The 144,179-nt window shown below is 40.7% G+C and overlaps 3 protein-coding genes across 10 annotated transcripts; 1 reads left to right on the forward strand and 2 right to left on the reverse strand.

Moving 5' to 3' along the window:
- Positions 1-15,810: 15,810 nt before the first annotated feature.
- LOC310947939 (catechol O-methyltransferase-like) lies at positions 15,811-17,413 on the reverse strand (the record flags this gene model as incomplete). Its single annotated transcript, XM_083914923.1, has 3 exons — positions 15,811-16,137; positions 16,253-16,449; positions 17,158-17,413. The coding sequence occupies 3 exons, from the start codon at positions 17,411-17,413 to the stop codon at positions 15,811-15,813; spliced, it is 780 nt and encodes a 259-aa protein (XP_083771049.1).
- A 4,435-nt stretch (positions 17,414-21,848) lies between these two features.
- On the forward strand, positions 21,849-110,715 carry LOC310948724 (LIM and calponin homology domains-containing protein 1-like). 8 transcript variants are annotated; one of them, XM_083915945.1, is made up of 27 exons: positions 21,849-22,124; positions 59,722-59,792; positions 62,373-62,442; positions 69,624-69,730; positions 73,986-74,016; positions 77,397-77,507; positions 79,132-79,330; positions 85,988-86,246; positions 90,091-90,477; positions 91,711-91,746; positions 93,665-93,791; positions 94,151-94,308; positions 94,665-95,148; positions 96,551-96,856; positions 97,246-97,351; positions 97,513-97,616; positions 97,702-97,807; positions 98,840-98,914; positions 99,920-99,948; positions 102,962-103,054; positions 103,281-103,445; positions 103,629-103,723; positions 104,222-104,383; positions 105,154-105,249; positions 106,588-106,696; positions 107,549-107,651; positions 108,643-110,715. In XM_083915945.1, exons 1-27 carry the CDS (start codon positions 22,023-22,025, stop codon positions 108,666-108,668), a joined length of 3,717 nt encoding a protein of 1,238 aa, XP_083772071.1. In that variant the 5' UTR covers positions 21,849-22,022; the 3' UTR covers positions 108,669-110,715. The 8 variants fall into 8 exon arrangements, with proteins under 8 accessions (XP_083772071.1, XP_083772073.1, XP_083772076.1 ...); XM_083915947.1 differs by having other exon boundaries at positions 97,579-97,616; XM_083915950.1 differs by lacking the exon at positions 105,154-105,249.
- Positions 110,716-113,197: 2,482 nt separating this feature from the next.
- On the reverse strand, positions 113,198-115,099 carry phox2bb (paired like homeobox 2Bb; the record flags this gene model as incomplete). Its single annotated transcript, XM_083915810.1, has 3 exons — positions 113,198-113,626; positions 114,047-114,234; positions 114,859-115,099. The coding sequence occupies 3 exons, from the start codon at positions 115,097-115,099 to the stop codon at positions 113,198-113,200; spliced, it is 858 nt and encodes a 285-aa protein (XP_083771936.1).
- Positions 115,100-144,179: the final 29,080 nt, after the last annotated feature.

Genomic DNA, 144,179 nt, shown 5'->3' on the forward strand with positions numbered 1-144,179 from the left:
TAACCTGCTTTATGTCAAGATAGCTACACTGCATAGTTTTTATGTAAAAACATCAATGTTTTACTGTATACAATGAGAGAGTCTGCAATTTCTGTTGACTGAGGCAGCTGATTTCGCTCTAATGGTTTGTATTCGCTCTAATGTAATTGTATTTTTCCCTCTGTCCGTCACTTTGCAGATCACATATAAGAATTTTAGAACAAAACCATCTTAAGACAGATTTACTATAGAAGGTGGAATTCAGAGGCTAGATGTTTTGGAGGTTTTTTGCTATAAATAACTGCTAAATGTAGCCAAAAGTGACTTTATGAGAGCAATCAATGAGTGAAATAGGTAAAGTTGCAAGTATGAAAAAGAATACATTGAGCTGTAAACGCGTTATAAGGTTCAGAACAGAACACAGCGCTGCCTTTTTTTGGTAAAGACGCCCGATTGAGCAGAGCGATGCTAGTTGCGTCTTTATGTGAATCATCGGTCCTTAACCAACTGTTATTTTGCTGTGAGTTTGAATTACATCCGGTGAAGTTCAGGGTGCTCCTGCAAAACCTTGCGGTGCATGGATTAAACATTAGGGGCTCAGCAATTCCAAAGCAGCGAGCAAAACACTTCACTTTCATTGAAAACAATTAGAAAAAAACGCCCAGGCTGCTTAAATGTGTTTTGTTCTATCGAGGCTTAAAGCTCCTTAAAGCTTAGGGAAACTGCAGAGTCGGGTGATTATTCTCCTTTTACATAAGCAGTCGTGAACCATTGTTGAAAAAAATGGAAGTACAATGTTTCTGGGTGTTGATATTCATTTTATATTTTTCCTTCAGCGCTATCATTAATGAGTGGGTTTGTAGTCAGAATTTAGAAAAAGAGCGAGTGTAAACTCAGGGCCGGGCACATAAAGTACCTTGAATAAAGAACAGGGGAAAGGCAAGGCAGCTTTATTTGTATGGCACTTTTCATACACAAGGCAGACTCAAAGTGCTTCACAGCACAACATGTCATGAATTAAAAAGCATTACAGAAAGACAAAGAGAATAGAAACATAGACAATAATAAAAACAGTGCGGACGTTAAAAGTGCAAAGATTTAGCAGAAAGCTAAGGTGAACGTAAAAGTGTTCAGTCGAGTTTTAAAAGTGGTCAGAGTGGGTGAAAGTCTCACATCTTCAGGAAGTTTATTCCAGCTGTTTGTTGCATAATGACTGAAAGATGCTTTCCCTTGATTTGAGTTTACTCTGCGAACCACTAACAGATTGGTCTCAGAGGATCTTAGTGATGTAGAAGGCTTATGTAGTGGGAGCATATCAGTGACATACCTCGGCCCTAGACCATGTAGTGATTTATATGTGAGCAGGAGGATTTTGAAATCAATTCTTTGACGTACAGGGAAGATTTGGTTTTTTATACATTGTCATTTAACACCTTCACTTGACTCTCATCTTTAAGAAGCTGTACTTTACTACTGGGGGGAAAACTGGGACTGGGATTGCCCCCATTTTCCCCGATACATGAAATACCAACAATTTTCACGGCCACATGCACGGACAGCTGGATCATCTATCACAACAAACAACAGAGAAACTTCGATTACAACGCACACACAAGAGGGAGGGTGACTTTATCCTCTGCTCAGGGTGCAGAGAATATACTCCACTATATCTTTTGTTTGCTGCCATATTAATGCTCTGAACGTCGACTACAGCTTCTCACAAGTAACAATTTGCAATATTCAAACAAAGTGAAAACCCAAGGTGTTCCGTGATATTACATGCACAAAAAGCTTTTGCTCAGAAACGCAGTGCTATTATTCCCGTTCAGTTTTTCCAGAGTTATGTACTCCTCGCTGTGTCAGTGTGTGGTGTGAATGAGAAACAGTGTTTTATTGTGAAACCTTGAGTTTGCATAAATAAAACCGCTATGCCCTGAAGGTGCGTTATGAATAAATGTAATAGTATTACTGCTGAGTTTATCATTGCATTTGTTCTGTTGGTTTTGTACTCAGCAGTGGGTGATATGAGGGAGGTCGCCGTCCCTCTTGTTGGCAAGATGTACAAAATACAAGCCCCTTGTTGACCTGCCTGATGTTTAGATGTGAGTCCAGTCGGCCTGACTCATTGATCCTTTATTCTTCAATTGTTTCCAACGAAGACAGATTGTATATGCCTCGAGGAAAAGCACTTGGACCCAGCATTGATTTTCATTCCTTTTTTGCGCAGCTCTTAAAAATCTCTGAACTTTTCAGAAAAATGCTGGTATCGTCACTCTTGCTCCTGTTCAGGAAACTATCACAACAAAGACAGAACAGTCCTCGGCTCCTCTTAATAAGACACAAGCTCCCCCGAAAATATGATTTTGTGAAATTTTGGGGGCGTCCCTAAAATATTTTCATCATCAAAGACAATGCATGCAGTTAGGCTATTATGTACATATGGTTCATGCATTCATGTTGCAATTTTTGTGCTCATCTGTATGTGATTGGTAACTTTGACTGTTGTTGGTGATGAGGACTCCACTTGTTGAAGACAGCCTGGAGTGCTCCGTTTCTGCTGTGATGCTCATAACATAGACCTTTCTATGTTTTGTTTATAAACTATAAAATCTTGTACATCACTCTGCAGAGTATAGCCTACTGTGCTCTGCTTACTTCGGCCGTAGTGTAACATACTTACCAATGTGGAGGTTTGAGGTGGTCATCAAGAAGAAGAAGAATTCCTTTATTTGTCCCACAATGGGGAAATTCAATTTTCACTCTATTATTATTTTTCGTTTTACGCACACACAGGCCCGAAATACACACGCATGCACAGACAGGACCTATATACATGCAATTAATGGAGAGATGTTAAAGTGAGGGGGCTGCCAGTGACCGGCGCCACCAGTCCACGCTCCACACAGGGACTTGAACCAGCAATCCTCCGTTTCCCATACAAGTCACCTATGGACTGAGCTGCTGTCGCCCCATCAAGTGATCAATACAAAAAATGCAATGACATAAAGCAAGTAAGCTGACACACCTGCAGACCCTCTCTTTAAGGCACGTGCAGGAGCCCCACCTGAACCCCCCATGTTAATGTAGCATTAAATTAGCAACCTAACTAATGTTAAGTCGTTGTCATAGAAACAAAACCCCACAGGCAGCACTTGAAGCGTTTGGAGGAAGCACTGCCAGAGAAAAACACGATATGGATACAAGCAGTTACAATCTTTGGCCCTGACCATGGCTCTGAATTATCCATCGCCCGACCGTGCTGTGTATTGATGAGTCCATGGAGCTGTGTGTGGTGCTGAAGCTGCAGACGGATTTATAATTTTGACTTTTTCTCAGAGTGCTAACCTTTTGTCAGTTTCATCTTGGATCTATTATATTCTCTAAACTATATAGCTATAGCAAAATGACTTGGGTTCATCATCACTGTTAAAAATGAACAGATCACCTGCTGTTAACAGAGCATTATTTACTGAAAAAGATTCAAAGATCAACTAATAAATAACCCTGGTTGCCATGTCTAATTCACAATAAATTCAACTGCTGATGCAACATACATAATGCTTCTTTCACATAAGAAATTCAGCACCATGACTTGTGGTATTTGGTCAACAAAATGAAGTGGTACTTCAGATGCAGCCTGCATACGTTTCACAATCGATGACTTTAAGCTCCTGGTTTGGCATCTACTAATAACAGCACAAAATGCTTTTCAGGGTAAAAGTGCATCGATTCATTAAAACATTTTATTTCCACATCTACTTGATTAAAGGGGAACCTGAGATACAGCAGCATCGCGACCTTCTACCGCCCGGCAGCACACAGGAGAGAGAGAATGGGAGGAAAAGTATTTGGTTTTAAACTGGCCTTGACAGGTTAGACTTTTCAAAAGGAAGAAAAAGCACTCGCCTGATGAAATGCTGCAGGAGAGAAAAGAACAAAGCACGGGCTGCTTTCTTTTATTTAAATCTGTGTTTTACAAAAAGAGAAACTCAGCAAGAAATGAAGGATTTGTTTTTTTTCGAAAGGACCACATAGAAAGAAGAAAACCGATGCCAACATGTCACCAACTCCCTTTCCCCCCTTACTCTGACAAGATGCAGCCAACAAAATGTGATGCTCTTCATTCACGGATGAACATTTTCCCCAAGTCATATAAGTGCTATCGAGGATACTGTACCTTTGAAGTATAACAGACCCGTGGATAGCTTTAATGGCGTGAGATGTGCCACAGTGCAGTTACACCCACAGTGATATACAGATCTGTCAGGGAAATCACCCAAATCAGGTCAGTTTTGCACTCAAGGCAAATGGACAACTCTGGTCCAGACAGATTCAATCAGTGTCTGATTTACAACCTCTAACCACTGAATACCCCAGTGCCATGATCACATCATACACTCGTTTGTTTTCCTACCGAAGAACTACAATAAATCTGTGAGAGGAAAAAGGGAACATTTTGGATCGTAGTGTGTTTCTTTTCTGCTCTCAGATCGCTTACAGGGGATAATGGCCATGAGATGGGAGACAGAGAGATAGCAAAAAGAAATCTAATATTATTGTACCAGACATAGTCTTGCAACTGGGCATACAGCACAATATAATGGTGTTCTGGTAAATGCACCTATATTTTGACATCTGATAACTTGTGTTTGGAAAGCCTGAAATAGCCAAATGATCCAACAGCCAATTTAGCAGGATGATGAGTTTCAAACACCTTTTTCCAAATAACATGGCATTTTGTTTCCATGCTCCACCGTTCCACCTCAAAGGACAAAATTGCATAAACACACATTTTCAACGAAAAATCCGACAACGGAGCATTTGTGAAAGGCCAGCAGGTGCAATTGACAGCTGTGGAACAGCTACTAAATGAAATGTGGTGAGATTGTTTTCTCAAATGCTGCTTTCAAGGTCAGAAATGAACTATGAACCTCAGTTTTGAGGCCAGCGTGGACGAGGAGTACTTAAAGTGGATGTTTGAACATCTAAAGTTGGATGGCACATAGGCAAACACCTTCTGCTGATGAAAAGTGTGTGATATGGACCTTTTGGTGAGATTGTTTTTGCTGCAAAAATATTAACTTTATGGAATTATATTGCAGGAATTCTTCTCTTATTTGCTTTCTTACTGAGAGTGTGTTGAGACAGTTGATAACATTCACATCTGTACAGTAAATATAAAGTTAAAGCCAGTTAGCTTAGCATAAAGGCTAGAATATCTCATTGGCTCTGTCTGCAGGTGACAAAATCCATCTGCCATCAACCAAAGTGTAAGAATGACAATTTGTGGGAGATACAGCCCGTTGCTACTCCCAGTGAAGAAGCAGCCCCATACATAACCCCCCATAAAACCACTTTCTTTTTACACTTCTGATTTTTGTACAAGATATACTAACATGTTTATTAGTGAGCTTTAGAAATGCAGGCGAGTTGTGTTACCCTTGGACAAAGCCAGCTGTCTAGATTAGTTTTTGGAGAACCGCAGCATGTTTGAAGATGGGAAATGACCAGTTATTAGAGATTGATTGTTGATTATGGAAAGCACCCCAGGACCAATTGATACAAAAATATTGACACACACGGGCCCTCAAAAATGAGTCAAAGATGTAACTGTCAGTTGTTTAAAGCTGTAATCTGTTAGACTTGAGCTACTTTGTTTCTAGCGGCCTCTTTGGCAATATGATGTAACTTCAGTTGAGCCTTTTCTTTAGAGCCCTCCATCGTGTCAGCTTCAGGGTGGGTATGTGTGTTTTGTTTTGTTTTGTTTTGCTCTTTTGTAAACTTTATTGAAACACCTCTCTACTTCCACTCCGTCCCCTAAATGTTAACCTCTCCAATCCATACACACACCTGTTCCCATTACACTTCAGCCCTTACTACAAGCCCGACTCAGTAGTTGGAAGTTCCCGTTTTCCTTTTACAAGTGAATGCAGCATAACCGGCAGTGACAAGCTCCACCGGCAGACCAACCGCTGTCAGCAGCGTCACTAACATGGTGGCCCATCTGAATATAGAGAGGGAATGTCTCCACAGACACACAGATTTCCCGGGCCACATTAACCAGCTCTAACTGGGGGATCCCGAGGCGTGTCCAGGCCAGTGTGGAGATCTAATCTCTCCACCTGGTCCTGGGTCTTCCCCGAGGCCTCCTCCCAGCTGGACGTGCCTGGAACACCTCCCTAGGGAGGCGCCCAGGGTTCATCCTTACCAGATGATCCTGAACCACCTCAACTGGCTCCTTTCAACGTAAAGGAGCAGCGGCTCTACTCCGAGTTCCTCACGGATGCTGAACTTCTCCCCCTCTCTCTAAGGGAGACTCCAGACCCCCTCCTGAGGAAACACATTTCAGCCGCTTGTACCCGCGACCTCGTTCTTTCGGTCATGACCCAGCTTTCATGACCACAGGTGAGGGTAGGAACGAAGATTGACTGGTAGATTAACACTTTAACTTAAAAATGTCACAGTTGACTTTTGCCTCCTGGGTGAAATCCCTGCATTTGTTTAACCCATCCCATACCCGTACCTTCCTCCTAACACGGAGTTTGGCGCTCTTATACAGTTACGTCAGCTTACCCTCTCATTTACTACGGTCGCTAGAGGTTGCTGCCTGACAGCAAACAACTCTGAGCTGCTTGCACAATTAACTTATACAGCCGTTGTTTTTTTGTTGTTGTTTTTTTGTTGTTGTTTTTAGGACGGTCTGATATTTTGTGATCACAAGGAAACATTTTATTTGATGATTAAATTGTCATCTTGATGACCTTCTATAATAACCGACTAATGGTCACATTTCACGCTAACATACTTACTGAACGCATCAGATCACACTTTGGCTCATACTCCAGATCCAGCCAACACAAGCCCACACACATGGATTCACATGAGTAACAAAGAAAACAGCTCCTGAACAGACTTTGTTCCAGATCTGCAAGCTGCTCCATTGTTTGAGATTTGATCAGTGGTGCTTCTGCTGCGGCCCAAACCCGTTCTGTGTCCTAATGAAAAGTCCATTTGGACGACAAGCGATGTTGCCTCCTTTTCTCATGTGGGCTTATGAAACGAGGGTCTACACAGGGGGATTGAGGAGCACTTGTCCTCCATTCTCAAATGAGATGAAAGAGACCACGGTGATGCATCAGATTAGACATTCACAGCAGCCATTAGGGGCTACGTGCTGGGGCATCTCAACGGAAACCCCACGAAATACCCCAGCAAATAGGACGGACGGTGAAAGAAACAGCGAGGGCCCTGGAAGGGAATTTAAGCCATTAGGGGTTCTTAGAGTTGGTCTCAATTTAAGTGTGTTGGTCAGAAATAACAGAAAAACACAATTTAAATGTCATAAAATGCTGTATTACTAACCATCATAAAAAAACAGTCATGGATCACATGCCGCTTATTCTGCTTCCAGGCTTAATATATCTATGGCTACTTCAGCACTAATAAACTCATGGGAAATAAACTCAGTGGCTTCATAACTGGTTCTACTCCACCCGTGGCAGTTTCTTGGAATTACTCTCCATTTTGAAATAAGGTCATTACGGCCGGTTCTTGTGGGGACAGGATGGAGCATGGGTTGGGTATGTGTTATGTGTAGTTATTGTTATTATCTATTAAATACGGTGAATAAGAGATTAATGTCTGGAAATGTTCAACATTAAGAGGAATAAAGGTTCCCTTAATTTGGTAGAAACATATCTGGTTTCAGGGTGTTTTTTTTTTTTAAACAGGACAGGGCACACATGTAATTGGTTATTTTTATTATTACACCGTACAAACACGAGAAATTTCATGCAAAATCACTATTTCCACCAACACACAGGCTTTAAGCCATGCTAGCATGTGTGTGTGTGTGTGCGTGTGCGTGTGCGTGCGTGTGTGTGTGTGTGTGTGTTTGTGTGTGTGTGTGTGTGTGTGTGTGTGTGTGTGTGTGTGTGTGTGTGTGTGTGTGTGTGTGTGCACGTGTGTGTGTGTGTGCGCACGTGTATATGTATATGTGTATATGAGAGACAAACACTACAGCAGCTTTGTCTAAAACAACTACACAGAGGTCTCAAAATGAATGTAATGCATGAAGCACCCTTGATTCTCACCTAGGAATAATACATTTCCCTGTGTTTACTTAAATGAGGGATATGCTGCACGGCCTACATGGTGGAGAATATGCACTGTGCATTTGAATCAAATAAGCTTCTCCTCTGCTCACCTGTCCAACTTTTTAGTGGCTCTTCATTTTCATATTTCCCTGGCAACTTATAGATCAATGAACTCACATTTCTCCCACCCACCTTTTTGTGTGTATTTTTTGCTGAAATCGATGCACCCTTAGTGGGCTCTGAAAGGTTGATGATGCAGAAACACAATTGATCCATTAATAAAACAGTCGAGTCCAATCCATACCGAACAAGAGAACGAACATTCGTCATGCGCACACACATACACACACACACTCACACACACACACACACACACACACACACACACACACACACACACACACAGTATAGCCACACAATCCATTTTTCAAATCTGGTGGGCCAAGCAGATGCTTGAATAATACATAGAAGGTCAATGATTATAAGATGTCCTGTCGATGTACGTTTATTGAAGTAATTGCACTTCCATCTCTTCACCAAGAGTATTCCCCTTCCACCTCAGCCATCAGCCCTCTCTATCTGACCTGTATCTCTGTCTTTCTCTCTCCTATATGGGCCCAGTGGCTGAGAGGAATCCTTTCTCCTTTTGTCACGATTATATGACATATTAAAATTAAAACAACTGGGCCCAGTTACTTTTTGGAGCTTGAAAAGACACCACAACATAAAGCATCAAACCAAAAGCAGAAATTAGAAACTTAGTGCAGTCTAACCGCATTGTTTCCATTTATTTTATATGCAAATTCACTACCTCTACTCGCTATCAAACCGAAGGCGTGGTAGCTAGTATATTATGCAGTTGTGCTATGCTTATGTGCATTTATAGGTAATTAGTCAGGCCATAGGTGTTGTAACGTTTGAGATGATAGCTAGCACAGCATGTGTGCGAAGAGAATATCTTGGAAGTTCCTATTATACTGTACGCATAGTGTTTGGTTTTCTTACATAAAACAAAATCATAATAATGCTAAATTATAATAACTAGCTTATCTGTTTTAGTGTTTTAATATACAGTTGAAGAGAGGAAACTGTAATGATGAAACATGTTAAAGAAGCTCTAACCGTCACCATAAGATGTAGACTATAATGAAGCCATGGCATAACCATTTCATATCATAATGAAAATGCCCGAGTGCAGTTGTCGTGCTTATCCAATTTTCCCTCAGCACCATGTAAGTGCTCGTAATGTTTGACATGGAGTGCATGTCTTGCTTCACCCAGAAAATAAAAATATCAAGGGTAGGAGGTCTCTCCAACCTGCAGAAGAGAAAGTACATTCTGCGGGGCTTCAGCCCTCTTAAGACACTGCATGGTGGGAGGTCTATTTTCTCTCAATCTCCCCCCTCTCCACAGGGAGTGTGTGTGTGTGTGTGTGTGTGTGTGTGTGTGTGTGTGTGTGTGTGTGTGTTTGTGTGTGTGTGTGTGTGTGTGTGTGTGTGTGTGTGTGTGTGTGTGTGTGTGTGTGTGTGTGTGTGTGTGTGTGTGTGTGTGTGTGCGTGCGTGTGCGCGTGCGTGTGCGCGTGCGTGCGCGTGTGCGCGCGTGTGTGTGCTGTAGGTTGAAGCCTGGGTCAGAGGCAGGTGGTAGAGTCACTTCACATTGTCAGATCGTTTTCATTTTTCAAATAGGAAGTAGAGGAACAGATCTCCAGAATGTGAACATGGCTTAGTTGAAGCTTCTTTTATATGTAATGAATAAATAATTTCTTTACATTGACATAAACTGTATTATTGCTGCACTACTCTACTGTTTACTGTGCTGTATATTACGTTATTCTATAATATATGACCACACTACTGTATTTCATACTGTCTCATTCCCTTCACTAACTAATAATAGATCCCCTCATCGTCATATACCATATACCACTATATTATATTAATATGTTATATTGACTGTTGCTCTATATTCTATTCCACATATATGAATGCAGATATTATTACATTAATACAGACAAGCACCTGACAATCAGAGACAATGTAAACAGTTAACCATTTATAATTAAAAGTGGGTAAAAGTGTGAATGGAAGGAGAAGAAAGGGACATAGAGGCACAATATGTCTTATATCAAGTGATATAATGAATATAGTGTCATTTTTAAAATTATGGATACTCCCCTGTGCAGCTGTATATACTTATATAAAGGTATACAGACACATAGAAGCACAGCGCAGCTACAAGCCAATTAAGCTCTTTTATAAACAACTGTAACATATAAGTGGTGCAGCACACAGTCGTCTTAAGATAGGCCTGTGTCCTCACTCCTGAAGATACTAAGATCTTCATCTGACAGCAGTTAAATGTGAGAACGCGGCATCGTTACACAACCCTGAAGTGAACATTATGAAGTGTGCCCTGTGTGCGTGTGTGTGTCTGTGTGCGTGTGTTTGTGTGCGTGTGCGTGTGTGTGTGTGTGTGTGTGTGGCTATCACAGTGTACCAAATATAGACGTCCCTTGGTCTCTGGAGAGGCCATCAAGTGTCTCCTTTCTCCTTTAGCTCTGCCCACTCCAGTTGATGAACCAGGCGCAGAGGGGAAGGCTTTGTTCCTTCACTGCCTGAGACGAAACATGGCTTGAATTTAAAATGACTCCGCTGTAAACACGTTGTTTTTGCTGATATTAGACACGCTCATGTAAAAGGAAAATGATTTGCACAACCAAGACATGTTGACATCTGGCAGGAGATTGGTATCATTTAGCTGTTAAAAAACAATATATATACCATATATATATATAAGGAAAATTCAGCTCACAGCAGAGATCCTCACAGATGTTCACATGTGCATTTCCTACTTGTTTGTCTCCGCCTGGGTAAAAGGTCTTCACATTATTTGTCCCGGTGAAGTCTGGGTTTTTTCTTGGTTAAGTCACTTTATGAAGTGTATCCCCTTCAAATGCTTAAATGACCTGTGTTTACAACTACCCGACAGCTCCACTCAGCGCTATGGAGCGTTTCAGTGTCTTTAAACTAACCGGTTTGTTTTTCTAGCCCGCGACTTCACTGCTGCTTCTCTCTCATCTGCGTCGTTTCCAGGCAGCAGGCAGCTGTTTTCAGTAAAAAAGGCTTTTACGAACCCACCGTACAGTACCTGCTCAGCCAGGCCGTTCTCATTCCCAACTCAAATACAGACAAAATGTACCCATCTGTGGAATTATCAGAGGCTCAGGGCGACAGCTCAACTGTGATGCTGTGAGATGATTTGGTATGAAGAACACCAAAGTCTCCATGGAGGAGGTGGGGGTGCATGGACGGGTCAAACAAACGCAGGACTTTCCCCCGTGTGGCTGCTCTTTGTGTCCCGTGTGAAATCAAAAGTTTGTGACTTGTTTACGTTGACCAGTTCACTCATTTACGTAACTTCCTTTTTGTTACAAACATACTTATTTTAACCCAAACCAAATGATCTGTTCCTAAACTTAACCAAGTGGTTTGATTGGCTGGAATTCATGTTAACCACATGTTTAAAACTGAATGGACAGTCAAAGTTTGACACGGTAGGCTACTACTACTACCCAGGGGTCCTGACGAAGCATATGTGCGGTTTGAGAATGAGAACGGGTTCAGACTCAGCACCGAATGACAGACTGACACAGTTTGGGATTTGCTTGACAACACAGTGGAGAGGCAGATATGTTTATTTTGTTGTTGTTGTGTTGTTCAACAAATGGCCCATTTATTTCCCACAGCATTCAGCTGGACTCCACTGTCTTCATCAGCAGATGGAGATCACCGATTTGTCATTAAAAAAGAATAATAATAATAATAATAACAAGACGAAGAAGAAATTGTATTTATCTATGGACTTAACTTAGATGAAGTATTTTTTAATCCAAACTTCGTTCTTTAGCTGTAACCAAGTGATTTTTGTGATCATTAACCATCAGAAAATAGTCATATGGATCATTTCTCTAAGGTTCATTTGCAACATTTGGAAGGAACTGTCAAACAATATCATCCTGGCATTAGGGGGCGGTATTCACTGCAGTTTGTGGAATGCAATGACAAACATGTATTATGTGATTCAGCGTGGAGGTTTTGTTTCCTCTGTAAACAAACCAGAAGGGTTTGGACGTAACAGAGTACTGATCCTGCAGTTAAAATGTACAAATCTATTTCTGTTCAAAGTGCTGTAATGTACAGTGAAATCACAATAAGCTGATATACAAGAAGAGAATATTAACCTCAAAGCAATTTCAGTCAAAAGCAACTGGACTGGTTATTTGTCTAGGAAGACGTTTCCAAGTTCAAGTCCAGTTGCTTTTGACTGAAATTGCTTTGAGGATAACGATGACCTGGGCAAATGAGAACATTCACAGGCCCAATAGAATATTAAGGTTATTTTAAACTACATGTAACCCTAACCCGGCAAAGCCGTCCACACTGTCCAGCCTCTGCTTTAAGTGTGTTTTGAATCCTAGATGGTGTAAGAGCCAGCACATACAGAAGATGAGCATGACATTTTCTGCATAACTTTGACGCTCACGGAGGTTTCTGTCTGAATAGCCGGTCAAAAGTTCCCAGCGGTGCCATGTGGGCCGTTTGGGTATGAAGGCTGGATCTTTGTGCAGAGGGCCCGAGGGCAGTGGAGCGTGGCTCTTTTAGAGTTTGATTTATAATTGAAAGCTGTGTTTACATCAGCTCTCCAGCCTCTGTAGCACAGAGAGCAGTTCAAAGCCTGATGAGGGAGGAACCCAGAAATTGAACCCATTAAAACAGGAATTTTTTAGGGGGAATTGGAGGAAGGGGGCGAAGGTTGAAGTGGTCATAGAGCATAGTGTTTACATTTGATTGTCCATCATTGTGTACACTGGTGGTACTCTGAAAGGAGGGCAAGGAAATGTTAAATCACCTCTGACAGCTGAAAAATTGACCACATCCTGGCTCTACTTGTGTTGTGGAGAGTTGGGAGAATGTCTGGGCTGAGATGGTGGTGGAAGCTAATGAGCGCTCTTTACACCTGGTCTACTCTGTGTAATTACATCCACACACTGGCCATTTGGGGACATGCTGGATAGTGCTAAAATGATTGTAATTCCGCTTGTGTCTGTTAAATACCTGCCTCACAGCAGAAAGTCATTATCTCTTCGTGCATGGCATTCTGCTGAAGGCAAATCCAGCCAAATATGTAAACATCGGTATGAGAAACAGCATGAAAAACAAAACGCCTGCATGCAACCAACCAACACACATTCCAGCTTTGCTTTTCACAAATCCAAATCAGGGTTCAGAGAGAAAACTCGCATCGAATTACTGTGTTATTCACACGTTGTTTGTCTTTATTAAATAGAAATATCAATTCGTGCATCAAAAACTGGTGTACATACGCTGATTCGGTAACTCCCGCTAAATATTTACAGAGACAACAAACTCAGAATCCAGAGACTTGACTTGAGTCTTTGTTGTCACTGAGGCACGAGTTCCAACTGCAAAACTCCTTTTAATGGATGAAAAGAAAAAGAAATCCTCACAGATGATTACACCCACCCTGAATGTTGCTATTTTCTAAGTGAAACGCTCCAGATTGCTAATTAGCGATAATAATATTCAGCAGTTTGACTTTCGTGCAGGCAATCATTTCCTCAGTGGGCGTCATCTTTTTTTCCCAAACAGTACACGTCTTAATTTGGAAATTAAAGTTGTTATATTTTGATTCTGATTATGAGGCTGACTTTGTATACTAATCAGCCAGGTTGTTTATGCTTCTGCAGTTCTCAATAACAGAAGCAATATCACCAGTCGGGGAGCAGACAATAACCCACACACCTGTACTCTGCTCTTCTGTGTTACCTTCTTTGTTCAGGGAATGCGATCCCAGCGTCTCCTGCTGTGCAAATAATGATCCATGTATGAGATTATGAAGTTTTCATGCAGCTAGTCATATTTCTCCAGCTCCATTACCCCAGTGAACAGCTAAACTGGATGGATTTACAAAGCTCTCATGCCTGAACATGTATTTCCTAACCTCCATGTCTAATTTATAGTAGATGTCAATTCACACAACTCTGTTTCTACTTCTCTCCAGCTGCAGTGAGCTCTCTAAATGTGTATAATTTTACATTAATCACGCCGTCGTGTAACAATAATAACCACGAGTATAGACCCTAGGCTCTTGGAAATATTGCATTTAATTAAATCCTCTTTTTTTTTGCAACAATATTATGTATTTAAATGCTGCACTAAATTGTCTCTAAACCATGTAATGGCTTTCCAGCTGCTGTGAACGCCTCAGCAGTGCCATTAGAGGCACATTTGGAAAGCTCCGTCTGAGTTCTGCCCACAGGACAACAGCGATTCTCCTCATTTCAGATGCAAGCGCCTGCTGTAACACTGACTCTTGCACATTACGGACAGTCAGGGCAGACATGCTGATGTTTGTAAGAAGAGGGGAGAGAACAGCTGGGATACTTTCCCTGATAACGCTTTATTTTGAATGGCAAACATTGACACTGGGTTCTCAAAGTAAATATCACAACATGCACAAGAGGGAGCGTCTAAACAAGTGTGCTGTGGATCATCCACCTCGTCATGAATACATCAGGACGCATCAGGTGTGTTTACATCACAAATGTAAAAGTTTCCTGCTTGCAGCAATAGAAAGGTTTACAAGTATATATCGAGGTGCCCTGGAGTGCAGGGATAACGTGTAAGTTCTTAAAATAGGTGGCATCTCCCTTTAAAGGCTTGCTTTGTCAAAAACGGTTCAACGCCTGAGTTCTTTTAAAAAGCAGACAGTGCCCTCGAGTGGTTTCTGTGTGCTCTACAGCTGGTCATGGTCTTTTTCTTTTGTTGTGAGAAGTGCAAGCAGCTTGGTGATTTTGTTCACATTACAAACACATGTGAGTAGTATTTTGTACCTCTGTCGCCCATGTGTTACTGTAATATCTGTTGATGTTTCATTGTTTTGTCATTTGGGGGCCATATATAATAATCCTGCAGAGATATTACAATATAATTAACATGCTTTCCTTTTCTGCTGGAAATTATTTCTAGCAATACCGTCGGATATTTAAAATGACTCATCTCATCTCATCTCATCTTCATCCGCTTATCCAGGGTCAGGTCGCGGGGGCAGCAGCTTTAGCAGGGGACCCAAAACTTCCCTTTCCCGGGCCACATTAACCAGCTCTAACTGGGGGATCCGGAGGCGTTCCCAGGCCAGTGTGGAGATCTAATCTCTCCACCTGGTCCTGGGTCTTCCCCGAGGCCTCCTCTCAGCTGGATGTGCCTGGAACACCTCCCTAGGGAGGCGCCCATCCTTACTAGATGATCCTGAACCACCTCAACAGGCTCCTTTCAACGCAAAGGAGCAGCGGCTCTACTCCGAGTTCCTCACGGATGCTGAACTTCTCCCCCTCTCTCTAAAGGAGACTTAAAATGGTTTTAATTTGAATTTTAATTAACTTTAAAATGACTCATTAATGCATCATTTATTCTGTTTCTTCCCTTGAGTCATCAAGGGAAAAGGCCGTTTTTCAACAATGGTTCGGCAAATTTGTATCCTCAAATTCTTTGACCTAAAAAAGTAATACAAGAGAAGATGAAGTATTTCATAATAGTAACAACAATAATATCTTCATTTATATAGCACTTATCCATAGCACTTATTTAACAATATTGGTTGATATTGTCCACTCAAACTGAAAGCACACACACACCCACTCCTTAGATCCTGCCATCACTTATTTGTGTTCTCCTTCTGGTAGAAGATCTCTGTCATAAACTGAAGCTCTGACTTGATGCAGTAGCAGTCTGGCCTCGCTCTGATGTGACGCAGGACGTCTCTAAGGTCTGTGGCTCTTTGGTTTCTATAGATCAGGAGGACTGAGCAGCCAGAGGGGCAGAGCAGCTCCTCTCTCTCCAGAGACAGCAGGTCTGGAAGGTACCTCTGTGGATCATGGTCCATCAGCACCAGATTGAGCCCCTCACTGGTCCCTTGATCGAGCTCAAGTAATGAACGCACAGTAGGAATGGCCTCAGCTGAGCTGGATGTCAACACCTGGAACTGCAAAGAATGGGAAGAGCACAGGGGGGGAAATCCCTCAGTTACATTTTGGTGTGGCCACTTTGTCTTGTGTTTGAGTGCAGTAGAGTGAAAAGCTCATCCTCCCAGGGCGTACCTGGGAATGTTTGAAGCCAGCCACCAGTATGATCTCCTCCCCTAGCTCCGCTGTGAGTGGGTCCAGCTCCACTGTGATCAGTCTGCCAGCAGGGGGCAGCAGACGCAGCAGGCGGACAGAACTGTAGCCACAGTGCATCCCAAACTCCAACACCCGGGAGGGACGGACACGCCTCACCACTTCATCCAGTGCTTCACCTATGGGGAGGTGACAGGAACAGGCATGATGATGACTTCATATCTGTGACTTATTCTTAACCTGAACACTGATTTTATTTTAATGTGGAGCAGGATTTGTTGAATTTCCAAACAGAAAGCGTCAGTTTCCAAAACTGATGTTTGTCAGTCAAACCATCTGTGGGCAGAATACAGTATCCTAATCTATACTGACATAACCGATTTTTAGTAATATTGTAATTTTGTTTCTTTCTGTGGTCATTTTAAAACCATTTTTGTTGTTTTGTATGTCTTTGTAAAATTGTTTTGCATCTTTTTGTTGTGGCTTTGCACCTATTTTTTAGACATTTTACTTTCATCTGTATTTGTTTTCTTTCTCTCTGTGGTCATGTTACATCTACTTTTAATCATTTTGTGGGTCTTTGTCATCCTTCTTTGTCTCTTTGTGGTTGTTTTGTGTCTATTTTCACTCATTTAGCATCTGTTCATGTTCACTTTGCATCCCTATAATCTTTTTTGTCTATGTGGTCTTTTGTATCTGTGGTCATTTTTGTCATTTAGTAGTCATTTTGGGTCATTTGTACCTATTTTGTGTGTACTTCCTGGCATTTAGCATCTCTTTGTGATCATTTTGTGTGTTTTTTTCCAGCAAAATTTATTGGGCCCCTGTATCGGGCCCTGGTCCTGTGCCCAGTAGACCCGTTCAGTAATCCATCCATGTATACTGACCGATCTGTGGGCTGATGCTGAGGGAGTAGTGGGTGTCTGCGTAAACGTCAAAGGTCTCCAGGACGCTGTCAGCTTTGCCGTGAGTGCATTCGGAGAACACGAAGGCATGGGTGCTCCTTACACACACTTTCCCTCTCACCAGCTTCAGCGCCCAGGCTAGAGCTCGATGGCACAGCGCTGCAACTTTGACACGATAACAGCTGGAGACCATGATGATGGCAGGAAGCAGCGGGACAGAAACGACCAAGAGCCACATTTCAAAAGCTGTGAAGCAGACGGGAAGAAGCGTGGAAACCTGTGGATGAAAGGAAGATCCTCTGAAATCAGTTTGTGGAGGAGAAAGGGCAAGTCAGACACATTTGGCAGCACAGGGTTTTAGTTATTCTAATTCTGATTTTGGCTCATCTGTGCCACTTAATATTAAATAGAAAAAAACACATTTTTTTCAGCAGATTATTTATTACTATTCAGAATTATTTAGGCAGCCATGATCAGCCGTGTGTCACAAGTATGAGGTATTTTCAGATTCTATATTTGTTTAAAAAATCAGTTAAAGAATGATAGTAATGTTCTGTATGTTCACTATTTCGTTTTTTAGTTTGAAATGGTAGCATCTGCTAGCATTTGAGGACATCACGCCTGCAGGTAACACTGTGACATTCTGTGCACAGTACATGTGTTCCTCCAGTTGTTATGATTAGTCATTATTGTCAAATGCAAAATGATGGATAGCATTAAAGAGTGCATTAAATCAATATAGGATCTGAGCTCTGGCTCCTCCTGGAGATATTTCATGGTACTTCTGTTGGCACAATAAGTCATAGAGGCAGAGAGTCTGCATATTTTACTGCCAATCAAATACGACAGCAAGGGCTTTCTAATAATAATAACAATAATAAATCTGCTCCTGGAACAAGAACCTTCAGGCTCTCAACCATCCTCACTGATACCAACCGTCACAGCACTTTGGATCAACAGTCAACAATCAAATAAATAAATACCCCACACTGCACTCTAGGTTTCTGATCGGTACAGTGGGTCTCTATAAAGAGTAAACGCTCCATCTTGCCAAATGTAAATTACATGTTAAATCAGTATTTTGCAAGCTGAATGTAAATCTCTGTGGTTCCATATGAATGTACTTCAGTTTACAGGCAACTTCACGCAAATCACCCATAAGTAGGATTTTGGATACACACCAAACATGACACAACGGGACGAATGTTTCAAAATCAAATTAGCAGAAAGAACGATTATCTCTGCGATTTAGGGACATGTGTAATTAATATCACACTGTTGTTGTGTTTTCAGCTGAACCCCTCACGGTGACAATTTGATTCATTTTTATGAGAGGACCTGTCCTTGATTTATAGGCTACTGCATCTTGAAATAAATGAGTGAATATACAACTTAATTCCAGTGTTTCTAACAATATTACATCATTACACATGTAGAGTTAATGCTTTTTAGTTGGGAAGACTAGATTCTGGGTATTCTAGTAGCTTATTATAACAATTTAAACATAGAAAATAATGTTAACATGGACATTGAACAGATTTCTTGAGAGAGAAGTATTAACATATTTGCAGTAGAGGTGTAATACTTGCCAAACTGCCCGGCTGCCCGTCCAGGTGAAGAGGACGTCCTGTCAAACACAGATGGGACTGTCACTCCTGGAAGTTAAGAAGGTGAGCAGCATAATGGAAACAGCCAGCTGAAAGACAAACCATGACTTTCTCGCAGGCACAGATATTAGGAATAAAAAGGAAAGAGCATAAGATAGAAAAAGACACTAAACTGTTTCTGATATCCAGGAAATCGAGTCCACCGAAGACAGGAGTGGAGAGTGAGTTACTCATTACAAATGAACACACACAAGCCGGCCTGAAGCTCCTCCTCCCTTCAGTACTGCTGCATTATCCCACAAGAGGTCAGCATAGATGTAAGATTATCTTTAGTATTCTGCAGGACCTGCAAAGCCTGTGTTGGTGCCATCTAACCCATGATACAGTTTCATAAACTAATGGCTTCTAACCTTGTTTTGTATAGTGCTTAAAGAGAGTGAATTACTGTATGTGTGCATGTGGCCTGTTATTTAAGAAACCTCCCTGATCATGCTGACTTTATTGTCCAAAGTGGTCATGTATTTCACTTTAAATAGAGTTAGAGTTAGAAATGTCTTTAAAAAGAGACTTATTGGGAGCACAGGGGCCAAACACAGTGTAGGTTGTGCAATCCAACGAACACAACTGAGCATGTTTACAGGTGGAAAGCTGAGATATTACATTAAACGGATTACAAAACAATGTTTCCCAGGGTTCAAGTGCAGATTTGCTCTTGTTTTGTAGCCAGTTTTTGCCCAAAGTAGCCCCTGACAACAGAAACTAAGATTTAACTGGCTGAGGGAATTTAATTTGAATTTACCGTTAAGCACTATATTTTATGTTATTTTATTCAAGGTTATCCCACATTATAGCCTCTGGAGATTTCCATGTCTACCATTTCATTATTAATCTTTTTATATGTACCTGGGGAAGAGAAACTCATACAGGCGACCTGAGCTTAATATTTCCATGACCACAAATCACAGAAAGCATCATTTGTATCAGAATCAAACTAATTGATGTGAGAACATATGATTTAACAAAGATAAAGATAATTTACTAATTTTACTTCATACTGTAGTGGCAGGAGATGCATTTATTCCAGGTGCCTTGGCTCTAAATCTGTGCTCTCTGCTCTCTCAGGTGCTCCATGTAGGCTGCTGAATCCCCCGTGTGTCACTGCCCTCATTGGCTGATGCTGGAGCGGCGCTGCTCTGTGTATTTTGGGCCATTGGAGCGGATCATACTGCGGTGTGCAAGTCCCGTCAGTCCGGCCGCATCAGGTTAGACAGTAACAGCAAGGTTACTACCGGAAGCGAAGCGGCTTTGCTACCAAAATAAGAGCTTAAACAAACAGCTGCTGGAGTGGAAGCCAAAGGGCAGTAACAACCTGACAGGTAACATCGTTAAAGGTTTTAAACAGCGACCTTGGTTCCCATGCATTAAGAAAAAAAAAACTTTACCTAGTAGGTAGAAAAATGTTGTAACCCCAATCCATTCACAACCATTTTTAAAACTGGGTCAGCTGTCAGAAGCAGGTGGTAGGTGATGTTTCCAAAGCCAGACTTTGAAAAAACACATATAAGTCACATTTTCCACATTAACAAAACTTTTTTAACACATTTACCACATGCGATGAACTGATCCGATACCTGGATTGGATATCAGCTCTAATATTGACTAATTAGCTGGATTTAATTTATTTTTTAATTAATATCATACACAGCGATACAGTTACAGCTATGTAGTCTCTATGTAGTTCAGTTAACGTCTTTGTACAACAGTTACAGTTTACGGTTTACGTTAGATAGGCACATTACCGTTAGCTGCTTCAGCGGTATTAGCTTGCGGGGGCTAATGCTAATGTCATCCGTCCTGTATTTTCCCAATTCCCGAGTCCTTACTAACGTTAAAGTTACTTTCCTTTCAAAGTATAAGTCAACGTTAATTACTTCATTGTTAACGGTACATTATCCGAGTTATTGGACCATTTAAACCAACGTTGACAAGGTAAGCTAACGTTTATTAGGGAACTAAGCTAGCGTTAGCTAACCTCACGGGGAACATGTCAGTGTGATATTCAGAATAAAAAACTTTTATTTAAACAATTTTATTGAATTATGTCAAACCACTCGTGCAACATAAAGACTAATATCCCGCCTGTATCACAAGCATACAGCCTTATGACCACAAGGCTTGGTTTTGAATAATATTTATTTATCAAAATTTCTTTATTCAATTTTTGCAGATAGGCCAAAAAAGTACAACAGTTGCGTACTGCGTCAGAGCTTCTGCTTTAAAGTGAAAAAGAAAGAATAATATATTTTAATGTTTTTTTTTTACTTAACTTAAATCTATTATTCTTCCTTATCTTTTGACCTAGAGATGTGAGACTAACATTCCCCATGTATCACAAGGCTTGTTTATGAATAATATAGTTTTAATGATTTTTTTATGAACTTTTACAAAATTTAATTATATTATGCTTCCTTATCTTTTGACCTGGAGATGTCAAACCACTTGTGCAACGTAACTGACTAATATTATCACAAGACATAATCATAAAAAAGTCCTAAAAAAATACATTATTAAAATAACGTCCTGTGATACATATTAGTCTTTATGTTGCACAAGTGGTTTGACATCTCCAGGTCAAAAGTTAAGGAACCATAATATAATTAAGTTTTCCAAAAAATCATTAAACATATTCTATTAAAAAACAAGCCTTGTGATACATGAGGAATATTGGTCTTTATGTTGCACAAGTGCTTTGACATAATTTAACGAAATGGTTTAAATGCTGAATAGTTTTTTATTCTGAATATCAAATGTATGTTAAACATCAAACTGACAATACTGGTAACAGGCGTTAGAAAACGCGTAAATGATGCAAATTAAAGTCATTAAAATCGTTTTGTATTAAGGGTGCATTTATTTTACACTGTAATATTATTTTTGTTATTTCTGAATGTAGTTATGTTCGTCGACTGAAAGCTTTTATTTTGAGCTGTCTCACCGGAAGTCCTGTCCCTGACTCTGGCTCCCTTGACTCTGGTTGTCCTCCCGCAGTCTCCAACAGGAGCGACACCGGAGAGCAGCAACTGGTTCGTCCGCCTCAACACCCACAACCGACGGGAGAAGAACGGGCTCACCTGCACAAGTCACGTCTACTTTGTGGTGGAATAACGCGGCACTGAGCTGCTTTCACACCGCTCTCACGCTTCGGCACTTACCGTTAGTGGAGCAACAGCGTCCTCGCCAATGGCAAGTCCGGTCGCAGACATAGGAGAGTCTCATCAGCATCACCCTGCGACCGAGTCGGCTGCAGACTCCGCGTTTCAGGAAGCTCAGACATGGATAGAGGTGAGTCACAGACGAGTCCAAATACTGTTTTAAGTCCTTAGCACTTTGTGTTTCCCTACCGCGCAGGTGTTTTGTTGTCACTGCGTGGCCTTATAGTCACTTGTTTGCAGGTTTTATCCGCAGCGCCGTCTCCTTTTAAACGGCAGTCTGGGTTTATTGCTTCGTCACCTGTTGAAAGGTGACTCTGAACTGCAGGACTATGATGACACTTCCCCGTCTTTATTCCTGTGAAGTTCCTGTGGTAGAAGTTATCGTGCCTCTTGCTCATAAATGCATTTTTTTGCAAGTATGTTGAATTAGTTGGTATTTTAGTCTTCTGCAATTTTACATAATAACCTGCACCCAATACTGAGTTAATAATAACCATATTATTCTTAAAGTAAGTTACATTGTTGATCCCTAACTACAATGATATCGTGTATCCTAAATAGGATACTGCACATAGTTGTAGTAGACCCTGCAGCAGGCTTGGTGAGGGCCATTGTACAGTTGCTGTGGGGCCTGGTGCGTGTTTGACTGAAAACAATGAATGCATCATGTGGAATGGATTTTTGCTTCATTGCGAGCCCAGTGAACAATAATCACACAAGCAAGGTTTTGTTCTGGGTGAATTTCAAACACGACACTTGCCTGCCCCCATTGCATTTGACTTTGTCATCCTGCAGAGAGCTGTCCTCTTGTCGGCCTCCAAAACATCGATGACCGGCTCTTTATCCGTTGCATGTCGTTGGAATGCGGTCCCCAGCTTTGCAGGTTTACATAAAGGCTTACAAATCTGATTTGAAGCCCACTGTGGCATAAGTGAGGGATTTGTTGCTCTGGATTATGGGGCTGTAGGTCCACCATACTCTTCCCTAATTTACATTTAACTAATATGTTTAGCCTCGATTAGCTTTGGCAAACACACATCCATCAGTCATCCCCTCTTTAAAAATCAAATAAGGTTGATAGTGCGGCTGAAATGATTAGTCCATTTGTCAATCCACTAAACAATTATGATAAGATAATCATTCAAGTCATTTTTTTCAACTAAACTATCAAAAATCTCTGGATCCTGCTTCTTAAAGGTGAATATTTACTGTTTTTCTTGGTCTGCTAAGATGACACTGAACACTATCAGGGACTGTTAGACTCTGGACAATGTGATGATTCATCAAGAAAATAATTGTGGAACTAATCCATACTCGAACTGTTTGTTGAAGTCTATTCTCAAGTTCATTTTTGAGGTCTGTTTTAAACAAAAGATATTTGAATATAAAAAAATACATTAATTTATTCATTCATCTTCAACCGCTTGTCCCTGTCGGGGTCCTGGGGGGGGCTGGAGCCGATCCCAGCTGACATCGGGTGTGAGGCGGGATACACCCTGGACAGGACGCCAGTCTATCGCAGGGCACATAGAGACGAACAGAGACAGACGACCAGATATCCAAATATGAAACTGCTGTTGATCTAAAATGAAGACAGATTCAGCCGAGCTTTTTTCTCTCGTTAAATGTTTCCAGGATCTCTTTTCCAAGAACTATTTTAATTTTATAAGAGATAGCTTTTCCAAACCAGCCGCCATGATGGTCCGTTTTGAAATCCGAGAGCACGAGTCAAGCGTCTGTCCAATCATGTGCAGCCATCGTGGTTGTAGGTGGCTGTAGACACTTTTCTCAGTCTGTCATTGGTCATTGAGGAGAAATTGACAACTGCTCGTGACAACTCCATTGAGCGTCCAATGCTGGGAAGCGGGGCGTCTCTTGCATGCAAAAACACCGTTGTGGATATGTGCCACTTCATCGGAGAAAGGTGGACGTCAGAGACAGACAAGCGACGCCTCCCCCAACCCGTCACCCGCTCTCCATGGTAAAATACTCTACTTGTAACATTTATAGTTTAAAGAGTGTATAAAAACAGGTCTTTTTAATGTAGTCCGCTCCTTGTATTTTTTGGATGTTTTCAACTCTGAATATCTTACTAAAAACCTTTTTTTTAACCATACTGTGTGTACACTAATCCAATTGTATTACATTTCAAAGTACTACTGAAAATCACAGATCCTCTTTTAGTGTGTCAGGCGCCATTACAGACCTATTTAGAAGTACCAAACTCCTCGGAGGCTCATATCAAATCTTTAAAAAGCCACTACTGACCTAGAATCTCTGAGGCAGATCCGGACTGAGAGCTGAAAAGACGGGAGTGAACTGATACCACTCGTAAGTTGTTGTTCTTCTATCACCCTTGCCCCGTGGGGACTGATTTCGTTACCCACACACACAGTGACGGCCCTCCAGTCACCTCAGGGAACCAGAGACAGGTCACTGGATCCTGAATGAATAGTACAAGACAAAGCTTCAGTCATCATCCCAATGGCCAATGTTTGACGTTTTTTATTCAGCCTCTGTGTGGTATATGGTGTCAGGACTTGAGGCTAGAGGTTAACAACAGGTCCACTGTTTGCCATGTACTGTCAGTGGCAAACTGTGCAAAGAGACTCTCTCTCAGCTAGCATTAGGACTGGGAATTGTTAAAAAATGTTCGCTGTTACCTTGACTTGGATACCAGCTCCTGAACAACACTCTTTTCTATACCAATTTTATTAAAAGGAACTTACAAAATTAGACATTACGACACAAATCTTCTGTTCAGATGCTTTACACCTATGAAACGCATGCTGTAGTCAAGCCTCTATAAAAACAACCACACACACGTAAGCATTGTCTCTATGTGTAATGTTGTGTTGTACTTGCATTACTCTATAACCTGTAACGTTAGACAGCCAATCGCCAGCATTATTAGATCCATGCTGCATGCTCATTGGCTCACTGACATCATTGAGACTCACTCCTTTATGTACTGAAATTTGGTCTGAAATGACAAGTCTTTTTTCCATGCTATTTAAGCAATTCAGTCGGCGCCTAAAAGTATCAAAGTTTGCTACCTAGCCCTAGCCAGCATCCTCACAGTGGACACTTTGTGTTGTTCACTTCTTCAGCCATACATCCTTGGTTTTAAGTAAAACGTTACAAAACATTTCAAAAGATAGACGTGCCTACGGAGGCATCTTTGATCACTTCTTCATGCTATTTCATAGTCTGTTCACACACACTGTTTGGCGTGTTTTTTTTCTAACATGCTGTTTAGTTTTGGTGTGTTTTGGCAGGTGACAAATAATTCTAACTCAGCTGTGCATTGGCTTAGCTCACAGATTCCCCTGAGACGCTTGTTAAATAACAGATTTATGCTTCTCTGTCAATGTGTTCTGGTGGTCCCGCCATAGTCGCATCCGGAGTGGAACCTGATTTACAGTTGGCCGTCGGATTTAAATCTGTATGTTGAAGTAGCACGACCGTAACTAAATGGATGGACATATCCTGAATTATTATATCTGTGTCATACAAGGGTTTCCCGCAGCACTCTACAGCTTAGGCGGCTGCCTAAACAGCACAGCCCTGCCATTTTAAATAACGTCTTCCCAAATTTTTTTATTTTTGAGCGATATCCGGCATGTTCCTTTGTCCTGTTTTATTCCTCTCATTCCAAACTAGTGTTGCACAGTAAAACAATACTAGACAGGTACTGCGATACCCTGCCATTAAAAAAAATCCAATTTCAAGTTTTATTTATGTTTTATTATGAACTTAGTGCGACAGTGCGTCTGTGTGTGCGTACTGCTTGCAGTCAGAGAGGCTATGTTTCATAGTGACATGTCACTCAGAGTGAGACAGACATGGCTGAAAGTGGCTCAAGTTCTCCTGCCGACCATCCTAGGCTTGTTTATATACCTGATGATGGTTTTTGTTACCACCGTGGTATCATTTGAGTATCGGTATCGAGATATTTTAGACAGATATCGTACTGAAGTTATACTTTTGGTATCGTGACATCACTCTTCCAACTCCACTCTCTGAATTACAAAATAGTTTTCTCTCAAATTTGTGACCGTGGGAGTTACAGTAAGGTCAAATGGCGACCAACTGACCTGTCTGTAAAACACCAAACCTTGATGACGCATTCACACCTCCATTCATTACTTCCTTGTCTGCTGCTTCCTCTCACCATGCCGTCAGTAACACTGTCTCTAATGATGGTGTTTAGCCACCTCTGAACCTAAGTGCCTGATTGGCCCTTTGATGAGGTTGATTGATGTGTGTCGTCGCCACAGGGTGTTCGCACGAACGAAAACCCAACCAAATGAGCTCACTGTTTCTTTTGCCCAACACACATTTTCGTGGTTTGATGAATTGGCTTTCTTCTGAATGGTGGTTGATGACTGTTTTGCTGTTGGCAAATTCATATCGAATCATAACAGTGAGAGAATAATTCTGTGGGAGTCGCATTATTTCACTCACTTTCTTATGGTTAAAGAGAGGGAAATCATCCGACTGATGAATTAACATGAAGATTTTGCATTGGCCCAAATGGAAAGTCTTAAATCATTTAACCAAAAACTTTCAAAGTAAAGCAGACCCATTTTGGCACGTGGAGTGTTATTGTCAGTTTTAAACAAAGGCGAGTATGAGAGATGAACTCACTGAAGTACTGTAATTCATGGTTTTGCTGGTTTTCCTCTGACTCAATATTCAGTAAAGCAGACAGACGGCAGTTAAACAGTGTTGCCAGAGAAACTGTCTCGTACAGTTTAGAACATAGTATGTGATCTAAAACCTGCTTAGAGCTGAGGCTTTCCCATGACAGCGGAGTCAACCCTGGGGTCTGCATAAAAGGGACTTGACATGTTGGACTAGCTCTACACATTTGTTAAAGGTGGTTGGTGATACGTCTGTGTGTTCTTTTCTGTGCCTGCATGTCTACAAAAATCAGGTATTAAATGTGTGATGCTTAGTCTTTCCACAAGCCCATTTCACACAGTCAGATGTGGGACTATGGCACCTTTTTTATTACAACCACTGTCTGTGTGAAAGGTAAGAAGACGGAACGGGGGACCGATCTGTTCAAACACACACAGCGGCACTGTGGTCCATCTATGCCCTGCGCTCTACTGACATTGGTGCTCCTATGATGTATAAAGTTGACAGATGGTGGGTCCGGTTTGAGTGGTTGATAAACAGTGCAGATCAGCTCACACGCACTAGAGGCCGGAGCCGGCTGATAAGTGAAATCACACATATGGGCACCATTACACTGCTTTTTATTGGTACCGTGTGAATAAACAAAGCCGGCACACCGGTGGACCTTCATTAAGGCGCTATTGCAGAATCTCTGTGGGGACTACGGGCTGTTCAAGTTTTCAAAATTTGATTGCAACAGAAAAAAGTGTGTTTTTTGCATACTTTTTGCAATATCTCCATAGTTTTTAGTGTGATTTCCTTCTCATTTTATGTTGAAAATTGCTTCTTAGTTGCCTGCCGATCGCACTCATTCTCTCTCTCTCTCTCCCTTTATCTCTTTAGTGATTGATATAGCTGTATTATGTGTCCGGCATTTGTAACGCTAATAATTTATCATGACATGATGTCTTTTTTTCCCGCAAATCAAGTCTCAACACGTTCAGTGTCTCTTCTCCATTACTTCTGCTTTGTCTAAGTGTCTGTCTTTCTCTTTAACCTCGAACTCCTTCTATCCAAGTCATGGCATGTTTAGGGGGTTGTGAATAATAAAAAGTTAAATTGTGACATGCCTGAAAGGGAAAGTGATGTCATCTACATGTCAATGATTGATATTATTCCAGTGATATCATTGTACTTAACAACCAAATCACAAGACTGATCCATCCTATTAGATTGTCTATTCAGCCTAGATATCACTGTGACGAGAGAGTTGATTTAGTATTTCGTAGTATACACACACTATTTCATCTTGAGGCTTAAGTTCTGAGTGTTTTTGGTATATGTGCAGTGGTGTAACATAGAACACAAGCCCAACGGTTCCACTAAAAACTGCAAAATACAGCTGCAACCAGTAACCTTGTTTTTGTGTTTTAAGTCATAACTGAATCAAAGTGAAAGTGAAGTTCAATACTGACAATTAGGACCAACCTAATCACCCTTGAATGTGATATGGGACGTAAGGTTAAAGTGCCAAACGGGACTAGGCTTGATGACAGCTTGTGGTGTTTGCTACGGAAACTTGAGCCAGGAAATTATGAACCAATCTAAGCAGATGGAGGGAAAAGAGGGTAATATTGCCAAGAACACTGAAGATGATCCTCACTCTTTAAGAACAATATGTTATCTCTCCCGATCAAAGATGATGTAATATAAGATCTTTGCACAACAGGTTATTTGAATAGTGGTTGCACATTGTGTCAACAATAGATCAGAGAGATAAAGGTTTTGTGATTGGGTTGATAGAAATTTGGTCTGAGTGCTGTGTGGAAAACATCAGTCAGAGGGTGCTTAGTTCTGAGCAAACTATGTTTTTGGAGTGAAATAAATGACTGGCATCCATCATGTTTGTCTCCTCCATTAAAATGAAAGGGAGAGTGAGCCTGTGTAGAGAGATGGCAGAGAAGGGAACCATAATATATGGATGTTTACTAAGGCTGCAGTCCACACATTCATGTCATTTATGCAACACATCTTAACATAAATATGCATTTCTTTGCAATATGGTAATATGTTTCATTTTTTTCAAAACTGTTCCCTCTGCAATATTAGAGTGTTTTATTAATTGCAGCACCTAAAATTTGGTCATCAGCTAATTGACATCCTTGAAACTCTGCTAGACGCTTGAACTCCCATAATAAAGTGGATACATACTGGATAATTGGCATTCATTATAATATGAGTTGTCTATGTCGCTGCCTTTTGCATTTGTGACTACATACACACTGTTGATGTAGGGAAACCGTCATTGTTTCATCATTGAGTATCATGATAGATGATACGATGCCTGATCTTTAGTGATACAGGCCCCTGACCAAAAGGTCAATCTGCACATCAACAGCCATTTGCCTGTCAAAATGACCTTGAGTGACACACGGGTAAGAGGATTAGCTTTATACCAGTTCTATGAAATGTTAATGTTCTGAATCTGCACTAGTATGAGGTCTTGTCCTATTTGGATGCCATGACAGCAACAGAACAGGAAAAATGCAATGCAGCACACCTCTCTGTGCTTTTGACCCTGGACTGTTTTGGACCGTGTGCTCAGAAAGATCTGTAATCACCTCTGAATTAATCCATGATGTCATTCTCAGTTTGGGGCATTGTCATTGTTTTCCCACGGAAAGGACTCATGTGTTAAGTGCCGATGTTTCTTTTCAGTTTCTATCAAAGTATGTGAGGGGGACTGCTATGACGAAAAGCCCCGGAAGAGTGTAATTTTAGAAGGAAGTGTCTGTCAGAAGGGTTTAGGCCAGATTGAGGATGTCTCCTTCATCACTCGCCTTAATGCTCTGATGAACTGGAAATCCATGGTCTACCACAACCCCCCTCTTCTCACTGGGCAGCTTGAATGGTAACCCAAGGGCTAAGAGTTACACTGTTAGGTGTATTATTCCAGGATTAGTGAAGTTGCAACATGGACACGATTAATTTCAGCTGCGTTCATACCTACATTTATGATATCTGCTGTCAGTGTGTTTATGCTCTAGGGCTGCAGCTATCAAATCTTTTTGTAATTGAGTAGTCTACCTATTATTCCATCCATTAATCGAGTAATCGGTTAAAAAAAATATATACTTTTGTGTAAAAATGTATTATAATATGCGTTATTTTGTAAAAAGAAAAATTATGTCTGAGATAGGGCTATTTGGTGTGGTATTCTAACAGGCGCGTGTGTGTGCGTGCGTGTGCGTGTGTGTGTGTGTGTGTGTGTGTGCACGTGAGGGGGAGAGAGAGAGAGAGAGACTAGATGTGTGTGCGCTGAAGGCAATACTCTTGCAATTTACCATGAATCATTTTACAATTTAAACAATTCGGGTGGTGCATACAACTCCACCTGACACAGGTGTTTACTAAGAGCGAGTCGTTCTCTTCCTGTTTACCGTAACAACAAGAAATGTACAAAATGCCACTGACTGTTAAACAAAACTATAAAGACTCATCAGGTAGGTAACGTTATGTTTAACATTGTCATGATAAACTAAACATGGAGGCATTCACGAGGACAGTTTATTTATTTATGTTTCCTAAATTAAAACCTCCAAACCACTATTATTGAACAAGTCACAACATATACAACCATGTACATTCTGCTCAGTTGAGCTATAGCTGACACTGTACAAGTGCAATACACAATTGGATGTTGTTTTTTCATTTGGAGTACATAAATCAGCCTCAGTCACTCACACAAATAGGAAATCCCTGAAAGTAAGATGCTAATCGCTAATCCTGTGGTTATGATCTTCTTAATCTCAGCCGAGGCCGTCTGTCCTCTCCTGGCGAAGCAGAAGAAAGAGCTGGGGTGTTGACACAGTGGCATTAGTGAAAGAACAGGGGATTAGATGTTTTAGAGAAGCACGCCTTGTCATACCCCTATATGTCTGTCAACCACCTAATACTGCTGACCTTTCAAATTCTAGCTTTACCTTTTCAATTACTGTATGTATGAGTGCTCTGGGATGCATCATAGTGGGTCACGGCCGGGCCACACTGCAGTGTCAGCAGTGCGTGTGCATCGCCAAACCTGTTGCTTTTTACGCACACGCTAACAGATTGGAGCAGCCACACTGCCTGCCTGAGCCGCCCCACTGCCTGCCTGAGCAGCCACACTGCCTGCCTGAGCAGCCACACTGCCTGCCTGAGCAGCCACACTGCCTGAGCAGCCACACTGCCTGCCTGAGCAGCCACACTGCCTGCCTGAGCAGCCACACTGCCTGCCTGAGCAGCATGGCTCAGCTGCTGAGGGACTGCGTGTCAGCTGAGGAACATCTAGAGAATAGAGATCTCGCCTTTTTTTACTGCTACACGTGAGTGGCTCGCAGCAGAAAGAGACAGTGAATTGTCTTACAGTCATATTGACATCATAACAGCACTTCCACTACAGTTTCCATGTTTATGTAGAATCTGTCAACTCAACACTTTGGGTTTCTGTGGACCTTTTGTCTAAAATAAATGTAAATTACATTTATAAATAAATAAAATCACACATTGATTAATAGCATTAGGACACTCAATGTAGAAAGGCAAGCTGTGTGTGAACTGCAGCAGTTTCAGCAAGGCTGCCACCAGGCACTGCTAATGCATCTGGTCTGGCTCGGCCGTTATATATGGTCAGTAGAGATACCAAAGATTCATTAGTCGATGCCAATACCAGTGAAATGACAAGATTCGGAAACATGGCCGATACTAGTTGATATGAGAGAACAATTAAACTTGCTCAGTTGAGACAAATTCCTGAAGGCCTCTCCATTTATCTCTCGTAGATGATTCAAATGGCCAACGTGATTTGTTTTGTTTTCTACTCAGTGTACTTGCAGATTACAGCCATGCGTAGCCTATAGCGCCAACTTCTGACTTAACTATACTGCCGACTACTTTATTAGCTTCAAACCTTTTAATGTAAATGCAACAAAAGTGCATTTCTTTTTTTGCGTCTTTTCAATTGTTCGCTTAAAATTCACCTGACAATTCAATTAAATAACTGCTAATGACTCAATGCAGCAAAAGCCTGCCAGTCTGGGTCCAGATGGGTATTATGAACACATGCATGTTTGGTGGGGTGATCATGTGATGGATTACCAAAGTAAATGGGGGATTAGGTTTTTTTGCATTGGTTTCACATTTTCTATAGCTAATCCTGAAGGCAACATCCCTGATCATCAGCCATTCTGGTGTACCTGCGTGACCTGCCTGACTTGTGTAATGCCCTTCATCTCAAGGATCTTTCAAAAAAGCAATGCATTTGTTGGCTGCTGTTCACTTCCAGCAAAGGCAAAGTGTACATTTGAAGGCTATACCTGCCAAAGTAGACGCACATAAGAAATTAACTCTTCCAGAGCAAACAGCTCATTTTATATAGTCAACACTGCAGGTACCTCATTTCACTACCAAATATATTCTAATACAGTAGGCCACAAAGTAGGTAGGATGAAAGCAACTTTATCCAGTTAGGTTGATAACAACTGGATAGCTTTAAGGTCTACTGACTGGCGTGGCTTGGCGTTTTCTAGTCATATGATGCATTTGAGTTTACATAGGAGGCTACAAAACAGTGCCATCCTAAAAACTATACTATAATAACATGTTACCCTTATGATAAACTGCTGACCTGTTCAGGCCACTTGATGGCCTATATAGCCCATCTGGACCCTAAACTGGATAAGCAGTATAGAAAACTGTTGGATGAATAGAAAGATGGGATTATAAGAGCAGAGCACAGAGAATATCATCTGTTTAGTCCCCTTTGACTTTCTGGCTTTGTGTGCATGTCTGTGCATGCCTGTTAGTGCCCGATGTTGCAAGTCTGTCTCTGACAAGACCTTGTTCGGCTGTCAGGTCTGTGTGCTCATGAACTGAAAGAGAAAAAGCGATTCAGAGGAGGTGAGAGCAAGGCAGTGTGGCACTCAAACTGCAGTGCGACACATACACACACACACGCACACTAAGCACAGGATTAAAGGAGGTACCACCGGCTGTGTGCCAGGGCTGCACAGCGACTCTCTGCAGGGAAGCTGTTAACAATTGTTGTTCCTTGCCACACTAGCTAGTGCACCTTAAGCTCTCTCTGAGAAACGGAACATTGTTTATTAACTGACAGATGACTGACAGCATGTTACTGTGAGGACTCGGCGAAGAGGTTAGGTGATTTTAAAGTCCGTTTTAAGCATGTACAGAATGCCTTTATCAAAAAACACTTCAATTATAAACATCAGGCTCAATATTACATGTTTTCCATGTAGATCATTATCAGCAACTTTCTGTCCTTTCCTTATTTGTACATAAATGTAAGTTTCTCTGCTTGATATTGCTTCACTTTTTACTGTGGCTGGTTTCCACAGTATGTTGGGTGCTGGCAAACTTGAGGTCAGGCTCACCCTGAATCTAAGAAACTTAAATCAAGTGCTAGTATAATGATGAGATATTCAAGGGGAAAATTAAAGCTAATGAGCCGGAGAAACTTTCCTTCTGTCGGTCTCTGCACTAACCGCAGCTGCTTCAATTAAGATACTGCAATTAATAATTTTGTAAAAGAATAAAAAATAAACCCACTCCAAGGCACTCTTTAAGTAGAATGTATGATGTAGTCTTCTTACAATTTGCGGTGCTACTTCATCATGAAAGCCACAGCATGCCCGAAAAGCCCTGGAGTTGTTATCAGTTAATATTTCCTTTGAACCGACCATAAAATGAAAGCTTCATGAGTTTAACTTGAAAGATCTGCTCTCCTTTTTTCATCAAGCAGCAGCCACAAACCAAAGATGACCTTGAAACAGACGCATAGAACTCCGTCCAAGTGTTCTCCGTCCTGTCCTCTTTATAACAATCAAGTCGATCTAAAATATTCAACACTAGTTTTGTGGAGTAGATACAGGGAGAAAGCAACCATACTTGAAATCTGCTTTGCATAGTCCCCATCACCACCACTTGGTAAAGTCCTCCAAATACATCACCTACTCCAAACTGATTTTCTCATCTCACTCATTCAAGCTTTCAGACACAAGCTGTTCTCTAATCTTTGCTCATAATTACAGGCTGTACCTCCTGTCATGTAATCTGCCATCACTCTATTGATTGCCCTTATTCACAGGCAATGTGGGTCACTTTGCATGCCTCCCATTCAACTTAGATTTATTGATTGTTTTGTGGGCTTTTGACTGAAAGGTTACAGGGTCAAGTTCTTAGACCAGTGGGGCAAACCTCTGCAAATGTGCAAGACTCTTCCACGTGCCCTACAGCAAATATTTATCAGTCTCCGGTCCTCACATCACATCTGCTCGAGCTCATTTAGTGCCCAACAGTTGTAGATTTCTAGTGTAGATGTGGCACTTTATTTTGTTCCAAAACAGCATCATATCGCAAGAGGAGTTTCTCACGCACTCCTTTTTGTCTTGCAGCATTTGGAGCTGTTCTAAGCTGCCATATGGGGCTGTTTGATGGGTTGGACTGATGTTTCTCCACCATCCCGGGGATGTTTCTAATTGGGTCATGCAGGCTGAGCTGGTTTCCTAGTTTGAGTTGGGGCACTGGGGAGCTGGACTCTTTCTGACTATCGAGGGAGCAAGTGCAACCTGTGCCGGATGGCAGGTTGACTGACAAATAGCAGTCTTTTTGGAACAGTATTTTTTCATTATATGATTTCACTCTGACACGCTGTTGAGCCTTTTTCTTCCTGGCTCTTAACTTGCTCTTTTTTGTTGTGCAAGATTTTTTCACAAACATAAGTTGATGTTTTAGCCATTTTGCTAGCATGGCATTGAGGACGGTGACGTTGGTTGTTCAGTCCGCCAATATGGTTCACACTGAAATAACTGAAATGTAGGAATGGGCATGAGTGATTGATTACCTTGAGAAGTCCTTGTTTCAAATTAACTGGATTGGTAAACAAGGGCACTTCATTTTTTCTTTTTGTGTGGGCATAGAACCTCTTGTTTCTTGGATTTTTGGAATCGGATCTTTGCCTCACAATCCGAGAGAAGTTGTGTGAACTACATGACAGTGTTACTGTGCAAGGCCCAGACGATACGGATACGGAGGGGGAAAGCAGTGGAAGTCCAACAGACACTGGTACAAAAAAACTTGCAAAGCAGCACCTGGTGATACCTGCAATCTCTGTGCCAGCGAAGCGCCTCTTCTCCACAGCGGGACTGATCATTAACTGAATGCAACTGCAAATTTAATTAGGTTTTTGTAAGGAAACAATCCAAACGAAGGTTGTGAAAAAACAAATCCTTAAGGGTAACTGTGACTGTTTTGATTGAGTGAGCATTGGGTGTTGGGTAGGCTGCTGTGCATCATTATTCCTGCAGGAAGATGCATTGCGTTCTAAAAATACTTTTTGAAAATTGAGTACTCGATTGGCCCTGATGCAATCCTTCGATCTGGGAATTACCTACTCATGCCCGTCCCTATTGGAATGCAATGAAATTTGGTAGAAATAACAATGACGTTGAGGGAATGAATCCCATCAATAATAAATTTGGCTCTTGTCCTGTTTCATAGAACGATATTTTCCTGTTGTTTCAAGCAAACCGTGAATTTGTTCGTCCTTGTGAGATAAAAGTCAGAGGCTTTTTTTGCACTGCAGAGAACCCGATGACTCAGTACCGCCATGAATGGGGCTTTTCCAAATGAGTGGGATGCTTTTCATTGTTTCACACAGTTTCTCATACACATGATTCTATGCACACTCACCCCAGCATTCCTGAGCCCCTCAATCCCCATCCCATTCAAGCACACACACACACACACACACACACACACACACACACACACACACACACACACACACACACACACACACACACACACACACACACACACACACACACACACACACACACACACAGACATACTCACGGAGCTCCCCAGCTAGTCGCCCCCCAACAACAATACATACTGTCACAACAATCTGGAAAGTGACACAATTGTCCCTCAGCTGACTGGCATTTGTCTGGACAGGGCTGCATGATGCAGCATTTGCTGTCAAGTGTATGTCTCTCATATGAATTTAATTCTATAAAGCTATCATTCATGTTTAAATATTCATTTTGTGTACACATTCACCTTCAAAAATGTTACTACTTTTTTTCCTGAATGCCTTTCATTAGCAAGTCATGTAAAGGAATACACTCTTTCTATGGTATGTAGGTCTTTGATTATTTGGATACTTTTTTGTCACACAGTGCAAGCTAGTGTCATTTATTTCATCTTTTAAATTGAGTTGTGTGGTCATTTGTGACCTTTATGGGAGAAGGGAGAGGTATATGACGGAAGAATCTATTTTAGGATTGATAACATGCATGTTCCTGCCCCTTGAGCTGCCCTTCCTGACTGTACACTGGAGATTAACATTGGAGAACAAGTTATTAATACTTGATTTATTCGGAAATATGGTTATTTTTTTAGTGTTCAGTATTTGATAGAATATCAAATGTGGCTATACCACTGCTTTCTTAACATTTTTTTTAAATAACCAAGGCACTTCAACAAAAACTTATATTTTGTGGAAAAAAAACATTGAGCAAAATAAGGAGAACGGTTTCAGATACCTCCCAGTTATTGGTGTTAATCTGGCACCGGGCATCAGCTGCAATTTCCATGCAAGACAACGCCCCTGTCACACCGCAAAACGAGTTACGCAGTTCCTTGAAGCTAAGAATATTACAACAATGAAATGGCCCAGAGTCCAGATTTAAACCCCATAGAGAATCTCTGGAGAATTCTTGGCGACAAAGTATTGGCTAAGAACTCCACTACAGTTAGTGAACCATGGAAGAGACTGAAGAAGAATGGACCAAGAAGATCAAACCAGAGCAGTGTGAGAAGCTAGTGATGTCCTGTGGTCGCAGATGTGTTCAAGTTTTTTAATCATATAGCCCTAAGAAAACAGTTTAAATCTTCTCTTCTGACAAAATGTTTACTGTTACTTACTGTACTACTCTAATTTGCTCATAGTTTTTTTTCCACAAATAAAGGTTTTTGTTGAAGTGCCTTGGTTATTCAAAAAACATGCTAGTATTGCAGTGGTATAGCCACAGCGGATATTCTATCAAATTCTTAACAAAAAAAACTAACAATATTTCAGAATTATTATTTATTTATTCTTTGTTCTCTAATTTTGATCTCCAGTGTTTAATACCAGTATTCAGTTAAAACCATTAGCTGTTAATTGCATAGGAATAAGCGTCAGCTTTATTACTTTTTCTCACATTTTTCATGCTTGCACTTCCTGTTGAAAGTCATAGTGCCACAATTTTGCACGTTCTTAGAATTAAAACCACTTAACACTATTTATTGGACTTAAATAGCGCCTTTCCAGTCTTCTGACTACTCAAGGCGCTTTCACAGTGTTTGTCACATTCACACAGACATTCACACTGATGGCGGTGGACATCTACATACCATCTAATCTACTCATTCACACCACATTTACACACCCATGCGCAGCACAAGGAGCAATTTGGGGTTCAGTGTCTTTCCCAAGGACGCTTCGACATTTGGACCTGGGATCTGAGCAACTTCTATTTACTTTTGAGAAAAATACTGTACAGTTGGAACATGTCTAGTTATGAGGACGTAAATGTAGATTCTCTCCACTCCAGTTGTCTGTTGGAACACTATGTATAGAAGAAGGTATGTCCTATTTATTGGATGTTTTTTCCACAAGAATAAGTCCTTGATCTTCTTGTCACCAGTTACATGTTTTGATGATTTCCGATCATCCATCTGCACTTGTCACAGACCTCACCGCTGAGCTTGAAGTAACTGACAGGGCTGGAACCACATCCCCATTAATATAGTTTCAGCAGATGTTAAGTAGTAAACCTGTCTGTTCGGTTATTGCACCTACACTCGCATGAACACGTTTACACAATGGAGGGGAGTTGAGACAAAAATTGACTGTCCCTCCTTTTCTGCCTTTTATAACTTTTTTATTTTTTTGAGCAAGGGAAGATGAAATTACTTTTTAACTTTACTACTGTACCAGCTCTAATTGCCATTGAACCAGAATCGGATTTGCTTGAGCATGAGAAAATGTTTAGAAATGTTACATCTGCCTCATTTTCTGGTCTGTATATATGGTGTGTGGAAGGTACTTTATTGGATACTTCTTTAGCACTTTGTTTTTTGATACTGGAAGCAGCAGTAACAAGTGAGCAGAACAGAAAAATAACTGGGTAATCAGTAAAAGAATAATAAAAACATCAATGACTGGGTGCATAAATTGCTCCACCTGCTGTCCAGAAACTCAAACAGCATTGTCTGGAAAAATGAAGAGAACCAACAAAGAAATGCATTGAAATCCTTCTTGACACCACTGTTTCCTTTAAAATGTCAGTACTATTACACAGTATCATTATTGTACCACCTACAAACATTAAAAACATTAGCAACCATTCTGTCAACTTTGGCAAGCAAAAGCTAAAGGCTGGTTACAGGGCTGGCAACCAGTTTTAAACTAACTTTCAGTTATCAGTTGTTTGTTGCTCAGTAGCTCCTGCCTGGCATTGCTACTGCCAGGGTGAAGGGTTCAGATTTCCACTGGGCCCAACCATGCTGAAAATACAAGCACTCTCTGTAGAGAAGGGGATAAAAGCTTCAGCTAAATGGCATATGTTTGACAGAGGAGTCCTGTTCTCTCTGACTGCAGCAGGTCAACCTCTGTGTAACTACAGCAGCATGCAGAGGTCTCCACAGGCTCCATCAAGCCTGAATCACCCGCAGACATGCAACCCATTTGTGAAATGTTGGCAACTATTTAATTGTGACAGGGCATTTAGCAATTCTCATTGAAGTACCAACTTAATATACACAAACTCTGCAAGAACAAATTGTCAGTTCAGTGATGAGGATTAATTGGCCAAATTCAGTTCTTATATACCGTCCAAAAGAGCCCATGTTTGTTCACGTTGCTGTTTCCTACGTTGGGTTGTTTTATGGATTGCAACATAACCCACTAGAGAACGTGCATAACCAATAGATTCATTTATTTTGATCTAGTGTACTGGCTGTTTGCTTATCAGTGTCCTTGATCAAAACAAGAGCATTTCATTTACTGCAAGTCCGTCTAGTTAAGACTGTCAACTAAATAGCCTACCCACAGTGGAATGACTTAGCTTACAGTACTGGTCTCTTGAGTGCTGTTATCCCCATCAGCTTGCTAGTAGCAGGGGATAAACTATAATCCTGATTCCTGACTAATCTAGTCAGCTGCACCTCCCTCTTTTGAGGGGGCAAGCATGACAGCTCCCTTGGGTGGCCTGAGTCCAACTTTGACACTATCAGTGAAGGGATCCATGTAGCTGATCTGCATGTATTACCTCTGTACTGTGACCTTTACCTTTTGAAATTCATGTAATCAGTTGCCTGTTAGCATACATGGGCTGGCTGCCTGAGAAGAGGAACTGATGAAATCAGCTGGGCTAGAACTGAAACCTTTAGACTTACTTTCACATTCTCCAGGTAGCTGATTAAAAGGGAAACTGTCCTTTGTTCAATATTTTTTTTTCTTCTAGAAAATGCCTGTCTGTTAATCTCAGGGTGTTGCTATCTCCCTTCCTATCTTCACATGAGCTCAGAGCTGAAAGCAAAAGTTCATGACCTCTCTTTGGGGGCTGTTGAAAGGCTTTCTAGTAATGCACTAATCTTGAGTTGAAATGAACAAGACAAGTTGAGGGATCACAAAAACAACACCTAGAATTCAATAGACATCACAGATTGATAACTAAGGATATCAAATGGGGATTTTTCCTTTTGAACTTTCTGATTTGGTAGACATTATATGATTAGGCTTACCAGCTAAATACAATCAAAGTGATAAACAGAATGATTAAATCGAAGTTTTGGTTGAACTGGGGGCTTAAACATAAAACCAAGGAAATGTAACATCAGTAGAAGTCGTAAGTTGGTTACTTAAGATCATATCTGTCAATGGCCTTTTTCCACTATTGCTCCACAGTTTGTAGAACAACATGGAGATACTTTGTACTGAATGCTCATTTATACAATGTCCACTCACTCCGCAATAGATTTGCAATGTTCTCAGTAGAATAATCAGTTATTCAAACAGCTACTAAGCAACTTATGCAATGTGAGCAAAGCCTAATCTTTAGTCAATGAACCTTCCTGCATTTTAGGCATAAGGATTGTTATGAAACTATTTAGACTTTGAAAAGAGAACTTATTTGAGTTAGTTAGCAAAGCTTAATTCTAACACTAATGTTAATCCTTACTGCCTGACCCGATCAGTCATCAGTTTATCTCAATGCTACAGAAAGTGTACAGGCGTATGTGTAGGCATTACAAGTAAATACTACTACGTAAAAGAGCGTTGGTTTACATCATCCTATGGTGGAAATCAGAGCTTACAACTAACAAAAGTTCCTCTTAGATCTGCTTAGAAGAAGTATTGCATTTTAATGCATTTGAACATTTTTAGGTTTTAGCTCACAATCTCTTATTGCTGTGTTCTTTGTTTTTGCTTTTTACATTTCTCACATGGATTACTACAGGACTTGAATTCGTTTTAGTGCAGTACTGTTGGCTCCCTAGTGTAGTGGTTTTGACCTTGCTGTGTTTCCTGTTTGGCATAATATTTAGCGTTATTTGAATTTATGTTGCGGCAAGGTGGAATGCTCATACCTGTATGTTAACGCTGTACATTAACTGTATAGTTGTACAGTATAGAGCTGAAACTATTAGTTAATCGAAAGAAAAGTCTGCAAATAAAAGAATATAAGTCTGACTCTGCAGCAATTTTGATCATTGATCTACTGTTTGAGTTAAAAAACAGGCACTTATGTATAGCACTCTATAGATAGGCTCATTTGAAGCTACTGCACTTAATAACTTGCTCCTCGGATTTTGACCCTAATTACTTATTGGAAGTGGCTTTGGACAAAGATTTACGCTAAATAAAATGTAATATAAGTTGCATTTTGTAAGCCTTCATGACAAAAAAGTTTCAAAATTATTGAACAAAGTATTAATACTTGATTTATTCTGAATTTTTTTTTTATTGTTCAGAATTCGATAGAATATTAGGTGGCTATACCACTGTTTTAAATAACCACGGCACTTCAACAAAAACCTTTATTCTAAACCCCATAGGGAATCTCTGGAAAATCCTTAGTGATAGTATTGGCTAAGAAACCCACTACAGTTACTGAATTGTGGAAGAGACTGCAAGAAGAATGGGCCGAGATCAAACCAGAGCAGTGTGAGAAACTAGTGATGTGCTGAATTCATTCAAAGCAAGGGCCCCTACATTTAGTTCTCTAAAAAATTTTTTTGCAAATTGTACATACCTTCAGTGCATCTATGGAGATTGAGAGGATGGTAGGGACATTTTTGAACTACACTATCTCACCGCTAGAGAATTTCGTCAGTGAAACCTGTTATATTGTTCTGAGAAGATACGGTGTCGGTCCTGGAATTCTTTCTTAAAATCCCTGAACCCCTGGGGAGACGTACAATGGCAGGATTTCTGTGCATTTGGTGTAAGGAAAGCCTGGCTCCATGCTTCCTTTTCCTAATGGGAGCTCAGTGCTAACTTGGAGTGACAGACACCCATGTTCCCGGGGGTGACAGAGGGGCCTTGGGAGACTGTCAAGGAACAAGGATTCCTTTACCTTCAACTTACTTATGCATTTCAGTCCAAAAAATTGGATGGAGGGAGCATTTCGGCTTTCAAGTCAGCTTTTTCTGACAATACAATTAAGATGCGGTTATACTTGCATGGACGCATATGTTGACACTTTGTAGTAGCTATCTGGATGTAACTCCAGCTCTATGAGTATATGCTGAACCCTCTATTTTCAATATAAAGCAGGCTAGACAACTTGTTTTATTTCAAGGACGGGACCAAAAGAATGCTTCTATTTCTTTTTCCTTCCAACGTGTTGAATAATTAAGACTGTGATATTTCCTCTGACAATAATCGGAATATCAAAATCTCATATTGGGAAATCCTAAAACAAATTTGGACTTGTTTTACGCAATTGAAATCAAAGTATCTTAAATCAACCAATCATGTATCATAAAATTACCCATAATGCAACTGTTTCTAAAATGTAGTTTAATTAGTGTTATTAGAGCCATAAGAAAATTCTTATATAATAATAATATATAATATCTTAATATCTTTCAAAGTATGTTGTTCTTTATAACATGGAAATGTGTGAAAACCAAATGTATTTGGATCGCACATATTGAATTTGTGCTGTTTTGACGATAACATTTCTTGTTTTACTTTATATTCATATAAACAGACATGAAACAAGGACAGTAAAGGACAATATACTCCTATAATTAAAAACAGCAGACTAAGACGATGAACCTGCACAAAATAGGAACAATTACAATACAAGTAAACTATAAAAAAAATTTAAAAGATTTGTCTCTATTGGGATCAGGCGTGCGTGCGTGCGTGCGTGCGTGCATGCATGTGTGTGTACATGGAAGGGATCTAAGCCCTGGGTTTGTCTTAAAGACACATTAATGTTGTAGGAAATCTCTCCCATTCATATAATAGGCTACTGTTCTATCCTGCCCAGCAAAGAGAAGGATATCCGTTTATATGCTAACACACTTGCAAGAAGATGTGCCAGTTCGTGACCCACAGTGTTCTGGATACAGCTGTGATATGATGACTGAAAGTCCCATATCTTGGGGTTGTACTAGACATGAGTTAATGTTAAAGCCATCATTTTTATTTTAAATACTTCTGAACATCGCACCATAGATAACTTCACACTACTGTGTTTGTATTTTAGGAATGCCAGTAGGCTCTTGTGTTGAAGGTTTAATGGAAACCAAGTTGTATTGGAATCAGTCTTCTTCTTCAGTCATCTGAGTTGCCCGTCAAGTGGAAGTTTCAACATAGCCAAATAGTGTCCAACACTCGTGAGAGCAGAGCCCGTTGTAAACACGCTGATTAACCAGCATTGTGCTCCGGTGTTGACACAGTATGTCAGTGAATCTCCCTATTAACTCAGCCTTGCTGAGGACAGAGCTTTGTATTGAGAAGAGAGGAGGGCATGTCTGAACTTGTACACACCAAAGAACATAATCTTATCACATTGAGAATTTAAAAGGTTCTCTGTTTGTTTTGGCTCGTATACAGGCCTCCCTCTCTTATAATGTCAGCGTGAAGATGAATCTATTTCTTATCATCATCCCTGTATTTACTAAAATCCAAGGTCTGTTGCCTGGATACTGTGCTGAGCATTGGTGCACATCACAAACACACTGTGCTGAGTCTTATATTGCTCAGAAGCCAAGAAATAACACTTGGGTTACACTTCACTAATATTAGTGAGCTGGACTAAAGTCCTGTTTCCATGGGATAATACCGTATTAGCTAGGGTCATCAAGTGATTTAAAATAATTGCCGCAATTGTCAGTGATGCTAATCCCGTACCTGCAGTAATTGGGTGAAGACAGAAATCTCGTGATAATACTCATGGTGATATTAGTCACATCAAACTCCCGGTACAACACTAGTTGTACTTTGACCTGGGTGGGATTTTTGTACTCAAAAGTAAAGCAGGAAGGCAAAGGGGAATCGGCTGAGTGGGTGTTATGCATTTTGGTTTAACTCAAAGCTTTACTTCTATCATTGAGAAAGTTACAAATTATTCAGTGTTGACCCTAACTGCCAATCCGCCATTGTTTTTTTCACCAATGTTCATGCGTTGCGATGCTGAGGCTGTATGGAGAACCCTCATAGTAATAGTCCTATGCAAATTAGATTAGTCAAAAACCCATGCCAATTAAAAACATTTCCTATTTTGTTAAAAAAATAATAATAATAAATGCTGAAATGTTTTCTGTGGATATTTTAGACATCCTTATTATGTAAACTCTTAATGAGCCTCTGTGCTAAATAAAAGCCCCTTTTTTAAAGCCTAACTGATCCATCAATGGCGTCAAAATGTCCATCCCAGCCAGTCAAGGCCGGGGCGTCTGTCTGTCTGTCTGACTGTGGCTCCCAGTGTGGCTGCTGGCTGGATGTTGCCCTGGGCTGCATGGTAACTGTAGCAGGCAGGATATTGGAGACTAGTAGAGGCCCCTGGAAAAGCCCTTCTGCTTAGGAAGCTTAGCTCACAGAACCGGTGTCGACACGGGGGCTCTTTGTTTCGGACCTTGCAGCGTTGCGGGGGGTTGTCACTAAAATTCTGGTAGGTATGAGATCTATGGTATGGTAAGGTATTTCTGTGGGCTCTATATGTTATTGAATGAAATCAGAGTTGGGATGTTTATGATTTATGTAGAAATACCCAGGGGCCTTAGTTGTTGGACAGGCTATCTTAAAGTCCCACTCCAGACATGTTTAAAAACCAACTCTGCTAATATTTTGTTTAACATAAAAAAGTAAAAACATCTACTTTTTCTCCCTCATTGAGGAATTTTGAGCTGCCTGCCCATGGAGCTAATGTTGGCGATATCAGCTAGGTTATAATTTTGTCGTCCTGAACCCAGCGTCAGTCAGACCCACACTCCAATGAGAAATCTGTTGTGCACTAAAAGGGGCGACTAGCAGACTTATCAGAGGGGTAAGTGAAGTTAGCAACTTTTATTATTTCCTGTTGTTTGCTAGCTTGTTAGCTTGTAACTGTCAGTGGCTGACAGCTATAGTAGAATGGCAGTGTGTCCTCTTTGTACTGACAGTCGGCTCTACACTTGATGTTTCAGGTTTTTTTGCCGGTGTTGTGTCGAAGTTGTTACCCCGTAAATAGTGTTTTATATATTAGACAGTGATTTTTTATTTTTTTATGGATTAGTGACATACCAGAAAAAACTTGCTCGGGATACGTTTGATTTTCAAATTGCAGAGGAGTGAAAATCTCCTCCAGAGAGGAATGTGTTAACACCTCTCTTGTGACTTCACAGATATTTCATTATAGTCAATACCTGACATTTTTACAGAACATAAACAACAGCAAAACACATTTTTGAGTGGAGGGGAACTTTAAGCTCACATGATCCATTTATGACAGTAGTCCACCATTAGCCACTTGGCCTTGTGTGTTTGATCCGAAGCCTTATCTGTTCACTCTGTTTTGCCTATTATTTTTCTTCTCCATTTCTAGTTGAACTTTATGCCGTACTCCCTTCCTGCCATTTGAAGCCACTGTTTTCCTCTCTAGGCAGTGCATATCAGCCACCAGTCAAAAAGCTGCTGAGAAAGAACTGTAGTGGAGGAAATCTGTCCGCAACAATGTCTCTTTAGAGGAACGGGGAGACCAGTTGGGTGCCGCCCCACACTGGCTTTAAGAGATGTGCATGAGGGGAATGAACCTTCAAACCCTTCTTCTCAGTGCACACTCCAGGGTCTACTGAACTTCCCTCTTGAATTTTAGCCATGAATTTGAGTCCTCCTCTACTAGCCCAGCCTATCACATACAAATTTGAATTTTAGAGAAATTAGACACAGCAATGCAACCTGCGGTGCTATTTTCCGAACACATTTTCCCCCATGTGTGTAAACCGCAAACTCATTCATTTTAACGTAGCCACGGTGTTGTTTTTATACTACAGGAAACTATTACAACGTAAAGATCGGACCTTGATGACTTGAGCTTCCTCTACAGGATTACTTGCATACTTATTCTGAGGTAACTGTGGATTCAAACATAGACCATTGTACAAGTATCAAAAAAATGTTTTTTTAATGAATACAGTTAGTCTGTATCATATTGTTTAACAGTTAGGATTTGACATCTCCTTGCCGTCGCAATTCATTACCGGTACTTTGTCATTTAGACTTTTAGGAGGAATAACAGGAACCAAATGTAGCTCTAAGCTTTGCCTTAAAAATGCATGTGCTCACCGAAGACAACTGATGAATCCCAGGTACTATTCAAGTAGTAATTGTCTGTTTGGTCAGTGTTGGTTAGGATATGATTTCTCTTCTAGATTTTATTATATAAAGCTCAACGCTCATGGGTCTAATCTTTGTATCTAGTATTGTATTGACTTATGAACAAAATTAAGTGACTGCAACTGTTCCAACCCCACTCCTACACAAACTTTCATGCAGTTTTGTGAAATGGTGAATGACATAAAAAAAATAGTGTCAGCAAAAACTGTCAGCATCACCTTGCAGCTAAAACAGGACAAACTAATCAACTTTAACTTGCCTTTCACCCAGCGCCTTATTTCAGATATGACCCTAGTCAGAGTTTCCTTCGTCCTTTTAATCACAGGTCCCTGTCCCTCGCCTTTATCCCCAACAACTGCCAAGCCATTCCCATGCCAAATACTCCCCCCTTTCCACTCAAATACGCCAAGCCTGGAAGAGAATAGGGGAGAAAAACGAGGGAGGGTATGGGGGTGGAAGTGAGTAGCGCCAATGGGGGCCAGGAGTGGGGTTAATCCACAACCCAAACATTGTTCCATCATCTAATCAGGGTGGAAATGGGACGGACTGGCTGGAATACTAACATTTAGCTTAGGGTTAGGCCATTTTAGTCGCAGGAAATGTGGCTTGTTTAATCAGAGGGGCTTATCAAGAGCCGAGGGGAACGGGAGGCATAAAGAAGGGAACCGGGCTTCCAAATTCAGACTGTTTAAGTATTTAGGAAAACAAGTTTGGGAGCAAGCAATCTCCTCTGCCTGAATGCCAGGTGTATGGCCATGTAATGCACAGTGTCCGTTGCCTTTAAACCAAAGTCTGAAGCTGGTATTTGTTTCACAATGTTGGAAACTACATTTTATTTTGAACTTGTTCTGCACTACTTTGGTGCTTCTGTCAGCCCAACCTGTTCTTATTCACAGCTGCAAAAAACATGGGCACCCCTGAGTACAAATGGCTCTGTCTGGCATGTGAATGGCTGCAGTGTGGGAGTGTATGGCACGATTGCTAAGCTGTTTTAGCCCCATTGAGTAATATAATCACTGCCGCAATGTGATAGGCACAGTTGTAAAGACTTCTTATGCTCTGGATTAAATTTGAATTTATTGGAATAATTTCAGCAACAACTTACTGTGTGAATATAAAACTATTTAGTTAATACCCCTCCTTTAGAATTGGTCTGACTATGAAATAATCAAGATTCACTTCTGCAGTATAATGGTCTTATTGGCAATTAAACAAACCTGTCTGTGAACACATCGGCTGAACCAGAGGATCCCAGAGGATAAACTGGGTCAGAGCTGTTAATCATAGCTGACGGGTGACCAGTGTTTTTCCTGGACAACATTAATGTTCCAGTATGTGACAACAGCCAGAAACATAAAACACTAGTTAGTAAAAATGCTGGTTGATGAAATGTGAATCTAAGTCAACTAAGCAAGAAAGTATACCTCAGATAAAATGTGTTTATGAGAGCAAGACTTCTTCAAGTGTATTTGATCTCTAAATGTCTGAAATGAAAAGTCTTTAAAGTTAACTGATTTGAGCATTTGAGACACATGTGAAATGAAGCATTCCTCAAAAAACCTTCTGCAGATGTACACCTACGATGTACCTTGTCAACATTACGATGTATTGACCGTTGAGCTATGCAGGGATAAGTCTCTGCTCTGTTGGGAATCTTATCTTTGCTCAAATGTTTTCTCCGTGAACTCTGCATACAGTTCTTGTAAAAAGTCACATCCATTGGGCTGTCACTTTTCCACCTGCAGACATACTGTATGTCCTCCTTGAAATCCTAGCTCTGTGAGGATATTCAACAGAAGCGTGTGTAGACAAAAATATACAAACCTGTTTGTTTAGTTTCAGGCTTCCTCAAACGATGAGTTTATGTGAATTTTGGCGTGAGGCCATTGAACTTTCTTCTTTCATCTTCCATGTGAAAGGAAGCAGAGAACAAGATCAAAACCTAGAAATCTAAAAAGGGTCAAAGGCTATTCTAAAATCTATTGAGAACCACTGAAACATAACAAAGAACACAAGTTTTGTCCTTGCTGGAGTTCTTAACAAATTATTATGCTTAAAATGAACATTTTGTGTACATATTTTATAAATTGCATTACATAATTCCTGGCCTTTGAAACTCAAAAATATCCCCGTAAAAGAAAAACATGACTAATTATTGTATACTCTTCTCACTTGGCATGGCTTCCCTTACAGTTACAATTTAATTTCCTGAATAGTTAAATTAATACAGTTTTTACATTTTTATAACTGAGTGCAGATATTCAGCTTTGATCCATAGGTGATTGCATTACTTTGCAACATTTGTCACTTCATAGGATAGCTGCTGGTTGACAAATCTCCATGGTCTCAAGGTATATCACTCTACCCACCATCACATCATGTGCAGCAGAAGGTACTAAAAGTTTTTATCCCTGCTGCAGCAGAAAAACAGCATTTTTGCCTTTTTAGATCTGGTGCCTAAATAAAATGTAGATGTCTGTAGAGGCTGCCAGTATTTGTCTCAATTTTGCTTTTGAGGTGGAAGTAGTTTGTTAAAATGCTACTCACTGTACCTTTTTGTAGAATGTAGTTGTCTGGTAAAATATCAAGAGCTGGATGTTGAATTTATCTTTCCATGAACTGACAACATTTTTTAGCATAGTTTACTTTGTACAAGAGCAGGGTTCATTTGACCTAACTGCTTGCATGGTTTCCAATTGACATCATGTGTTTAGCTGTCTTCAACATCCACTGACAGTATGTGTTTAAAGTTTGATTGATGTCAGAAAGAGAAAGAATGCACCTTCATGAGGACCTTTTTAAAGATGATTCACCACATACTTGGATGACACTAGCGAATTAGCAGTGGCTTGTTCGTTAGGCTACACTCCTTTACTGAGAAAGAGACAAAAGAACAAAGGAGAATTGAAATATGACCTCGGAATGTGTGTAGCATTGATAATATTGATGTGTCAAATGTTTGATTCATTGCTATTATGAAGTTAGAGCAAAAACTGAGCCAAGCCTGGAAATTTCCTTGCACTCCAAGTTCCTCACTTGTCTTTGGTAATTACTGTTACAGAAAGTAAAGTTCCAGCTTCTGCATGGATGTGTATACAGTACGTAACTGTATGCATGGTGTACACATTTCCATGTAGTCCTGAGCAGGTGACAGACGGTTGCAGGCATGGTTGTCTGCAGGGTTGTACAGAAGAAGTGGTTGGTATTAAACTGCATATAAAAACTAAACGTTATCTTGATCAGTGTCATGATTGCGTCCATATCAATTTCTCAAGAACAGAACATGGAAAAAGGATACAGCATTAAGACAGCACTCATCTTTAAGGCAGCCAGGCCTCATATGGGGTTTTGGCTTTGAGTGAGAGCTGCTCACTCAAAAGAAAAATCTTCATTTCCTGCCCATAAATGCTGTTAATTGGAGAGAGGTAAGCCTAATTAAATTTGATAATGCCCTTTGACAGAGACAACCAATAATTTACCTGTGATATTTTAGTTATGTTAACTTTAAACTAAATACTTTCGCTAATACACTTGGTTAGGTGTAAAAGATTAAGACTCATTGCTCCAGAATAGCACCATCTACATAAAAAATAAATTCAGTTATTAGGAAGATGATTAAAAGCAATAGCAAGCACAACACTGTATACCATAGATGTTGTTTCAATCTTCTTAGCTTCAAGTAATTGCTTAACCCGTTTTGTGACGGGCATTGTCTTGCATGAAAATTGCAGCTGATAGGGAGACGATTGCAGTGAAGGTATTGCATGTTGTCGAAGGAGGTTCACATAAACATTTGCTCTCACCCTGCTATGTAGCTGTACAAGAGGTCCAACTCCTGCTGCAGAAAACATCCCCCAAACCATCACACTTCCTCCTCCAAATTTATCTGACTTCTTTACACACTTTGGATTCACTATTTCCTTAGTCCTACGTCAAACATAATGTTTCCCATCAGACACAAATAAATTTAACATACTCTCATCACTGAAGTCACTCTGAACCAGTTCTCCTCTGTCCACACAACATGCTCCAAAGCAAAGGCAAGTCTAGCTTTTTATTCTTTCTGCTGGTGAGAGGTTTGGTCACTGCAGAGTGGACTTTCAGAGAAACTTTGTGCTGAGGCAGATCCTTGCCCTATTCAGCACTATACTGGCGAACAACTCCAGCTGCAGTGTTGAACCAATTCCCCATTAAGAGTCTTGCATAACCCTGTCCTCTCGTGCACTTTTAATTTTCGTTTTACGTGGACAATCGGCTTTTTTTAGGGACTTAAATGAATCTGTGTCATTGTGAAGTTTCAATATTCTAAAATCACAGACTTGGAACGCCCAACCTCTCTTGCAACGGCTGAGAGGGTCACCCCTTTGGCCTTCATCTGGACAACATGCTGTCTCAGGGTTTCAGTCACTTTAGAGTGGCTCGCCAACTTGCAAAGTAACCTGGAGAGCTGCCAGATAAATAGGGTGTGTCCAAGTACATTTTCACCAGGTGCCAGATTAACACCAATAACTGGGAGGTATGTGAAAGTGTTCTCTAATGTTGCTCACTGCTTTTTTCACAAAATAAAGGTTTTTGTTAAAGTGACTTGGTTATTAAAAAAAACTTGGTAGTACAGCAGTAGTATAGCCACAACTGATATTATATTAAATTATGAACGGTAAAATACAAAAGCATTTCAGAATAAATCAAGAATTGATACTCTAATTTTGACCTCCGCTGTACATTGTCAAAATGGTAACCAAAGGTCAACCTCAGTACAGCTAGTGTTTGCAGTGTGTGTGTCACTTCAAAGTTTGTCCTTTTTAATTAAATAGTTTCTCCAGTGATATTTTTTGTCTGTCCTCTGCTCAGTTTACTTTTTAGTTTGAGCATATACTATATGCACAGTCTATTTTATATGTGCTCTCTGTTATTGTTATTGTGCTAAAATATTTACATGTTTTTCATCCATTAAATAAAGGTCTGTGATGACATGTTGAAGTTAAAATATTCAGCCCCATACAACAACTCAAACTTCCAGGTGGTCTCCAAATTTACAGTGTGAACACAAACAACAGAAGGACATTCATTCCGAGCTCATCAGTTGACAGACAGTGGGCCCGTCTCCAGAGACAAAGGTGTGACATTGAAAACAGCTCTGCTCCGGGGAAATGTGTTCCTGCAGGCTGTTGCAGCTGACAGATCATTTATCCCCAGGGTGCTATTATTTTACGCTTCTAATTTAGCATGTAACTAACCATGATTTTTTTTACTATTTCAAATTTTAATGTAATTAAAATGAGTTTTCTGCTGAGTTATGTGCTGATTGGACTTGTATTTAAATGTTTTTTTGACCGCTGGCTGCCCCACATATACATTCTGGTATAATGGGGAAAAAATGCTCTGGCTTGTTTGCATTTCTCTAAACCAATCACAGTTGTCTTGGGCGGCACTATGCTCCAGGTGCAGCAAAGGTCCCTCTTTAAAATTGTCTTGGGAGGGGACCTGTTTTTGTGGAGCGTTTGCATGAAGTGAGGTGATCCCAGGCATTAATGATTGATTCCTGCAAAATGGCACAAAAAGTATAAGAAGACGGATTCCACCTGTGCTGTGAGAATTAAATCGTCTCTGGTAGCTTGGAGTTTTTGTTGTTGTTGTTGGCAATACACAGATTGCGGAATGGGAGCAAGGGGAGGGTCAAAGCTTTATCCCAGCACCAAATGTCCATTGACTAGCTTACAGGCTAACTTGATTAATCCCCACACCTGTTTATCTATCACCAACTTAGTGTCATATTGATGTGCCCTTTAGTAAAAAACAGAACTAATTATTGTAAAAGGCAGGTAACCTTTAACAATATGCTCCCGGTGAGTGTCTGACAGCTACAGTCCAACGTGAATATTATGTAGCTTCTGATCAGATAAAACCAGTGTGTCTTGCTGAGTAGGAGCAATACATGAGTAATCAGGGGTTGTGTAAGGTTTCCCACGCCTGATGACTCTCACAGGATCCTCCATTTGCCTGGGAACATTTATGCTTTTCTGACTAAAATGAGAAAGCAAAATGAGAAAGTTTGTTTGTTTGTGTTTCAAAATCATGAGAAACAGTGAGTGTGAGTTTCATAGGAAGCAGAGTTGTATCCCTCCTCACATTCTTCAAAATGTCTTATAACAGAGGCTTTAGTTTACTCTAAACTGTTGTAAAACTTGTTTACAGAGTAAACTGACAGACTATCTGGTTATACGCTAGTGTTCACTTAAAATGTTGTTTCTACAAACAATGTTAGAGTTTGAAGTCCCATGAATTTCTGTTTAACAAGTCTGGCTTAGAGTGATTGTGCTCCACTCTTGAACAGCACACTTATTTATATCTTCCTTTCCTTGTATTATGCTCTCCATGACTACAAATCAACATTATTCATTGCTGCTGCCTGCAGCGTGTGGTTGGCACATTTGAATGGTAAACTTGTGGTAATTCAGCACAAAAGCCTTGCATAACATTCTTGTCCCGTGCATATTTCTTCTAATGTTGTTTTTCTGTTAGAATATTATGTGATATCTTTGTAGCTGAATGTTTTTTGTATTAACGTTTCGTCATTATTCTGACAGAGGTCATTATTCTTGTTTCTTCGGGGTGGTCTCTCAAGATGTAAGTCATTACAAGTTTTGTTCTATGAAACATGGTCATCTATCATAACAGACTGAGCCTAAATAGTCTGCTGTTGTCAAATCATCCCCTTAGAAGCCGCAGTCCGACTCCGGGATTTGACTGTTGCGGTCCAGTGCTGATTCCACTGTATAATACCAAGACAATTATACTCTATTAACTGTCATTACCTGCGACGATCTCTGTTTAACAATACTCCCTTGTTCATTGTCTCTGGCCTGAGTAGCGAGTCCGTTGCAGTTCTAGCTTGACTCGATGATTGATTTAAAACTTCAGTTGCCTCCTCAGAGCAGTCTGTCTCAACTCCCGCCAAAAGGAAAAACGGGTGTTGGTAGGCAGCCTCCTGTTAACACATACTGACATCAAATATCTCCGCTGATGTGTTTGTAGGCGCATGGGTCAGTGGATCTTTTTGTATGCGTGGTCCAGTGAGGGACCATGAATCTTTATGTTTGTGTCAGTTAATAAAATATGACTAGTCAGAGTCCAATCACTGTACATTTGTCTCAAGACTGAGTGAATGTACTTGTCTGGTCATCCCTCTGGCTCTTACTATATTATAAACTCAAATGTATCTGTTGGCGTCAATCCGACATGGTAAATGGTTGGATCTCCATCTGATTGTGGTATATTAGTGGTGATATGCCATGCAGGCTTTAGAAGCTTGATCCAAGATTAGCCCAAATCTTCTCAGATCTTTGCCAACCCAGGGAAACCTCATGATGCATGCTAAAATTGGGCAACAAGGAAAAAGATGCACAAACTATTCAGTTTTCTAGGCTCACATTGGCCTCGATATGCCTGAAGCATCTCTGCTGAAAGGGGGGGTTTAGGCATGCTTGGGAGAGCATGTTGTATCTCACTTTTGCACAGCATAAATTATAGCATATTCCTAATGATATGTAACCTGACTCCGCCAGATGGATTGATTTCACATTTGCTCAGCATATCCATCTGGGAACTCTCGTTTTGAGATCTTTTGGGAAGGGGCGAAAATACTGGTTGCTGGTCACCAACATACATGCCAAATTAACCAATTAGATCAAAGAAGCATATGACATGCTAACAGCGCCGAGGCAATTGGTTCGGTGGCTTGGCTAACTTCTCCAAATTTTCTCTGCCGCATGTTACCAGACGCAGTACTAACGATAAATCTTCAAAAGTTCAAATGGACTTTATTTGCTTTTAAACTTTTATTGTTTTTTAATTATTTTATTATCATTATGTACTACTATTTAAGATAAGAAAGAGACTAGTTTAACTAATATTGGTCCATCCCCTCAAAGCCCTTCAGTCCATTCACTAACTTGCCAACAGCACAGCAAACAGAGCAGTCTATCTATCAATAGGGATCCCCACAGGGGTGGTAGCTTATAAAACGGTCCGGATGATTGACCGTAGGCAGATAATACTCCTGACCTTTGGCTGAACTTGTTGAAGCTCCATAAGCTCTAGGTCACATCATATGAAAAGTCAGACCAATTTCAATGCTGTTTGTCCTTTGGATGTGTTTTTCACCAAATCCTATTCATCCTGAAGCCAGAATAAAGATCTTTTTTTATGATGATTAAAACTTGGCGGTGGTGGACTTTTCTGATCCAAAGCAGTGTTTTGTCTTGTCATGAAACAGTTAATTTTGGTTCTGAGATGCTGAACATACTGGGTGGTTTTATTGTTCAGTCTTTTTCTTAAAAATGACGCTAGACTAAACAAATCATGCATCAGCAGCATTGTTTGTTTCTATTCTCCCTGCTCAGGTCCTAAAGTTTGTATTACTGAATGACCAGGGTGCACACTGTTGTTTTGTCCTGGTGGTCAGAACCAGTAGCATTCATAGATTAAGCTTTCTTGCCAAGTTCACTAACCAGATTATTGGCTAAAGGCCACAAGATGTTTACATTTGTTCTTGAACTTGACAAGTAGTGCTGGATTCAGTCAGTCAGTTATGCAACACACCTAAGACAACATCCTGTAAAGTAGAATGCTTGTGACTACAAAGCAGGCGTGTGCTTTGGGAGCACATGTCTCTGTTTATGTTTGCCAGCCCTTGAGCTAACAGCTGTCAACTCTTTAACAGGCTGATCGCACTTCGCCTCAGGGCCTTAAAGTAAGTAGTGTTACCAGTCACGGAAACCAAACTATCTCAGACCTTGAGTTATTGGTCGTTAATTTGGGACAGGAAGCTGTTCAGTGCGGGGCCTTTGAGATTACTTCTGCAATACAACAGATCTGTTTTCATTGGGTTGCCCCCAGAGGTTCAGAGATGGCAGTTGGCTAGTTTAGACAGGGAGATTTAAAAGATCTGATACACAGTTGTGGTCCAAATAGCTTTTTGATGAAAAGCTCTTGATTTCTCTGTTGTGGTGAGTGAATATGCAGTACCAATTTTTCACAAATGTATTTTTCTTGGCGATGTTATTTAAGTTATTTGTCTTTGAGTTGTGGTCCACTGCCAGACTTTGTTTGACTGTAAAGGAGTCTTCTCTCATCACATTGATGTTTCATCTCTTAGAACATGAAAGCAATGTCTCATGGGAGTTTTATTGCTAAAACTTTATTTTTTTTAAATTTTATAATTCATCAAAGAAAAAAATAGACTTAAATACGATTTTCTTCCTCAGGGAAACGGGGTTCAGCTAAAGCAAAGTTTGAAGTTCAATGCGTTTATAAACCAACAAACTGTAGACGTCCTTTCTTTTTGGATACCGAAGTGATAGTGATGGCCGTTTGGGACGTGAATCCATGAGAATGACTTTGGTCTGGACATGAAGGGTTCACAAAGAAAAGGAAGTGAAAAGCAAAAAAAAACAACCAACCAGCATTGTTTGATTGTTTGTGAAACAATACGGGCGACGTTCCACTGAAAACAACAAAGGCGACACATTCCTCTCTTTAATTGAGTCCCCTCATATGACCCTGCAGTGGTTTGAAAACACTGTTCAGATCCAGAGGTTTCCAGCATTTTTAGGATACAACCTTTGACTTCATTTATAGTCCAACTGACTTTTTTTTACAACAGCATACATATCTGCTCTTTAAATGACTTATCCTGTGTACTCCTTTTGATTAAAAAATCAAGATGAAGATTTTTTAGTTCCTTTTACTAGATTTGATGCTGATGAGGTTTCTGATTCAGCATTTATTTGTAACTACATTTTATAGTGTATTCTATTCACCAGGTGTTCCCAAACTTTAAATGCTTTAAGATCCAAATAAGAACCAGACCCAAGAAAAATACATCATGAATTCAAGCGATCAAGAGTGAGGGAATTACAGAAGTAACACTTAATATTTCCTCTTTCTCTTCTTCTCCTCCCTTTTGGGTCCTGACCCTAACTTCGGGAACGACTGCTTTACACCACTGTCTACATCACCTCAACTTTTATAACAAAGTTACTGTAGCTGGTGCTTCTTGCTGTAACTAAGGAGTAGAGTTTAGATTCTCTGCCAGAGCCTACGGGCCGGGTCGGGCCTATATTTCCCATCACTATCCTCAGGTTGGTCCGGGCCTTTGATCGAGCGCTTGTTTTTAAAAAATAATAATTTCTTTATTGGCCTAATCTGAGGAGAAAGCTATGCTATAAACATAAATATTATAGGCCTATACATATTAAGCAGAGTAGGCCTAAGTAACAAATGTGTACAAAGTTGCACAAAGTAAAAAAAAGACGCCAATACATTGCATCGCACAGTGTCTCCTCCACTCTTCCACATCACAACGGGCCTGCTGCTGTGCTGTGCAGCTCAAGTGCAACATGGAGCTTGGTGATGTAAAGGATAAAATCAAAATAGGAAATTAACTTTTATCAAATCGGGAGGAAAGTCTGAAGTATGGAACCATTTCAAACAAGTCGTGGGCAGTGACAACATATGTGTCGGCTTTGTCCAGTGCATTAATTGCGGTTCAGATCATTTTTCGATTAATTCCATTCTGAATAATTGGATTCTGTAGTTCAAACAACTGCGAATTGTATTTGAGAATGTCAGGTATAACAGCCCATTTATTTAAAAGATTGTCGGATTGAAATCGCGTTTGGGCTCATAATTACTGTTAATGTGTTGGGCTGGGCTCGGACCAAACATGCAAGGGCTCTGATTGGGTAAGGCTTGATTTTCTGGGCCTGATCTAAGCTCTACTAAGGAGGGAAGTAATGGGCTCTATCAAGAAGCAGAGCCCACCAGCCAATCAGCCTGATGATAAGTAACAGTGAGTGCTGCATGGTCTGGTTATATGTGTTGATTCTGTATTCAATATTGCCCAAGTGTGTGTTGTCTCAAACTAAGTATTCACTCTGGTCACTCTGGAGTTTCATGAGCACTTTAGCTCAGGGTGACACTTATGGGAGCAACAGATGTACATGAATCAACATCCTTAGCAGCTCTGCAGACAATGCCAGCAAGATAATGAGAAAAACGGAAACCCTGCCATTTTCTTGTCATGGTCAGAAGAGTAGTATGTAATTTATGTTAATGTGCATACACCCCAAAAGGATAGCATGCTGATTGAGCTAAACGTAAAGACACCTGGAGGTTTGGGTCGACTGAGGACCATTAAATTATTTTTAGGATTGATGGAATATGGAAAAAATGTTTCAAATACAAAGACAGATTTTTATGTGTTTCATTCTCTCTCGTGAAATTTTGAGTATGGGTTTTGGCAGTTTTAAGAGTTTTTCACTTTAATTGTAGTAATAGCAAGTCTTCGTCTTTGCCTCTTTTCCTGCACTTGTTCCTCAAACTTGACAAATCTTTGCAAAGGTGGTGACACTGTAATCTTTCCCGTGTGAAGGTGGTGTGACACGGTAAGCTCCCCGTGCACTCATACTCATTGAAGGTTAGGAAGAGCTGACCTAGTTACAAGAGAGATCATTCTGTAGAGCACAGGGTCAATCACTGCAGCAACCAGCATGGTTCCTTTTTAAGCAAGAAACCAAAACCTGATCATTTTTTAGCCTATGGTAAAGGAAAGCTACATGTAAAGGCAAAAAGTACTAATATTCATGTGACACGTTTATTGAGAAGCTCCTCAATCAAGGTTATCTAATCAGCTGCAGATAGCAAAAGTATGTAGGCCACTGAATCTTTACTGTGATCAAACGATGAAATATTACTCATACGGGTAAAAGAAGGGAAAGGTATTCTGTCATGCACTAACCCTGGGATTGCTATGCATTGAAGACCTGTGAATGTTTCTCACTTACCTACAAGACTACAGAATGTTATTGTGTAACATAAGATCTTGAAAGTTCATTTCTGAAAATACACATATTGTCTAGTAGTTGAATCTACGCTGTTTTCAAGTTGTACAAATTGAACTTGTTTCACAAACATAGCTCAGTGGCACATCTGGAGAAGTAGTTCATCTTATTGATTAAATTGAACCTGAGTGGGCAGAGCCATGTAACTTAAGCCTAAAGCCCAGTGGAAAAGTCAAGAATTAAGAGAGGAGGAAGATCATTACTGTGAATCCTAACGCTCTTGCTGTTAACGTGTCTGTTAAACGTCCTAAGGTAACACCAGCTCTACCAGCCTACAGATGTTTAAAAGAATGTTTTTTGGGGGGGAAATACGCTAATTTGCTGCCCAAGCAGATTTATACCACTCTCTGTACAGTAGGGGTTGGAAACACAGTAACTTATACTATCACAATATGTTGTCCACGATAACAATAGTATCATAATACAGCAATTCTGCGAAACTCGATTCCTTGCAAGACAATCATCTACGATACATTGCGATATCTTTGTAACTAAAGAAGGAAGAAATACCCCTAAAAAGGCAAAAGGCAAGAATGATCTTATTATTCACTGTCATGTGGCGTCAGCTTCACATAATCTGACAGCTTAGATGAAACGATGTACAAGCTTAGTGTCTCTTGAACACACACTGACTGCAGCTCCATGTCGACATGTCCCATCATTCCAATGTAAGATAGCCATAAACTGGCAAAGGGCCAAACTGCAAGAAAGCAGAGCAGTTCTGGGATTAATTAAAAGCTTTTAAATCTGTGTAAATTAAGTTTACAGAGAACGTAATGTAATGCAAAAATTACACAATTCTCTATTTAATAAATGTATGATATTTTATGCCAGTGTATCGAAAATGTATTGCAAGAGCAAGTAATATGATATAATGCTATATCAATATTTTGTGTCACCCCTACTGTACAGTACATATGTAACATATGATAAACTTTAGAGGTGCTGTGCTGGTTAGCTTTACTTTAAGCACTCTCGTCTTTGCCATATAAGTTTGCCACTTAGCTAGTTCTGCCCATTGATGTATGATTGAACAAATATTATGATGTCTTCCTTCAGAGCAGGTCTTTGAACTGTAATCATAGAATATGGGTTTTAAGGAACCATATGTTTTTCTCTGTACGACTTTTAGTCCTTACTCATCACTTTGGTGCTGTCGACACCAGGCACACAACGCTCTGTTCACAAGTGCTGGCACAGTAGGGAATAGTGGCACGAAATAGCTAAATGTCAGCATATAGGGGAAATCTGTGCCACTTCCTTTTCTCTGTTTGTCTATCTTTAACTCCATCTCTTTCTGTCTATGCTCCAAGCACCACCTCACCGTGCACCCCCTGCAGCAGAACTGAGGCCTACTGTCGGCCTACTCGCTGACACACAGCAGTCCATTTCTTTTGTATCAGGTCCAGGCTCTGCGTCGAGCCAAGAAGCTGACAGAAACGAAACACACAGCCAGCCTAGACACTACATACTTTTTTTCCACAGCTGTGCAAATAAATGTAAAAGAAACTCTGAGGAAATTCAATCATGTGATTGTGTTGGCTTCCAAACCAGCAGCATAAAGGGGTCCCCCTTTTTTATGGCCAAATCTCTGCCAGTGTTTGTGAGAGTAAATGGACTTTAAATAGGCCTGGTGCTGTAACGGCAGATAGGAGTGGGAGATGGTTATTTTACCGTTGCCATTTATGTGGATTCAGTTTGTTTCATAAATGTTGCTGCTACTGAACCGTATACACATTTTGAACATGAACAGGTTTGCTGACTTTGGGGTCTGTGCACTTACATGTCTTGCAATAAATATAATTTGTATGTGTTGTTATATCCAAGAAAAGCCCACATGCCTGATCTTTTACTGTAGCCATGCAAATACATGCAAACAGGCAGCTTCTCTTCCTCAGAGGGTCTGCGTAACCATTACCCAATAAATCCCCTGTCACAACATATTAGCCTGCCAGAGCCATTTGGTCGGGATGATTGCGGCTTATGTCAAGCTTGTTAGTGTTTAGCGCTGTTAACTAGAGAGGGACTTGATATACGGCCGGCAGCTCTTTGTGCACCTCTCCATACCATACCCAGGATTTACCGTGAAGGGAAGACGTGAAAGGAGTGTCGATTAAGGTTGTTGGACTTGTGTCTTGGTTTCTAAGTGCAGCCTGTTTTTCTAGACTTCAAATTCTGAGACTGGATTTATTATTTGATGTTCTGTTGTTTGGTTTTGTTATATTTTGCTAACTCAGTCCTTGTTTTTTTTTCTGTAGGCTGTGACGGGAAGATACTTTGGTGAGAAGGACTTCAGAGGAGGTTTGGAGAATGGGATACTGCTATGCGAGTAAGTTCTGACTAGAGATAAAATTCTATCTGACTGTCATTGATAATTACTGTCGATTGTCCACTTGCTGTCTCTTAGACTTTTATCTTAGACGTTCTTGTTCTCCTCCTGAAAAAAATGATGCTGCCTTACTGTTATCTGAGTGAAATATAGGCTTCGGTATTTGATTTGATGTCCTCTGTCATTTGAGGTATTGAGATTATATTGTGTTCCATTGCGACTTAAAATGGGTGCAATGATAAAGCAAGCTCCAGTCCTGAGAGTAAGAGTCCAAGGGTCAGAGTCATAACTTTCACAAATAGGTTAAGTGAGCGGGCACGTATTTTCTTTTATTATATATGTATAGTTTTATGATTTATAAAGTGTTGTCCTCTGGCTTCATAAGCATCTCTTTGTTTTATAATTATCATGTCCTGACAGTAAAAGTTTAAGGGAAAAAAAACTAATACTATTATGTCAAACCATAATAAACACTTATGATTCAGAATTAATGGGAGGAACACAAGGTTTTTCTTTGATAACTGATTTGCACTGATTTGTTACAACACTGTGGTCCAGTGATCAGAAGAACTGGTGTCCTGTTAAATTATCCTCCAATGCGACACTGTGTGAACTCTTGTCTGCTCACTCGTAATGAGTCTAGGTGCTAAAAAGGGACTGAAAACACAGGAAGACCCTTCATCTGCATTCCTTTCTGCCAAGTTCAGTTAGACAAATCCAATGTTTACACCGTCTTTATTGTGAACAGTCATCCTATCCAATTTAACAGTGTCCCCACTGGTTTTGGAATTTCTGGAATATCATGGAGCATCAGAGGTGATGCTCCAGGCCCTGAACATCAGCCCATAATATTGCTTTTATGAATGTCTGATTCACACAATTATTTATTAGCATTAGCAATATTTATCTCAAGAGGAATTAATTTACTTTGATATGAAAAGTCATGGAAATTAATGTCATGGCCGTCATAGTTATAAAATACATTGTCGACAACTTTAATAACAGATCAAATAATTTCAGATGGCTCACAAGCAAAAAACTGCTAAAATGCTTTGTTTTTATATTACTGTACATTTAATATCTTTGGGTTTTTGAATGTATGATTTAATCAATCTTAAAATCTATCTTTATTAACATTACAGCCCCTTGTCATAACACTGCAGAAGCAATGCATGTAAATGGCATCCTAGCAGCAGAGGAGAGAGTAGAGTGGACTTCCTGTGTGAGGCTTGTTTTGAATCTCACTAATTCCACAAGTGCAACAACCTTCCTCTTTTTCCTGATGCACAAGGCTTCAGGAAATGTATTTGTCCCTCTACAAACTCTGCAGATGATGTATTTATGTTGATACTGTGTTTTTTTTTATTGTGTCATTGTTTTAAAATCAAGGAAAGGACTTTTACTCTTGTAGTCCTTCCTACTTCCTTTTAATGCTGTGACAAGTTGGAATTGTGAAATCTTCGTTGGACACAAATGGGCCACATACTCCTCTGACTCCTCTGTTTTATTATTCCCATAAGAGGTGCTTGTTGTGGGATTGTTGATACTGTTTTCCCCCAAATCATTTTTCCAAACAAAGTCATCTGTTTTAATGCTCAATGAGAAATTCATCTTGTAAGAAGAAGATTGATGGGGTAAAAATAAACACAAAGTAAGGATCAGACTGCAACATTATTCTCTTTCCAGGCAGTCTTTCAAGTGTGGAAATATTGTCTTCACTGTTGCCATTGCCCACTCTCCCCACCTACACATATTGTATGTAGCACTGAGAAAACCATTCTTGTTGGGTTGCTGGCAGTTATTCTGGGAAACATACAGTACAGCAGGAAGTCTCTAACTGAAACTGAAGTAGATGAGGCAGGCTGAGGGATTGAGAGTTCACTAAAAGGTAATTTACAGCGCTTCATCCCAAAATACCTGCTGGAATGCCATCAACATCACAGGACCACTGATATCCAATACTGTAGGGGAACCACGGGTGAGCTTTTCCTTTTACAGGACAGAATCATTACAGTGCTTCCTCTGATGAAAACACACACAAAAGATGAAACTGGAGACAAAGAGAGGGAGGAAGAGGGGGAGACTGAAACTGGGGCTTGTCCACGACTGACAAGTTGCAGGAATATACTGTAACTTTCTTAAAATAAATAAATAAATAAATGTGTTTCAATGAGAGATGACAGCAGAAGGACATACCTCTTTCCATGTGATATAAAAATGCACTGGAACTATTTAACAGCTCCCAGTGGGTGGAAGAAGAAGCACCGATTCTCCACTCTGATTTAGGATCTGTGTCGTTATAAACCTTCCAGACGCCACTGTGGGACCCTCAAAATGTTCCTTTCTCCCTTTTTTGTTCCCCCTCTTTCCCCTGAAGAGACACTCACAGTTTCACAAACTCTCTGTCTGTTATGCCTGCAGGTATTTCTCTGTGTTACCTGGGTTCAACCTAACTTTGCAGTGCATTATTTGAAGTATTCCTCACAACTTGTCATGAAGAAAAATTTTAAAGGCATGACTTTTTTGTTTTTTATTTAAAGCCAGCTTGTGGTGACTTCTTTCCTGTGTGTCTTTTGTTAGGTTGCTGAGCTCTATTAAACCCGGCCTGGTGAAGAAAATTAACAGACTTCCCACACCCATAGCTGGTCTGGTGAGTCCTCTACCCTCTCTCAACCTGACAGTATTTTTGATCTTCTTTTGATGTCTTGCTTTTCTGTCCTTGTCACATTTCTTCGTGTGCTTCTCTTGCTCCCTTTTTTTAATTCCGGATCTGTTTCCCTCTCCAGGGATGCTTTAAACATTTTATCCATGTTAAAAACTTGCTGTAATCCCTGAATATAGTACAAAACTTTATATGTGATATTGTGTAGCTGGGCTGTACTGTATGGCAGTCTTGTAACTTGAGATTATCATTTTGATACCTGCTTCCAAAGCAAAAAGGTTATGTAAGGGGTTACCTCAGGGTTACAGACCCGTTCATGTTCCAGGTGCCTCATATACTCTAAAGTATATCACCATATCACTTCATTGTTGTCCGTTCTAGGGACAGGAATTGATAAGACTGATAATTGGTCTGATACTTGTATAATAATGGATTCCCTAACCGATTCCTGATCAGTCTTCTTTGGAAAAAACTACACTTTTAACTGTTCTATAATTTCTGAGTCTGAGCACAGTGGAGGTGAAATGAGAGAACTTGTACAGCATGTTTCCAGCAGCATAGATATGAGTTTGACATCATTGTTGTGCATTTATTGGTTCAGATTTAAGAAATATTACACTTCAGTGATGCTCACGGAGCTTAGCCGCATCACTGTTGTGCCGACAATCATGGTAAAGCACACCCTCAAGTGTAATAGTGCGATTGTACGAACAAATTACCAATAAAATAAAATATATAATCAAAATATATTCATACTGTGGGGCAAAATAAAACATTTCTGCTAGTGTTATCTCCGTTTCCATGGAAATTTGATAAACTAGGCCCTATCGAGTTAGTCAGTCAGCCAACTTGAGCTAATGTTAGCCTTTTAGAGATCTTGGGATTTCTCAAACTGAATAAATTCCACACATATAAACACAAAACTAGCTTAATCCATCTTAAACATCCACAAACATCTTAAGCTTAGGATAGTGCTCTGGCACCATCGCCACACCAAGATACCAGCATGTGACCCAAACTTTTCCAATAACAGAGAGCATTGTAAAATTAAGACACTTATCGTACAGTATAACTGCCTTTCTGTCTTTCATTTCCTTTACATATGAGCAGGAAGGAATTTCTTCCGGATCCTAAAATCTTAACTGAATAATGTGCTCTGTTGTCAGTGGTTTCATTTAAGAATCTTAAGCGTGCCTCCTGCTCTGAATGAGAGCCTGTGAATTCCAGTAGACCTGAACACTTGTGCATTTCACAGTAGAGTACAGTGCAATACAGTGGAGCCTTTTCATGACAAACTAAGACCTTGATCTGGATGAAGTGACCTTTCAAGACCAGGGCCGGCACGTAAACAGGTACACTGAAAGTTGATCGCATTGGAGCTCACGCCAAATTATACTTCAATCTCTCTGTCCTTCCTTACTTGGCTCAGTTGCATTCCTAACTGCTGTATTAAAGGCTCTTTGTGTAAAAACACGGTGGCTATTTTAGTGATTAAGCGAACAATACACAAATTGAAAGATTGAGGGAACAACTTTGTAACTTGCTTGATAGGTCTGTATGAGCATTGATTACTGGTGTAAATGATTACTTGGCCACATACTGAGATATAGTTCCTTTTTAAAAATGTACTTTTCGGCAAATACCGTATTTGCTGGAAAAGTATTGTTGGTCGCTCATTAGGCTGTGCATTTTCCAATTGTTGCTGTCAGCCCAACAACCACTGATAAATTTAAATTAACAAAATAAACCTGCAGAATGTCAAGAAAAAGGAAATATTCTTACAATTGTATTCCTTGTTAAACAGCAAATACAACTGTGCACCCTCTGAATTCAAGTCTCTCTCTTAAGCTCTATTAGGCTCTTAATTGCCTTGTTAACACGTCGTAAAACACACTTCTAGCTAGTCTTTCCACTGTTCCAACTCTGGTTTCAATTCACAGACTTAGATGTGAAAGAAACAGCTGTTTTGCTCTCCTCAAAGCCACCAGAAAACAGCCGTTTTACCTTGCTAATCATCATAAAACACACTTCATTTAAACTCGACAGTAACAAAATAAAACTCACCAAAGCTCTTTTGGTTAGTCTTTCCATTGTTCTAACAATCACCAACTCTGGTTCGTTATAAACCCTCAATTTACAAGCGAGAGATGAATATATGCTGGTTCTACACATTGTTTTGCTGTTACTGACACACTTTGGAGAAAGGCCATTCGATTAGCAAAGTAAAATGGCAAAAATCCACACAAACACTGATAGAGGTTGCGTTAATTATCTTTTGAGTCTATGAACTGTAATGACAAAGAAGGTGAAAACATAATGATGGTATACAAGTGTAAGGGAAGCTGGGTTTTATTTGGATCACACCCCTGGCAGATCAGACCAGGAAGTCTGACTTTGGCTGAAATGGCTTTTCTTATCTCATGGCGTTACTAATGGGTGCCAATGAGCCTTCTCTGGCTTTTTACAAGTGGCAGAAAATTACACAGCCACATTCTTTATAGTCCTTTTTTTGTAGCATACAATCACAGCTAGAATAACAATGTGTTATCCTGTTTGAGCTTTTAAACCCAAGAGCTTCTGTGCTCACTCCATTTTGGTTATGTTTGTGGTCTGTGCATAGACATAATTATCCAGTTTCTGTCCCTTTGTTCTTGGTTTAGTTTGTTTTTTGCATTGTTGTTTTCATCCGGTTATACCATCCTGCATTCTTCACTTCCCTTCATCTACTTTTACTCTACTTGCAGCTTAATGGACTCCAATCAGTTCATATGCACTGGTTAACAGCCACTTCTTTTTAGTCTTTTAAAGGCTTTTTAAGGGCTGTAAAAGATCAATCAGGGCACAGTGCTACTCTCCTGCCCGGCAACAGTATAATGTGAAAACTATTGATTTATTGGTGAACTTGTTGAATCTTTATTTTCGTAATATTAATCAAAACTGCAGAAATCAAATGAGAAAGTTAGCTTACCATTAGCATTTTTGCTTCAGAATTTCACTCTATAATGACGTCAAGCAGGTGGACGGTGTGATGCTAACACTTACGAAAATGTAACTGCCCTTCCTGCCAGTTGCAGGACAGAAAACATTACATAACCATTACTAACTGGTCCTAAGAGGCATGTTTACAGTAGTATTTTGAGGAAAACATGCGTAAAAGAAAAATCACACCTGTTGCGCATGCAAGTCTAAACAATATGCCCCTCTATACTTTGGTTTCATAATTCTGTCTTTTAGCTTCTTCCTGCGGCTTTAAAGGGAATTTTTCTTCTTCTCGGCTGTGATTAAAGAGGTGAGAAACACATAAACAAGGGGTCTGCTGTTATCTGCACCATCGTAATAAACACAGGCTACTCCCACCTTCCTCTTCCTGTTTGGAGGCTAATGGGAAAATGAGTCTCTGAGGAGTTTTGGCTGTTTTGTGATTAGTGCTTTGGCAGCTCTGCCTGTATGGCTCAGTGTTCGTCTGAACAGGTTGGTTGTTGCGTGCTCTGTTCCCAGCCGTCACTGGGTCGAATGGTATGCTCACGTTTTACGGTGTGTAAACAGACACGCCATGGAGACGGCTCTGCAAGTTGAATGTAGTAGTAGTAATTCACATGTTTGAAAATGTGTTGTTGCATTAAGTTTAGGGCTGCAGTGACACATGTTGACACAATGTTTAAAAAAAACAGTTTCCTAAGTAACTCAAAGATATCTTTTGCATGTCTTTGCAGTTTCTTGTTACGTATAGATCCATATTTACACAGATTCTGATATAACTGCAGTTAGCTTGGCTGATATACTGGGTGAACTTTAGTAACAATGCATAGACCTGCATATTGAGACAAATATTATTTGTCTAAATAGTTCAGCAGTTAAAAACAGAGTTTCACATCAACAAATGTAGCACCTGCAGCACATATAGCGGGTGTCTTCTGAATATGCATGTAACACATCATGCTGGGACCTTCACCTTCACCTTGCTCTTGTTCTATTTTTGGGTTGTCTGAGAGAGAAAAAGAATCGGGAACATATCTTACTGACGCCCAAGTGGCTTGTTTCCTCATCCTGGGGAGCTTTGTTCTGGATTCTGTCAAAGTCCAAAACCAGGGTGTGAGCAACGATCCTCTTCCCTGAGAGACCTTGGTGCTCTAATCGTGGTAGTCAGATATTGATTACAGTGAGCGTTGAGTCTCTTTTTTTTCATCTCACACACACTTACCCATATAGGTACAGTATACACACACATACACACACATGTTCTGTTCATTTTACTACAATGTTGCTATTTCCACACTGGGTATAACCCAAATGTGTTGATGACTTCATTTTTGGGGAAAAGAGTGGACAGGGGTTTTCTTTTGGAGTCAGTCTCCAACTTCTACATCCTTCTGTAAACACATTCAGCTGTCAGTCATTTCTTTGCCGTAGACGCCTAGTTTCCTGTGGCAGTGACCTGTAAATCACCACAAAGCTATAAATGCTCACTTCTTAGACCCATGCACACACACTCCAAACACCCACTAAATGATCCTGTTTGCCATTACGTAAGCTGGTGCTAAATGAGCCTGTTTAATTGTGTGTTGGCTTGTTTATTTCAGTGTTTGTTATTTAAATTCCAGACCGTGAGAAATACCAGCTGAAAACAAAGGAAAAACTGTGAGAAAAATGGTTTAGCTGCTAAAGTTAAAGCTATATATCCCCATCTAGCCCCTGGCTACAACATTTCAAGTGCTCCCTTTGTGATGATCACTCTTAGAAATATGGTTTTCATGGTGGTTGCTTATCAAACCGATCCTAAGGGCTTTTCTCTGAGAAATCATTTCTCAGTGCCGATAGCTGAAAATTAAATATGCAACATGTTTATAGCAAGCCTGATGATTCACATTTTGTATTATATCTGTCTTATATTTATCTACATTATTATTAATCACATATCTGCATGGTTTGAGGAAGAACTGCTTCATTTGTGTGTTCATTCCTGCTGTCCAACTCTGTCAGCAGCCCTGGTTTGAAATAGATTTAATATTTAAGAATTAGATTATTACTTATTGAGTCAGTCATACTTTTTGCTTTGCTATTTATAATCTAAAACCAGAACATTTATATTTGCAGATAAGTATAATAATCAAAAACCGACAGCAGTCCAACACTTCTGCTGTCTTTCCATTTTAGCCAGCGACTCCAATTTAAGGACACATAGACTAACTCACGGACACCGTAAGTGAGCAAGTTCAGTCTTCCACTACCCTTCCAGAGATGTTCTCTAATGTGTCCAAGTGTTTGCATAAGTGTGATCTGGAAATAAGTAATATAAAGTTGTTTATGAGCAAAGTGAGTACTTGCTGTATGACTAACAAAAACAAAAATCCTCCCAGAATCTAATCCAGTGGGACTATTTGGGTCATGTTTGGATCTGTTTACTTGGACACAAAACGTTTGGGAGGTCCCCACCCTAAAGGAATCCCATATTCTTGCACAAGTGATAATTAATTTCTGATATCTGGGAAATATTTTTAAATCGAACCCACATATTCTATTTGGATTCAGCTGGACAGAAGGCCCTTGGTTTTGAAGTCAAATATGACCTTGATGAGCAGCGTGTGTGAGAGAGACATACTCTGTCCTCCCTGGACTAAAACTGTCAAAAGAAGCGATTACTGTGTACTATCAAAAGTGTGTGTGTGTGGGTGGTGCTGCCTCACCAGGAGAGCACAGATTACGCTGTCTCAAAAACGCAGGAAGCTGCAGGGCGGGTTGGAGGGAATATTTTGCTACAAATGGAAAAGGATCGTGAGAACGAGTGGTTTCTAAGTCTGTTTGTGTTTGTAGTTATGCATGTATTGTTAAATGAGCTGGTGTGTACAAATAAGTTTCTTAGTTTTGTGTGTCTGAGCACATGAAAGGATGTATATTAAAACCATTTGTGTTCATGTTGTATGTGGATATAAGCGCCCTATAGCTTTGTTTTGGTGTGAGAGAGATAGCGAGAGAGTGCTTGGGACAATCAGGGTGGAGAGGAAATGGTGACACCCTGAGAATGAGAGAGGGAAGGGCTTTGGCTGTGGCCCTGTGGAGGATAGAGAGGCACAGAAACAAAGAGAGAGAACCTGTGAACAGGAGAGGAGAGCTCGGCTCAGGTTGCACCCGACAAAGACTTTGTCTGAGAGCAGATGGGAGAAGAGGGAGGGCGACTGAGAAGATGGGGAGGGAGTGAAAAGTAGGGAAGAAGAGAAAGAAGGAATGATCGAGGAAATGCAGGTGAAGGAGGAGAGATAAAAAAAAGGAAAACTGCTCGAAGGTGAAGAGTGAAAGTTGGAGTAATCTGAGGCACAAAAGCCGTCCACGAAACCTGGTGGTGTCACATTTCTGTCGGGCAGGTATCCTGATTTTCATGTCGTGTGATTGTGTTTATAGTGTTTGTCTTTGCATGTTTGAATGCAGGGGAAAAAAGAGATGATCCTCTTCAAATAGGAAAATAGGACTCATGCCATCTCCAGTATTTATACAGTACGTCTAAAATGTGTGTGTGTTTGCCTGACAGAGACCTTGAAGTGTTTGTGTGTGTGCGTGTGTTTGTGTTTGTGTGCGTGTGCATGTGCGTGTGCATGTCAGAGCAAGACTAAATGAGCAGTAAACAAAGAGGATCTTGACCTGATCTCATTAGCTGTGAATGTGTGCTCTTGTTTTTCTATCTTTGTGAGGGCCCATTTTAGTCTCTAATAATGAGGACATTTTTGGATTATTAGGCTAGAGCTGCAAATATTAATCAATTATTCGATTTGTTGTCAACTACTGTGTGTTTACTGTGCTTCTCTATGTGAAATCAGAGAGAGGGAGTGTGTGTGTGTCATGAGTGCGTTTGAGTTAAGACCTTGTGCAGTTAATGGACCTGACCTTGCGTTACCTTCTGTTTATGCCAACAGCATATTTATTCTGATGAAATTGTGTGTGTGTGTGTTTGTGTGTGTTTGTGTGTGTTTGTGTGTGTGTTTGTGTGTGTGTGTGTGTGTGTGTGTGTGTGTGTGTGTGTGTGTGTGTGTGTGTGTGTGTGTGTGTGTGTGTGTGTGTGTGTGTGTGTGTGTGTGTGTGTGTGTGTGTGTGTGTGTGTGTGTGTGTGTGTGTGTGTGTGTGTGTGTGTGTGTGTGTGTGTGTGTGTGTGTGTGTGTGTGTGTGTGTGCTCTGTGCAGGACAACCTCAGTGTGTTTCTGCGCGGCTGTGAGGAGTTGGGACTGAAAGGCTCCCAGCTGTTTGACCCTGGAGACCTGCAGGACACGTCGACACGCCCCACCGCAAAGTAAGTCTCAAAGCAACTACGTTTCTACCTATGCACAACATCCACCATTTAAAGAAAGCAAAGTCTTTCTAGCAATGCTTATGTTCCGTTTTAAAAGCGTGTGTATGTACTAAAGTAATTACTGTATTACTACGAGATTTATAAACATAACAAAAATCCAGCCTTTACATTTTTAGAGTTAGCTGTACATATACTATGGACTATCCTATGCATTTTTGATATCTTTAGACTTCTGTGCTCAGTTTGACAGTGTCATCGGCTTTTTCTTGTGTTTTTTTTATTGGCTTGGAGAAACACAGAGACCTGAAAAAGAAGGCACTATTAAAAACCCACTGTTGTGACTGCAAACAGCAGGTGTTTCGTATTTGTGTTTATGATCTAAAGTGCAATTTCATCTGATTTAAATAAGGGTCTGAGGTTTTTATGCTTTTGTGCATGCAAAAGAAAGATGGTGCCGTTCTTTCAAAGCAAAACAATTTAAAGCTTTTAGAGTTTCTGTCACCAGTAGATGGTAGAAAGAAAGAAATGAGGCACAGGGGATAAGACAGTAATTTTGTAATTTGACAATAATATGCATAAGAAAACAGCAATGAAAGCCTGACTTGTGTTTGGCAAAATATGTGTGATAACCAGTTTACTGAGAAGATACTGACAAACTCATTTCAAGGTCCTCCTTCAGTATTAACTGTTCTGGAGCTTTCAGTCATATCATAGCAGATGGGGTTTCCAGTTTTCACGGAGTTAAAGACACATCAAATGTTCAGTATTGACCTTGGAAATCACAGTTGTCAAAACAATTTAGCCTCAAAGTCCATTAAGTAGCTCTTCTGGTGCTTTCGTGCATATTTTAGACAGTTTGATAATGAATGAATGCTTGTGTTTTACTGAGCATATGGAATGAGCATTGTGGATTATGAACACTTAAATTGTGTGTCATGGCTTGTCTGTATCATTGGTTGTACGCTACTTAGTGTGTCACTCTGTCTGTCACACTCTTTATCAGACAGTCACTCAGTTCACTGCTAACATAAATAAGCAGCTGAGAGTCAATGGAAGTTTGTAGAGCCTTTGTCAGCGAAGCAACAATACCATATCTGTTTGACACAACTGGTCTCTGTCCAAATACAACACTCACAGGCTGAACCATGACTCCTACAGTACTTCGTTGCTTGGTAACAAAGACAAGTGCATGTATTTTTTATGTATGTAGTGTTTGTGTGGGTGTGTCAGTGTGTGAGGCATGTGCTGTACTCGTGCGTCAACAAGGTTTCATTCACAGAAGGGTTCAGAAAGGTGCTGCTGCAGATGAGGGCAGAAAGAGGGGCAGTGTTAATCTCAGAGAATCAGAAAGAGCTGCTCGGCTGGTTCTGTCAGGACCAGGAATTCTTTGCGGTTTATGTGTGAGTGCATGTGTGTTTGTGCCCTATTGTTTATGTATCCTTTTGTTTCCATCACCCTGTTTCACGTATTAAGCTCCAGTTTAAACAGGCTTTCTGGTGGGTTTTTTTAGTAATAGTCCTGTTTGTGCCTTATTTAAAGTTCTTCAGTAATGAATAATAATATATTGGCAATCTACACAGTTAGCACAAACTGAAAAGGAAACATTGGAGTCATTGTTTAAGAGGCTGGTACCATTTCCATTTGTTATGTAACCCCTGTCATACAGGATGCCATTTCCTTGCAGCTTGTACCCGTGACAGGAAGCTGCTTCGGTACTTCTCCCCCCTGAGTTTCTGGACAGGTGTTTACTCATCTCGGAAACAGCTTTGGACAGGCATGCGTAAAGACAGACAGGTTCTGATACACTATGAGCTCAGGCCTGAAATATCTACTGTTCCTCTGTGTTAAACAGATCAATTTCCAAGATAAGTGACAGATTGCCAGGCAGAGTCATTGAGAGGAGAGGGAAGAAGCTGTGTTTCCATTCAGCCGTCGAGCAAAAAGTATGCATAGTTTTGAAAACTGCAGAAAAGGAACTACTTATGAAATGTTTTCCTTCACTTGGGTAGGAATAATATAATGAAAATCACAAGAAAACATAAGCCCTTTAGTTTCTCTTTTCTGGATCTTTTCAATAAACATTTCAGGAATTCCACAACCAAAGTTTTCTTTCATAACAAACAAATCCATTTCCATAGTAATACTTGGAAAGAGGAGTAACTTTTCTGTATTATCTCCAACAATGATTCAATTTTTTACATTTATGTTTCCGATTATCACAGGTTTACTGTTTGAATAAAATCATGGCTACAGAGTCAGAGGGGGAAGGAAAAAAGACGAGGTTTAATATGCCCTCAAATATGATCTAATACCTTGAGGAATTTGTCCTTCAGGTTTGCCTCTACGAGGTATCAGCAGAGAAAAGTAACCTGTCTCTGTGTTTATTTAGCTTAACAAAGAGAGAGGTGGAGGGTTTACAGATCATTCCCTGCAGCTCCTTTCACCTCGCTCTTCTCCTCCTCTTCCACTCCTCTCTTTCTCAGGTCACTGCTGTCATGGAAAACCCACGCAACTGTAATTTGGGTGTCACTTATGTGTTGAGTGAGTTTGGCTTTGTGAATGAGAAAAATACTGTGGTTTTAAACGGTCTTAATGCACGAAGGAGTCAAAATTTAAAATAAAACAAAATGGTCATTATTTTTCTGTATTCTATAAGAGAGACTTTTGCAGATGTTGTGGCTTTTGTCAATAATCTAAACTTATAGTTATAGTTCTGTTTTTCATATCAGGCAGTACATGTTCCATACAAGGTGATGCAGTACATCATCCTTATACGCTGTTCTGTACAAGATTATCTTTTCCAAGATGTGTGTGTTGTGCGGGCCTCTAACAATGTAATTGGTTGATTCAGCTCTGTTTGGAGGCATACTACATACTATATACAAGTATAAAAGGCAACATGTTTCCTATGAAAGGTGATTTATTTTCCATAAATGGAAATCAATATTCCATTTGAAGCAATGTTTCCCATAGATGATTGGTTGTCTTTATAATTTGGTATGCTATCCATGTAAAGTGATTATTGAGTGATTTGTTAAATAATAAGAAAAACATTCAAACCATACTGTTTTTTTATGCAAAACACTGCAGCCAGCCACCTCACAACCAGCATCACAAAGAGAAATTGGACCCCTCCCATCCTGACTTTTCTCCGTAGGCTCATTTTTAAACTAGTGTCATTTTTGAGAATGTATTGATCCCCTTTGAGGCTGCTGTTGGACTATCACTTGGTTTTGTTGCAGAGAATCTAACCCAAGATGAAGAGCTGAAGCCTGATGATGACCAGGCTTCTACAGCCTTTTCTCTAATTCTAACCAAGGCATTTTGATGCCAAACCATCACCGTTTGGTGCTTAAACCTAACTGACAACATCTGTTTCCTAAAAGTAACAGTCCCATTCACTTCTGGTCGCTGTTTCCTGGTATTCAATTTAACAAATTTTCGCAAGATAGCATACGAATTTTGTGCATAACTTTTTCTAAGATATCAACCGAACCCGTAGATGAGACTACGTTGGATTTTTTTACCTTTCCTATTGTTGCCTGCTTGTGTGCATACGTGCGTGCGTGCTTGCATGTTTGTGTGTGTTTAGTCTATTTCTCTGGTGCTGCTGTCTCCTTCTCTTAGCCTGCAGTAAAAGTATCTCTTTCTACAATACAAGTGTATATTGGGGTCAGTTTTACTGCTTCACTCCACTTCCCATTTATAGCTTTAAGTGGTGTCCCGCAAGATCCACATCTTTTCATTTTGACAATATCTGTGGTGCTAAGTGGCCACTGCTGTGGTGTTTCTGCACTGCACCTCCCAGAGATCACTTGGCAGTCGAACCATGTGGCCACCACTGTGACATCTGTCTCTTCTGACTTCCTGTTGAAGACAGATTTGTCTTAGTGAATGATGACTGCTGGTGCATAATGTTAGATCTACAGGTACCCTTGCTCCTTATGTTCCATATTTCAGATAGCTGGCATCTGCAGCCAGTGATCATTACTGCTCTAAATAATAAATACATCCTCAAACAACAAACTGGATCCAGAGATCTAAGTGTGGAGTCTGCTCGCTCTCCCTGCGTGGGCTACACTCACTGCAGTTTTCTCTGTACTGAACAGTTCATCCAATAAGATTCTGTTTTGCTGCTGTTTTGAATGGATCTGTGGGAGTCTGTTTTAAAAGTTATCTCCTGTTATTTTTATGTAAGCTTTATCATTCAATAACACCAGAAGTCAATGTCTCCCTCTCTTTCTCATCCTCCCAGGGGAAGTGACTGCAGCCGAAAGCTCAAGAATGTAAGTGATACCTCTGGATTACACTGGGATCATTTGTTTGTGTGCTAAATGTATGTTTGGACTCAAACTGTTATGTTCCAGTGTTTCTGTTTGTGCTGTGGTTGTCACTCTCTGCTCTTATCATGTCTGTCCCTGTTCACTCTACAGTCAGCTCTTTATACTGTTTTATTCTATTCAATAGAATCTTTTATTTTATCACCTTTTCTGGCTGTTTTACTTTTATCTATCCTATCCAGTCTCCTCCACCAAATCTTTCAATAGTGCGCTAAATGTGAGCTCTGCGTGCTGTGTTCACTTGATTGCCTGTTCTACGTTCCCCAACTCCACCTTTTCGACTTATGTATTCTCTTTCATCTGTTTGTTCTTACTCTACCTACTCCAGTCCTTCTTACATTGCAAGCTTAACGCATTATGTCCCTTTATTTGTTTAATTTCCAAGTATTTCAACACCAATGCCCTTTTCTGTTATAGTTGCAATCTCTTTCTGCATATTCTATCTTCTTATCCTGACTATTTTAGTTCTCTTTGTGTTGTTCTGTCTCCCTTAGAGTCCTAGTGTTTGTCTATTTTTGTTCAAATATACCTCAACATCCTCTCCTCTTTTTCTATAAAGGCTGCTTTAAGAAATAGAACACAACGTTAGCCCTGCCCACTCTGCAGTCAGAGCAGGGCCCGTCTCTCTCTCTCCCTCCCTCTGTGATGCTGCTGTGCACTGTACAAGTTAATGTGTCGAGCTGCAGAGCTGGCCTGCTAGCCCATTTAGCTGACTACACACAGGGACTCTCAGCCACATTTGCAGCAAAAGCAAACGGCCCACAAACTCCCAGCAGCCAAAGGCTATAGCCAGGACCTGCTATCACGATATGCTACTACACTATGGATCTGCCCTGCAGACTCAGGCTAAGGACTAGGATTTTATAGCAGCTGTCTCTGCAGCACATCACATATTGAGAGGTGAAGGAACTGCTTCGAGAAGAATTTTCTGATATTGTGATAAAGGTGTTGTTAAGCAGATTGGATGTTGAAGTAAGAAGAGGTTATTGATTGGGGTGAGGGGGGTGGGGGGAAGACGACGACTCTTGCTGCAGTCAGGTGAAGATTGTGCATACTGTTATGATGACTAGTTTAGAGAATCTGTATCAATGTTCCACTTTACTGTAGGTCTGCGGGTTGTGACATTTACTTAAATGCGTGCATGCATGTGCTTGTGTGCATGTGTTTACATTGGAGGTGCATTTGGGAGATTTATTCATGCCTTTGTGTATGCATCACCTAATTCTGTGCACACATGAAACAAAGATATGATGTTGTTTGGTGGAACTCTTTAACAGGTCTTTCCACATCTGCCAGATCAGACATCTGCTGAAACTGAAGAGGCAAAGCAAGTGTGACACTGTGCATTACGTCATTTTGTATTTCCATCAGTCAAAACTGCACTGACATGTTTTCTTTGAACAACTGTAGCCTGGTGCTTGTGTCCAAGTTTCGGTGCTGGTACAGTTGTTTGCTGTAAGATTAGTGTTGAATGTGTAAATCGTGCATGATTTCAGTTTGTACAGTGGGGATTGATTAATATGGATCCGTTTAAAGCATACTAGTAAGCAACTGAAACACATTTGATACTGACCCACTTCCAATGGGAGCTGGCACGGATATTATCATTATACTGGTGACACAGAAGCAATAAACTCTGCTGGCACATAATGAAGCTTAACCACAGACGGTTAAGTGTTGCTTTAGCACAGTACTTGTATTAATGGGATTCTTTGTGCGGGAGCAAGATGAAATCTATCTTGTGCATGTAATATATTAGAAAGATGATGAAAGTTTGATCAACATTGGTAGACGGGTGATCTGGTGGCATTCACTCTTTTTGATGTGTCCTTAAGTAAAGAATTTAGACCCTTGTTGAGGCCGATTCTCTACACTGGACTGAAAAGGTGTTAATCTAAATACATGTTCACTGTATTTTGTGCTTGTCGACATTTTCAAATAACACCATTTTGAAAATGAGAACAGAATCGCACAGAAAAGACTTCTTCTGAACAGAAGGCCAATCCTTTTACTCTTCCTCTGTTTTGTTTGAAAGGCGGGAGAGGGTGTTTACACTGACAGTATGACTGAAATAAACACATTAAGCCATGCTGAGCTTTCTTATCAAAGCAGTCCCTGTGGAGTGCTGGTTGACATGGACACAGTAAATATAGATGGGAACACTTGGCCAACAGTGCGAAAGGTGCCGCTCTGTTTGATCTCCCTGTGGCTTCAACCAATCTGTACATTCTGCATTTTAAGCATTTATCTGACTCCAAGGAGAGTTGCACAATGAATGCAGCGAGCTTCACTTCCTTGGTCACATTACTTCAGGACATTAGGACACAAGCAAGAGGCCGAGGTACAAGCTCCTCCAGCTACTGATTCTACAGAGTTACAGTGTTGAAAGAAGACGAGATTTTCCTGGTAATTTATGCACTCAAGACTTCGCTAGCTAACATGCAGATATAGATCACGGTGACCCCTGAAGGGATGCAGTATTTTAGTAGCAGATGTGCCTGTGACTGGTTCCATTATCAGGACAATGGCTCAGTCGTGTTTGTGCAGGACGGGTTAGCCAGCATGTTACTTCTTTGGAAGAGGCTGGATTGTAATAACCAGAAAACCAACAATGTTGCTTTTTAGGGAGAAAAAAGGAAGGAACGGTGGTCTCATGTGTTTTCTAATGCACTTTTATCTTACTTCAATACAACCATGAGCTGAGAGAATTTTAGTTGTAGTAATTTTATCTATTAAGAAGATTAGTGAAAAGTTTGCTTGCATTGCTAAAGTAACATACTGTACTTCCACTTGATTATATTGCGCCATTTCAGGAAAACATAATATACCCTTATGCTGTGCAATTTTAATAAAAAATGGGTTTGGCCAACTCAGACTTTGTATATAAAAACTATGTACATGTCTCTCACTTGGCACTGATATGGACTATTGTACTTTTGTTTATTTTCACAAACAAATTTGGAGTTGTTTCGATACAGATGCTATTATCAGAAATGCCTCTGTGTCAGTATTAGTAAGTATGTCTGTATGAGTTTATGCACTGATCTAATACCATGTAATTAAGTCCAGAAAATTATTTTTCATTTATTATTCATGCTCTTTTTCCATCATGACTGTCAAACTAGATTGTTCACGTTTCACACACCTAAGCAAGGTCATGCAATGAAGGCAATAATAATAGAAACGTAATTTTTATTTTTAACACAGTGGTATTGGATACAGAAGTTCAAGAATCAGCATCAGAAAGTAAAAAATGGTATGGGAACATCTCAAAACAAAGTGTCTTCTCATGGTGACGTGTGACTGTATTTTTTCTTTTCTTTTAGGTTCTCATAACCATCTACTGGTTGGGTCGTGCTGCCAACGGCTGTACTTCCTACAACGGTCCCACGCTGGACCTGAAAGAGTTTGAGGGCCTGCTGTCACAGATGCGAAAGGTTTGCGAAATTTTGTTTAGTAATGTCAAGGCCAAAAATATCATGAAGTACAAACAATTTAGGCAGTAGGTGCTGTTGTATTACACATCTCCTAGCAACCACAGCTGGTATAAAGGCAAGAAAGATATCCTGTAAGCAGAAAATCACAGATTTGATCAATGCAGTAACCAAACGTCGTAACAAATACACAAATTATACTGGAACACTTATTTTGGAGTGCACTGAATGACTGTGTCTTTGTTAAATGTACACAGACTACTAAAAAAGTATCTCACGTAGTATGTAACACTCTGAAGTCTAGGGATGACCTAGTGTCAGTCATCTCGATCTGGTTCCACCCCTCTTCAAGATCTAAAAGGACAAAAGTTAGCTTTAGCAAGCCCCCAAGACACATACCAACACACTATGACTAGCTACTCATAGCCATGATGTCACACCCATGCTATTTATTCCACAATGTGATGTCCCTTTGCCGTTCTATAAAACTGAGAAATCTCTGCCAAGTCAGCAGAATAGCTTCCCCAGATGTTCACACGTTGCTGCTGACCAAAACAAAGCCACGTTTCCATGAAACAAAAAGAGAGTGATAATAAAATGAGATTTGAAAACCAAGGAAAACACATCAGGTGCACACATTCTAAATTAAATCGGCACTTTCTAGTTTACTTCTAATACTTTCAAATTGGAAACTGGACCATTTTAAAAAGTGATGATTGAAATGCAAGAAGCAGATGAAGGTGTGAACCAGCTGCACTTTTCTCTGCTCACTGATATCTCTTTCATTACCAATGACCAGGGAAGGAGTATTACTGTAAGTAGCTCAGGATAAGTGCATCAGTTAAAGGGTCAGTGAATCCAATTTAGGAAAAAATATACCACCTCATTTAACACAGGTGGTATCTGGCCATCAGTTAGTTTAGTTTTGATTTTATTTGTCCAGATTTTGAGATATCCCTCTCTTAGAGACCCCAAATCTGGCCTGATGAAGCAAAAACTACTTTTTTTAATACTTTCACTGAACAAATCTTTTTAGCTCTAAATGCAATGTGTACGGTTTAGGTTTAGGCAACAGTTTGGTTTAAGGTGGATTATTAATTATGGCTATGGTAAAATATAAAGTAAAAGACTGACCTGAGATCGAAGATGGGTCTCTTGATTTTACACCTATACATCAGAAAGAAAGAGAGTTGAATGTACAGTATGTTAGACAAAGAGACAAGTGAGACAGAAATTCTGTGGCAGTACAGCCGAGTTGAAATGATACAGAGTCTGTCCGAGGTTTTGGAGTTGCACAACAGACCGGTCCAGGGGTCAGGAACAGGAAGTCTTTTGGTAGACAGGAAAGGCCTTTCCCCACCTTCCATTAGCTGCAAAGACATGTTTCAACCGTAGACAGACGAAGGGAGGGGTCACAGAGGTGAAGAGAGAGTGACACAGAGAGATTTGAGCAGAATTAAGTGTGAGAAAAAGCAGAAAGAGGAAGTAAGAGAAGAGGTGAAGATTAAATTCTCAGCACTCAACAGTTTACTTAATAAACTTTGCAGAGGATGTTATTTTGTATACACCCACTTTAGGCCAATTTGTGCATTTGATAGATCCCATGCATGTGTTTCTGAATGTTCAGGAGGCGGAGGAGGCAGAGAGCCCTAAACGCAGCATCCGGGACAGTGGCTACATCGACTGCTGGGACTCTGAGCGTAGCGACTCTCTCTCCCCGCCACGGCACGGCCGCGAGGACTCGTTCGACAGTCTGGACTCCTTCGGCTCACGCTCACGACAGACGCCGTCGCCTGACGTCTTGGTCCCCCGCGGCAGCAGCGATGGTAAGAAATATTCTGTTCTTTACAAACTTATCAGTCATATTCACATAAAACACTATCACTGAATTGATTATGGTTAGAATGACTGCCCTTCAAATTAAAGGTTGCAGGTTAAATCTGTTCAATAGCCATTGTGTCATTGAAGTCACACCTCATGTGTCTTGTGGAAGGGAAGTAATTCAGTACTGGCTGTTTAGTTGGGGTCAATTGTGGTGTTCAGATATAATACATAGATAAATAAGATGCATTGTCCTTGCAGTGCTACTGTAATAAAGCATGTTGTTTTCCTCCGCCGTGTTTTATCAGGACAACGCCCAGTGTCAGCCAGAGGTTATTTCAAATAATAAAGTGAATGATCTCAGTACGTTTGTATTGAAGCCAAGTTGTGGCCATTGTTTAATTTTAGTTGTAGCTATACTTCATGTACAAGGGAAGAAATTCAGTACAGGAGCCGCTGTTTTTGTTCGTGCAGTATACTGTATGTTATACTTAATAAGTACAAACTAAATAAGTTAGTTTGTGCTTCTGGAGCCTCTTTAGTAAAGCCTTTTCCTAATTGATCAGCATTTATTGTTTGTCTTGTCTAAATGAGTTGTCTGCATGTCAGTTTTACATTTATTAAATATTAGAAATCTAGTCTGTTATAATTTATTAATCAAGGAAAAAAAGCCTCCACGCTCACCACAAGTCTTCATATTCCTTTGAGAAGCTGCTCATGTCCATCCTCTGTGTGTCTGTATCATTTCACCTATATCTGATGTCAATCCGCAATGTCAAAAAAATATGCACAGGCCAAGCTAAAATAACAAGAGCTGTCCCATCTGTTTTTGTTTTTAACACATTTCAGTTATGTAATTTGAACAGAGGCCCCTCCAACATGACAGTTGTGTCAGCCAGGTGACGTAAAACAGAAGACATTTATTTGCCCTTGTGGAAACGCTGAACAATTCTGATTTAGCTGATAAAATCAAAATGGCAAGTATGCTACACACATATGGGTCTAATTTGATCAGGATAGAAAAAAAAGCACTCCAGTAGTAATTTGCTGTTTACACATCAGATCTCTGTCCTTTGAGAGGGATGACATCTGGAGAATTCACACTGAGACACTGAACACCTGTCAGTGGTTGCTCTGTTTATGTTTTGAATGGTAATATAAATGCTGGTAGTTGTGATCAGATATACCGATATAAACATGTTTTTCGGGAGCTAAAGTGCAGACCACGCCTTCAGTTTGCTTCCTTTAATTCAACTGACCAAAGAATGTCAACACATTGAAGAGTCAGTCTTTCCCATTTTAACATTTATTCCATACTTTTTCCTCCTTTTTAAACAAATCATAGTATGGGGGAAAAATCTGTTTCTGCTTATTTTCTAATTGAATTCTTCATCCCCTAAAACAGTTTGCATGTTGCAGTTATTCTGTTTCATTTTACAGTAGTTGTACCTGTTTCTGCATCAGTGTGGGTTTATGTATTAATGCACAGTATGTGACTGAATGTTTGCCTCAGCCCTTGCATGCATGCATAGTTTCATAGTGATGACACCTTTCAGTGAGGATTTCCAGGGTTGCCAGTGGCACTGTGCTGAGTGTTTGAGCCTGTAGCCCTGGACTACAGTTATTTGGTAACTCTCTTGAAGTGTGAAATGTGATGAGGGAGACAGTCGGATGAATCAACCTGATATAGTGAGATAAAGAAGAAACGAGGTGTGTTTGGATGCGTTATTGCGCTTACTGGTTTTTGATCGGACACGACACATTTTAAGGAAATTAAAATATGATAGTCTTTCTTTCTTTACACACTATTTCAGTCTATTTCAACCAGCAGTCGTCATGGAAACAAGCTAATGCACTGTGGATCTCCTACTTTTAATTATCCCATCCTGCTTCTCTGTTTCTCACTTTAAATCCTACACCTTTTTCTCTGGACTTGCCTCTATGTTTCATGTGTTTTCAGGTGGTTGTACCTCTTTTAGGATTCAGTCAATGAATAGACTCAACTGGTGTTGCTTGGTTGCTTGCATCTCTGGAAGTGTGTCTGTCACTCTGTCTTTTGTCTGTCTTTGTCTTTCTCTCTTTCTCTCTCCCTTTCTTCCTCCCCAACCAGTGCAGACAGATGTCCATCCTCCACAGAGCTGGGTCTGTCAGACGTTCCTGTCTGTTATAGGGAAGGTTTTCGTTGCCACCGTACTCTACGGGGGAATTGTTGGGTCTATGTAAATCATAAATAAGTCATAGAGTGTGGTCTATACCTACTCTGTAAAGTGTCCTGAGATAACTTTTGTTATGATTTGGCACTATAAATAAAATTTAATTGAATTGTGTTAAAATGGCTGACAACAGGTAAAAAATCTGACCACGTGTCTCTACATTTTTCTTTGTTTTGAGAAACTAGAGAGGGAAGGGAGGTTTAGATAACCATTTATTGACACATGCGATTCAATGCCTCCTGCACGGTAGCAAAACAATTTAACACAATGTTACACTTTTCCAAAGCAAGCCTGAACTACAAACAGCTGCCAATTTGTTTAATGCTTATTGCAGAAGTCAAAAATGGAGTCAAAAATAAAGTTTGGCTGCATTTAAATACTAGCCAACCATATGTTGTCCTTGAAAGCTGTTCATTGCTACATTTTATTCGAATTTGACCCTTTTAAATTTTAATGACAGCCTATGAAAGTTTACAGCATTCATCACAGAACGTAATGTACGTTTCATCTCTGAACTACATGTGGGAAAACACAGAGTGAGGCCAAGAGGACCATCTGACTGTTTTTCTTTTGTGTGAAGTGCAAATTACACTCCAGTCTCGAAAGCCTAAGCTGCTGTCACCAACAGTCGGACTTAACTTAAAGTCTTGTTGGATGTTGATGTTTGCTTCTTAGAAATAAGATGGGGCGATTCACTCTAACAGAAAATACATAAGCGCTATCACTGTGCTCCTCCTATGATCGTGATGTCCAATACATTTTTAAAATGCCATTAAACAATAACATTTTTGAGTGAAAGGAGAAATCCATCGCAGCAGTGAGGGACACAGTTTTCTTCTCAATAGAAGAAAGAGTCAATATGTCCACCAACACACGTAACCCACAACTGATTAGTCACATCATCAAGCTGTTTGCAAACGCCCACCTCTGATGCAAAGTAACGTGCTGTCAGCACATTTTCACAGTGACACCTGAAATGCGCTAAACAACCACCGATTGATATGTCACACAATCTGATGTTGGAATTTCCTTAAGGCTTTTTCATTTATTGCTGTCAGAAGCACTTTGTGGTTCAGCCATGCAAACAGGAGTTGAGAGGTGATCTACATTTGTAAGCCTTTAGTTGTTATTGAGGGTGTCATATTAGCAGTGTTCAGGTCAGACTCAGGGCGCACGATCTAGAGAAATGGGAACAGGATAACAATGCAGTTATCACCCAATCACTGGGAGCTTTGAGTACACTCAGAAGAATAGCATCCATTTATTAACATGCACACGAAACCGACTCGGCCAGGTTTTTCCTGCCCTGACCTTTTTAGACAAAGCCCTTTCACTATTCAGCTCTGTAAACTGACTTCCCCTGGACAGTAATTAGGGGACAGGGAGAAGAGTTTAATTCAATCTCTGAAAGAATTGCAGTATTGAAGATGGCTGATGGATACAGTGTTGATGATAAGCGAGCTTCAGATGTCTGTCCTCATGTCTTTCTATTTATGCTATTGAGATGGTTTTCAGGAAGTGCAGCATGCAGGTTTTCTAAAATACCAATGTTCTAGTCTATGAAATGTTTGCAAACAACTGCTCTCATATCACATGCCTTCATGTCATGCTGCTCATATGTGACATGAATAGATCATTAATATCTGTTCTAGGACACAGCTCACAACCAACGTCAATAGGAAGTGGCAGCAAGGGTGGAAATGTACATGCAAAGAATAATAATGAAATAGCATTACCTAATATTTTAGCTGTGTTTCTTGAAGTCTTTAAATTGTACAAGTTGTCATTAGGGCTTTTTTTTAGTTGCATTGTCTCTATCAGTCAGGCTGTTATGTGCAACAAATTATGATGTTGACAAAGGTTGAGATTGGATCAAATTTGGTATTGACTCTGGGTTTATAATCAACTTTGTTCATGCTGATAATTAAAACTGGCAAATGTGTCAGTCTAAAAGTGAGAAACATGCTCCCTACATGTTTTTGACATTGGAACAGCTCTCATCTGGTTCCAGGGTATCCTATAACAATGCCATAATTGGAACAACTCTGATACTGCCTAAAATGCCGGTATCAGTTAGTACATGTCAGTTTACACATAATTTAACTCAGAAATTGTTTTACTTTCAAGGAGTTGATTTATGTAATTTCTTTCCCTTATGACTGACTGTCAAACTAGATAACACAGTCAAGTTCAGTGTCATTCATTCTTAGTATGTATGACCTGAGCCAGGTCATACAACAACAGTAGCAATCATATCATACCATATCCATACAGGCTTAGTATACAACTGATAAAAAATAATTATATATATCTGTTTGTTTGTTTTTTGACCCATTGGTATTTGGTCGATACGTCATTTCAGGCATCAGAATCGGTATCAGGAAGGAAAATTGTATCAGAAATCTTTAAACCAGATCCTAAATGGAACCAGCTCTCCAGAAGCAACCCCTACTCACTCTGGACACCTTTCAATGTGGTCCAGATCAGTATTTAAAATTCCTTTCAGACTGTCGCTGTTCATTCTGCCTAGAAAAATCATTGGCATATCATGGAAAAGTTGAATGAAGCATGAACACTATCCCTAAAAGTGTCACTTATTTTGTGCTAATGCTGTTAGTGATGTTGACAGTCACTTTCATTCTTCACTCGTAATTCTGTCCCAGCTTTTCAGTTATTGTCATGATTATTGAACTGGACATGGTCTAAACATTTCCTGTAGTATGACTGCATGTTGATGTTAATAAGTTTCTGTGGAGCTTTGGTACAGTATGGCACTGACCCATGATAAATGTTCCTTCAAGCTTCAGTGTTACCACATGTGCAGAGAAGGCAGATCGCTCCGTAAAGACATATGTTGCTCCTTAAGGATGGATCGACGTGGATGGTAGAGTAACTCATGTTTCCAATTGATGGGCTAAGAGTCATAATTGAACCACTCATTGTTGAAAGTGCAGATGCCTCAAGGCCTCTTATGGACCTTGATCTGTCAATCTCTTGGACCACATAAAAATGAAGAAGTCTATTGATAGAAAGAGAGGTTTTCTGAAGTTCAAAATGTGACGTTTGTTTCCACTCAGAGCTGCAGCTGCATTCACATATATCAGTTCAGGATGAAGGCAAGATTTTATGGTTTAGGTCTGGTTGAAATTGCGGGTTTATATTTGGAAAATATATACATCGAGTCATAACTTCAGTCATAGATTGAATATGCATGGATCCAAAAGGAGGGAAATTCCAGTAGCACATGTGCTGCACATCTCGGAGAAAAATTCTGAGAGACCTTGGGTAAAACCAGGCTGCAGGTATCCATTTCTTGTAGTTTCTAAATGTTGAATCAGGGTTAGCATTATCAAAAAAACAGCTTAATGAAGTCAGGATTGACTGGTGCGCTTACGGTACATCAATGGGATTCATCCGTATTTCTTCTTCTGTTTGTGCTCTGTGGAATTTGAGCCGCCAAGCAGGGAAAGTCCTTGAGCGATGCACTTCTGCAGCTCCAGGTGTTGCCACTGACATTAAAGAGCTAACAATGTGTTTCAAATGGGATACAGACAGACACAGTGGCATCCTAAGTGAATTCTTCCGAATTGTAGGCTAGAATTTAGTCAGCAGGAGTTGCACAATACAAAATTTGTGAGGATTTATGTCACTTACTCTGTTTCATAAAAACGGGCCATCAACCTGCTTGGGGTTGATTTATGTTCAGCCACTGGAATGCACTGCATATAATAACGCTGGAACACCACTTTAATGTTTTGTGAGCCTATGATGTAACAGCTTGAAGTTATATTTTTATTCAGAGATGAGACGTCTGCAATGAACTGTTTCATTTTTTTAATTTATTCTCCCATTTGACTTATTTATGTCCCCTTTCCTTTTGAACACATCATTCAGAATGTCAATAGATGGTTTCAGAGACTGCTGTATCATCAGAAGTGCAGAAAAACAACAACAGTAGTTGGCTGTGTGCAGGATAAGTCTCTGTTGTTTTTGTTAGAATTGAAATATCTTGTGAATCTGAACATTGCTTTCTGCAATTTCCCAGCTTGGGATCAATAAAGTATTTCTATTCTATTCTATTAACACACAAGAATACAAGGCAACATCTTTTTTGAGTTGTGTGTTGTGTTGTTTTCCAGTAATCAAAGCAAAGCATGTAGAAATGAAATCTGCCTTGAATTGGAATGAGTTTACCCTTCACCTTCACTACATCTCTTAATCCTAAAAAAAAGCTGTTCTTACCTTGAGGCCATCTCCTGATTAATAGTCAGCTGTTTTTAAATAGTAGGTGGTCTTCTCTAAACATAACATTGAATGGTAATTGTGCAATTATGCCTGTTCTAAAATGTATCTGCAAACCTAAACTTGCCAACAAATTAGCTGCAGAATGATCTCTCTGTGACACCATTAAAAAACTCCTTCATTCCTCTCGTCTCCTCCTCTCAACAGGCCGCGGCAGTGACTCAGAGTCCGACGGTCCCCCCCACAGGAGGATGCCAGACATTCGTAAGGATGACATGTCAGCACGGCGGACGTCGGTCAGCGAGCCACGAACGGCCATGCCCTTCAACCAGTATCTGCCCAACAAGAGCAACCAGAGTGGATATGTGCCCACACCGCTCCGCAAGAAGAAGAACGATAAAGAAGACGGAGCACGCAAGAGTTGGAGTACTGCTACTTCCCCTGTAGGAGGAGACAGACCATTCAGGTGAGTCTAACTGTTGTAGTAATTAGAAGGGAAGAAACACTGTGCAGTGTTTACATGCAAGTAAAAACTGATAATGTGTATTTCTACAGGGTTTAAATTGGATAAATGTATTTTAAAAGTACACAGTAATTTTATTAACCACTGAAAAGCTTCACTAATCAAATGAAATGGTGTTCTGTGCAAAAGAGCTGTATACAACAAAAGTCGAAAGTCTGAATGATTAAAAATTAAAGATGCAACCTTAACCACCTTACATAAAATAGTTCTGCTATAAGGCAACATTTTTTTATATGAGCTTTGAAATTGAATATTCCATAAAATAGTCCACCTTTGTGTTCAGAGGAGTGTATTCCTTGAGTTTAGTGGAAACCATAACACGCTTAAGCATATTACATTTGACTGGAGGTGCATCTGAGTTTATGACAGGTTTTCAATATAGTGCTGAGCCATCTGAAGTCCTGGGTGCTGCTGATGATGTTCAGGAGGAGTGTAATTGCATAATAAACTGGTCATTTGGGGACAGGCTGTACAACCATGACCTTGTTTTAGCTTGAAATGAATTTGCTGCAGATAAAATCTTCAAAAGTTATGGATTTTCTGGCAGTTAACTCCACAGGTTTCTGCTTGTAGCTGGAAATGTAGTTTGACCAGACAATACTATAAGATGGTCTAGTTTCCTTTTTCCCATGCTGAGTTTACTTCACCATGAGAAAATGTATTTATTATTTTTAGAAAAAGGCTGACTTTTTTTTAATGAATTAAACTGATCCGATTGACAGAATGTAGCTGTTGGAAATGTCCAACATTTTCTGCGGGGTTAATTCTTGATTGTTTTTTACAAGAGAGTGTTACTATTGTGAATTGCTGATTAATGTTTTTCGACTGCTGATTATTGTTCTCTGTCCAGTACATATGGGAGTGGCTGCTGGAGGCCAGATGTGCATTTTCATTGGTTGTGACACTGATTGAAGTGAACGTGTGAAACTGCTGCATAGACGAGGCAGATTAAAGTCTGAGCGTCTTATTGGCTTTATTGGTTTGGCACGTCGTGAACGATCACAATGCATTCATTGTCAGTGGGTCTCACTGCACACAAGTGGACAAGTTTCACATTATTGCTGGTTTATGGAATTCCTTAGTGCGTGCGTGCGTGCGTGCGTGCGTGCGTGCGTGCGTGCGTGCGTGCGTGCGTGCGTGCGTGCGTGCGTGTGTGTGTGTGTGTGTCGATCCTGTTTTGAGGTTCGGACGTTGCATTATTTAGCTGCACTAACAGGAGGTGAACGATATTTAATTTAAAGCCAAATATCTGCAATTAGTCTAATAAGTGTAGGGTTGGGTGTGAGCTGTACCCGTGTGTATCACAGAGTGTGTGTTAATGTATCTTTCATTCCCCCTGTTGTCAACTTCATCCATTGTGTTACATCAAAACGCATTAATTGATTTTGCATTATTGTTTTTTTTTTCTCCATCTCCTTCCTTTGCATCCGTCATGGTGTTTTCCCTGTTGCCTCCCTTTACCTCTTGTGTGTGAACCCTCCCCACGTTCATGTGCTCCAATGTCGTTACATCGTCCTTTCCTGTGTGTGATTTGTGATTGGGTGATTTAACAGTCCAAACGAGGTCCCTAGCCTAGACAACCCACCCGGAGAGTCCCTCACCCCGCCCCCCGAACCCGAGACACAGATACAGAAGGAGTACGAGACTAAAAAGGACGAGGAGAAAGGGGCGCATACTGCTTCCACCCCTGGCAATGAGATCCATGCTGCGGGCTTGAGGAGGAGCAGTGAGCCTCTGCCCTATAGTCTCCCCCAGCCCCATGCAGAGTCCCCCATGGAGACCGGACCACACCTGATGGTCACTTCTGAGCAAAGGTCTTCACCTATACTTATGTTTTTATCAGTAACCCAAATGTGTTTTTGTCAGTACCCCAAATGTGTTTATATCAGTACCCCAAATCAGCAACCCAATTCCCGTTTGAATGGCTTGATTCTCATTCATAGTTCTGATTCATAGTTCCTCAACCAAAGATGAAGATTGTCTTATAGAATTAGAATCATTGGTTGATATTTTTCCAATGATAAATTATTAATATTGTTTTTGATTTTGATGTTTTAAGTGTTCCTTCGAAGGGAGCTCTACCAATCTTTTTGAAAATGTTTGAAAATGCAACAAATCTGTGGAGTTATTGAGGTTATTAGACGCCTGTAGCCCACTCCTCATCTCTGCTTGAGGCATGAGGAGACATTAGGTACTACTAGCATAACAGAGTAAGAAAATACAATGCCTCTAATCTGCTGTATCAGTTTTTATGCAGTGCTAAACTGTAGGGAATAACTTGACCTGAATATTGCAAGAGTCAGCAGTGAAAGTTCCTATTGCAACAGAATTTTTGTCTTAATAAAGGGTAAGTTCAACCGAGTTAGAAAAGAACTAATTTGCCCCTAGGGACATTTAGCCATGCAGATACTGCAGAGTGTAGGTGAATGTGATTGTATTTGTGCCACTCAGAACACTGAAAATGTACAAAAATCTCAGCAGCAGCTTGGTCCAAAAACAATGTCCCAGTTAATCGAGGTAATCTGCATACTTCACTGTGAACAGCTTTCATCAGGATTGTTTGTTTGGTAGAAAATAGTTTTCATAGTTGGTGTTTCCACCCAGCTCTTTTCCTCTTTGGTACTGCTATGACCAGATCATCGATTCCAGTGCTGTTCATATCCAGAGTGCGTTAGCAAGAGCTTCAGTGCTCAATGAGGCCGAGTTTGAACACACTGTTACCCAGCAGGCCAGGGGTCCTTTACACTCTGTGTCAAGTAACCAGGTGACGAATTCAAGCCGTCAAGACACAATGCTGTGGAATACTTCACTTTGCAGAGGTCCACTACGATGCATGAATACAATGTTTTGCTTTTGAAAAATGTCAGCTTAGTTCTCCGATGTTATTTCCTGGTCCAGCAGACGTTTCATTCACAGCACTGGTGGAGAGTTATTAGAGTCACATCCCCAGTTTCCAGCTTTTTCTGGCACAGATGTTACAGCATTGATTGGACGGTCCATGTTTCAAGGGAGTGAAAAGAATGCTTGAAGGAAGTCTGACTTGTAAAGCTGCGTTCCAAGGAAAAGGGGGGACTTGTAGGATGTTTTTATAAGGCTTTGATATCAGCTTTTTCAGCTGGTAACAGCTTGCAGAAAACTGGAGGCTGGAATTTGCATTTTAGTGCTGCCAGGAGTTAATTCTTTTAAAAACAGTTCTTTGACATCAACATATTGGCGCCTGTAGCCGCTTAACAAAGTTGTGTTAACACGTTTCTTTTCAAGATTGCGGGACCTTTCCCGTCAAATTCATGCAACAAAACTGCACACACCTTCACATGCAAACCCATTCATACCACCAGCAGGTACACACAGCAATGAACTGCATAGTGTTCACACACAAACAAACTCACAGGGAACAGGAACATGCGCCCCACCCTCAGGATATAAGGAAATGAGGCTTTCTTCCTTCCCTGACCCTGAGCTAGCTGGGACTGAAGCCTGGCCTTTTCACAGCCTTTCTCTCCCTGCCAGGCATCCTGGGGATTTATTGTCCAATAATAAGCCTCTCAGAAAGTAGCTGTTCATCACAGGATGACAGACAACAGAGAATTCTGCTGTGGCTTTGGGACTCCAGTTTGTTTTTTTCCACATTAAGTCTCCTTGGAAGAATTTGTGACCATGCAATGCTATTTTTTTTAGATTTATGTCTTCAAAAACTTGCATTTAGGCTCCTCCAGAGGAATGCTGTCTGATGATATAGGATGATAACCAGGCAGCAGTACGTTTTAGTCTGTTTTGCTTTCTGCAGTACTCCAGCTCGCTCGTGCTCAGAGGAGCTCTTCCACCATTCGACGACATTAGCAGCAAACACTGCTGCAACTCCAGTGGTTCCAACAGTCCCCATCATCGCCTCTGGGAAACATCCACCTGTGACAGCGCCGGAAGAAGCAGCTGTGAGGAAGGCAGCCGCTGGTGCCCCGTTAGTTGCAGATGCAGAGCAAGATGAGAAGCGGGTCCGTCAAACGCTGACCCCTCCCAAACACTTCACCAGCCCGAGCCCCCCTGATTTCCTTCCTGTGTCCACTGCCACGGCAACAGCAACGACCGATACAGGCCGACGGAAGGGAAGGGCGCTGAGTGAAAGTGACGACCCACAAGGAGGGAACTCTTGGTTAAACAGCAGTCTTCCAGCAACGTGAGCCCCGCCTCATCAGCAACTACACTACATTTTATGAGTTTTCACTGCCTTGAACTAAAACTATATAATTCAACCTTAAAATCAAAGGATCTGCAATGCTCAGTCTCGGCATGTGACCCTGACCTCAGACCGCAGCGCTCCTATCTGGATGACTTGACTACCTAAAGATTGCATGACCTTTTCCTTTTTGACATGAATGCAAATTGATTTTGTTTTCTTAGAAGCAGTTTTTTTGTAGAGAATGCATGGGAACTCTGAAAAGTATGTATTTCTTATATTAGGGAATTTGGAGAAGAAGAAATGTTTGAGAATGCGGTCTTGTTAACTACACATGACCTTAGTTGGAAACTGTGATCTCTTTTGGAGACACAATAAGAGCATAGTGGCAATGGACACTGAATTTGATCTAATTTGAACCTTATTTTTTTGCAATTCTTGAGCACACAATTTGGTTCAACCATTACCAATCAACCAATCAATCATTCTATGTATGCTAATCAAAATACTAGCTTTGAAGCAAGCCCCACTGTATCACAAAAAACACGAACATTTTACTACTACAAACCATATGGCAAATTCCCATCCGAGGAAAACTATCTGGTCCTGATTAAGTGGGGCTTCACTTAATTTAGTCTCCTTGTTCTCTTGTGGTGAGAGACCACAGGCCACACTCTTCACACCCCTCCGACATCACAGCGGCAGCTCCATGAAAAAGGAGTGTGTGAAGACCTTTGTGGTTGAGACCGAACCCACAAGTGGTGGTCACAGACAGAAAGAGAGCCACATCCTTGATGTTGCTCTTGTGCTGCCTAATAAAAGATGCATGTGCTTCTTTTTTAAAGTTAAGTGTCAACTGCATCCTAAGATCACTGCCATATGCATCTGTTGTATGCTAGCAGTGCTTTGGTTTGCAGGGATGCAGTAAACTTGCCTTCTCTTCTGCTTTGGCTGTAATTGTGGATAAGACTGCCCCCTTGTGCTTGGTTTAAGGATAAACCCAGAAACGTGAATACATCTGTGTATAGATACAAAACCAGACACTTAATAATGAACCGTTCCATATTAAATCTGTCATAATGAACTCATTGTCAGCTGTGATCACAGTTTAGTATGTTACCCACTAGATATCAAATGTTCCATAACTGTGTTTTGATATTTACATGAGTGAATGACGTGTATTTGTATTCATTTGTGATTGTGCTCTCTCCCCATGCTCCCTACCTTCTGTAGATTCAGCCGCACACACAGTGTGTCAGATGACTCACAGTAAGTTGTCCATTTACCACTCAGAGGCTCAGCTGTCTGGCCCAGCACTGCTCTGCACTACAAAACAAAGCGCGCTCGACGAGTCATTCAATCATTCATTGAGCGTTCAAATTGGATTTTTCTTTATGCAAGTAGGAAAATCTGCCAACGGTTGAAGTCATTTAAGAACGGTCATGAAGCCGTTGACAACAGCTTCAGATATTTAATATAGTTATTTTTGTTTAATTGAAGGTCACAAGAAAATATTTGGTGCCAGTTTTTAATATCTTTATTTTTGACATCTTGCACTGGTAGAAACATTACACAATGTGCTGAATGCTCTTACCAGGGTAGAAAATCCTCTGAAATGGCACCTCAAACTCATCATGTGATACTTAAATTCTCCACCGAATGTCATTTAATTCATTCTTTAATTTATCTTAGCAGCTCCGGCATGAAGATTCTTCTGGCAAAACAAATAATGTATGAGATTCATTCATTTACAAAACCACACATTTTCATGGAGATGAAATAGGAGTATGTGCGGTCGGCCAGGGCTGACGAATCATGACGTTTGTTACAAGATGATTTTGGACAACTCTATAAAGGGTTTTAAACAAAAATGTCTCCCAGTTAAGCAGATTTTTCCTACTTGTATTTCTTAAATTAAAATGAGTAACATGACGGATCAAGGTGGATATTTTTTTACAGTGTCAACACTGTCAAACAATGTCCCTGGACCTGACACCTGATCTAAAATATCATGGAAATATGTTTTTGATAAATCTAGTGGACATGCTCTTTTGCCTTTTTGTCTGGCAACAGTCGTTCCTCTCAGATTTGTTCAGCGTGCCTGCAGTAGTGTCTGTGGAGAGGACTTACTAAACTGTGCTGCTCCATCATCATCTGCATGTCTCATGTAACGCAACCATTTCAGCCACCCTCCCAACATCCACCCCCCAAAACCAATCATCATGGCAGTCTCCTTTGCTAATGTAAAAAGTGCAGCATTTCATGAAGCAGGAGAGATGATTCATAACCTGACGATGATTCAAATGCTTTGTTTGTTTAAATCGTTTTGATTTACTGACCAAAACTTTTGAAAAAACATGTCTGTCTGTCGTCTCTAAGGTCTCTTTTGCTACGAGTTTCTTTGATCTACCTGATATCTTTTGTATGTTGTCAATGCATCAACTTTTCAGTCTTTAAAAAACAAATTATAACACTCGTGACTTAAATGCGCTGGAAAATGTCTGTCTGTTATGAGCACCCAATACAGCTGCATGCTCCTTACACAAAGGCTGCACGTTACTGTCTTGTCTGTAATTTAAAAATGGATGCTTTAACATTTGTGACTGAACAAATGTAAAGACCAGTGTAAACCCTCTGTAACAAGTGTTTTAACTGTATGGAGACCTTACTGTTTGTTGCATCTCATACACTCACATCAGAATGTTACTTACTTACTCCCCTGACGCTGATGTTTGATGATTAAATTACATTTTCTGCATCTGTAATGTAATGTTTTGTATGTTGAAACAAATGTTGGAATGTATGTATGTTGTATTGATTCTGAAATCGTAGTTATGCCTCTGGGATGAGTGTGAGGTGTCCTTTGAAGACAGTGGACAGTTTTCCATTCATATGGTCTTTAACATACTTATTTTGGTACCTGTACTGATCCTTTGCTATTCTCTTTTCCTAATAATGATGGATAGGTACCAAATCAAGTGTTTGTACTATGTTTCACGTGACTGTATGAAGCATAAAGACGGCACTATACAAACTTACTGTACTCACAGCACAATGCACTGAGGAAAATACATGTAATGACTAGCAGACTAACTAAACAACTAAACCATGTCCTACCCTGTAAATGGCATGTCAATGCATAGTTTACATTTTCCGTATTCTCTGTCTATCATGCTTCTCTCCTTAGGAGTGTGAGTATGATCGACATGCGTGGTGATGAGGAGGGTATCCTGCAGCCCCACAGTCAGATGCGTCATGAACTGATGCACAACCAGTACAACAGGATGAAGGAAGAGGACGATCACTGGCAGGATGTGAGTCTCTCAGATCTCTCTGACTTTAGGATCCCATTCTTATTCCTGTTAGTCTGTGTGAGTTCATTGATTCAGTTTGGATTTAGGGGATTTCTTTTCTAACATGCGACTTTTTAGCTCCCATACTGTAAGGATTTCATATGCCGCACAGTATGTATTTATTGACTCCATTGTGTCAGGAGTTTATCAGTCATATACAGGGATTTTTTTACAGTTCAAACTCCAGTCATGTTTTGCTGTGCCCCAGTTCAACAACTGAAATCATTTTTTATAGTGCCACAGCAGTGATCCGGGTCTCACAAGCTGCCAGGCCTTTTTTCGCTTGAAACTGAATCACTTCTTATCTGTCTGTGTGTCAGGACCTGGCCCGATGGAAAAATCGAAGGAGGAGTATTTCCCAGGACCTAATCAAGAAGGAGGAGGAAAGGAAGATGATGGAGCACTTGATGTCGGGAGGCTCCTGTACCACCCAGAGGAGGAAAAGCATCAAGACCTACAGAGAGATAGTTCAAGACAAGTAGGTGAAATAGACACAAACAGGATGTTTAATTTGTATTCAGCAAAAACGGCAAAGCTCTACGCACAAAACTGTGGGAAACTAGGTCTTTCTCAGAAGAGACCTTAATCTTCATTCTAATTCCTGCTAGTGGGCACAAAGGTGGCTGTGACTCCTTCTGGAGTTCATTTAAGTAGGTCTGCCACTAAGTAAAAGAACAGGATTTTAATTTCCATCTTTCATCAAATCTAGTTCAAATATGATGTGGAGTGCATACGGGTTAAATCGGTTGTCTTTTTGTCAGTTTGCTTTTTATCGGTTTCTTCACATTTTACACAGCTGTTTTTCCCTTCTTCACCTCCTTTCCTCTTCAATAGGGAGCGCCGTGAGGATGAGCTGCGGGATGCTTACAGGAGAGCCAGAACCCCAGATGAGGCATCGGCCATTCTCCAACGTTACGCCCAGCGTTTCTCCATCAGCGAAACAGTCCTGGAACGCCTACAGTTGCCAAAGCTCCTGGACCGCAGCATATCTGCTGATCCTTCCTTTCCCTGTTCACCCTTCCCTCTATCCCTCTCCCTGTCAGCCTCCCCAACGACCCCTGATCCCTTCGACATGGACCCAGATGGGCCCATGAGGTATCTGCGCCAGCAGTCTGCCCCGGCTCCGAAGTTCACGTCTACCCTGGAGGCGCGAGTCGAGGAGTTTCCCAGAGAATCCTCACACCAGCGGCCTCAGATTCGCTCTCGCTCCTCTGAGCCGCCATCAACCCGAAACCTGTCGCCAAAACCGGTGCCTTTGCTGATGCCAAAGCCTTACTTTCAGTCCCGACCCACAGTGGCTGAACCAACACCCAGCAAGGTGAGACTGACTCCGAAGCACTCACCCCACAGTGTCAACTCTATTAGGCTCCTGACTTGTGATGATAAAGTTTTCATACAGACATGACATGATTGAGATTTGGTTTGTGTAACCACAGTCGTGCAGTGGTCATGGTTGAGGGCTTGACCCCTTTACATGTGGTAACTACCCAGTGTCAGCTGCCCTCCTCACAGGCTGGAGGGTAAATTCCCCTCCAGCTCTCTTGGCAGTTACATTAGAATGCCACAGAACCGCCATGGTGATGAGCCGTCTGGTTTCTAGGAAAACACAAGACTTCCCCTCCCAGAAGAAGCATGTAATGATTCAATTTAGCTCAAAGTGCTCTCAACAGGATCCATTTCCTTTTCTTCTGGAAAAAAATTCCAAATGGGAATATTCAAAATGAGATCTTGTGTTTTGGTGTTGCGGGGAGAGAGAGACAGATTATTACCAGACCAAATGGAGCACAGCGCTCTTCTGGAATGTCTTGTCAGGAGTCTGAGCGGAGCCCGGCTTTCAATGGAGCCCTCTGTTCCCTATTGACTTAAGAAGTTGACAAGTAGGGTCCTCTCAATGTGAAGTGGGCTCCCAGCAGACAAAGAGGGCCCACACAGGCTGCTAGGAGAGGGATGAGAAGGTGGAGGCGGAGGGGGGTCAGACTGAGAGCCGGCATTCACCCAACTTCACCACTGTGTCTTAAGTTACCGCTCACTAGGAGCTCCCCACACATACATTAGTGCCTCTTTGTCACAGAGGCCAGCATGGTGTTGTGAGTTAGATGAATAGCTAATAACGAACAGAGAGGAGAGGCTGGTAATGACCACAAATGAGAGCTTTGGTTTTATTTTAATTTCTTGTTTGTCATCAATTAATTTAGTTTACTATTGGAAAGATTTTGAACTAGAGCACCCTGATTATAGCAGAAATTCAGGCAATGTTTCCTGCAGATGTTTCATACCTATAAACAGATTTTTCATCCAACAAAGTCATATTTCAAGTTAAGACTGACAATTAACAGAATTTAAGAAATTATAGACATTACAAATCTCATACAGACGCAAATATACTGATATGCACTCAATTTTGAATAAATAATCACAAATCCCTTGGAATTAAACAGAATAATAAAAATATCCATTTAAAGAGAATATTTAACCAGTCAGCCCACCTTCATATCCAAATCTAAACTGGTTATTGTAGTTAATCAGGACAAGCATATCAAAAGTGAGCCAATACAATAGGGCTGGTTTATTAAAAAATAAACCCTATATAAAAGGTATCATGAATGAATGTACCATCTGGACATTTTTAGGGTTACCTTTAGTGTTTTAAAGCATCTCCTTGAACTCTGCAGTGCATGCTGTATACAAAGCCAACATGGAACTTGTTCTCTATGATTTAGGCGGACGGTTTGCTCCGAGTCAACGGCAACATTGGAAGTGACGATGTTCCCACTATGCCTGAGAGTCAAGGAAGAGAATCTCCACCACATTTCCAGGCATCTCCTTCCAAAGCCACCACCGTAGACGCTCCCTCATCAGCAGCTTCACCATCACACAGTCCACACGCCTCAACTGGAGGAGAGAGCCCCGTGTCAGCGAAGGCCAAGGAGGAACAGAGTGGCACAGGACCAGTTTCTAAGGACATCCTAGAAGACAAAGTGATTCAGCATTCGACACCACCCGGCCGGCCCACGTCACTACCATCGGTCAGGATAAGGATCTTTTAAAGTTGATTAAAATTAAATCTGAAAACAAAATTAAAAATAGGGAATTAGTGTGTTAGAAAGCTCTCAAAATAGATCTACTATGTTCTCCTGTCAGTAATCATACTCAAGCCATTACTTTCCATACCCTTCAATTAGTTGAAACACCAGAAATGAGTTGAAAAGACTGTTAAGAGACTTTTGTGGCATGTTTACATAGTGTATATCCAACACTAGCGCTGTAATCTGCTCTTTGTCTTAATATGCATTTGACCATCTCGCAAGGCTTTTGCCTAATTATTCAACTCTTCAAGACTGTAATCTTTTTTTATACATATACCAGGCTTGTTAAGCTAATTATTCAGAGTGGAAACAATCTCTGACCCTTATAGGAGCTGCAGAAGACAGAAGACAGCTTTGAGAAGGCTGGGAGCCAGTCAGTAGATGCTCCACAGAAGGAGAAGTCGAATGCTGCAGCTCAACAAACGCATCCTGCAGGTCTGAAGAATATGTTGCTATACTGACCCCCTGTGGTTGTTCAAAGACTTGCCATTTCATGTCATGGACTGTTGATTCTAGACATTTTGGAAAACATGAGGGTGTCTTTATTTTTACTTGATTTTAACACTAGTGATAAAACTGTGTTGTCTGTTTGTCAGAAGCCAAACAAGAACAACAGAAAAATGAACCATCTGCTCAAAACACCTTAAACCTTGTCCATTCAGGAGTCGGCACACAGCAAAGTCAGCCAGTAACTTCACAGGTGAGCCTGCTAACAAAACTAATATAAACTTTAAAGAAACAATCGCCCAGGACATCCAACAGATAATCTTTGAATCTCCCTGCAGGCAAGTGTTTCCAGTTCCCAGGAGTTGTCACAGAGACGAGACAATGTACAAAGCTTAGCTGCACCAGGATCCTTTGAATATCACCCACCAAGGGAAACGACAGCAGGTTAGTGGATCCTTGACATCCAAATACCCAGCCAGCAGCTTCTTTTCCATGCATCTCTTTGGTTTCTGAGTTTAATTAGCATATCCGCCTCGCTGGCTTTTCCCCCTTTGCCTTACAGCCTGACGCTCGTTCTGTTTTGTTGTACCCAAAGATGTTTGAAAACTCCTGCTTCACCTTTTTTTATCTGCTCAAAAGGCAAAGATATTTAATTGTCACTTACACTAAAGTCCCATATTCACTTTTCTCAATATAGATGGGTTAAACAAACTAATTAGACCTGCTGAGATCAGAATCAGAATCTTAAATACTTTAACAGTCCTGGGGGGAGATTATTTTTGTTACAAAACTCCAGATATACAGACAACAGATATTATACAGACTAAACATATATATTAAAAGACTCAAATTTCAATTTACAGAAATGAATATTTATAGTAGTTAAGTATATACAAGATCAAAGATTGTCCGTGGTTGGGTCTGAATTACAGACAGTCCAACCAACGATTATTATTACCTTTCCAGGTAGTGTGATAAAAGCACTGCTTTGTTTCATTTTCTGTCTTTATTCTGACTGAGTGGGGTAGAAAACACCTTGACGTATCACAAAATCTGAATTACAACCTCTTTTAAGGGATATCTTGTCTTTTTTCAAGTGCGGTTATATGTGTTGCTTATCCATAGTCAGTGTATTAGCTACAGTAGATAACAGTTATCACTCTGCTTCTCCAAGCTGTTGGAGGGCTAACCGTCCTCTACTGTTGGATAAATGACTATGGATAAGAACCTCATACGACTCCACTACAAAAATTACGAACTATCCCTTTAAAGACTACGGATTGTTTTTCCAATTACAATTCATTCACAGTATCACGGGAGCAGAACAGTAAAAGCTTTCCCCACTTTGACTACTCCAATTCTCTGATGTCCATACCAACTCCTGGTTTTGACATCTATCTATCCCTTATCACTCCTCTCCCTCCCTCCCTTCCTTTCCTCCTTTCCTTCCACCCACATTTTTTTATTTCGCTATAGAGTTTGCAAACAGTGTCAGGTCTCCGCTGGCAACCAGCAACCCTAACTTACGCTGGGAGTTCTTCGTTCCACCAGGTAAACCCCTTTATTCTTCGGAGGAGCTCATGTTTCCGTCCCCGGGTGCTGAACGCACAGGGTTTCCCTTCTGTTTCGTCAAGGGCTAGACAACGGCCCTTCAGTCCCATCTCTTGTTTTTCACTCATTTTCAGAGTGTTGTGGCTGAGCAGTGATGTTGTAAATGTGTTGTGAAGTTTGGACAAATGCTCCAGGTCTAACTCATTGGTGTGTTGTCATTGTTAAACAGTGTTTTTTTTTTAATTTATTACGAGACACATTGGTATCACCATGTTGATTCGGATGCACAGTCTTTCCAAAATATCCGGTTAAGTAGTTGGAGCTGCACAATAACTTGTTTTTTCAATCATCATCACGATGTCAACATGCATAATAAAACCCAAAAAAGACTGCAACACATCTCAAAAGATATTCAAGGATTTCTTGAGTTAGTTTTAGTAAATAATCAGTAGAGAACTGCACTTTGAAATGTGTCTTTAATCCTTTTTTTTCATGATGCATTTTGAGTTCAGTTCAATGTTCAATGTTATTGCATTATTCAACAACGTTAATGCATGTGGCATATTTTCCTCTTATCGCGCAGCTCTAGAAGTAGGTCACCTACGACAATTTATAAAAATCATCACGGGTGACCCACTAACGAATGACCTACTCAACTCTATAAATAATGAGCTTTATGTTTGCCCTCATTGTGCTTTACATCACTATCTTTTTCACCAAAAGCTTCATCTGGTTCACTCCTAAAAGCTGAACACATCAAAACATAAAGACAAAATAAAAGCAAGAAAAAACAACTTCTTATTGGTTAACTCCAGATGTAGTATGTTGCTCTTGGTGGACTGGTTTTCTGTCTTTTCTTGCATCAGCGTCTTTTCTCCATAACTTGGCGTGTTGTCATTATCCTAAATGTTTATCCCATCAAAAGGCATTTCGTTTGATGACATGTATCCAAAATGTTCATTTAAATTGTATTTTAACTCATGTTCACTCTCACACTTTCTACAGAAGAGGTGGAGAAGGATCGCCGTGGAAACGTGAGTAGAAAGCATCACCTGACTCCATAATATTTTATGGTCAGACTCTGAAAACCCCTTTTACTGCTTCTCATCTGGCTTATCACCTGGGATACGGTAGTGTAGTTTAGCACAGTGCATGGACCGAGACATAAAGCAAAATGCTGATTACATTATATAAGTCTGCAGGTTTTAACGAAAAATCACCAGATACCTTAAAAAAAGTATCTAAATAGAAACATAGCCGACATCTTAACCTTTCATCATTTTCCGAGATCAGGTTTTAGTGCAGGTTTGTGAACTCACTGTGTCATACTGCAAGGCTCTATCACATATCATTGACACACAGAGCTGTTCATGTAGCATGCCAGATGAGGATGCTGTAGAAAATGGCCGAGACTGCTTTCGTTTTCATTTGAGCTCATCTCTCTCTTTCTCTGTCTTCTCTCTCCTTAGTAGGAATCCTTTGGCTAGCATTGGAGTAGTGCTGTTGTGGTAGACCAACTATTTCTGTCTCCTCCCTTCCCTTCTTCTTTTCCTATGGTGGATGTGTGTGCACATTGGTGTATCTGTGTGTGTCGGGGCCATATCGATCTATTGGTCTCTCATTGGTGTCACGGTTGGGTGAGAGTGTGTGTGATTGGTGGTTGGTTTGTGGGTGGTTGCAAATGTGTGCATGAATATTTGTGTGCCGTGTGTATTTGTGCATGGTGGGTGTGCGTGTGTGTGTGTGTGTGTGTGTGTTGGGGTCTATCAGGTGTCAGTTCCGGTGTTGCCCCAGGCCAGGCGGGCCGACCGCTGGTCTTGGGACCCGGATGAGGAGCGAAAGCGTCAGGAAAGGTGGCAGCAAGAGCAGGAGCGCATGCTGCAGGTACACAGTATACCTCAAAGGGTAAAGCATGGCGCATGAGTCTGCAAGGTTGGAGGTTCACGTACTTATAGAGCTTACTGGGTAGAGAAGGCCCCAGCAGGCCCCCTGTGAGGTGTAGGTGCAGAACTGACTTTTAGTTATAAACACCTATTAACAAACAAGTGAACAAACAAGTCCTAGGTAAATAAATAATGGTTCATGTGTGAAACTATTTAATTATGAGTCCCCATACTCCTGCTACAGAGATTTTAATTTTTGTTCACACAAAGTTTGGCAATCAGCACATATAGCTTTATTAGCTCATTTGCATAATAACTGTAGGTATAAGATTATATTTTTCAATTGAGCTTTCAGCCGCTGCACCTTAAATGAAGCTATGACAACACGTGTCAAATATCATGAAAAGGGTTATGTTTGTGCAGTAGTGGAGAATCGCATAGCTTAGATAACGCAGAGGAAAATACATAGTAAAACAGCCTCTCTTGGATATATCTGTTAATATCTGTTATAAATAATAATAATTAGACTGTAATAATTTAACACAGCCTCTTAATTGGCCTCAAATTGACAGTGCATCTCAATGGGAACAGCCAGTGTGATTGAATTTGGGTCAAACAAGCTTTCGGTTGAAGCTAATTGTTTACGGTGTATTTAGCATAGCAGGCAGATTTTCGGGATGACTTATGACAAATATGAATCGATGCATAAGCCAAAGCCAGACTGTATGTCCCAGTAAGTATTGATTGAGTCAATCGTATCAAGTGATGGATTTCCGAAGATGCCCAGGCTTAAAACTGGGCTAAATCTTTAAAGATTTTTTAGGCATCTGGGTTACAGCATATCAGTAAAGCAGGTCCTAACTAGGTTTTTGACATACAGTCAATGAAATGCTTATAAATAGGAAAGAAATGATTATATCTAACTATCTGGAATCCAATTATAACACAGATGTTTAGCCACAGACCGGGACACTTTACTGTAAATCATGCAGTGGTACAGTAAGCTGCTGTGTGACGGGTTAACCTCATTTCATTGCTACTTGCAAAGCTTGCCTCCATGTTTGTTTTATATCGAGCATATCCTCCTCCAAGAAAGGCACACCCCAACCACTCTGATGCACACTTTGACCACCGGAGGGCGATTTTGTGCAGTGGAAGAACCTCCAGTTTGGTTTTATCTGCTCACTGTCTCCATCTCATGCACATACACATAAAAGGACTTTGTCCAAGGTTGCTGCTGTTGCTGCTGCCCAAATCACCCTCTCTCTCCTCAACCAATCAGAGGTGCATCTCAGGTCCACATATTTTTAAACGTTAAAGGGGATTCATTGATATCTATGATATGCTGTACTCATCTACAGTGTAACCTTGATAAATAAATCTCCAACAACAGCAATGAGTACAGATTTCACGTCTTTCTGGTTGACTGTTTGAGATGAGATGCCCTGAAATGGATGAATGACTGGTGCCTTAATGTGCTTGTTACCTCCCCCGGTTGATTCTATGTTGTCTTTGTGCCTTGATCTTGATCTGTCTTCTGGCTTGCTTAAGTAGCTGTCTCTATTAATCTTGGATCTTTAAATTTGACATTTTGAGGTTCCTGCACAAGTCTAAAAAAAGTGAAAAACTAGTCTCATGAGGTTGGGTTGCAATTATAGAGGCGTACATGAAGGAAAAACATGATTTAGGACAAATTGAAGGCAGCTTTTGAAATGAGAACTGTGTAGGAACCTCTGCATGCTCTACTTTTGCCTTTTGTCCGCAGTGCCTGCTTCTGGTCTCTTATGTTTGCTTTTTATCCCTAACACGCAAATATCAGATCCGAGCAAGTCTTTAGCCATAACAGAGGAGGAAGCTATCTTTGCATTCATTTCCGTATGTATAAGTCCAGGCTATACATACTGAGGGAATGGACATTATATATAATCTACCAATTATTACAGCAGGATTTACAGGTCTGTCTCTTCTTGGATTAAATTAAGAAGAATGCAGTAGGAGAGAATTTTGTCAACTGAGGTCTTTTGAAAAGCCCATTTTGATGCAGCCAGATATGTCTGTGCATTATCTCTGTTTTCCTGCCAAAATATCCACCTGCAGAAAGTTAAGTCTTCGTCTTCGTTGAGGCTCTGTGCTGTATGTCATGTGTCTGTTGCCATGGTGACAGGAGAAGTACCGGCGCGAACAGGAGAAGCTGAAGGAGGAGTGGGAGAAAGCACAGAGGGAGGTGGCGGAGGAGGAGAGGAAGTACCACGAGGAGGTGTGTGCATGCTGATGCTGGAGCCATCATGTTGCACCTGTTATGTGTTTTCAGTGTAACTCACAACACTGAGGATCAGAAATCAGGATCATTGTTCAGTGTTGTTGTTCTGGATGAGAGCGACAGTTATATGAATAATATATGGGAATTTTGTAGTGTATATTTTGAGTGATAATCTTAACCCATGACGTTCTTGAAAACTCACCCAGCTCTCCCATCACAACAGGAGCGCAGGATACTGGAGGAAACTGTGGCGCCTCTCACTCCCCACTCCTCAGCACTGCCCTCCCCCAGCAGAGGGGAGATCTCCTCCATCTCGCAACCCCAGGACACCATCGTCCGTTCGCTGGCTGACTGGGAACGCAAGCAGGAACTGTTGGAGAGGCAGTCGGTGAATGGCTGATTTACTGATTATGGATAGTTAGTTTGTTAGAAGCATGCATTCACTTTGTATCAACTCATGAGGGGACTCGTCTGGGTGACAATCGGTTAGAATGACTTTAGTGGGCACAGTGTTCTGCTTTTTGACTGGTTGTTCAGCTAACTGTTCCCTGTTTGTGATTGGTCGGCACAGAGGGGGAGCACAGAGAGTGTCGAATGGAAACGGAGAGAAAACGACAGGACCAGTGACATCAGCACCGCTGACGACAGCATGAAAACAGGCAGAAGGTTAGCCAGCTATCTTAGAGTGGTAAATGCTGTGTTTTAGCCATTTCAGCTGACATTCTGAGCAGCAGATGCTTAAGATGTGGCCTTATGTGGCTTTAGTGTAGCAAGGTTATTTCCAGTCATGTAAGAAACGAGTGGGAACAGTGTGTTGAAGATGGAAACTACTAGAGAAGAATATAAAATCAGACCAGTACCCCCTAGAAACTAGTTTCATTGTGTGTGTATCACCTGCAGATACACAAACAATGAAATGTTAAACAATAATGTTTTGATTTTACTGCTTTTTACATATGTTTAGGGAAACTGGTGCTTCATGTGTTTGGAGAGTTTTGGTTGTTGTGTATCTGCAACTTTTATCTCAGCCCTGTTTTTCTTTGGTCAGGGTACCATCAAGGAAAAATACTGTAAATCTTAGTGGGATCATTGAAGTAACAGTTTATATCATGTGGTTTGATAGAAAACAAATTAATCTCAACATCATTTGTTCCTGATCCTCAGCTCGGTGAGTCAGAGCAGCAGTCAGGCAGAGACACTCGGTCACAGTCTGCAGAACGGCCAAAAACTTCCTATGATGCCAACCAAAGCCTCGACTCCAGTGAAGAAACAAGAAGAGCCTTCAGCAGACAGCAACAAGCCTGGGCGGCCTGCAGGAGACAGGAGGTGTGTGAACGTGTGTGAGAGAAGCCTACAGTCCAAGCTCTGCCACAATACCTCGATTTCATAGTGTTCACTCCTTTTCAGCTTTATTTGTCTCCTAGGTAGAAGAGTTAAGGGCACAACGTTATGGTCACACAGAATGTCCTTTAATGACGGTGTGACACAACCAAGCACAGGTTACAGCACTAGTTCCTATTATCACAACAGAGAATACATTCATTTAAAAATGTTCGGTATGGATTTCATGACTGAGATGTTTTTTTTTATTGTTTGCATGGGATTTATTCTACAAAACCATGTTAAGCATTGTTTTATTTCGTCATGTAACTTTTATTGTTTAATAACATTCCTATACTTTCAGGGTGGGCCCTCAGGTACTTTAATACTAGACTGCATTCACAATATCACCCCAGCTGTCAATACATATATCAAAATACCAGAATAGTGACTGGTAAGAGTGGGTGTTTTCGTCACACTTACAGTTAACCTGTTTGACCAGCAGGTGGCATCTTGTGCCTGTATTTCCCCTCATAGTCTTCCTCAACACAGAGAAACAAAAGTCTGCGACAAGAAAAGTGTTCATTCATACATTCATAAGACTCAGTAACATAACAGTGCATTTTAAAGAATAAGATAAGTCTAGGTTTGGCTCAGACATCACTCAGTTGTTTTCGGGTGTTCAGTTTGTTCTGGCTTTGATTGGTTTGTGTCTGACTCAGCCAATAGAGTCCATGTGAGTCATCATCATGTTGCATGTCGCTGTCCATTTCCAGGAGTGGTCCCATTGATAATAACATGTGCCGCAGCTCATCAAAAAACCCTGCAGCATGTTCACCACCTCCAGACACACTGCCTCCAGCACCCAACAGGTACTGCATCACAAACAGCCCACATTGAGGGCGCCGCTTCTTTTCTGCACTGTCATTGTCTGCTTTGCTGCCTACATTTCTCCACCCGTCCCATTACATGTACCACTGCAGCAAGGACCCTTGAATGTGTTGTGAATTTTAATATAATACATGGAAATGTCAGAGTTTTCTAGAAATTCAGCTGCTCACCTGCAGTTTCAGATCATTGAAATACAGTTAGATGTTTGGAAAATGACACAAGGAGACGTGTGGACAGGCTCTGTTGAACACACAAGCATCTTAATCAGTAGAAACTCAAATACAAAGACCATTAATAGCTTATTGGTCTTTTTATTTAAGGAATCCATTCACTAAACTTGTGAACGGTATTAAAAATATAGCCTTAATATTCTTCAACCACTTTGAAGACACTGTAGAGATGATGGGGGACTGTTGAGAGATGGAAACTCCTCCAGCGAGCTCTTCCTCCTCCTCTACAATACTTCTTACCAGCCTTTGCTCGCCGGCTGGTAGGAATTTTATTTCTTATTTTAAAAAAGCAGAGAGCAGCAGCAGGAGGAGACATCTGAAACATGGCATGGATGGATTATACGTCACAGTTAGAGCTGAGTATCACCACTGATTACCCGAATCGATTCGATTTCAGTTCACAAAGTCACAATTCGATTTGATTCAATGTCGATTTGACTATAGATACTTCAGATACAAAACCAGTATTGAAAGAGATTCTAAGAAAATGAATGTTGTAAATTGTATAAGGAACCCTCTCTAACCTGTCGCATCATGACAATATTAATGTATATTAAAAACACTACAGCAATCAATGCAATCAAGTACAGACTCTACAGTCATTGAGTAGCATGACATGGTTGGTACCAATGGATCCTTTAGTCCAACATCTAGTTTCATATGATACCAATAAAAGATTGATTTCTTTCTTTTTATGAATCGATATCAGATAAGGATGCAACGGCTATCAGTTTATTGATGAACCACGGCAAACGGTTAGCATTAATGTTTCAAATTGTTTTTGCAGAACATGTTACTATTTTAATGTTTATGCAGACAAAAAGTGCTGTTTAAAACGTGTTGATGAATCATTGTGTACTGTGTACGTGTCATTGTACAGTTGACCCTGTGTTCAAACTCTTAAGTTCAGAGTCATGTTGGGTGTGATTTAGTTTTTCTCTAACAACAGAATGTCTCTATTTCTCTTCCTGTCTTTCTCGTGTTCCCAGTATAACAAAACACTAACCAATGAACAGCTTATTGAGTCTGTCAGTACTTTACATCATTTATAGTTGCTTCGTCTTTTCTATGTCTCTCTCTCTCCTGTAGGTCTGTCAGTGGGAAGAAGCTGTGCTCCAGTTGTGGGCAGCCGTTGGGGAAGGGGGCGGCCATGATCATAGAGACCCTCAGTCTTTACTTCCACATTCACTGCTTTAAGGTCAGTGACAGGCATTTCAGTATTGTTCTCTCTTTTCTTTTCTACTTTTTAGCAGCAGTAGTGTTGTTGTGTGAAATGTATTGACACTATGTGCGTATCAAAGCCTAGTATATCTTGTTCCTCTGTGCCGCAGAGCTCAGTTGTTGTGTACATATTAATAAGCCACAATGTTGCACTGGGTGACATGTTCCTTCATTATAATGAGCATGGGAACTATGTATTTTGAGTCAGTCCCATGTAGGCTGTCCTGCACACCTGAGATACTCAGTAGAGCACCAGCTGTGTATTAATCTACGGCAGTACTGCAGGAATGAACCCTTAAACCCAGAGTGAGTTGGGATTTCCAGTTCCCTCGTCTCAGAGTCAGTGGGTTTTTTGAATGAATTTATTTTCCGATACCTGTTTCAAGGTCTGTGGTAACACAAGCTTAAGAGATTTTAACGTTTTCTTCCACGTGATTAAGTACGTCCGTCAATACCCCACTTATGAATTTGTTGGAAGCTACTGGGTGGTGTAGTTAGTTTGTAGCCTGACGTTAGCGTTTTGCTTGTGGTGATAGCATTTACGCTTAAAAAATCATAAAAGTTGTGTTCATTGATGAAGATTATCTTTCTGAAAAATTTATAAGTATAATAAACTTTTGTTTGCCACAAAGTTTATTTTCCAAAATCCAGTGGAAAAGTCCTGTAGCTTTTTGTCGAGGGAACTCTGGCCATGCTAACCTCAGGGTCAGCCTCCAAAAATACATCACTCCTGCAGTACTGTATAGCCCCCAGAAACATTGTACTATTTAGTCCTGATTGAATAAAGTTTTTGCTAATATCTGTTGTTAATATCGCTGTCTCTCTTCAGTGTGGGGTGTGTAAGGGACAGTTAGGCGACACCACCACAGGGACGGACGTCCGGATCAAAAACGGCCTCCTTAACTGCCACCAGTGCTACATCCGCTCCCGCTGTAAGTCCCTCCACTGCCTTTCTCTCGCCCAAGCTCTGTCCTACCCCCCCCCCCTCTCTCTCTCTTTTGTCTCACACCCTTTCTCTCTCTGTTTGCTGCCTCTATAACAATGTTTCCATCCATCCATCCCAAACATAAATGAATTATGAATGTCAGCTTCTGTCAGCTGGTTCCAAGCAAATGAACCACCGTCCTGAATATCAACAAACTCAACCAGCAGAAATAAATAAATATGCTGTTACATAAAGAGAGAGTTTAATTATTCAACGTTATAAAAAGAGTAAGGTGTTGTTGTTTTGTAATTATTTGGTGATGTCGGCCATATTTCATATTTTCCCTGATGAATAAATGCAGTGTTCAATAAGGGGATGGTGTCGTAGCACCAGCAGTAAATACGGTGCTCATAAATCAGGTAGGAAAACAGACAAATCTTTGTTTGATTTATTATTTCCAAAGTCAACTTGACACTGTTTTATGATAGAAACTTGAAGGTGTATTTCAGAGGTTTCCTTCTTTATTGCAGCCCCGCTGTGTGGCTGATAAGACGAGTGTATTTTAATATAAAAATCCGACCCAGTGCAGCTTTAATAAAGACGTGTCAGGCTCGGTGAAGCTTGGCTGAACGGAGGGATGGCTCTGAAGCTGCATCAGGTCCCCCCAGAGAAACTGTTGTAGTGTGTAGCAGCTGGGAGAGGACGACTGTAACTTCCTGTCCCTTTCACCTCGTCTGCACAAGAGCAAAGGTTCATGCTTTCTGAAAGACGCGGCTCACATTTACATAACCTCTCACCAGCTGTTATCATTTGGGGATCGGAAAACCACAAAATCAAATCAGAAGGCCCCAAAGTCATTATCCTGAGCTAAGAGCTTTTCTTTTATAAGAGCTTCGTGTCCTTAACCTTAACCAAACACCCTCCCACCCCCCACCCCAAAAAAACAATTGTGGCTAGTAAAACTTGTGGGTTTCATTCTCTCTCTTTCTCCTTTCAAGCGGCCGGACAGCCAACCACGTTGTGACGCTCAACAGAAAAGCACACGAGGTTCATGGAAGAAACCCCATCCCTGTTTTAACCCGATTATCTGCAAACCATGTCCTTCGCAGCGTGTCGGGATCTTTGCATCCTCAATAACCAATGAAGATTCATCACATGGGGCCAAACGGGGGGATCTGGGGACAGTCAAACATTTAAACAAATATATACTCTTGGTGTTAATGTCATCTGATATGTGAGTGAAATCCGGATTTGATTGGTCCACGTTCCACCACAGACTCTGTTTCATCATGCAGCGAGCGAGCGGCCGAGAGAGAGAGCTAGAGAGAAAGAGAGAGAGACTGTTCTGAGGTGGCGGCCATGTTGAAAAGAAAAGACAATAACATTTGCAGATGCTTCAAACACAGGTAGGCTAACGCTAACGTCCAGCACTGTCACAGTGAACACACAGAAAGAAAATATGGTGTTCAGGTCTCGGTTAAGTAGAATGCGATTATATTTTCCTGGTTGGAAACAAAATGTGAATATTTACCTTTCAGTTCATTATGATGGAAATGCAGTTTATCACATAGTTATTATCATTTAAGGACAATTCTCTTAATTTGGATTCAAATCCAAAAACGGGAGAGAAAACTGAATATGTGGTCAGGCAGCTCAAATTGGATTTTTTCTATTTCTATAAACAGACTGGATCTCCGTAATAGGAATAATTGTTTGCCCCTTTAGTGCTAGATTTAAAAAATACAGAAACGTAATTCAAAAGTGCAGTGAAGGTCACTATAAAACCACGACTTAGATCCACAGACACAACACAAACAATAAGTCACTATTTTGTACCCTTCGCTCCTCACAGTGAACCCCCCCAGTGTCTCTCGTTCTGTGCTTCTGAATAAAATTAGCTTCTGATAGAAACACATATTATGGATGCAGTTCATCTTTAGGGCAATAACACGACTCGTGAGCTGTTTTAGTGCTCTCGGGTCACGGCGGGTTGCTCCTCGGCCAGCCTGTCCGCTTGGAAAGTCAGGACTTTAACGTGCCTTAGGAAAGCAAGGTGATGCAGGAAAAAACACACACCAGCTGTATGGTGTTTTATTTTTATTTTATTTTCGTTTCATTCATGGGTGTAGGGAGGGATCTGGCCAAATTTGAACCCTTAAACTGCAGACAGACAGGCTGCAGCCCTCCTTTACATCACACTTCAGTTAAGTACTGCTTATTTTACATGAACAACCCTTAATGTCATATTTCCCCCTGTGATTCCTCAGTGATTTGCAGTGACACAAGCCGGTGCAAAGGAATACATGTGTTGTCTATTTGGATACAAATATATATACACACACTGCAGGGGAGACCATTGATTTCCTTTGAATGTTCTAGAGAGATATAGACTTCTGTACGCTATTAAATGAGGTCATTTTGATAATTGCTCAGTGGTAGGATTCATTTATAAAATGACAAAAAGACAAAACTCACCAGTACATGTTGCATCTAGTGACACAGCAGAGGTAATGCAAACACTCATACCAGCAGCAGATGCTCTTGTGCAATATTTGGTTGGATGGAAACTAAAGATCTTTGCCGCCAGCTGGACACTTTAAGTCACTTGCTTCTTCTTTTTTTTTTTTGATCTTGTATGAGAAGAGCTCGGTTATGTATTGTGGATGTAAAAAAATGCACGTTTAAGCCTAAAACCAAATGATTTGCTGTATGAAAGCAAACTAGCTGCCTCCTCCTCCTCCTCCTCCACTGCGTCCTATAGCCAAGCTTCTCCTGCGGGTTCATCTCTCTGAGCTACAGTGTTTATAAGCTTCTGTTCCGGTTGTGTATTTTATTTCTCATCCTCATTTAGTTCATGAATAAATCTCGGCTGAGTCTCTTCTTACGGGATCTTTGAGACGGAGCTCTATATTCAGACGGTCTTCTAAACAGGATGGTTGGGGAACGAAACCTTTGCGTCTGTTCTGTATTTATTGTAATAATGACCTGAACACTATCCGAAATATAGATGCATTTGATGTTTAAATGCAACGGCATTTATAGCATACTGTATGTTTATAAATAAAATGTGATAAATTAAAACTGCTTCTTTCTTTTGTGTTTCCAATCATCCCACATAAAAAAATTATAATGCACCACCTGAAATAAGTAAAAGAAGGTGGTGAATAAATGTTTTAAACATTTGATAATGCATCCACTCAAGTGTCCTGTTGAGGACTGATTTCGTTTTAAATCGTGTTTACGGCAGAACTTCTCTGTGGCTTATTCGTTTATTTATTCATGTTATTGTTAAACCTTTTTATTAACCAGGTAAATTTGAGGAGACCTGGCAAAATCGACGATGATGACGCATAAAACAATATTATAAACAGAAGATTGGGTCATAAAATGTTATTGTTGTTATGGCCTCAGAAACACACATAATAACAAATATATTGAAGTCTGTCAGTTTAACCCTGTAAAGACAGGTGCAGACAGATGTCCGTCCTCCACAGAGCTGGGTCTGTCTGACGTTCCTGTCTGTTATATTGAAGGTTTTCGTTGCCACCGTCCTCTACGGGGGAATTGTTGGGTCTCTGTAAATCATAAATAAGTCATAGAGTGTGGTCTTTACCTACTCTGTAAAGTTTCCTGAGATAACTTTTGTTATGGTTTGGCACTATAAATAAAATTGAATTGAATTGAATTTAAAGCCTAAAATGACAACATCGGGCTTTGGCCTAAAAGTGTCAAATGCTGTAAATGTTCTTTGAAGACTGCATTTGACATCATCATGTGGTGGTTCCTGTATTTGGGTGTTGTATAAAATAAGGTGTAATGTGTAAATAGGATTTGGAAATGCTTTGGTCTTTAAAAGGTTAAAATCTGATTTTCTTAAAAGAAAACAGTTTATTAAAGATGAAATTGTTTCCATCTTTCCTCAGGTCTATTGACATTTTTTGACATCGTGTGAGCGTTTCTTTTTAATTATATTTCTGTTTCAGACGCGCCACACTTGATTCTAAAGATTTGCGTTGAAACCGGTGAAATTCTGTTCATGTAAAGGCAAATTTTATCATCGATTTAGGGGAAATGAATCCTGAGGGTCGTTGAATGGCGAAGCGCTGCGGAGCTGTCCGTGGTGCTGAAATCTGCAGCTTTTTCAAACGAACGAGGCTTTAAAACCTTTGCATTTATGACTGAGTAGTTATTAATAAGTTTAGTTTAGGATCATATAACTGAAGAATATGTCAATCTGTAATATAACAACGAATAACTTTCCCTCTGTGTCCAAATAAAACATGACAAAAGCAACTTGGACTATTATTTGTTTTTTATCATCAACAACCATTTCAATGGTACACCTGGAAAACTATGTGCACATGTAGAAATATTTCCTTCTTAAATATAAGCATTCATTACCTACATATAAATAACTTTCAGATCCGGGACAAAACAGGTTACATAATGCTCACACAATGGAAGAGAACTCATTGTAAAAAAAATCAGACAGAGCGAGAGAGAGAGAGACAACATGCAAATTATATAGAAATAAATACAATGTTTGCATCCATTCCCCCTTTCTCTTTTTTTTTTTACCCAAAATAAATTCTTCCCAGGGGATTTTGTAAAACATCCAAAAAGACTTGTATGGTCGATCTACGAGGGAGTATGGCCTATGGTTCAACTATAGGAGACAAGAATACGCATTAACACTGTACAGTTTGAGCCACAAAACACTGCCGTAGAAAGACACACGAAACACACACACACATTTCCTGTCAAGAGGTGAACATTGCGGTAGTTTGTGCCTTTTTTTTTCTCGAGGAAACAATTGTGTTTATATCGATAATTTAAAGAAACTAAACTCTCAGCAGCCCTGGAAACGTCTGGCTGTCGTGTCTGCGGGGGGGGGGGGGGGGCAGGAAAGCAAACCGCGTCAGGCCTCGTTGGGTTTGCGCTGTCACACCGTGGATCTGTGAGAGAGAGAGAGAGCACCCTCGGCCGTGGACTTTAACACGTCTCTCTACCGAACAAAGCAGCTGTTGAACTCTGACATGTAATGTGACTTAACGAGGCCCCTTTTGCGCACTGATGGCACGACGCGTTTCCAGTGCGCAACGTCTGCGTTTTCTCATGAATTGGCCCCCCCCAAAAAAAGGTTCATCTTAACAAGTCACTCTGTCCAGTGTTCAGTCTTAAATGTGTCCTTTTGCATCGGGTTGAGTTGTGTTGTCTTGTTCTGAAATGATCATTTTGTAGATATAAGTACAGTAATGTGTGATTTCAGTCTTTAGACAGGACCGGAAACAAGTGGAAACATTTCACCGAACTTACACTCGTTTTGAGAAAACACAAATGTTGTTATCAGACAACGTGACTTGTCAAGGTGGGTATTTTCACAGCAAACGTGTCAACTGACCACAAGAAACGGCGCAAGGCATAAAAATAAAATAACAGAGGTGCCGTCTTCTTTTAACTGCTCGTAATTGTCCTTAAGTCTGTCTCGGGCGATTGCTTTTCAGTCTCCGGAGGCTGAGGGAACTGTTTTTCCTCCTCCGCTGTGAAGCTTCACTAGAACATGCTGGTCTTTACTAATGTAGCTTTGGCTCCGTTCTGTCTTTGCAAAGACGACAGTACGCTGGCGAACGGCCCGCCCAATGAGTCCGGGATAGAGGTGATGGTCCCCGGGGCGGTGGCCCAGCCCTGGCTCGCTGCTGTCACCCCCATGCTGGTGGCAACGGAGGTCTTCACTTGGTCCACCTGTCCGTTCCCGGTGGTGTTGACCTGGACTCCAGTGGGGCTCGGTCCGCCGCAGTTGGAGGTGGGGAGGGGGTTCGGGCCAGGTCCTCCTGTGCTGTCCGGGTCGGTGGATTTGGTGTCTTTAATGTCTTCATCTCTGGAGTCGGACTTCTTTCCAGAGTTGGACTTGGCAGCCGCTGCGGCCGCTGCAGCTGCCCGCTCCTGCTTGCGAAACTTGGCACGCCGGTTTTGGAACCACACCTGGAAAATAGAGAAAGGGTGCAAGAGAAGAGTTAACCACCATGGAGGGTTGGTTTTTGACAAAAAAGATCATCTAAAACTATTTATTATTTCCAAATTGACAAGACAACGAGGCTCTAAAGCACAGCTAATGATTTGAGTGTCTTATAAACGCGTTTTGACGTTTAAATGTTTTAAAGTGTCCCTAAAAACAAACACCATCTTTATTTTGCGCACTGGTGCATGAGTGTGTTCGATGGTGCCAGCAGGTGGAGACGGTTCATCATGGCAAAGCCTTAAAGCTTATATTTCACTAAAACCTATAAGTGATTAAATGCAGTGTCTCAAAATGTTTCTTATTTGCATTATAAATCCACCCGTGCGTAATCGTGCGTAATACGGAGCAGGTCGGCGTTTGCTGCAGAGCCGGGGGCTGTGTACCTGCACTCGGGCTTCGGTCAGATCGATTTTGAGTGCCAGCTCCTCTCGGGTGTAGATGTCCGGGTAGTGCGTTTCAGCAAAAACCCGCTCCAGCTCCTTCAGCTGGGCGCTGGTGAACGTGGTCCGGATGCGCCTCTGCTTCCTCTTCTCGTTCAGTCCGCCGTGATCCGTGAACAGTTTGTAGGGAACTGTAAACAAATAAAATGTCACCGTCAGTGCACTGCTCTTATCTGTGCACTGTGAGATATGAGGGTGTAATTGTCAAATGGAAGTAAATTGGATATTTTGTATAAAATCCGGTTATGGATGCTGGGCTAAAGCGTTCAATTGTATTACGCCTTTGATTACCTGCGAATTACTTCTGAATTGATAACGTGGCTGACCTGTGATGCGGTTAATTGTGATGTTAAACTAATTGTTGCTCCTCAGATTGAGGCTCAAGTTTGAAAACTTGTCATAATGTTCCCATCCGCCCCGTGTGTTGCTACTGTAACTCCAATTCGGTGTCAATAATGAGCTTTAGTCTTTGGTTATCTAATTATTTCCCAAGCTTTATGTCTCATCGCAAAGTAAATAAATTATGCCGATCATTTTGGCAGCTTAAGATAATTCTGTTGGCGGTTTTGGGTGTGACTGGGATAGTATAACCCCGTAACCGAATTACCGCTTGCCTGCAATCGCTTCTAACGTGATAAATTCTTTCATTTGTGTAAGCAAATTTCGTTTGGTAAATACTAAACACATTTCCATTTTCAAATGCAATCAAGGAGTCCTATAATACGCCGGGTTGAGGCTCCGGAGCCGCTGCTTACCTGCGGCGTACGGGCTGCTCTGGTGGTCCCGCAGGGTCCCCAGGCTGCAGGACCCCGGCGTGAGGGACGGACAGCCGGAGGTGGCCCCGAAAGTTGTCCTGATGGGATTGTACTGAAACCCACTGGCTTGACTGCACGAGCTGAAGTCCGCATAGGCCGATGCCAAGCTCGTCGTGTCCATCCCGGCCATACATGACTCGTAGGCAGAGGAATTTAGGTAAGAATACTCCATTTTATACATTTGAGAAGGCTCGGTGGCGTTAGAAAGCTGCACTTCCCGGGAAAAAAAGAGACGGCAAACCAAATCTAGCCCCAAAAAATGGGTTAGAAAGTAAAAAAAAGAATAGGAATCAAAATGAGGAGGACGCGCGGTCTGAGATGGGGGGGAAAGATGACTTGTTTGGTTTGAACTGGTTGGAAGGAGGCTGGACGGTGGGTAGATGTTCACTGCTCAGCGCCTGCTCCAAAACTGGCCTCCTTTATAGGAACCTAGCCCTGTTTTATGAAAAGCCCCCTAAGAGCCGCCTAGCCCGAGGTCTCTAGAGCATATAGTCCTCATAATAAACTTGGCTCTTTCCGCTTGGACAATAGCAAAGCGTTTGGTCTTATTGCTAGCGCTTTTTTACATGACAATAACTCATCAGTCTATTGGGCTGGCACTGGGGGCCCGGGCTGTCCAACCTCCCTATCATTGATCCCCTGCATCTCTAATTAGAATTTAATACCACGCCATTACGCACCCCTCCACCGCCGCCGCCGCACCCCCTCCACCCCTCCACCCCTCTACCCATCCACCCCACTCCTCTCCAACCACCATCTTGCCCTTTAATTCAATCACACCACTTGGAAATAATGAAAGTTGGGTGACGATTCTCCCTGATCCAATTTTCTCCAAGCTTTTAAGCCTTTTAAGCGACCGTATACCTTGGGCAGGATTTCACATAGTATTCCCCCTCTGCCTCTTCCTTCTGCCCGTCTGCTCCGACTGTTTCTGACTCTGGTCCTCTGCACCGAACCAGCAAAACATGCTCCTTTTAAACCACTGTTACAGCCCGTTTTGTCGTTTATAGGTTTAAAATCTCATTTTTTTGGGACAAATAAAAATCTGCAACTGGGGTGAAGTCGCTCGTTTCAATTGTTTTATAATGTTTTGTGTCAAATTACTGAAACAAATGATCTTCATTTTTTTATTTGAGGTTTTTTTTATGGTTACACTGAATAAAAAAGGCTTCTTGGAGTGTGTTCTCCCCCACAGTGCGCACCAATCACACCCATAACCACAGCGCTGCATCCACTGTACAGAATACACCCTTTGTTCTGATTTCCCCTTTGTTTTATTTCACCTTGCACTGCACGAGCTCTGACATCTTCCATTGTTTTAAACTCATCAATTAGACTTTTAAATCCCCTTTAAATAATAAAAAAGTCAATAAATGAAAGTTAAAAATTGACTCAACATATAAACATTTACGCACAGTAATAAAGCAGTTTTCCAGCTTCAGTATAATAATGTTTAATAATGTTTAATAATGTTTAATAAATCCCCCTTTTTGCCAAATAAACCCAAGGCTTTCTAATTCTGCCCTCTGCCCTGCTGCGGTGTAATCTCTGCTAAACTTCCGGGTGTGTTTTATGATTCAAATGAGTTTGTAATTGTCTTTATTACTTTCATTATTCCGTTGATTTGGCAAATAACATCTTTCTAATGAAAGTAACGAACTGGCGATGCAGTCATCGGACCTCTTAGGCTCACGGTATTGGCTGAGTGCTTAATTTGGTTTGTGTAATAAGGTGAACCGTTTTCTATGGCGCTTACACACTCGTGTGTGTGTGTGCGTGTGTGTGTCGTGTTTTTTTTTTGTTTTTTTTTCCCCATTGGACCGAGTTCAAGTCCTCGTTTAAAGCTGCGGATTTTTTTTTCCTCTTCCAAATTATCGGGACGCAAAAACGCGCAGTAGGAATTATGGAGCAACCATTAAATGGAGCAGACGAGTTTGATGTTTGGATTCGTGTTTCAGGGATTGATCTGTGTGCGGACACTGAATTATCACTATAATATCCCAGTGATGACCCTGAGTGTGTGTATGAAGCTCCACAGTGACTTTAAACCGGGGTTTTTATCACGCGTGGGCTCATTTTGGACACTGGATATTATAAAATGTTATTTCACAACCTGTAAAATGTTAGTATAGAATTATTATAGAGCTTCTGGTTTGATTTGATTATTCAAAGTATTGATCTTATTTATTCATGTTAATTAAAAAAGGCTGGGGAAATAAAACAACAATAAATAAACATGTATTTGTTGGAATCGACGCAACAAGGAGATGAAATAAAGAAATAAGAGGCCTTCTAACCCACAGGTCAGCTGCTCTGAGAGTAACTCCAGTGCAAATCCTCCTTTCACCTCCGTGTAAAGGTTAAAGTGAGGTTCTTATTTTTTAAATATTCACACACAAACTGTGAGGAACGACCAACTTTCTTACGATATTGGTGCCAAATCCATAACAAAGGCTGTCGTTTAACGAATGAATCACTTGTTTTTTATAATAAACGTAAAGGACATTTAAAGATGCACTATGGCACCAGGCGCTTTTATAAACCGGACATATTGTCCGTGCGGTCTTCGGGCTGCAGCTCCCGCGTGTTCCCCTTAAAACAGACGCCGTTCGCCATCAATTATCTTTCTCCACAATTGCTGACGTGTTGCAGTGTGTTGCTCCCCTTTCTTCCGTGTGTACATTGTCTTTTCAGAGATCAACCAGTCAGGAGGAGAGAGAAAAAAGTGAATTCTTCCTTGACACAACCCGGTGCCTATTATGTTAATGTTTTCTCTCTCTCTCTTTTTATTTTCTCTTTCTACACACGAGCTGGGACCCGAAAGTTGTACCAAATGGTTAATTTGATTATTGAAACCAAAGAGCCAAATGCTCCACCGTCCTCCCTCCACGCGTCTGGCAGCGAGAAAAGAAACCATCTCTGGGAATTAATCTAATAACGCTCAAAGAAACGAGAAGTCTTTTCTGATATTTCGCCGAGGCAAATACAATTATAGCTTTTAGCCATCGCCTTCTTTCACTGAAGCCGCCCTTTATTCCTGTGCTCTATAGTCCTTACACCATAGTCCACCCGCTATTGAAACGCCACCTCTTTTATAGTTTCAACATCTTTTAATTCTTCCAGCTGGTTCGGGAGGGGCGTGAAGCCGCGGTTTGATATTTTGATGTGAGAATATTAAATCCCGAAAGGCGAGACTCTGCAATCCGAGGTGATAAATGGGTTTTTTTTTAATTTCTATAATTTTTTGCAAGATGCAAAGCGTGCAGACGGTCGATGTCCTGCAGAGGGGCCTCCGTGGTGCCTGCAGGTAGTTTCCAAACAGCAACAGTGCTTGCAAACATAACATGATTTACAGTAACATAATGACCCCTTAATTCAAGTAAAGCGGTAGTTAATTTGTAATGATGTGGCAAATAAAGGGCTTCAACCTAAAGGCCTTCACTTAAATAAATCAGGAAAAGGCGATGTGTGCAAGACCCTAAATTCCCCTGGCAAGTGCCGGACAATAGCCGGAATATGGGAGCAACTCCTCTCCATTTAGTGCGCACTATCGTTGCTCAGCAATATAGGAATGCGGGTCGACAGGAGGGACAAAAAGAGGAACAAAATGCCATTGTCTCTGGATGGATTGGATGGATCCACTCCCCCGAAAAGGCAAAGAAACAGAGGAGGATAAAGAGAGGGAGAGCGCGATGGGAGGGTCCCGCTGTCACATTTCACCTACAACGTCTCACTCCTCCGCCCGAGGAAATCCTACGCTTATCAAAACGGTTATTAATAAGGCCGCGTGTTGCAGGGGAGGGGCTCGAGAGCAGATACAAAATCATTTTGTAGATGCTCTCGTGGCAATTTAGTGTGATGTCTCAATTTGACGGGATGGATGAAGGCGAGCTTTCACCTGCAAAATGCATGGGGGGAAAAAATGCCGGATAAAACCAGCGGGACAGTAAACGCGCACCTCCACAATAACGCTTCGATAATTACCCAAAACAATTGTATTATTTAATAAACAAGAGTCGATATATATATTTTATTGTTTCTCTAAGCTGCTCCTGATTATGTGATCTGAAACTGCACATGAGAAAAACCCGTTGACACAAAAGAGGGGAAGAAAAAAAAGAGTCTGAGTTAAAGCTGTTCCAGGCCGGTGCGTAAAAAGCGCATCGCGTTTCCAAGCGCACAGATGGAAAGTGACATCTGGAGAAGGGCAAAATTAAATTAGTAGCTGGTGTCTTCTCTCGGTGTCTCTAAAAAAAACGTGCAGCACAAAAGACCTCGGTGTCTCAGTCTGCTGCGTGCAGGCTCGTGTTGTTGTTGTTGTTACAGGAGTTTCTCACCTGGTGCTTTATTCGGTCTTTGGCACAGATATGAGAACAGTGTGCGCTCCGTGATGGTGGTGCAAGGAGGGTAAACCTACCTGATCTCATTTTATTCGCTTCTTCGTGCAGGAAATATAGTTTAAGCATCTTAATAGTTCATTTTAAAAGATCAAGCATCGCACTTGAATGAAAATAAACTTGGGGGGACGCAGATGTACAGACATTATCAACTTGGTATTTAGCCTATATGGAAACAGAATTATTCATTTACAGATTATTTACGAGGGAAATGTAAGTTTGTTATCCCCGTGTGTTGCAGCAGGTACTACAGCCTCTTCTGTGTGTGACGTTTCCCTGTTATCTCCCATTAACTCGTCTCATTGTCTTCCAGATGCTGCAGCCAGCTCCTGCAGAGCACGGCTCGTCTCTCCTTGCTTCTCCGGCCCCTGTGAGCCTTTATCTGTGCTTCCCAAGTGACCAAGAGACCAGCCAGTGGATTAACATAAAAATCTTATTCCGGGGGATAAGATTAGGAAACATATTACCCTCAAACGCGGCCTTGGCACGAGCGAGGGCTCGGCGAGGAATCAATTACTAAATTACTCCAACCTCTAAGTCGACATTAACGCAGAGAAATGCCATCGACCGGCTCTGAAATAAGATTTCGCAAAGATGTGATCATTAAATCTCTTGCCAGTGTTCAAGAATTTGATTCATAAAATCGTCTGAAATGAGATGGAATTAAATTCTTATCGGAGCTCTTGTCATCGTTTCATCCCCCGCTGTTTAACGTTGGTCAATGGCCTTCATGAGATTTCCCCTGTAAATAAACTTGGTAATTGAATCCGCCTCTCCGCGACACATTGTTTGCTTGTTATTAATTTATTGCAGCCGTGCAGGCGGACGGACGGGGCACTCTGGCCCTGGCTGATGCTGCTCTGAATGTTTTGAATTCACAGGCACTAAAACAATTGTGCTTTTAGACGCAGTTAAGCTGCAACGTGCCTTTTTTTGGGGTGTGATCTGAAACATCATCTGTCAATTTTTTTTTTCTCCCTCGCATCTCACCCCCAGTGGGGTCAGGGCATATTTTATTTAGCATAGTCTACTGGCATTGCTCCCCCTCCTCCCCACCCCCACATTAGCAATTGACAATTATTAGCCCCGGCCTCATAAATCAGCTGCGTGACCCGTTATTATTGTTGAATTGAATAGCTGTTGGGGAAGTGAGGGTCAGTGTCATTAACTTCCCCCCCACACACACACACCCACCCCTCCTCTACCCCACACCACCCTCGGGCCCCCTGAAGGCATTTGGCCCTCTATACAAGGACCTGCTGGCTAATAATGCCGTGTGGTCGGCCTAAAAGCTTAATCACACATGCATTAAGCGGCAGACAGCGGCCCTTTGTGCGCACGTAGGTTTACTGGAATTAAGCGATTAATGGTCATCTGAGCGGCAGGCGACAAGGCGGCGCATCGAGAATGATGGAGCGGTTTTTAATGTCAAAAAAGGGATGAGAGAGAGAGGGAGAGGGAGAGAGAGACTGGCCTGTAGGAGCGGAGGCGTCAGGGTGAAAGGAAGGAGGAAGGGAGGGAGGGAGGGCGCAGTGGGCAGCAATTACAGTAGGCCGTGTCTCCCTATCCATCATAAAACGCCAAGGTCATTGTGAATTATATTGATTATTATGAGACGCATTGTGATGTTTATTACCCCCCCCCCCCCTGCTTCGGCGTTATGATATGCAAAAGATACCACATGTAAACACCTGCTATCAATTTCTAAAGCTGCTAATTTGTCTCGCCTCGCGCACTCCCTCCTCTCATTTCATATTCTTTTGATGTGTTATGACTAAACACGTGCGTGGCCTCGCTTGTACATTAGACTGTGTGTTTTGCCCCCCAGCCTCCATCTGCATAAACCATCAGGCAGCTCATATGAATTATTATTTCCATATAGTCAAAAGAGTCCCAACGAGGGCCTCTAATATTCATAACATGCACACGACATGATGCTCTTCTGTTTCAAACGGAGCAGGGGAGTCAAACACGATCATCAATCAATGCTTGAACACCAAACTGAGACGTTGTAGTGTTTTGTTTGTTTGGTTATTGAGCAAAACTTGCGTCAGTGGAGGAAACATTTTATTTAAAGCAGCTTGGAAATCTCTTTAATCCCAGCACACTCATGCACATGTTTGGAGTCATCAGCTCTCTATGTGGACATGTGTACTGACTGACACCTGTCTCTCTGCTGTGTTGCACCTGTTTCAATGCACAGATAGATAGACTCATACTTTATTTATCCCCAGAGGGACATTATTGTCCCAGCAGCAGTATATGATGAGAACCACACAGAACAAAGCCTGGAAACAAATTTCAAATTGAAAAACTGAGATATAGTCAAAACTAAAAAGTAATGTCCTTTTAAGGATGGGTATGCAAACAGTATGCACTGGGTGTCAAATTGTAGGAAATTATAACTGACATAATGGATTTAAACTTTCTCTATCTTGATGAAAATAAGACTGAGTTGTTACGTTTGTTGATGACAGCGGCTTCAAATTTGACAAACAAATTAGTCCTGTTGTCAAAATCAACTTTTTACAGCTAAGACTTTTAGCCAAGCTAAAGGCCAAACGCTCGCCCAAAGATCTCCAGAGAGTATTCATGCTTTTGTTACCCCTTGTTTAGACTACTGTAGGTCTTTGGGTGTTAAACATCCACGTCTTCATCGTCTGCAGTCTGTACAAAATGCAGCCACTTGTCTTCTAACTGGAAAAAGAAAAGCATGATGACGTAACACCAGTATTGGCCTCTCTCCACTTGCATCCTTAAGATTTTTGTTTGATTTAAGATTTTGTTGTTGTTTATAATGTGTTAAATGGGTTAGTGCCACCTGATTTAGCAGAACTCTTGGACCACTCAGATGCTCCTGGATGTTCCTATAGATCCAGACAGAACAGCGACCAAGCATGTTAACCTGTTCATATCAAAACAGCTCAGACCACAGACTGATTTAAGTCTCTACTGAAGACCCATCTGTACTTGTTGGTGTTTAATTGAGTTGAGACTGACACCTTGACCTCACCTTCCTTTGAACTTAAATTATTTTACCATCATTATATTTTTTGTTTTCTTCTGTTCTTACTGTTTTTTTGCTTTGTTTTCATTTATGTCGGCATTTTGTGCTTGTTGAGCACTTTGGTCAACTGCAGTTGTTTTAAATATGCTAAAGTTTGAATGGACTGACATGTACTTGTGACTCTGTTACAGTTGGTGAGTCCAGAAGGTCCAGAAAGCTGGTATGTTGTCCATTACAGACTTTTGAACTCACTCTCCAGTTACCTTATAATTCTGAGGGTTTGGTGACATGTGTATCTCAAATTGGTAACTAAAGACACTTGTGCTGATGTGCAGGACATTTCAGCTATATGTACACACATAAAACCTCAATATTATACCTTCATTGTCCCATATTTTTGCAAGGTTAAGGTAACAGGACCCTTTGATATAAACCCTGAACAACTAAACCGTTCATGTCACAATTGACTGAGGAGCATAAGCAACATTTAGAACATTTAGGGCTTTCATTTCTTCAACTAAGCACCAATTTAGGTTGTTTTTGTTTATCTCATAAGTGTGCTTTCATGCTGTGTCCCATTTACCTTGGAAGATGGAGGTTGAAACTGGGAATGGCATCATAAGCGTTGAACACGTTCTAGTTACAAGTCAGAAAACTATCCTAATAACCTGGGGCTGGTTTCACAAAGATAGACTTTGACTTTGGCTATGATCTACCTGCTTGTCAGACTCTAGATAGACGTCTAAGTTCACCTGAATGCCATGACTCTCACTCCACGGGTAGTCTAGGGGCAGGGTGGGTAACTTTTTAGGTTTAAAATAGTCTGAAATATCAAGACTTATCTAGCAGCATTTTTGCTGTAATACTGGTCTAAGACTTCTTTGTGAAACCAGATATAAATATTATAAAGTACAGTTAATGCCAGTAAATCCTTTCCTGAGAGCAGCGGGTGGATTTAAGGTGAACCCCATCCATCTTTGAGCACAACGATCCAAACATCATCATCTCTCTCCTTCCTAACAGGACATTTAAATTAGTAAACTGTATATTGGCTACAAGAAGTCAACTTCCTCGGATTTACTGTTCACTTTGTCATTTTTGCTCTTCCTCAGGAAAGCGATCCATATTGAGTGCAGCAGGTGATTTATATTGCCATCCGATGGCAGCCCCTGTTGATCAATCAAATCTAATTTGATTGGATGGGATCCTTAAAGAACAGCCAGATGGGAGCCATCAGAGTCAGTCTGTCCACTGCAGGCTCTGATTCACTTCCTGTTCCCAGAAGGCCGCTCTCTGGGCTCTGAAGGATGATGCTGCACCACAGAGCTGGACGAGATAGATTCGGTATGCCGCTTAAAAATCGATATATGTGTGGATGGTGGATTGGCTGCTACACAAAATGGGTGTCCTAGAATGTTTTATAATGCTGTCAGGAAAGACGTGTTAGTGGGCTGCATTACACACAGCTGAGAGGGCAGACATGTTGCCTGTTAGACAACATGAAGCAACAACAGCTTTAATAAAGGATGAATCTGTTTTTCTTATTGTCAACAAATCACGTGCAAAGACCGAAACTGACCATGAATTGAACCCAACAAGTATTCTCCATGTATCCAAAGCCTATACAGCTTATTTCTCTAAAATGTATTATTAGTTCTCTCCATGTTGTTAAAAAACATATATTTTAAACCCATCAACGAGCAACACTGTTACACAGTGTGACATGCTCCTTTATTAAGATAAGCCTGGGCTCTGTAGTTTATCTGCATACATACCTCCAGCTGCTGTAATTGAGTCTCTAGTGCACCAAATCTGCTACTGAAAATATCCTCGACACACTGTTTACTCCAGTATCCTAGTTCCCAGTAGTGCCATTTTAAAGATAAAGGAAAGCACATGGACTGAGAGACAGAGACAAGCTCTGGAAGCTGGAAATAATTGATACATCAGCCACATCCTTTAGATGGGACTTTCAGCAGCAGCAAGGCTGTTTTTATCCCGACATTTTTGAAAAAGTTTCTGAAACTGAAACACTGTGAGTTGGCCAGTGAAGCAATGGCGACATTATCACAAGAATAATGTTCGGGTCATACTAGAAAATATCTGAATGTAGTTCCAACTCTGCTGACTCGATTGTTGGTTTTTGGAAAGTTGCAGAAATTGTCTGATGTTGCAAAATGTTGGGAGAGAGTTTCCATCAGACGACACTTCTGATGGGGTACAAGAACACTTCAGGAATACTTTAACACAGCAGTGCTTTGACCTAAATGTTAATGGGGAATTTCAGTATTTTTCAACCCGGACCCAATTTCAGTGTATTTCCGTGTAAGTGACTAATGGCAACAACTTTTTTTTTTTATTAACTGGTCCAGTATTGAGCGCAGACGCTGCAGACGCTGCAGACGCTGCAGACGCTGCAGACGCTGCAGCCTTGCCACCGTGAAACAGGCTGCAATGTAATCAAACAGGAAACTCTGCACCAACAATATACCATATATCCACTAAAAGTATAGTCTTTCTTTTCTTTCATATGTAGTTACTGATGCAGGCCATCATATAAAATATCTAGGGAATCTATGTAAAAAGATCTAAGTGAAAGCAAAAGTAAAAAATGAATGCCATGTTCAAAATGGGTGTAATCCAAGCAAGTAGGGAAGCACACACACACACCTTACGGCCCTGGCCCGAACAGTGCAAAATACAGCTACAAAACAGGGATCACAAGGTTCTGAATGATTCACTGTCTGGGGCCATGATTGTCTGTATAACATTTCATGAATCCATCTGATATCTGATATCAATAAGTCGCTTGCATGGCTAAAACTCTGTGGCAGCAGTTTTAGTTTTTAAAGAACTGCTGTTCTACTCTTTGTATTTCTACGCTGTGTATCTCTCCTCCTCTGCCTCCCCTGTTGAAGCTTGACGTGACAAATTGCTGGATCTGCACTTTTCTGTAGCAAAACCAACATGCCCCTCATCATCGCCGGGTGCAAATTTGATCAGAACACACCCAGAATCCCCCGGCTGCCTGATGATGAATTGGCATATTAGGAGCGATGTTTATGCATCGGGCCAGCAGTCTCCCGCAAATGACAGTGAATTGCTTCTCAGACAAATCTCTGCTCTGGGATTCAACTGACGGGGGATGAATTGAGCCTCTTCGTGGATCCCCTGGGTTCCAGGAAAACTCGTCAAAGATTTATTGTTTATCGTCTCAGATTTGCAGAAACTTTTCCTTGAAATTAGTCATTTTTAGCTCATTTATTTGCTAATAAATGAATATGTGAAGTCGACCTAAATGCAAAGAAGCACTTCAGGTAGAAGGTTGATTTGTTCCTTTTTGGTTTGAGGACTTTGAGAAATGCTATATTTATCCATAAATTACTTTTTACAGTATATTTACCTTTAAATACACTCTGTCAAATATAATGTCCGGTTGATGGAGTGAGCTTGTGAAGTCAGGAGTTGAACTCGGCTGTTCATATAGCTTTTATATGAATTAACGTCAGTGTAAGCTGGTCTAGCTGAGCCGGGTCCAGGGCCCAGATTGAAGCCACAGAATGAAAACCAATAGCCCCGGGCTGATATAGAGTAGCAGTGAGAAGACGGAGGGAACCGCGAGAGGAGCAATAAAGCTAATGTGATCAAAGAAAATGGCTCTCTGAATGGAGGTGGGATGAAAGCCATACCCCTGAAATCTGGGTTTGCAGGCCCTGGCAGAGGTGACAGCATGATGAAGTTTCTACTGCATTTCCTGAGAGTGGAGGCAAAGTGGCCCTAAACCACCACTCACGTGTTGGATGTGAAATTGATAGGCAATGTGTGTTCGTCGCAGGAAGGCCTGTTATATGAAAACATCCCAGAGTCAGATTAGCTGTGGTAGCTAGTGTTAGCAGCTCTTCAGACTCTAAGCTATCCCTGTTGTTTCTAATATCATTTTAAATATGTATAGATAGTATGTGAACACTTCATCAAATCAATTACTTGCTTTCTTTTGTTAACAAACCATTTACAGTATATAAAAATGCCAACCCTTTATAACCTAAAAAGAGCTTTTTTAAAGATAACCCAGTGGGTTTTAAATTGTTCAGTTATCTAAAGAAGTCGTTTTATCAAACCATATTAACATTTAGCTTGTTAGCACGCTACGTTACCAATAACCTCAAACTAAGTGAGGCTGGTACTCAGTCATCACATGAAGTAACTATTCTGTTATTAAAGAAACTTTGACTTTGATACTTTGGGGAAACCTTTACACTTTAACATCACAAAACCAACAACCACAACAACTCAAATGGACTACAAACGAGAAAACCTCCTCAGCAGGTGATGCTCATTCACCTGCATTTGTGTGCGTGTAACCGTGCTCTCCGTGGATACTTGTATATCTCAAAATATAGAAATATCCCTTTAAATGTGATGTTAAAGTGGTCAGTTGTCACACAGGTGGGTATTTTGACCTGATGGTTATTGCCATCCACAGAATAGTTTGCTAATGTGGCTAATGTTTCACTGCTGGTTGTGTTTACATTAGTGTAAAATTAACACTCATTCAGTTAACTAGCTGTATGTTGTGATTCATATTCTGATTATGACAACTCTAATTCATGTGGCTGTTTTGTTACTTGAGCATGGAAACACCTTTTACTTATGTCTGCATTAAGAAGACATAATGGGTTACATTTGATAACTAAATACATTTCAATAAGCAGAACATACAGTATTCATATTCCTGTCAAGATTGGATTTATCATTCAGACTTTTCTTTATTTTCTAACCTGCATATTATTTACTTTTTATTTCGGTGCCAAATCCCCCAAATGGGTTTTTTAAAAAATATACATCTTCCTGTAATACATGAAAAAATGATTACAATGTAAAGTATTTTTATATTCTTTCCAATAAGATTTTATATATACAGATATAATATTAAAAAATGGATTTCAAAGGCGCTGTTCACTGAAAAAACTGCTACAGTTTATCCTGATAAAGAACCGGTTGATCTAAATGTTTCATATGTAAACAGCCAACCTAATATTTGTGCATCATCCATGTTTGCAAAATCAATATGTTAACAAAGTGTTGTACATAACTGGGGGAATAGCATCACCGATCGCCTATAGATCGATATTCTGTCAAATGGTTTCATAGGGTATGACGTCACGTAAACAGCCTGAACTGAACACCCCTGAATATTTCACTCGTTCTCTGCAGTAAAACATATGTATGATGCTTTACAATCAACAGAATAATGTGATTTTTTTTTTAAATCTATAGAGTAGTTATAGTATTTATGGGCCATCTGCAGCATGTGACACCAAAAGGCAACACCCAGGGTGTGTCGATGTCTTGTTTAGCTTCTATTCAAAAGCAATCACAAAATGCCCCACCAGTTTGCAACCAGCGTTCGTCCGCCCTCTCCTTCCCCTGGCTGTGTTTGCAGGTTTGCATCTGAATCAGGGGGCTGGCAGGGGCCCGAGCCGCTCGGCCACGTGGACCAGATTGATGTCATTGTCTCGGCACACTGACCTTTGCTGTAATACCCACGGCAGACATCACAAACTCTCACATCAATTTAGTCCAATTGGATGTGGCATGTCTTGGCTAACTCAATTTGTGGAGAAATGCACCTGTCTCTGCCTTCCCTCCCTATAGATTTACTCAAGGGGAGGGGGGTAGTATTGCAGAGAAGAGAAAGGGAGAGTGAGAGGAGGGTTTTGGAGTGGAGTTGGCTGCATCCACTACCCTCCCCCCCTCCTCACCCCCGAAAAAACACTCACCCATATGCATATAAACACCATGCACTAACTTCCCCCTTATACTCTTTCCCTCAGCTCTTTTCCCTCAGCCATACTTTGCAGATAAGTGCGCGTGTGTGTGTGTGTGTGTGTGTGTGCGTGTGCGTGTGTGTGTGTGTGTGTGTGTGTGTTTTCCAAGGTCTGGGCAGAGCGTCTGGGAGGAGCAGAAGGAGAGCCATTAGCCCAGCGGTAATCACATTAGAGCGACGTTAAAGGGGGATGTGAATTTAAACAGCCAACAGAGAGAAGAAGAGGAAAAGTTGGAGGTGTTATTAAGGTTGTTCATTACTCATATGTTCTCTGTGTGTGTGTGTGTGTGTGTGTGTGTGTGTGTGTGTGTGTGTGTGTGTGTGTGTGTGTGCATGCGTGCGCTTGTGCGTGTGTGCGTGTGTGTGTGTGTGTGTGTGTGTGTGTGTGTGGCATATGCTGAAGTATGATGTGCAAGGTCACTTTTGCATTCAGCACACGTGTGATCATACAGTGCATGGGATTAATGTAGCTGTACAGGATATATGCGTTCATGACAGCCTGTTAGTTTAGGTAAACATGTGTTCTTAAGTGTATGCAGCATTTGTGTGTGTTCGTGTGTGTGCGTGTGTTTGTGTTTGTGTGTTTGATTTATGCAAAGCGTGAGAGCTGTCAGAGATGAATAATATGTGTTGCTATCTGAGCATTAGGTAATGAGCAGCATGCTGTGAGGTGAGGTGTAAGACCTCCATCTGCACTGATACTGTTTACTTGTAGCCTCACACACACACACACACACACACACACACACACACACACACACACACACACACACACACACACACACAAAAGCATTTGTTATACTATCATTGTGAGGACCTCCATTCATTCTGTCATAAACACTAATCATAAAGGACCCATGTGTAGGAATTAGGGGGAATTATTTGAAGAAGTTAAATATAATATATCAAGTTTTCTTGAGTGTTTAATCAACTGAAAGTATGAATTGTTGTGTTTCGTTTTCTAAGAGTGAGCCCTTTGTAAAGGGAGTGGGTACTCTAACAAGGAGTCCGCCATGTTGCACCGCCATGTTTGAGCTACAGTAGCTCAGAACGGACATACCAAACTGGCTCTAGAGGGATATTTGCTCTTTTACATCAGTGACTGTAGCTTACCTTAGCCTTTGGCACATGGGAGAAGTTGTTTGTCAGTTGTCAGTTGTTTGCATTCTGTAATCACACTGCTAGACGCCACTAAATCCTGCACCACTAACAAAAACTGAGCCCCGATTTAAAGTAGCACATTTACTGTCTGGTGATGGTGTTGGTTTGCTAAAACATTACCCATGACAGCTTTATGTAGCCATAAAAATAGTGTGGTGAGGAAGAGTCTTCCAGTTTGAAGTTCCTTCGGTTGCTAGTAGCTAAAAATTGATTATCACGATAAACGTAATCTAATTTCCACCAAAATTCTCTTCTTTTAGGATATTTTTCATCTCTTACGAAGGCATTTCATCATAAGAAACAAGAAAAACAAATTGATATATATATATTTTTCCTAAGCAATGCAAGAGAATGCATGTATAATGAATATCCTAGTAAAACACTGTTTAAAGCCGTACATGCATGAGCGGACACGCACCCCCTAAAAACGGATGTTGAGATAACATCTGGGGGTTTATGGATTTTCCCTGCAGTGGTATTGGCAGGCGAATCAATAAGCCAGCAGGGTAAAGACAAAGCTAACCTTACTATTCACTTAACATTGACTTTAGTGGAATCTCCTGGACGACACGGTGAAAAGAGCACGGCACGTCACAATACCAAAAACCCCTGCTTGTCAAAATGTCACCGATGTTCAATGTGACGAGTGTCGAAACATTTCAACATGTCTAAATGTGTCGTCACAACACCGAAGAAACAACAATCTGCTTTTTGTTTGTATGAGAAAACAATAACAACTTTTTTTAATCCGAGAAAAAAAACATCATAGTCTTAAATTGAAGCTGAAGCTACAGCGCTGCGTGTTGCCATGGTAACCTGTAGTTTAATACTGTACGTCTGTCTTACTGGTTTGGATTTGTGTTTCAAGAGCTGCTGACCAGAGTTATGTTTGATGTTTCACAGCTTTAATAGACATTTTCCAGCCAATCAGAAGCCAACAAGTGTTTTTGTAGCTGTGGTGTAAAACCAAACAAATGCATCACGGTCATTTTTGCCACTTTGAGAGCAGTTTTAAGACATTTTGCTTCTCAGACTTTAACTCAGCTGTGACACTGGGCGTTCATGATGAAGGGTAGATGTCCCTCCAGTCCCAGAGAAACATGTGACCTTGATACCAATTTGGCACGTTTGTACTTTGAAGGAAAGCAACAGTGGAGCCATTTTAATCGCAGAATAATTAAGTAGGGCTGTATGATACGTCCAATCTCTTCTCTCTTGTTATAGGACATTTCATATCTCATATATACAGTATCATGATGTAGTGTGTAAGCCTACTTTTGTATAATCCTAATACTTGACGTATGTAAATTATTGAGTATTTTCTCATTTTATTGAGAACTTTAGTCCACAATGGACAAAGTGTTCAAGGATCAGAACATAGAGCAATATGATTTTGATTATAAAAATATTATATTGATATTCCCTCAAGTATTTGTCCTTGCTATTGATAAATTATCTTGTTGAATTATCGCACAGCCCTAATATAAAGTATCCAATTGTCTGTAGAAACGCATCAGACCTCACAAAACGTCATTGGCATCTGCTGTTACCATACAGTCTATGGCTGTTACCCACCACAGTAATCTCACTCGTTGGAAGATGTCAGAAGGCATTCTGGGAAATGTAGGAAGTGACCACCTGGAGTAGAATTGCATGAAACAAGCTGAGGAAACAAGAGTAAATTACAACCCTTTATTACTAAAATGAAATGTATGTGACAGATTTATATCTGACAGAGAATCTCAGGCAAGATTTAATCTATTGTTAACACCTGAACAGGTTACGCACACACACACACGCACACGCACACACACACACACACACACACACACACACACGCACAGTCCCTTATCAAACATCCAAACATGTTTTTCCTCTTGTTCCCAGCCAAAGGTCCAGTCAGTGACCTATTACAGCAGGGCTGCACAGAGTGACCCCCACTGCCCCCTCACACCACCCGTCCCTTTGCCCTGCTCCCCGCCCGAATGCTGAGGCATCACTGCTCCTGAGCACACAGTCCTGTAGCACCCCCTGACCCCGCGCTGTCCCCCATTATAGAGCAGTCAGAAAGCTTTTAGGGGCTCCGGTAACGCTGAAAGATTGATGGCGTAAAATGAGGTGGAGGAGGGGGGAAGAGCAGGTGGTTAAGAAGAGAATGTCCTGCTTAATGGGTTGCCAGGAATGTAATTCAATAATTATGAAAAGTGACTCAGGAGAGCTGGCTGGATGGCTGCTGAGGCAAACACGGAGAGGCTGCCGTCCCTCTGTGCATGCCTGAGCATCCTCAGCGTCCAGACAGGTGAACACATTTCTCCTTCAATCCTTCAGCCTTCATTTGAAAGGAACACAAATAGCCACCATTTTTAAGAAACAAAGAAACGCATCAGAACAGCTCCACCCTCCCTGTAAAGTGTTCGACTGAAACCTAATATTTATCCTCAGAGTCGTGAAGTAGGAGGAGGTGTTTCTGGGGCCCCTGGTTCTAGTGGTTAAAGCCCCATTATTTGTCTCATAGATAATGTTACGTGACTTACAGTTGGAGCACTTATATGTCCTGGATCAGCATTAAATCTTCTAGTTATATCTTCAGGACAAAAAATGAACTGTGCATATCTGGTTTTATATATATATATATATATATATATATATATATATATATATATATAATGTATATCAATTTATTTTATTTTTTTTAGTCGCCAAGGAACATTTTCGAGGGAAACATCCAATCCACAACATATAGTTAGCCAAACATGCTAACAGTTGCAGCTAATATTAGATTAGATAACCCCACTGTTTAAACCGTTCCTTACACTTTTTTACATGCTCTCGTGTTTTTCATGTTGGAAAAAAAGAAACAACGTTAGGATCATTTATATTTTCTTTTTTTTGAGCAACAGAAAAGGTTTGGTTTAAGACCGGTTGATTTTGATAAAAAAAAAATTTGATTGGATCAAAACTAAATCTGATTGATCTGTTGTTGTTTTTATGTAGCTTTGGTACTTTTGATACTATCGAATGTAAAATGAACGCAATTGAAGCACCGAAGAATCGATCATTTTGACAACCTTACGAAAAAACTACATCCTAGGAGGGATTTGAATTCTGATTCAACCTATATTAGAAATGACCCTCAGTGAGCCCTTTAAAAACCCTCCAGCTGTTATTTATTTATTTGTAAAACCTAATCAGACCGAAAATTCCTGAAACTATATTTAGGACACAGTGTCCTCCATGCAAGCTAACACAAGAGCAAAGAAATGGTCCAATCAAAATATAAATGAACGTATTATCTAATTAAATCCAGTTTTATTAATAGTGTCAAAAAAAACAGTTATCTCAGGACGCTTTACTTAAAGCATGTGTAGACCACTCTGATGTCACTCTCTTAACAAGGACTAAACCTACTCATAATCTTCTTATAAAGAAGTATAAATTTGTCACAGGGTGAAAAATTGCTTTGTTTTCTTAAATTAACCACCAACAGTTTTCTAATTGAGGTGTCACGTAGGGAAACTGCACTGTTTTCACTCAAGGAAAGAAAAACTTTCAAATCAAAAGTTCGATCAGAGGATTAAAAACAAAGCATCACAGCTGTGTGAACTTCACCTTCACAAGGTAATTGTTTATACGTTTATGTATATTTCTATTATTTTTCATTTGGAAAATCCTCGGCTGCTTTTTTTAAAATCCCATTTCAGCATGGATAACTTTAGCCGTCCATGTTTTACTGTCTGAGCTTTCTGATTGAATTAAAGCTATTGGTTTGCCTCAAACTCTGTGTCATCAATATTTTGCAGATGCAAAACACTGCAGAGCTGCTGCATCGCTTTAAAGTCTGTAAGTATGATTTTAGTTCTTCTTGATGCTGTCACAAGCATTTACACAGCGAAAGAAGACAGACCAGTGTTCAGAACTGAAGCTATGTCAGTGCAGACTTATTGTTCTGGTGTAAACAGAGAATATTGTTTTTTCCCTCTTGCGTTTAAAAGCTGACGTTGTTATTTAGCTGATGAATGAGCTTCTAAAGTGCTGTAACTTTCAGACATAACTTACTCAGAAAAAGTGTTTTCTATGCTGGAAAACATAATACTTTTTGCTTTATTCTGTATTCTCAGCAAACAGCAAAATGCTATTTTTATGCACCGCTCACTGCTTCAGTTCCACATTTCAATATATCCAGTTTACTTACTCGATTTAACAGGCGCACGATGAAGTAGCTTCCGCGCAGGAGCAGTATTTTGCAGTTTTGATGTGATTTACAAACTGTAGCGTATACATCTGACCTCAGTATGTCAATAAATCCCTTTTCCACTTGGTGAAAGTCTTCCCATCAACTCTTCCTCATCTTTCATCTATTTCATCCTCTCTCTCTCTCTACCAAGGGTCTACTTTTGCTCTGTGTCTTCTTACTTTTGCTCTCCAAGACGTATTGATAATTTCCAACAAAAATAGGATTTCAGTTTATTCTACAGAGCAAAAAATCTAATAGCTGAGTCCTCAATTCAATTGTGTTTTACCGGAGTGGAGAACAATAAACAGGGAGGAGGGCTCCGTTCCAGACGTTCACCATGAGATTATTGTTCAAAAGAGATCTGATACGATTACAGGAAGCAATAGATGATAATTACATCAGAACATGACTTTTCCTCGGCGAACACTTATATTCATCTGGGTTATGCATCGGCCCAAAACTGAAATGTGGCAATGCACGAGATGACGTGGCCTGCTACTGCCAGGGACTGTGGGGGGCGTTTGCAGTCATCACAGGGTCGAGAGGACAGTTATGAAGTGTTGTGGACTTGGTTAACCAAAATACTCTGTCGCATTACATCCTGTATTTTAAAAATGGATAATCCAAATTTTGATCTTCTGTCGTTCGCCCATTTTTGAGGAAAACTTCACAGATCCTCAAATGTGAATATTTTTGTTGTTTTCTATGAAAGTAAACTGAGAATATTTGGCTTTTGGACTAATTGGTCGGACAACGCACGTTTTCATGAGCATTTTCAGACGTTTAAGAGACCAAATAACTCATCAATTAATCAAGAAAAGAATCTTCACATTAATCTATAAACAGACATCTGCATATGAATTCAGAATCTTTAGGCAACGGGAATAGACTTTAGTATCAGAAGTGTTCTGGTTTACGTTTGCAGTCCGAATAGTACTGACCAATCGCGTGTGAGCAGGCGTTCTCCAAATCCATCCTTGTGTCTAATCGCGCTGTCAATGATATCTGAATATCCACCAGTAACACTAACAGCTGATGGGTACCAAGATTTAATATTATTGAATCGATGATTGTTGGTTGCAGTCATATGTACAAATGGTGACCTGAAGACTTTTACTATGACAGAGAAACACAATTAGATAGCATTCAAGAATTCAATTCAAGATTCAAGATTCAAGAAGCTTTATTTATCCCGAGGGAAATGATTGTGCAACAGTTTCAATACAAAGATGGGAAAGGATCAGAGTAACAATAAGCTAACATAAATCAAATAAAAATAAAGCTAATGTAAAATAAATCAAACAATAACCAAGTGTGACAGAGTGCAACAGACATTGTGGTTAAACGTAGGGTTTATACAATATACAACAATACGCAGCGTGCAGTTTAGCAGCATATTGAAATAAAATAAGTACAAAATATATATATAATTATATCATTTTAACAAACAATTAAAAGTTAAAGTTGCCTTTAAAGCCCAAATCTGTAGATATTTGAGCGCATTTACTTTGATCTTTTCATGGTCTCAATTTCAAAATATATCAATTTTTATGTAAACAACAATAAACAGCATCACTAAACATTACAGACTTTTCCCCCCCAATGTTAGCCATGCATCATAAGACCAGTCAGTCTAACAGTGAATGATTATGAACCTCAAAATAAAAGTAATTAAGAGTAAATGTACAGTATTCTTCGTCGTAATAAAACACAATAACATTCCATTACAGACCAGTGTGTGCACTTATTGTAGTCATAAAATGTGCAGGCAAACATTTATTGTAACTATATTGTATATTTGGTAGAATCACCTGCTTCAGTAAGAAAACATTGGTTATAATGAACACTGTCAATCTAGGTTAACGTGACATAAGCCAACACATTGCAACATTCAGGCATTAAATATAAACATAGTAACTCTGGAAGTGTAATTGAAACTCAAATAATCACAAAGTGAGAGGATAATTAAGTTGTGATAGATAAACACAGAATGGCTCTCTAGAAATGAAGTCTGTTGGTGAATAAAGTGTTTTGTCAGTTAAAATGTCTCAGCGCTGATCGCTGCAGTGAGTGGACCTGTGTGTGTCACTGCCGTGCTCGTCCCTCGGTCACAGTTGGCCGCACAGTCCGTGCAGAAACGGCAAAACACACAGGAAAAAAAAATCCAACTTGGAGTAATGACGCTCGCAGTTTGCCAGGGCGAGCTGTTTGGTAAAGAAGGAGCGGTGGTGAGGGCCAGGCGGTGAAAGATGGCCACTTTTACAAGGCAAGACAATGCAAAAGAAAAATAACAAAACTGGCCAACTTTGATGGCCCATGAATATATTGGGCACTCTGCCTTCTGTGTGTATGTGTGTGTGTGTGTGTGTGTGTGTGTGTGTGTGTGTGTGTGTGTGTGTGTGTGTGTGTGTGTGTGTGTGTGTGTGTGTGTGTGTGTGTGTGTGTGTGTGTGTGTGTGTGTGTGTGTGTGTGTGTGTGTGTGTGTGTGTGTGTGTGCCTGCAGCAGCGGGTGGGGGGCAGAAGGGTTAAGTAGGATAGAAGGCACCCATACTTCAGATTGGCAGCAAGCTGCCGCAAGGATAATCTAATCAGGGGATGCAATTCAATTAGCCAAGGGTCTCTGGGGCCACCGAGCCAGGCAGCCGGTGGCAGCGCAGCTACTGAGGGCTCTGCTGCCTCCACACCCGACACCCCGACGCTAGCCTCCGCCGGGGCCCTGGCCGCTCCGCATGAATGCAGATGAAATTTGAAATATGAAAATCTCCAATAATTTATGGAAGTTGTCAGGAACACAGAGCCAAGCGGCTGCTGCTGCTGCTGCTGCTACTGGCCCGAGGAGAGAGAGAGAGAGGGAGAAGGAGAGAGAGTGGGGGGTGGGGGAGTTAAAATTGTCTCACTGCTGCTGTTGCTGACATTATAACATATATTACAGGGTGGTGTATCAGTGCTGGGATGAGAAAAACCTCTGTGTTACTGCCATCTCTGTGTTTTTCATGTCTATTGTTAAGACATTTTAGAATTCAACTGTACAAAACAGTTCAGTATTTTTTAGAGAAGGACTGCATATTTGATTTCTGGGAAGGTTTTGTGGCTTGGTTTTTGTTTGACAACAGGGATATCTAATATGATGCACAAGAGCATACAAAGGAGCTCATGAGTTTATTTTCTTTACTGAAAATAAATAATAATTAATGTTCTTTTGACAAGGCATCACTTTCAGCTTCAGGCCTAACCTCTTTACTTAACTTCTAAAAAAAATGTCTAATTTTCTCTGGATATTTGTCCATTATTAATTTCCAAATTCAGTTTACAATTTATTAGCATTAGCACACCTAACTAAACCTCATGCATCATATAAAGCAACAGCTTTTTTTTTTACCAATCCATTGATTTTAATGAGAGCAGACTACATATTAGAAACACCTGTCAGTACAAAGCGAGACAGTTCAACAGCACCACAAATCAACACCTTTAAAACATTAGGAGCTTCATGTACGTAGGCTTTATTGCAGGACTGTTGGACTACGATGGTTCTAACTACATATTTAGCCAACATTTGTGCCTTTCGTGTGTTATCATTACATTCAAGTCACAGAGATATGAATCCTGATTTCAGAAATGTAAACACCTGGAGATATTTGGAAAATCTGGAAGGTTGTTTTCTAAAATGTAGCGCTCTTCTGATGCCACGCTAAAGAAAAGCTTTGCAACCAGGAGGCTGAAAATGGCCACGCTGCTTTTTTGTAAAACAGAAATATTGACATGTTTTAAAAATATATGGGATTAAACACCAATATTGGCTTTAATATAGCTGACTGTGTTTTTTATCCATTTCCATCTTCCATCTTTATTTGGATTTGTTTTTTTGTTTGGTTTTTTAAAAAGAGTCATATTAAATATATATTGTGATTGTGCAAATAAATATTTTTTAATATATGGTGTGTCTGGAAATACCCTTAGAGCAGGTGATCGGTTTTGTTGATGACAAACAAGTTGTGTTGTTCTCTGAAAAAAACTGGTGTGTGTCCTTGATGTCTAATAAACACACTGGATGTATCGCCTTCCTCATAAAACATGATAATATTTAAATTCCTGCAGTCTTCTTCGTTGTCTTTGTTAGCATTTTTTCTCCCTACCGCCACCAATGGTCCATCAGTGGAATAGCGGGAAACTTACACCCTCGAGTATGTGTGCGTACTGGCCACCAGGTGTAAAAGTCTGAAAGAAATTACGACATAAATTCAACTTCCAATATATTTAACATGTTTCAAGATTTATTTTTAGAGATGAGTGTCCATACATTAAAACCAAGATACAGAATAGGACACAACGCTGCACTAAAGACGAGACAAAAGGACGTAATTCAGGAAAATTGTTTGTAAAAAAAACTTTAAATTGGAAGCAGGTTAAAATATTCTCACTGTTTTTGCTGATTTTTCCCTCCTTTTTTAAGATAATTAGACCTTTAGGGGATGAAAAATTGCTAAAAACACTTTATTATGTGAAGATTTTTGCAGCGTACATGATACATCCTGGTTACACATCTTCATGAAATGTATCGATCCTCACACTGCTCTCAAATAACACTCCACGCACCTCTACAGACTTACTCCTCCTCCATATCTGTGTCACATAGCTGTGACATGCACCTCCTCAGGAGAAGAGAAGGAGCTGATGAGAGCTGGAGTGGTGGGGGAAGGTGGGAGGAGGTGGATGAGATAGGACATGGAGGGAGAAACCAAAGCAGAGAGGGAGAGAGAAGCTCTTAGACAGATTATTGCTCATTAGAGGCTGCCTTGCACCGTACCATTATGTCAGGAGGAATCCTTTTTCATTTGCACAAATTTGCCTGGAATTTTTCTTATTTAGCCTGGCCTCCATTATCAGAGCTGGAAATCAGATTAGCCTATGATTATTCTCTGGCTCGCTTGCCAACATTTCCCCATGCGGCCAACGCCGGTGGCTTGGATTTGTCTTGGCCTTTCGCTAACCTCTGCCCACCAACAACGCACACAACAACAGCCGCAATATAAAATAATTCAGTGCTGGATAATGTGCTCAGCCTGAAGGGCCGCTCCGGATTAGATTTCATGCTGCACATAAACACGTGTTTTCCATGTCAGTCAGAAAGGGGACGTTATGGATCATACAGTATACCCCTCTTGGATGCACAAGTCTTGATGTAAAATATATAATGTGCATGTTATAGGAATAAAGTCTGACTTGATTGTAACCTTACATATTAGGGAGTGGTGGAGAAAGTAACTAGTAGCCTGGTATCACCAGACTGGACTGATGTGTTCAGATCTCAGACTGTATAATAAAGATGGACGTAGCTGCAAGGTCTGAAAAGCGAAGCCAATCGTAAAGTGCCTTAAACCTGCGTTCTTTCTAATGTCCAGCAGGGGGCCACTTGTATAGAAGTCAATGAGAAAATGAACCTACTTCTCACTTGATTTATTTCCTTAGTAAACATTTTCCTAATGAGTTTATGGTCTCAATCAGTAGTTTCTATTCTGTTCCAGTACGGTATGATGTTCATTTACTACATTATGGTCCCATTTAGAGTCAATTAAAGCAGGGGATGCTTTAGGGCGGGGCGATCTTGTTTTTGACAGGTTGCTGTGCTAGCAACAAGGGCAAGTATGGGATGTTGAACGTATACCTCCAAGGAAAAGTGAGGGCCACCGGCTGCCCCCCTAATTATTCATAAACTTTAACCTCCAATAAAATAAAAACTAGCCAGGTACAAAAAAATTCACCCCTCAGTGTTGTCATGGAGATATGACCTAAACATACAGCCTAGACTGTTTTCGTGTACCAGGCTCAAATGGGTTTAATTATGCTGTGAAAATTGCCTTTTTAACATGGGGGTCAATGAGAAACTGCTCTATTATGCAAACTGCCTAGTGGACACTCAGAGAACTGCAGTTTTTGGCACTTCTGTATTAGCTCAACCAGGAAGTCGCTGTGTTGGGGGCTTGTGTATAACCCTACCCATCGCTTCTTGTTGTCTACCGTTCATGTAATTTTGTTGTTGACTTAACCGTCACCTTAAACGTACCCGTCATGTTCACTTCTGGTCACCATTTCACAGCATTATTATATTTCATATGATATGATATTCATTTTTGTACATATTTTTTTTTCGTAAGATATTTTACAAACCTGTTGATGAGAATATGTTGTTTAGGTTGTTCTCTGTTTATAGGAGACATGTAAAAACTAAAACACAGTATATTAACTTGACTCACTTACTTCTTTACTTTATCTGGATTTTGAATGCAGGACTTTTTACCTGTAATGGAGAATTTAAATTAAAGGTTCTGAGCATTTGAGGATAACGTATGTGTCATTACCTCCGTTCACACTCCCAGAAGTACGGAGGAGGAACAGGTGGAAGGGTTTCCCATTGCTAAATAATCACTCCAATTAGGCAATTAAAACCCGAGGCAGAATCAAGTTATGGATACCCCACGAATAAGCCCCCCGGCACTAATCACAAATCAATAAAGACATGTTTGACTGTTACGCTTTCATTCACCTATTGCTTTTGAGCAGCTCACACAGATTTTGTGTGGCTTTAATTGTCTGTAAAGCAATAAGGTGTAACGTGCTGCTAGTTAGACACTTTTGGATTCATTAGTAAATAGTGTAAGTCGTTGATTAGAATCATGAAAAGGTTGTTTAACTTAATAACAAATCAAATATAAGCAGAGTGAACACTGACGCTTCAGATTGCACCTGAACAGGTGTGTAGATCCGTGTTACTGCCATCATTTTAAACTCTGTAGTCACTTTTTATTTGGTACGTACTAAGAGAATTACTGACCAATAGTGTCCATGTTTCTTTTTTCGCAGTTTCTTTATCTGTGGAGTCTTTTCAGCTTTTCTGTCTCCTCTCGTTGCAGGTCTGTAATTAATCAAAGAACCTCGATGCTCATCATTTAAACAAGCGGACTCAATCCTGACGTTGGGGACACGTTTATAGTGAGTATCCTAAATCCAAAGATATTGCTCTTAGAAAATGTTTCAGTCTTTTCATGTCTATTCTGAGTTTTCATCATAACATACAGTGTTCAGCATCATCCTCCAACCACAGAAGCTAGAATTGTCATATCAAGGTTTTTAAAAACGTATTCAGATCTGTGGAATTTAGATTTAACGGTCCCATATGTTGCTTATTTGTATGATTATATTTCTATTGTGTTTCTACTAGAATGTGTTAACATGTGTAAAAACATATTGTTTTTCTCACACGGTCTGTCTGAATTTACCTGTATTCACCCTCTGTCTGAAACGTCTGTTTTAGCGCCTGTCTCTTTAAGACCCCCTCCTGAAAACGCCCAGTCTGTCTTAAGCATCCACTCTTGGTGTCTCTGCACCGTCATTGCAGCCGGGGAAGGGCTGTAACGGCACATTCTACATATATATAGTACAGCTGGGACATGACACCTGTTCAGAAGTCCTGCCTTTTCACAAAATAAACTTTAAAATAGCTCAAGTGATGCATGGAAGAGCAAAAACTAAAAGAACGAAGAGCAGTTATTTTGTGGAAACTTTGTGTGATTTATTTTCATAAAGGACATTAAAATGCAAATTATTATGACTGATTAACACAAGGCATGGCTAAGAAATGATCATTCATTTTCAAACTGTTTTCAAGCTAATTTCAGTTTTATTAAACAACAGCACACTTGCAGTGCATTTGGGAACTTTGATTCAACCAGTTTTAATATTGTCCGAACTTTGAATCACTTAATGCAACATATGCAGGGTCTTAAACTGTACCAGCATGATACATTCTCACATCTGATCTCTGTGAACCCTGCAGAGCAAAGACGATCATCAGGTCATCAGTCTCCGACACCGCTGCTCTCTCAGACCTTCATCCTGCCAACTCCAGCCAGGAGGGTCTGCAGGACATCGTGTAGCCATGCTGGAGTCACTGAAAGCTGGCTTGGTAGGAGCAGATTACTGCCTAATTGTGCTTTTCAGAGCTGCTGTGCGCTGAGGGGTTACAACAGGGCTGCATGTGGTCTGGGGCCACAGCAGTGGACGCTGCACCGATGGAATCCAACCTAGCAGGGTCTCATTGATCTGCTGAAGCAAAGGTCACCACAGTTATGCATTTGTAGGCTGAATGATGGCCACCAGAGGAGCAGCAGAGGAGCTTCAAACACACCGGTCAGTTAATTCACTTTCTTGTGCTCAACTTTTTTTAACTTGTGATCTTTTTTAGCGTGTGTGAAAAGCAGCCTGCAGATCTCATTTCCAGTTTTGTTCATCCGCTTCCCTTTTTCCCCGCAATATGCATCCTGTGACTGGATGATCCATCTCTCCCTCTCTTTCTCTATGTGTCTCTCTCTCCACATCCTTCGTCCCTTCATCTCCCCCCCTCCAGCGCTCCAACAGCCAGCCCCTGCTATTTTCACCCCACACACATCCGTCGCTGCACTTATCTAGCCTCAGACGGCTGCTGGCTCGATAGCTAAACGGATTATCCAACAACAGAGCACCTCTCCTTCTCCCTCCCTTCCTCTCTCCCTCTCTCTCCATGCACTCCTCTAGCCGTGGGTCCTCGGAGGCGGAGGGGCCCTATTGAGCGGGGCCCAGGCTCTCCACTAGCCAGGCTCTTTATTGAGGCGTCTATGGGGCTTTATGCTGCCAGCGCTCGGCCTTGCCCTCGCCATCATCAATCATCCTCGGCTCCAGGGCTGCTATCGCTGCCCAGACAGCCGGCCAATCGCAGCCTTCCAGGAAGCTCTATAGGAGATGGAGAGAGAAGCAGAGGAGAGAGAAAAAATAGAGTATCACTCTGTTTCTGTTGCTGCCATTCTCGAGTCTGATTTGATTGACATCTTGTGTACCTTCTGGGTGCAAAACACTGGTATGAACCAAGGCCTGCCTGTGTGGAATTTGATTAGATCATGAAGTGAGAGACAGAGTCATGAAAGCACATATAACCCTGTTAAAATAATCATTATAGAAGGCATTTGACAGCAATAACAGAGCCTTTTATGGAAGATCTATAGTAATCCTATAAGTTTGAATTTTGGATGAGGGGTTCAGTATATAAACATTGCAGCAAAACTATGATTCCCCAAAGAAATATAACAACATTCTGGCAGATTAAACCCGATAAAGTCACTGTGAACTTGCTAATGAGAAGCAGAAGTTTCTTTAAGAATAATGTAGGTTTAAAGAAAACTAGAAAGAGGTGACTTTCTACATTAAAGCGCACTTTTCTCTTTTTCATCAAGTCTCAACAGTATGTCCAATTTCTACTCAAGTCTTAACTTGATTTTTTCTTTCCTTTTTTTTCTTCTTTTTTTTTTGCTCCATCTCTCTCCGCAGCCCTGAGCTCTCATCCTGCTCCAGGAGGAATAGGCAGAATCTGATTACAGACCTATTTTACAGCAGACGCCTGGGCGCAATAAAGGGAGAGAGAGCACGGAAACGGGACTCGGCCCATCAATTAGATCTCTATTAGCAGCCAATGCAGACCTCACCTCAGGAAACGCCGAGGCCCTGAAATTAAACAATTCTTCAAGCTCCACAAGCCAGTCAACTCTGCTATATGTTGGAGAAAAGAGGAGGAGGGAGGGAGGGGAGGGTGTCCTTAACAGAGCCACTATCCTACAATACCTGTTATAAAATCATAAAGAATACACTATATGGACCACAAGGAATGGCTCAAAGAAACAGGAACAAACGAGTATGAGCACTAAATACATACTATAAATCCTTATTTCTGATATACATTTAAAAACAATATACAGTTTAATAAGGTCAAAAACAAGCATTGGCTATCACAGACACATTATAAGTCCTATGACTGGCTTTAAGTACAACAATGGCACTAACAAAGACTAAATATAATCAAATAAAGTCATATTATAGTAATGTTACAGTGGCTTTCCCTTGGTTCCTTGTCTTATAACCTCCTTCCGGAGCCATTAATCTCCAACTGTTGACCTGCTGACCTGAGGCGGGACAAAATGTCAATATTGGTTAATTAGCTGCAGCATTAAGGCCATTTAGAGAAGACACCTTCAGTGGTGTCTGCAGGGCCGTTAATTCATAATTGCTTTTTCTGGAAATTAAAAGTTTTGCTTTGCAGTTTTTCTAATTTCACCCCGGCTCTGCTCCAACAAGAGCTGCTGAGAGGCCGGATAATTGGGTTTTAGTCAATGGGATGTGGTAGCTCCATGTTAACTGGGGTTTATTGGTGGGCTAATGTGCAGTGCAGGGATACAGGATTAGCTTCCTGTTGTTTCAGGACAAAGACTCCTTATCTGGTTTGTTACATCCAGTAACCTGGTAACAAAGAGAATATTACTGGGATGATATCTAACTCCAGTAGCTGGGTCTCATATATGTCAGTCAGAGGTAACCTTCATACTGTTAGTTTTCATGTATTTGATTGATGTATTGTACTTTTCGAGGTCTGGATAAAATGCAGTTGCTTTCACAGCCTATTGCTTCTGCTCAGTTCATTTCTGAAGCATGATCTGACGCAAGTGCTCTCCTAACAATCTTCTCCTGTTTCTCAGTACTGTGGCACGTACGTCTCTGTTTGCTCAATCAAAGGATGGCCATTTATCATCGAGGAGGACAGCTTCGTATTTTCTA

Source organism: Echiichthys vipera, assembly GCF_963691815.1.
Source record: "Echiichthys vipera genome assembly, chromosome: 6".
In the NCBI taxonomy this organism is placed as follows: Eukaryota; Metazoa; Chordata; class Actinopteri; order Perciformes; family Trachinidae; genus Echiichthys; species Echiichthys vipera.

Coding starts and splice junctions, on each gene's coding strand:
- LOC310948724 (XM_083915945.1), top strand. CDS start 22,023: ATGGCAAGTCCGGTCGCAGACATAGGAGAGTCTCATCAGCATCACCCT. Junction 22,125..59,721: donor AAGCTCAGACATGGATAGAG/GTGAGTCACAGA, acceptor TTTTTTCTGTAG/GCTGTGACGGGAAGATACTT. Junction 104,384..105,153: donor CGGCCTGCAGGAGACAGGAG/GTGTGTGAACGT, acceptor GTCCATTTCCAG/GAGTGGTCCCATTGATAATA.